At 41.9% G+C, this 144,179-nt stretch overlaps 1 protein-coding gene across 1 annotated transcript; it reads left to right on the forward strand.

The window, feature by feature from the left end:
* Window positions 1-2,603: 2,603 nt before the first annotated feature.
* On the forward strand, window positions 2,604-103,372 carry LOC129706438 (thyrotropin-releasing hormone-degrading ectoenzyme-like). Its single transcript, XM_055650744.1, has 19 exons — window positions 2,604-3,496; window positions 27,600-27,873; window positions 30,739-30,865; window positions 61,976-62,130; window positions 62,264-62,377; window positions 64,180-64,317; window positions 65,543-65,608; window positions 73,961-74,026; window positions 78,025-78,206; window positions 79,614-79,702; window positions 82,487-82,620; window positions 82,716-82,771; window positions 90,020-90,167; window positions 91,879-91,976; window positions 93,319-93,426; window positions 99,747-99,914; window positions 100,017-100,157; window positions 100,296-100,377; window positions 103,150-103,372. Exons 1-19 carry the CDS (start codon window positions 2,811-2,813, stop codon window positions 103,291-103,293), a joined length of 2,976 nt encoding a protein of 991 aa, XP_055506719.1. The 5' UTR covers window positions 2,604-2,810; the 3' UTR covers window positions 103,294-103,372.
* The last annotated feature ends 40,807 nt before the right edge of the window (window positions 103,373-144,179 follow it).

The raw sequence follows: 144,179 nt of genomic DNA on the forward strand, positions 1-144,179 counted from the left end.
GCCTACCCCTTATTCTTAAACTGTGACCCCTGGTTCTGGTCTCCCCCAACATCGGGAACATGTTTCCTGTAGTTATAGTAAGTGACAATCTAGCAGGCAAGCAGGATGCTTTCTCCAACCATCCCCATTTGAAGGCCATTATCTTCCACCGCTTCTACCCAGTGCTTGGTGCCTACTTCCAGCAGCCACTGGTTGTCCTCTAGGATGCACCGAGCCGCAGCCTGGTCCATGCAACGAAAGCATTTAATTGTCTGGGGGGGTGGAGGGACAAGCATAAAAGGGTGGGAAAAAAAATAATAAGTGGGGGGGGGGGGGGGGGGGGGGGGGGGGGGGGGGGGGGGGGGGTGGTGGTGGTCACCTGGGCGAATTCGGCACAGAGACTCCCAGGGCAGCGGCGCAACGCTTCCGACTCCTCCGATGCTCCGGGGATTTTGCACTGAAACTGCTCCATGGCCGGAGCTGCAGCGAGCGACTCGCCAGCCCGGCAAACATTTGCCAGCCCCGGCTCCCCGTCCGCATCTGCCCCCGCCGCTGCTTCTGCTTCCAGCCCTCCCTCTGCCCCGGCTCTCCAAACCCACGACCAGGTTGCTCAGAGCACAGCAGCACCTCGTCCAAAGCTGGACATGTTTGACATGTTAGGGCCAGTCATTTTGGAGCCATCTATCTCTCCAATTCTATAGATCCAAATAGTTATACATGATCTTCTGATCCTGACAATTATAGGTGAAGAGGGAAAGATTTAATAAGAATCTGAGGGGTCACTTTTTCCACACAAAGGGTGGTGGGTGTATGGAACCAGCTGCCAGAGGTAGTTGAGGCAGGGACTATTGCAGCGTTTAAGGAACATTTAGACAGGTACTTGGATAGGACAGGTTCGGAGGGATATTGGCCAAACACAGGCAGGTGGGACTAGTGTAGATTGGGCATGTTGGTCGGCATGGGCAAGTTGGGCCGAAGGGCCTGTTTCCACTCTATGGGAGGTGCTAAGTAAACCAAGACTCGTTTGCAGCTTTATCTTGCAAGTTTCTAAACTTACTTAGGGTTTTATTAACGACACGGTTAATTTAAGCGAGTGGGTGGCATTCTAAAAATACTCAACTGCAGCAGATCAGTAATTGCCATGGTGGCTATGATTGGTATGTGGGGTAGAGATGTCAGTGCCCCTGTCCACATGTGTTGTGGGGGTGTGGAGGTGGGGGGAGGCAGTCCGCTGACGTCGGAGAGATTGTGGGCGGATCAAGAGAGCGGCTGCGACCGCTTGCCAACCGCCCTCGGGCACAAACGGTGCAGCGGGAACACGGAGACAAGTCCAATGCGGGGCGGCGAGAGAGAGAGGGAGGGAGAGTGCTGCCCGCTCCGCACCGCACTGCACGCAATCGGGAAACTTCCTCCTCAATCCGATCACCAAGACACCTCGCTTTCTCTTGGACTGGCCATTCTGCAGAGAGAATTGTGAACGTTTCTGTTCGTGACTTTTTTTAAAGTGTTTCTTATTGATGTGCCCCTGTGTAAATTATGAGCGTGTGAAATGGCTTTGGCTGTAATGTTATTTTGAAAGGTATTTGCAAATGAATGGACAGTTAATGGTGGTGGCTGGGATATAATCTACTCTGCTATGTTGTAGCGGAGCTGGATGCACGCTGGCATCTGGGCAAGGCAAACGCATTTATATCTGCTCTGTATCCCTTGCCTTATCCTGACTGTTTTGGAAGGGTCACCAGAGCAAGGGACAGACAGGCCGTGTAGCAGGCGACCGGGTTTCAGTGATGCAGTGGATGCTAAGATCTATTTTCTTTAATGCTGTGTTCTGATGTGCGTCCGTGTTACCATTTTGGATCGTGTTACACTTTGTCTTTTGTTTAGTTTCCCTGCAGGCTTTGGGGAAAGGCTCTTTTAAGTGAAAATCGGGGAGTCCATCGTTAAATATGACGGATTTTTATTAAATCACAAACAGTGCAGGTTTGAGTCCGAAGCCAGGTTGCGTTATGATATGTGTAGGAAGGAACTGCTTATGCCGGTTTAAACCGAAGATAGACACAAAAATCTGGAGTTAAAAACTCAGCGGGTCAGACAGCACCTCTGGAGATGAGGAATAGGCGACGTTTCGTGTTTGAAGAAGGGTCTCGACCCGAAACGTCACCCATTCCTCCTCTCCAGAGATTCTGTCTGACCCGCCGAGTTACTCCAGCATTTTGTGTCTATCTTTGCTGCCGACAAGATCCCTCCACAGTTATTTCAGTATTCGACCTGACGTCTCAACTTAATTGAATCTCGTTTTTTTTTTTTTTAACAGGTTGTAGATGGAGAGATGCGACAGGTGTTACTTTGACTGGTGTTACTTGCATTTGGAGGGTCGTCCGGGGAAGATGGGGCAACGTGGAGTCTTACCCGCCCAGCTTCCAGTTGTTTAGTTGGCAGTGGAAGCTGTGACTTACTGCAACAGTGCCCTGATACTTCACCCACCCTGAAAAAGAATAAAACGCAGAGCCAAAAATATATCTGAAGTTTGTAGCGGAAACTGACAAGTGAAATTGAACTCCAATTGAACCGAGAGCCTCGGATCTTTCACGTTATTGATCTTGGGGGGGGGGGGGGGGGGGGGGGGGGGGGGGGGGGGGGGGGGGGGGGGGGTGCTAACTGCTTATAAGACAATCTGAACATCAGGAGGCTGTATTCTTTTCCCCGTTCAGGTCACCTGGGGTAGATTGGCGGGCAAAGCATTTTTTTTTGTTTCCTCTCGCAATCTGCGCGTTTTAAAAGAGCAGCGCTGGCGGAGTCTGGTGGCTTTGGAAGATAAGCGGGACAAAAGCATGTCTTTCACGCAGATGGTGATCGAGGAGGACTCCATGAGGAACGGCAGGGGGTTGTCGGATCAGTGGGCCGACTCGGTGGTGGTTCGGCCTCGGACCACCGAGCGGCACATCACGGTGCACAGGAGACTTGTGCTCGGGTTTGCCATTTCCATCCTGGGTCTTATCATTGTCACCATCATAGCGGTGCTTCTGAGTGTCAAGTTTGAGGAGTGTGGCAATGAAAGTAGCGCCAGAGTAGGGAACACCACGGCGTATAACGGGAGAGACAGCTCCAGCAACCCCAATCGCAGCAAGACCGCCGGGCAGCCGTGGGCCCAGCTGAGATTGCCCGCCTCTGTCAAACCCTCCCATTACGATCTGAACATAACTGTTTTCATGGACAACTTTACTTTCTCTGGAGTTGTCAGCATTCAGATAGACTGCGTGAAGTCCACTCGGTACATCGTGCTGCATGCGGACAAGCTGAGGATTAAAGGGGTAGAGGTGACTGTTGAAAACAGATCTGCCCCTCTCGGGCTCAGAAGATATTTCTTATATCCGCAAAATCAAATGTTGGTGATTATTCTGACTCATGACCTCAAGGCACACCAGCGCTATACCGTGACACTAAACTACGGCGCTCTCATTGCAGACGAACTGCTCGGCTTCTTCCGGAGCTCGTATGTAACAGCCGGGGAGAGGAGGTATGTCACTAAAAGTTAAACTGTTAACTATGACCGTGGCCTATTGGCAATCAGTAAGTTTGGGGGAAATGGGGAGCGAAATGTAGACCAATTAACTTGTGGCCTGTCTTGCTGGTTTTTATGGTGGTGATCCAGAAAGCGAGGTGAAACATTGTTTAGTGGTGTAGATTGTAGAATATAGTTTGCACAATTATTGTTGGCTTGGTTTGTGTGTGTATATATATGTATATATATATATAGATAGATATAGAGCCATAATGTTTTATTATGTAAGAGTGTTTTATTGTCATATGTCCCAAACAGAACAATGAAATTCTTACTTCCAGCAGCACCGCTGAATATGTAAACATAGTACTCTGTTAACAATATAATAAATGCAAAACAAGTTAACTGTATGTGTGTGTGTAGGTGTGTGCGCGCGTCTGTCTGTCTATCTATCTATCTATCTATCTATCTATCTATCTATCTATCTATCTATCTATCTATCTATCTATCTATCTATCTAAAGGTCAATATATATTTGTATGTATGTAAGATAGACACAAAACGCTGGTGTAACTCAGCAGGACAGGCAGTATCTCTGGAGAAAAGGAATGGGCGATGTTTCGGGTCGAGACCCTTCTTCAGAAGTATGTATGTATGTGGTTTGGGACATATGATGATAAAACACTCTTGACTCGTGACTTAAAATGACACAAAGTGCTGGTGTAACTTAAAATGTAGTAACGAAGAACTGCAGATTCTGGTTTATACCAAAGATAGACACAAAGTGCTGGAGTAACTCAGTGGGTTAGGCAGCATCTCTGGAGAAAAGGAACAGGGCACGTTACAGACCAGACCCTTCTGATTAAGTGCCACCTATTCCTTTCCTCCAGAGATTCTGCCTGACCCTTTGAGTTACTCCAGCATTTTGTGGCTAACATCAATATAAACCAGCATCTACAGTTCCTTTGTACACGTATAGATGTATTTATCACCCTAAATAGCACAGAGTAACATTTTAAATTGCAATTTAAAAAAAAGTTATTTTAATTTTGAATTTCAATAGAAAATGTTATATAGTAAGATGCAACCCTGAACATATCAGGGCACAGTGTGGAAAACCTCCCAAAATCAGTGCTGCATTGGTGTTAAACAAAGTATGTCATGATGTGGACAAATTGATGGAGATTAATTGCTGTTAGTTAACAGTTCCATTATCATTGCAACGCAACCACAAGGTTACCAGGTGAGTGGAAGGAAGTCTATATGGTTGGTTTTATGCCTGGTCAGGTTGCACCGATGTTTAGCTGGCTACGACAGAACCAGAAGCAAGGTTCCGGTCCGAAACGTCACCTATTCCTTTTCTCCAGAGATGCTGCCTGACCCCCCGCTGAGTTGCTTCAGCATTTTGTGTCTATCTTCTGCTGCTAACACAGTTGCTTACACAATGGGAAAACTAAACTTCACAGAGCTACATTACTCCGACAAGTATCCTGGCAATGTCTTTGAAAACGGAAACTAATGAGGTGGATCATTGAGTCTTTCAGGCGTCGGAAAATAAATCGCAATATATTTTATACATAAACAAGTTTTACAAGTGGTGCAGCAGTAGAGTTGCTGCCTGACAGTGCCAGAGACCTGGGTTCGTTTGTTAATTGGCTTTGATAAAGAAGTTGTAGATCGTCCCTCGAGTGTAGGATTCTCTAGCATGTAGTATAGTGTTAGTGTATGGGAATTGCGGGTCGGCACAGACTCGGTGGGCCGAAGGGCCTGTTACCTTGCTGTATCTCTGAACTAAACTAAAACTCGTCTGAAGAAGGGTTTGCCTATTTCCTTTGCTCCATAGATGCTGCCTCACCCGCTGAGTTTCTCCAGCATTTTTGTCTACCTTTGATTTTCCAGCACCTGCAGTTCCTTCTTAAACTAAAATGTGTGCGTGTGCTCATGATGGAGGGGAACGCTGCATTTCCACCTGATTCTGATTTCTGGAAATAATCTGCAGTGCTGCTTTATTCTGCACATTTTGCTTTACTGTCAGCATTGCATTGATACAAAATAACTACAATCATTGTACCGTCCAGGGTCCAAGCAGCGGATATTGAATTAGAATGAATTTTTCAGAGGTGGTCAGCAGAGAAATAAAATGTTAATTTCAGGGAATCAAAATGCACAGATCATCACAGTGGTGCAGCAAGTAAAGCTGCTGCCTCACAGTGCCAGGGGTCCAGGTTAGAATAATATAGAATAGTTATTCTGCAGGTGTATATTTTTGGACAGCATGATTAGCTACCTGTTTCAGCTAATTTCACATAACACCATTTTATCTTAAGGGAAAGAAGAAAATTGATGGAAGTTATATATTTGGAGGTGCTAATTTCTTTCAGAAGGATTATCCTGAGTTTGATTTCCGCTGAGACTGATGCGGAGAATCTCCCTGCTCTGCTTGTAGACAGGTTTTAAGTCAAAATAAGCTTTGATTGTCTCAAACCTAACAGATATGAATACATGCAGTAACATTGTCCAGAGTTCAAAACTAATAAGTTTTTTAAGTTTTGTGTTTTAACTCAACTCTTGTGATATACTAAAGCATTCAGTTAGTTTGAAAAAGAAGTGATGAATGGGTGGAAAATTGCTTTGACAATGATGCTAAAACACAGAAGATGCACAGATGCACACTTATTAAACAGGCTGATTATAGCATGATGAATCGATTTAGAGGTTTATTTTATTTTTGAAGGAGAATAGACTCAAGGGAACTTTAATTACAGTGCCCTCCATAATGTTTGGGACAAAGACCCATCATTTAGTTATTTGCCTCTGTACTCCACAATTTGAGATTTGCAATAGAAAAAAATACGTGGTTAAAGTGCACATTGTCAGATTTTAATAAAGGCCATTTTTATACATTTTGGTTTCACCATGTAGAAATTACAGCAGTGTGTATACATAGTCCCCCCCATTTCAGGGCACCATAATGTTTGGGACACATGGCTTCACAGGCCTTTGTAATTGCTCAGGTGTGTTTAATTGTCTCCTTAATGCAGATATAAGAGAGCTTTCAGTATCCAGTCTTTCCTTCAATCTTTCCATCAACTTTGGAAACATTTATTGCTGATAATCAACATGAGGACCAATGACAGTCAAAGAAGCCATTATATGACTAAGAACCAAGAATACAATTGTTAGATACATCAGCCAAGCCTTAGGCTTACCAAAATCAACTGTTTGGAACATCATTAAGAAGAAAGAGAGCACTGGTGAGCTTACTAATCACAAAGGGACTGGCAGGCCAAGGAAGACCTCCACAGCTGATGACAGAAAAATTCTCTCTATAATAAAGAAAAATCCCCGAACACCTGTCCGACAGATCAGAAACACTCTTCAGTAGTCAGGTGTGAATTTGTCAATGGTCACTGTCCACAGAAGACTTCATGAACAGAAATACAGAGGCTACACCGCAAGATGCAAACCACTGGTTAGCCACAAAAATAAGATGGCCAGGTTACAGTTTGCCAAGAAGTACTTAAAAGAGCAACCACAGTTCTGGAAAAGGGTTTTGTGGACAGATGAGATGAAGATTAACTTATATCAGAGTGATAGCAAGAGCAAAGTATGGAGGAAAGAAGGAACTGCCCAAGATCCAAAGCATATCACCTCATCTGTGAAACACGGTGGTGGGGGTGTTATGGCCTGGGCTGAAGGTACTGGCTCACTTATATTCATTGATGATACAACTGCTGATGGTCGTAGCAGAATGAATTTTGAAGTGTATAGACACATCCTATCTGCTCAAGTTCAAACAAATGCCTCAAAACACATTGGCCGGTGGTTCATTCTACAGCAAGACAATGATCCCAAACATACTGCTAAAGCACCAAAGGATTTTTTCAAAGCTAACAAATGGTCAAGTGGCCAAGTCAATCACCCGATCTGAACCCAATTGAGCATGCCTTTTATATGGTGAAGAGAAAATTGAAGGGGACTAGCCCCCGAAACATGTATAAGCTAAAGATGGCTATAATACAGGCCTGGCAGAGCATCACCAGAGAAGACACCCAGCAACTAGTGATGCCCATGAATTGCAGACTTCAAGCAGTCATTGCATGCAAAGGATATGCATCAAAACATGACTACTTTCATTTACATGACACATGCTGTGTCCCAAACATTATGGTGCCCTGAAATGGGTGAGCTATGTACAAACACTGCTGTAATTTCTACATGGTGAAACCAAAATGTATAAAAATGGCCTTTATTAAAATCTGACAATGCGCACTTTAACCACATGTGATTTTTTTTCTATTACAAATCTCAAATTGTGGAGTCCAGAACCAAATAAATAAATGATGGACTTTGTCCCAAACATTATGGAGGGCACTGCAACAGCTAATAATTATCCATTTAATCGGGGTAGATGTGGTATAATTGAATATGAAAAGATTCTATGCTCCATTCATCAAATTCCAAGTTCCAATCTGGAAACACATAATTTATCCAAAGAAGTCCCATTTCTTTTGAAAAAATGTTTAAAAATTCCTCTGTGTTTGTGCCAAAATGTGCCTCTCGTGCAATATCTTGGGTTTTCAGAAAGCTTTTGATAAGATGTTGCACGTAAGGCTGCTAAATGAGGTGGGAGCCCATGGTATTAGAGGCAAGGTACTAGCTGAAGAAGGGTCTTGACCCAAAATGTCACCCATCCTCTTCTTCTCCAGAGATGATGCCTGGCCTTCTGAGTTACTACTGCACTTTGTGTCTATCTGCAGCATGGATTGAAGATTGGCTGACTGGCACAAGAGAAAGAGAATGAATAAAGGGGTCTTTTCTGGTTTGTTGCCGGTGTCTAGTGATAGCAAGGGTCGCTACTGTTGGGTCCGCTACTTTTCACGTTATATGTTAACGATCTGGATGATGGAATTGATGATTTTGTGGCCAGGTTTGTGGATGTTACGGAGGGCAGGTAGCGTTGCTGATGAAGAGAATCTTCAGAGGGACTCGGACAGGTTGGGAGAGTGTGCAGAGAAGTGGTAAATGAATACAGCGTAGCAAAGTGTATGGTCAGGCACTCTGATAGAAGGGATAAAAGCATAGCACACTTTAAAAATTGGGAGAGGATTCAGAAATGGCTTAGTAAAAATTATCCCCAGTGTGTAGGATAGTGTTCATGTTCGGGGGTCGCTGGTCGGTGCAGACTCGGTGGGCCGAAGGGCTTGTTTCCGCACCGTATCTCTAAACTAAAGGTGCATTTGGGTCGGGAAAATTCTTCAGACTCAAGACGGATTCCAACTTGAAATGTCGCCTATCCACGGTCTTTTATTCATTTTTAGTTTTAGTTAACAGTTTTAGTTAACAACTTAGAAATGTGCTGGTTTAGTGAAGACAAAACACCTTGGATTTGTGGCATATTTCCAAATTTGTGTTAAGAGAAGTAAATGAAATGAGCAATGAATATTCTTCTGCATACTCTGATACTCATGCTCATTAATAACATGTTAATTAGATAGTTTGGTAGTTTCTGTGGATTTCTGACATGCATAAAATCTCACTGGACAATGTGTTGATTGCAAAATTGAGTTTGGATACCTATATGAGAAAGATTATGTTATAAAGGTATTTTTAAATTAAAATGCCTATTATACATTTGAGGGTGCCATGAAAGAGCTTCATAGTCTATCAATTAGACACAGGAAACTGCAGATGCTGGTTTACAAAAAAAAAAGACACAGAGTGCTGAAGTAACTCAGCGTGTCAGACAGCATCTTTGGAGGACATGGATAGGTGAAGTTTCGGGCCGGGACCTTTCTTCAGATATGGTAGATGGAAGAAGGAAGTATGGAAGATAGCTGGGAGAGAGGTGAGGGTGGGATAAAGCCAGACAAGTGATAGGTGGTTACAGGTGAGGGGGAGGGCTCTGATTTGCAGATGGTTGGATGAAGGCCATAACTGAAATAAACAAAAAGGTGGTGAGATAAGGAGAGGGGAGGCATGAATTCAGGGCTCTCGCTTAACTTTTTCCCCCCGTTGCCAGCCGGGCAACCTTGGCAGCGTTTTAGGTTGCCAAATGGCAGTTTAGGTGGTCATTTAAGACGGCTTGCATGTCACGTGCGATAATGTGCTCGGACGAAGTGCGTAGTTACCAGTCGGAATTATACTCAATGAAGCATTCACATATTATTTCTGCTTCAAATAAAGTCACAAACTAAATATATTCACCAATCAAGACATGATATATCCCACAATGACATGCAGCAAAATTATAAGACAGTATCTCAACTCTTTTTACACATTGCAATTAATGCAATTTCTATTAGTTCTTTACACTTCCAAACAAAAATGTGGTTGGATTATTCAATGTATGATCAACCTGTGTCAATAAATCCTGGACTATGGTATCATATATGCATAGGTATAGTTGCGAATGTTGCTCATTAAATAACTACAGTACTGATACTCCATATTAAGAGTGTTGATTTGCCGTTAAAATGAATTCTGTAATAACGTGTTAACGGCAGCAGTGACAATCGAACACTGCGGTTTTAATGTTTTACGTGTTCACAATTTAATTAATCCATCTTTATGTATTAAAACAAATAATGGGAATTAAAACACATTTGATTGCATTCCGTTATCAAACATAGTCAATGTTCGCTCTGAAGACATTTCCAGGACAATAGGGTCAGGGAGGGGGGTGTGCGTGAATCAGTGCAGGGTGGATAGATAGATGGGGGGGGGGGGGGGGGGGGGGAAGGGCAGGCAGTGCATAGGTGCAGAATGGATGGATTGAGGCAGGTGAATTAGTACGTGTTGGTTGGAGTAGGTAAAACTATGAGGGGAGAGCACGGGGGATGTGAGTGGTGTTGAATGGGGGGGGGGGTCAGTACGGGATGGATGGGGGTAGACAAAAGTGCTGGAGAAACTCAGCGGGTGAGGCAGCATCTATGGAGAAAAGGAAATAGGCAATGTTTCGGGTCGAGACCCTTCTTCAGACTGTTCCTCCCGTTCTTGAATGGGAGGATCAGTACAGGGGGTCAGTACAGTACAGTGTGGATCGGAGGGTTTGTGCAGGATGAATGGGGGAATCACTACAGGATGAATGAGGGGAAGGTGCAGGGTAAACGGAGGGTGGGTCAGTACAGGATGAATGCGTGGATTAGTACAGGATGGATGGGGGATCAAGCAGTGCAGCTCAAAGATCCTATAGTTATAGTATCTTTGGTGCAGCTGCTTCAGAAGGGTCGGAGCGAATGACGGGTTCCGAACAGCGGCAGCAGCGGCCGCTATAGCGGCTCCATCACCTCCCGCACCCCGCCCTGATAAGGGCAGCTGCTTGCCGCACGCCGAGGCCTCCCCCTCCCTCCCTTTTGTATTGAAAGCACCGTTAGCGGGTTTGCAAGCAGCGGCCACTATCAGGGAGGGAGGAGGAGTCACAAAAAGTGGAGTCACTCAGCGGGACGGGCAACATCACTGGAGAGAAGGAATGGGTGACGTTTCTGGTCGAGACCCTTCTTCATACAGTATTTTGTGTCTATCTTAGGTTAGATGAGATGCTTGTGTTTCACCCCCCTTCTGCAATCAGTCTGAAGAAGGATCCTGACCTAAAATGTCGCCTATCCATGTTCTCCAGAGATGCTTCTGGAGCTGCTGAATTACTCCGGCACTTTGTGACTAGTCTGCCAAGTGCTTTTTTTTTATAGCGTAATCACTGTAATGCAGGTGAAGTGGCAGACAGTTTTGCACACTGCTAGCTCGCACAAACAGCAATGTGATAATGACCAGATAATGTGTTTAGTGGTGCTGATTGAGGGATAAGTATTGGGCCAAATTGTTCCTTTGCTCTTTGGAGAGGGAAGAGGTATATGTTCAATTCCTGTGAGATTACCACAGTTGGAACACAGACCCAGACACAACGGCTGAACATTCTGTTTCATATCTACCTATGTTAGACATCACTAAAAGGTCAAATACTTTATTATTCACTCTTAGATACAGAGCTGAAAACTAAATCCCCCAAGTTATGTGTTGAAAATAAAGTGGGCTTTAGGCTTTAGAGACACAGTGCAGAAACAGGCCCTTAGGCCCACCGAGTCCACCTTGACCAGCGATCATCCCCCATACACTAACTTGATCTTACACACTAGGGACAACTTACATTTTATTTTTACCAAAGCCAATTGCGTGAGAGAAAACCTCCAAGCTTTTACTGTGACACGTGACAATAAACTAAACTAACTGTAAACCTGTACGTCTTTGGAGTGTGGGTAAAAACCAGAGCACCCGGAGAAAATCCACATTTGTCACAGGGGGAACGTACAAACTCTGTACAGACAGCACCTACCATCAGGATCGAACCTGGGCTTCTGTCTTCTTCTTTGGAGTTTTACGGCAGCCGGCATCCGCAATGTTGCATTGCTGCCACCTTCTGGCTTCATTCCACAGTACTCATGTCTTTATATTAGATCCTTTTTATAAGCCCAGAGGCCCTCAAGAAATCAAACAACAACTTTATTCCTTTTCCTTTCCCTCCGCACTCTAGAATGTTCTTTACTGATATTTCTGTCAATCCAATTTTCCTCATTTCAATGATCATAAATCCTCTTTCTGTCTCATATCTCCTACATGCAACTAGGGCATGCTGAACTGTTTCTGGTTGATGGCATTCCTCACACAGTCCAGTAGGGTGTTTTCCCAATATTTTTAATGTGCTGTTCAGGTGAGTGTGTCCTATCCTCAATCTTGTTAATACTACCTGTTCCCTCCTGTTCCCCCCTCTTCTTGCTGCAATGCCCACTCTGTTTTGTATCGAATAGAGGTGTCTCCCCATTGTCTCCTGTTCCCAGTATTGTTGCCATTCCTGATTTATTTTCTTCCACACAATGTGTTTTCCTTCAGATTTGGATAGTTGTAAGTTTACCTCTATGTTTCTTTTTTTTACAGCCTCCTTTGCCAATTTATCCACCTTTTCATTCCCGAGAACACCAATGTGTGCTGGGACCCACAACAAAGTCACGTCACTGCCCCTCCTCGTCACTTGGCTTAATAGTAGCAGGATTTCATAAACTAGGTCAGGCCGCCTATGGGATGCACCAGACCCAATACTCTGGATTGCAGATAATGAGTCGCTACATATTACTACTTTACATGGTTGCACCTGTTCCATCCACCGAACTGCCATCAAAATAGCATACAGTTCCACTGTATATACTGTCAAACAGTTGTTTGTTCTTTTGTAATGCTCAACATTCATCCCCTGGACTACCACAGCCGCCCCTGTTGTTTCAGCTACTGGATCCTTTGATCCATCTGTGAAAATTAAGAAGTGTTCCCTGTATCTATTATCTATATGGCTATGATATTCTGTCTTTAGGTCTGAATTTTTGTTCCTCCTTTTTGCCTCCCATATCTCCAGATCAACTTTTGGGATGTTCAGTAACCATATTGGCACAGATGGCCACAATACTGCAGGGCAGAACTCTTTGTCCTCTACTCCCATGTCCCTTGCCACAACTCCTCCAACCCAGCCGAAGCTTCCAGACTGAGCCACCCCTCTCTCCCAGCACTCCTGTACTACCTGTTTTCTGGGTTTCTGTCTCTGTAAGGCAGCAACTCCACCACTGTGCTGCCCAAATCATTCAATCAATCAATCAATCAATCAATCAAAGACTTTATTGTCATTCAAAAATACACCAACAAATGCAAATCTGAACAAAATTTTGTTGCATCTGGCTCACCGTGCAACATAAAATAACAAAAGGATAAAATAGATATAAAATCTCCCCACACTTATTTATTTAATTACTTACTTATTTACTGTTATTAGTGACCCCCTTTTTAAATTTTTTAAATTTATGTAAAAAAAAAAATGTTTTTTTTAGTACTTTTTGTTTTGTTTATCTTACCATATTTGTGTGTATGTGTATGTATGTGAGTGTTGTTTGTTCCCGTTTGGTTCCGACCTGGTTCGGGTGGGTTGAAGGTGGGTAAGGGTCAGGGCTTTGAGGGTCGCTTACATACTGTTGCACTATTATGCCTTGACTGTCACTGTCTGTTATCATTGTATGTATGCAAATTGTTGTGAAGTTCAAATAAAAAGATTTAAATCAAAATAGATAAAAAAGATAAAATAGATAATAGTGGCGGCACACTATATGGAATTCAAGTCTGATGGCTCGGGGGAAGAAGCTGTTACAAAACTTGGCCCTTCTGCTCCTTATACTGCGATACCTTTTGCCCGAGGGCAGAAGAGTGAACAGTCCGTGATGGAGATGTTTGGGGTCTTATATAATGCTGTTGACCTTGGACAAGCAACGTTTGCACGCAATGTCCCGGATTGAAGGAAGAGAAGTCCCGATGATTTTTTCAGCCGTCCTCACCACTCTCTGTACGGACTTCCAGTCGGAGGCTTTGCAGTCCCCAAACTAGACAGAGATGCAGCTGGTCAAAATGCTCTTCATGGTGCTCCTGTAGAAAGTGGTGAGGACGGGATGGGGAAGGTGAGCTCTTCTCATCCGGCGCAGAAAGTGCAAACGCTGCTGCGCTCTCTTAACTAGTGATGCGATGTTTTGTGACCAGGTCAGACTGTTCGTGATCTGCACCCCCAGGAACTTAGTGCTACTGTAGTTGATTTAATATCATCAAGAGTATTGCGAAACCTATTGGCAATCAAACCCAGGAGGAAAAAACATTTAGAACCTATTTTGGGAGATGATTACCAACTGCAAATAAGCAACTACTGATATCTGCATCGTTTTGTATAATCGCATTATTATGAATGAGCAGTTGTACTGGTCACAGTATGACTATATATGTATATGAATTGGATATGAAATAAGAGTCTGATTCAACGGTTCAGTGGTTCCGTTATTATCACGAGTACCAATGCCAGTGAGATTATTTTTACATACAGATCTTTAATGTTATTGCTGCAGATAAGTACAAACCCCAGTTGAGTAGATGATGCCAAGAAACAGCCCACTGAGTCTGAGTCAGTGAAGAAGGGTCTTGACCCGAAACATCACCCATTCCTTCTCTCCAGAGATGCTGCCTGTCCCACTGAGTTACTCCAGCATTTTGTGTCTATCTTCAGTTTAAACCAGCGTCTGCAGTTCCTTCCTGCACACGGAGTCTATATGCAGTAGTCGCCTAGTTTCGGTGCCATTTTACAGTCCCAGCTGTAGCTGGACATAAAGGCCCGTTGCATCCGTCAGCCCCATCCTGGACGAGCCGTCGTCCTCCTTGCCCAGCCATCTCCAACCTTCATGTCCTGGGGGTGCCTCCTGCAGCTGACCATGAGGGCGCAGAAGCTAAGACCCTCCCAGATCTTCTTCCTGTCCCTTATTCACATGTTCACAATTTATAGGAATAGAATCAGGCCATTCGGCCCATCGAGTGCATTCCGCCATTCAATCATGGCTGATCTCTGCCTCCTAATTCTATTTTCCTGCCTTCTCCCCATAACCCTGACACCCGTTCTAATCAAGAAACTGTCTATCTCTGTCTTAAAAATATCCACTGACTTGTACCTCTACAGCCCTGCACCCGCTGAGTTTCTCCAGCTTTTTTGTGTTCCATAAATTAACTACCCTGACTAAAGAAGTTCCTTCTCACCTCCTTTCTAAAAGAGCGCCATTTAATTTTGAGGCTGTGACCTCTGGTCCTAGACTCTCCCACCAGTGGAAATATTCTCTCCACACCCCTCACCAGACCTCTCCTTGGCCTTTGTCCACTCGCCGGCCCCCCTCTGACCCCCACCCTTGTCATGTCTTCACCATCCCCCTTGACCCCCCCCCCCTTTCTGATACAGAACGGTCTGTCCTCAGCAGAGGCCTCACCTTCGTTCCCCTCTGCCCCCACCTCAATGAGTTCTGGGTCCACCATGACGTAGAGCTTTTCTCCTCCGTGCCTTTTTTATGGGAAGGTCCTTATCACCCAGTGATGCCCTTTCTCCCGTCTCCACCGGACCCCCTCCTCTTAGACTCCCAAGAGCGGCCTTCTAGCCTCTTTAGACCTCTTTATTTCAAACTGCAGACGTGACATCAACCATCTCAACTTCTCCACTCCCCTCATCTACTTCAACCTGACCCCCCTCTGATCGTACTGCTCTCTGCTCACTCTGCAACAACCCTGACATTGTAATCAAACCCGCCAACGAGGGAGGTGCCGTGATAGTCTAGCGCGCTGACCTCTACTGGGCTGAGGCCAAGCGACAACTCTCAGACACCTTATCCTTGGGCCATGATCCCACAGATGAGCACCAGGCCTTAATCTCAAACCCCGTTACTGATGACATCACTTCCGGCGCTCTGCCTTCCACAGCCTCCAACCTTATCGTTTCACAGCCCATTTTTACCTTCTCCCCAAAATCCACAAACCCAACTGCCCTGGAAGACCCATTGTTTCAGCCTGCTCCTGTCCCACGGAAATCATTTCCACGTACCTCAACTCCATCTTATCCCCCTGGTCTAATCTCTCCCAACCTATGTCCGAGATACCTCACATGCCCTTCATCTCTTTAATGACTTCCGCTCTCCGAGCCCCCACTCCCTCATCTTTACTACGGACATTCAATCTGTCTGCACCTCCATCCCCCACCAGGAAGGCCTTAAAGCCCTCCGTTTCTTCCTCGACCGCAGAACAAGTGCCTGTTTACTTTATCATCGTCAATATCTTGCATACTTTAATTCATTTGTTCTATATCTCTCTACATCACTGTCTATATCTCTCATTTCCCTTTCCCCTGACCAGTCTGAAGAAGGGTCTCCCATTCCTTCTCTCCAGAGATGCTGCCTTTATTCCAGTTTTTTGTGCCTCTCTTCGGTTTAAACCAGCATCTGCAGTTCCTTCTTACACATCCACCCTATCTATTCCTTTAATTATTGTTTAAGCCCAGACAAGTCCCCACCACTCCCCCCCCCCCCCCCCCCCCACCTCGCCTCTGCTTCCTGGTCTTCAGGCGAGCAGGGGCCGGGCTCGGTGGTGGCTTCCCAGATCTGTGGCGGGCAAGCCGGGCCTGCTGTCTGGGCATGGCAGCGAATCACCGGGAACTTCCACACCACGCGGCTCGCTAGGATTCTTGTGTTGGCATCACAAAAGGTTAAAGGAAATGCATTCAAAAAGGCATGAATTTCCATGTATCCAAATGGCCTTGTGTTACATGATTGAACTCGACTATTATTGAAGTTGTCTGTAATGGCACCGAAGTTTGGGAGTGATGGATTCCACTGACCACCTAAAGAATATGTCTGTAAATTATTCCCGATTTTTTTTAACTAGATCTCTGTGTCAAAACAACTTGAAATTTATGGTACAAAGGAATTGGTACGGGGTTCCATTAATATGTTCATGGGGCAGTACAAGTATAAATGTATAAAAATAGGAAGTAAATTAATTATTTGGTGTCGTTGAGCGTAAAGCAAAAATAAAGGAACGTGAGACACATCCTAGATCTTCCAAACTGGATTCCCAATTTGAGAAAACTGAATATACATTATTATCTCTAAGCCACACAAAAAAGCTGGAGAAACTCAGCGGGCGCAGCAGCATCTATGGAGCGAAGGAAATAGGCAACGTTTCGGGCCGAAACCCTTCTTCAGACTGGGTTATCTCTAAGCCTACTTTTTAAAAGATTTTTCTAATCAACTCTCTGATTTCTGTTAGATTAGTTCAACAAATAGGATACAAATGAATTAAGTCATTGCATTCTTTTATTTACTTATTCTACATGTACAATTCATTTCTGTGTCCACTTATTAAGTTTCAATACTGATTGTGTGGACATAGATTTTGATTTCCACCCTTGCTGATTTCCATCATTACTGGTGATCATTACGGATGGTGTAATTGAACCATGTGCTTGTGGTTCAATGGAGCGGGTACACATGTTCCAACAATGTGTTCATAGAGTCAGTACAGTGGTGTGAAGTAGTGGCCGGATTTTGCTTGGATCTCTAGGTATATCTCTTGGACCCTTGGATCCCTTGGCATAACCCTAGGACCCTTGGATCTCTTGGCATGAGCCTTGGATCTCATGGCATACCCTTGAGTGTCTTGGCACAACTTTATTGCCTTGTTTATGCATGTTAACACCGTTCCGATTGAACTTCTGTTGAAGGTTTGGCATTGAAATTGAAACACAACTAATTTCCCAGCAATTATAATTGCCCAGCTTAATTTTCAAAGTGTTTTCCTTCTCCTTCATCTTACAGTATTATGACTGTTATCAGATAATGCTCAAGGGAGGTAATTTTCAACTCGTAGCTGGAGCATAGAACTGGCCAAGTTGAATCAATTAATAATATGGATTCTCTATTCATTGTGCTGTTTTTACATAGGCAATCAAAATGCTGGTGGTAAATAGTAAATGTGGTCAGGTAGAGCTGCTGCCTTACAGTGCCAGAGGCTCGGGTTTGATCCTGACCTCAAGTGCTGTCTGTATGGAATATGCACCTTCTCGTAGTGATCACCTACGTTTCCTGTGGCTGCTTCGGTTTCCTCCTGCATCTCAAAGACGTGCCAGTTCATAGCTTTTATCAGCCTCTGTAAATTTCCTCCAGTGAGTACGGATGCAAAAGTGGGTAATATAGAACTATAGCACGCAACAAAAGCTTTTCACTGTACCTCAGTACACGTGACAATAAACAAACAATAGATTAACCGGTAGGAGAAGATGATCAATGGTCAGCATGGCCTCGGTGGACCAAACGGCCTGTTTCCACACTGTGTCTTTCTTTCAATCAACCTTAGTGGCTAACATGTTATTGGAGTACAATGAAGGGAATGCATTCTAAAATCCTAATGAAGAAAATAAATGTAAAATAATGCTATTTGGTAAATGTACAAGATAATTCTACTCATGTTTCTACTTGATAGAGGCAAAACATTGTTGCAGGTTTTAAAATTTGACAGATTAGTTGGATCTCGTGAATCCCCTGCTAATGTAATTGATGGTAGCTGTTAGATGACAGATGACCAAGATTGGCAATTGGACGTTAGTTGTGCATCTGTTAAAAGAATTATGGATGAGATGCCATTTTCTTGGCTTGAAAATGGACCCTGGCACTGAGTAACAAATACTGCAAGAATTTGATACTGCTATATTTTGTAATACAATCTATGTTAAATAGGATTATTACAAATTTGGGACAGTCCTATTAGTTTTGAGATAAAATGAAAAAGAAACTCAAATTGTAATGAGACGTATAAGAATTGAATACTACAGTATATAGTGAATATTATGAATGAATACTATATAAATGCAATATAAACATTATTGAGAAAGGATACCAAGAAAATTGCACCGTGGCATATCGGTGAAGCTACTGCCTTACAGCGCTAGAGACCTGGGTTCGATCCTGACTACGGGTGCTGTCTGTACGGAGTTTGTACGTTCTTCCCATGACCTGTGTGGGTTTTCTCTGAGATCTTCAGTTTCCCCTCGGGTAAGGTTTGCAGGTTATTTGACTTAGTATAAATGTAAATTGTCTCTAGTGTGTGTAGCATAGTGTAAATGTACCGAGATCGCTGGTCGGTTCAGACACGGTGGGCCAAAGAGCCTGTTTCCATGTTGTGTCTAAACTAAACTAAAATTTCTACATTTGATAATTGGGGAAAAAAAATCCCCGCAAAAATATAGTTGTTCCTTGTGTTGCGAATTAAGTAACAGATGACGAAGAGTACATTTAAATAATGTCACAGGGTAGTTAATTATGTGAATTATTATAACATTTAATTTTAACATGAACAGTTACAATAAGACCCTGTCAGTATTACTAGAATTTACTGTTAAAAACATATGTAATTGGTCTCCTAGCACCGCGTGGATTGTGTTCAAAGCACTGTTGTATTGCAGAAACCAGGCAGGTGGAATGTACATTGTGGCTGGATGTGTGGCTCCAACATCGATCTACAGATGTATTCTCCCAGCTTGAAAACTGTAGGTTTAATAGATTCAATGTGTTGGAAGATGCTGCTTTCAACCCAAGAGAGACACAAGCTGGAGTAACTCAGTGGGTCAGGCAGCATCTCTGGAGAAAAGGAATAGGTGATGTTTCGGATCGAGACCCCTCTTCAGACTGAGCAAGTGGAAAGGGAAACAAGATATATAGATTGTGATGTAGAGAGATACAGAACAAATGAATGAAAGATATGCAAAAAGTAACAATGATCAAATAAAAGTGGAGCCCACAATGGTCCATTGTTGGCTCTGGGGGAGGTGGTAACGAGTTATACAGACAGTGAAACTCACCAGTATGTCAGTGAAACTAGTACGATGACTAGGGTGGGGGAGGGATGGGGTGAAAAGGAATGCAAGGGTTACTTGAAGATTCAGTTTAGTTGGAAACTTATTCTTCGCCTTTTGACGGCCTCCAGTGTTACTACATCCTTTTTTGATGCAATGGGACCAAATCTATGTGCTATACTCCAGCTGTGGCCTCACCCACATCTGGTATATCGTGTACAAAATTATTCCATTTGTAAACTGTAATCCCTTTGCAGTAAAGGACAATATGCCATGTGAGTTCTTAACTTCATGTCCGAATAATAACCTAGCTCTGAACATAAGCAAGACAAAATATTTGGTTGTTGACCGAAGGAAGTGGGGTTTGGGGGAGGGTGAACATAATCTGTCCTCATCAGTAGAGCTGCTGTAGAGATGGTCAATAGCTTCAAGGTTCTTGGTCTTGGCATCCATATGATCAGCAAGCCAACCTGGTTCCTTCACACTGATGTGGTGATCAAGAATGTGCATCAGTATATTGGTATACTTAGGTGTCTGTGAAGATTTGGCATGTCCATGGGGATTCTCTCGACTTTTAGAGATGGCCCGTAGAAAGTATTCTGATGGCATGCAGCTGATCTTACAATGGTAACTGTTTGAGAAAGAACTGCAGGTGCTGGAAAAATCGAAGGCAGTCAAAAATGCTGGAGAATCTCAAGACCCTTCCCGACACGTCGCCTGTTCCTTCGCTCCATAGTTGCTGCCTCACCCGCTGAGTTTCTCCAGCATTTTTGTCTGCCTACAATGGTAACTGCTCTGCTCTTGACACCTTGAATATGTAGTGTGGTGAACACAGCCCAGTCCATCACAAGCTCAACACTTCCTTCCATACAGTCCACGTTTGCTGTGCATTGCAGCTGAAAGGCTGGAACTATCTTCAAGGATGGCCACACTGCCACTCTGGCCATTCATTTTTCTCTCTTCTACACCCTGGGAGAAGATCGCAGAGCTTGAAAGCCCAGACGCCCAGACACCCAGACTTAAGAACAGTTTCTTCCCCACCGATAAACTAACCCCAGAATCAATCACCTTTCACCCTCCCGTCACAGAGGTGTGGCATGTACTCTTACTCTTAATTCTACCTCATTCCGTTATTCAGTATTTGTTTTTGCATTACTTCACATTGCACTCCAATCTTGCACCATTCTGCTGTTTTGCCGTCTTCATTGCATCTATTGTTGTATTTGTCATTACTGTATGTATATAGCTTACTTATAGTTTCATGCAAATTGTAAGATGTTCATTGCATCCAGGTGTAAATGCCAATAAGTCTGAATCACCTCCCTGCTAACAATGAATGAATCATGCATAAAAACATCTAGATCTCTCTGTATATGAAAGACCTGCAGATGCTGAAAAAATCGAAGGTAGACAAAAATGCTGGAGAAACTCAGCGGGTGAGGCAGCATCCATGGAGCGAAGGAATAGGTGACGTTTTGTGTCGAGACCAGAAGGGTCTCCAGCATTTTTGTCTACCTTAGATCTGTCTGTACAGCCTTTCAGTCATTTGCAGCGATAGAGTTGCTGCCTTACAGCGCTTGCAGTGCCAGAGACCTTGATTCGATCCCAGCTACGGGTGCTGTCAATACATAGATTGTGCGTTCTCCCCATGACCGCGTGGGCTTTTTCAGAGCTTTGGTTTTCTCCCATACTCCAAAGATATACAGGTTTGTAGGTTAGTTGGCTTAGTATAAATGTAAAAAGTTGTCCCTGGTGGGTGTAGGATAGTGTTTGCGCGTGGGATTGCTGGTCAGTGCGGACTCGGTGGGCCGAAGAGTCTGTTTCCACGCTGTATCTCTAAAACTATAGGGCCTGTCCCACTTAGGTGATTTTTTAGGCAACTGCCAATGTCACCACACGGTCGCCTGTATGGCCGTGGGTAGCCTCCTCAGTCGCTCAAAGTCGTAGTGTTTTTCTGATTGCCGCTGGATTTTGAAATGTTCAAAACGTTTTGGCTACCGTGGGCTTGTGGTAGCTTGTCTTCTCCTGACGTAGGTGTTGTCGTAGGTTGTCACCAAGATGGCATAGGCTGTCGCCAGTGCCGACAACTGTAGTCACTGGCAGTCGCCTAAAAAATTGCCTAAGTGGGACAGGCCCATTAAAAACTAAAAACTAAAAATGCACATGGTCACAGGGAGACTGTACAAACTCTGTACAGACAGCACCAGTGGTCAGGATCGAACCTGGGTCTCTGGCGCTGTAGGGCAGCAACTCTACCGCTGGGCCACTGTGCCATCCCAATCTTCAGTTGATCGTCACAGTGCATTGCATGAGGAAGGATGGAGTTTTGTCAAGGATACCTGCCACCCTGGCCATATCCCATTGGTTACATTGCAATCTTTATTATTTTCTACTACTGGAATGTTACATTGTCAGATGTTGTGAAGATCTTTGGGCCAATTGTGCTATAGGAGGATATTTAACACTGTCTTTTATTTGTTAGACTTCCTTCTAGTTTTAGACACTTCTGTCATTGACAGCTTTTGCAAGTGTTCCCACGCCAGGTGCTGCAGGCCTGACACCCATGTTCATGGAAGATAGATACTAAATGCTGGAGTAACTGAATGGGTCGGGAAGCATTTCTGGCCCATTTTGTGTCTATCTTTAGTGTAAACCAGCATCTGCAGTTCCTTCCCACAGTACGTTCATCGGTTCATAAGTCAAAGGAGAATATGGCCATTCAGTCCATTGAGCCTACTTTGTCATTCAATCATGGCTGATCTATCTTCTCCTTTCAACCCCATTCTCCTGCCTTCACCCTGTAATGTTTGGCACCTTTACTAATCAAGAACCTGTCAATCTCTGCTTTAAAAACACCCAATGTCTTGTCTCCACAGACATTGGAGGAAATTAATTTCACAGATTCACCACCCTCTGACTGAAGAAATTCCTCCCCTTTCTAAAATGCTCCTGTCCTTAGAAAGGAAACACGTCCTCATATTCCAGTCAATATTCCTTTACTTATTTGCCTTTCAGTTCTTTGCATCTCATTTTGTGCCAGTTCAAATAAGAACATTGGGCGGCGCAGTGGTAGAGTTGATGCCTTGCCACGCCAAAGACCTGGGGTCGATCCTGACTATTGGTGATGTCTGTATGGTGTCTGTACATTCTCCCGGTGACCTGCATGGGTTTTCTCTGGGTGCTCAGGTTTCCTCCCACACTCCAAAGACGCACAGGTTTGTAGGCTAATTGGCTTGGTAAAATTGTAAATTGTCCCTAGTGTGTAGGATAGTATTTGTGTAGGATAGTGTTAGTATACAGGGTGATCTCTGGTTGGTGCGGACCTGGTGGGCCGAAGGGCCTGTTTACGCACTTTATCTCTAAACTAAACTAAACTAAACTAAACCAGTTCTGACTCACTGTTGGTAAACTGGGATGTATTGTTTCACAAGAGGAATTGTTAAAGTTAAATCAGACTTCTTATTCATCTCAATGCAATGAATGTGGTTGATTATGTCATTTTCACCCTTTATTTATTTGGTAATAGGCTTGACATGACCACCCATAATTGCTTGTGAACCGAGTAGCTTGCAAGGTTATTGAGAGAGCATTTAAAAGTCGACCATATCGATGGGTTTGGAGTTGCATATGGCCTTGAGCGAGTACGGTAATCAGATTTTTTTTCAGTGAACCAGATTGGCTTTTATCTGCAATCTGGTGGTTTCAGGATCACGGCAACTGATGGTGACATTTAATTTCAAATTTATTGCTGTACTCGAATTTAAAGTCTCCAGCTGCCATGATGGCATTCAGACTCACAATTCTGGATGCCAAAGAATTCATCAGCACAGTGCCATGTCCTTCTATTCACCAGTGGTTACAATAATTGGGAAGGAAATTTGCTAGGGAGAAATTCAGGGCTAAGGCAGCACGGTGGCATAGCAGTAGAGCTATTGCCTTACAGTGCCAGAGAACCCGGGTTCAATCCTGACTACGGGTGCTGTCTGTACGGAATTTGTATGTTCTCCCCACGACCTACTCCAAGATCTTCGTTTTTCTCCCACACTCCAAAGATGTACAGGTTTGTAGGTTAATTGGCTTGGTATAAACATTAAATTGTCCCTAGTGTGTTGGGTAGTGTTAATGTGCCGGGATCGCTGGAGTCGGTGGGCCGAAGAGCCTGTTTCCATGCTGTATCTCTAACCTAAACTAAAATTAACATGGATAGGGCAGGTTTGAAGGGATAGGGACCAAACACGGGCAGGTGGGATCAGTGTAGATGGGACATGTTGGCTGGTGTGGGGACGTTGGGCCGAATGGCCTGTATCCACACTCTATGACTCCATGACTATATATTAGGAATTTCAACTTTTGAAGGTCTAATTGAGAAGAGCTGGTACTTAGCAGTTCAAGAGCAATTTTTTACTGAGAGATTTTGATTAATTTGCAGTTTGTACACCTTTCCTGATGTCCATGTCCATTGATCTCAGGCTTGACTTGATGGCAGCAAAATCATCTCCGGTGTTGTGCCGGAGAGGGCGCAGAGCAGATTCACCAGGGACTTGCCTGGATTTGAGTGTTTTGTCTATGAGGAGTGATTGGTGAGGCTGGGTCTGCTTTCCTGGAGCAGATGAGTTTGAGAGGGGACATGACTGAGATATGTGAAATTATGAGGGACATAGATAATGTAGACTGTGGTTTGCTCTACACACTGAAAGAGAATGAATCAATGCTGATGATCAGCAAATGAATACGTTGAACACGACTAGGGACGTGTTTTCTAATCGTGTTTTGCATTAACATCGTGTTTTTCACAGTCTTTTTTTTTTCACTGTCTTGTAGAATGATGTGTAGGTTATGCATAATTTATGTTTTGTTCTGTTGTCAGAGTCTTTGTGCTGTGATGCTGATGCGAGCAAGATTTTCATTGTACCTGTATCTCACTGTACGTGCATATGACAACAAGCTTGATTCAACTTGATTTGACCATTCATTTGTCACCGCATATGTTGCTTGATCCCACTTGGGGTGGCACGGTGGCGGAGCAGTAGAGTTGCTGCCTTACAGCGCTTGCAGTGCCAGAGACGCGGGTTCGATCCCAAGTACAGGCGCTGTCTGCACAGAGTTTGTTCGTTCTTCCCATGACCACGTGGGTTTTCTCCGAGATTTTGGGTTTCCTTCCACACTCCAAAGACGTACAGGTTGTAGGTTAATTGGCTTGCATATATGCGTAATTTGTCCCACGTGTGTGTAGGATAGTGTTATTGTGCAGGGATCGCTGGTCAGTGTGGACTCGGTGGGCCGAACTGTTTCCGTGCTGTATCTCTAAACTAAACTAAATCCACTGAGTTCCTTCAGCAGTTTATTTTGTGCTCCATTTTCCAACATCTGCAGCCTCTCATGTCTCTATCTTGAACAATCGTGGTCCTTCTGGAGAATTACTTCCAATTAACTCCCATGAGGAAGGGAAGATTTTGATCCAGTTCTTGAAATGCAACCAAATATAATTCAGCAGCAGCTTTACAGAAATACTTCTTAGTCTTTGTGTAGAATCTTGTAGTGGGGTTACAAGGTTATAGAAAAGGAATTCTCGTGGAAATTGCCCCCCCCCTAAATTACTAGCATCACCTCTTAGTCAAAAGTTATCAAAATAAAATCACATAAATCTCAGACATTTAATTTAAATTAGAATAATTTGACATCTTGTGTAAGCCGAAGTACGCCCAGTCTTTGGTTTCTCTTTTGCTTTCACATGTAATTTAATGTGTAAATAAACCAAAGTAGATTTTGCCCACAATTACTTGCTTTTTATTTTTAAAAAGACCAGGAGAAGGCAGTGACATTTCTTTGAGTAACGACTATCATGTTGAACCTATTAACATGATTAACAGGGGAAGCGTTGTGGAAGGAACTCGTCGGGGTATCCAAGCTGTTTCTTGTGCAGAAGCAATTGTGATCTCTAAAATACCGTGTATTTGATCTAAGTGGAGGTTAGAATGTAACGTAAGTGGACAATCGCTGACAGAAGAACGTGTACAAGTCCTAGATTGATCTAGAGTAGTTTGCTCGACACACTGAAAGACAGTGAATCAATGCTTGTACTCATGAACAATTCTTTTGAACTTTATAGTCATAGAGAGAGAGTCATAGAGCAATACATTGTGGAAACAGGCATTTCAGCCTAACTTGCCCACACCGGACAACATGCCCCAGTTACACAAGACCCACCTGGCCACATTTGGCCCACACCCCTCCAAACCTGTCCTATCCATGTACCTGTCTAATAACTGCTTCTTAAATGTTTGGATAGTCCCTGCCTCAGCCACTTCCTCTGGCAGCTTGACCCACCACCCTTTGTGTGAAAACGTTACCTTTCAGATTCCTATTAAACCTTTTCCCCTCCACCTATGTCCTCGATTCACCTACTCTGGGCAAGACACTCTAGGCATTTACCCGATCTTTTCCTCTGTCCTGGTGAATAAAATATGTAAAGAAAAATGTAACTGTATGTTAGTAGATAATGTGAAGAATTCTGAGAGTACAGTAGCCACGTTCATTTTCAAGGCTGTTGGGAGGTTAAAGGGAATTGTGGAACGTTGCTGGTACTTTCAATGATATGATGAGCAACCTAGTCATAACTGGATTTCATGTACATGGAACTGCAGTTAAAATAGATATTGTTGGAAAAAACAGCTGATTTCCTTCAACTGAAGAATGTTTAAGATTCTGATGTTCAAATATCATTGAAATGTTCAGCTTTAGGAAGTTACCCATTATTCATTATTTACTTAATAAAAACTTGGAGCTTTTGTTGTGAAATCAGTATTTTCAAACTTCTCTTCAAACTTCAAACTTATCTTCAAAGTTATGCATGAAGTATTCGAGTGCACCTCTTGTTTTATGACGCATGTCAACATGACCTCTGCTTAGAATCAGAGCCCTTTGATGATTTCTGCAGTCTAGTTTAGCTTAGAGACTAAACTAAAGTCTAGCCTTTAGTGTAGACTAGACTTCCATACTGTATGGAAACAGTATGGAAACAGCACCTTCAGCCCACCGAGTCCACACCGACCATCTATCACCCATTCACTCTAACTGTGTGCTCATCCAGACCCTATATATTAAGGGCAATTTAACAGGGAACAATTAATCTACAAATCTGCACGTCTTTGAGATGTGGGAGGAAACCAGTGCACCCAGAGGAATTTGTCTGTGGAATTCTCTGCTCTGTGGAGGCTGGTTCTCTGGATACTTTCAAGAGAGAGCTAGATAGGACTCTTAAAGATTGCGGAGTCAGGGGATATGGGGAGAAGGCAGGAAAGAGGTACTGATTGGGGATGATCAGCCATGATCACATTGAATGGCGACGCTGGCTCGAAGGGCCGAATGGCCTACTCCTGCACCTATTGTCTATTGTCTATTGTCACACGTGGCCACAGGGAGAAGGTGTAAAGACCATACACAGATAACACCCAAAGTCACGATCAAACCTGGGCCTCTGACAGGACCTCTACTAACTGAGTCCCTGTGGCGCCAGTCATAAACCTCAGAGAGACACAAAATGCTGGAGCAACTCAGCGGGACAGGTAGCATCTCTGGAGAAAAGGCAGCATGAGCTGGTGACATTTCAGCTGTAATCTACCAGTTTTGTTTCTACTCCTTTTCTCTGTATCTTAAACAATTGCTTCATCTACATGTGTAGGAAAGAACTGCAGATACTGGTTTAAACTAAAGATAGACACAAAATGCTGGAGTAACTCAGCGGGACAGGCAACATCTCTGGAGTGCAGCAATGGGTGACGCTTCGGGTCGGGACCCTTCTTCAGGCTGAATCTTGCCTTAACTACTTTTACCAATGTTTTTAAATCCCAATGGAAACTGCCTAGTTAACCTTTGTCCATTTTCTTCCAGGTATCTTGCCGTGACGCAGTTTTCTCCCACACATGCCCGTAAGACCTTTCCATGCTTTGATGAGCCGGTCTACAAAGCAACATTTAGAATTGGCATCAAGTACCAAGACACTTACCTGGCACTGTCCAACATGCCAGTTGATGTCACCACTCACGAGGAAGGGGGGTGGGTCATTGATCGATTTGTACAAACGCCCCGAATGTCAACATACTACCTGGCCTGGGCAATCTGCAACTTCACCTATAAGGAGACAGTTACTGACAGTGGCATCACTGTAAGTTTGTGCTTCAATGTTAACAGCAATACAGAAATCGAATTGGTATCAATGTCACAATATAGGATGGTGCTTGGAATCGTTAAGAACAGATGATAAGTGCTGAAAATATGAAATGATAAAAAAATATTCATAATTTTTGAATGCAATGGAGAAAAGGAATGTTTTTATTTCAGGATATCTTCTTTCAAAGAGTTCAGTCGACACATTTTGGCACAAGGAACTGCAGATGTTGGTTTACCAAAAAAAAAAGTACAAAGTGCTGGAGTAACTCAGCAGATCAGGCAGCATCTCTGAAGGACATGGATAGGTGACATTTTGAGTCGGGATCCTTCTTCAGTGTTTGTTTTAGGGGAGTGGGGGGAAGCAGGAAGAGAGGTGAGGATGCGGGCCAAAGTAAGGTGAGCGATAGGTGGATACAGATGAGGGGGGTATGATTGGCACATGGTTGAACAAAGGCCAGAGATTCCGAGAAGATAAAAGTCTGAGATCAGGAGAGAAAAGGTGGTAAATGTGAATCTGGAGAAAAGGTGTATGGGGTGGAATAGTGGGAGGAACATTAGCAAATCCTGCTAGGGTATAGGGAAGAGAGGGGGGGAGTGGGGAGTTTGTTGGTTAGTTAACTAAAATTGGAGAATTCAATGTTCATATTATTGTGTTGTAATCATGAACATATTTATTGCTGCTGGTCAATGCAAGACACAGATCTACTTGTAACTGCCTTTCAGATAACTTTACTACTCTTAACTAATTAACGGACTATTTTGGAAAAGCAATCGCTATTTGTATTATGAACACATTGACAGGATTTTCTTTAGTCCCTTTATTTTGGCTTATGTTGCAGAGCTTTAATGAAATATGAAGGGGAGGAATGGGATTGATGTGGCGTTTGCATGTTATTAATTTGGGGTTATTAATTTATTGATTTTAAATAAAATTGTTACCTCTGAATATTGTGTTTAAAACCGTGTTACGCTGATGCATGTAAGAATTTAATTGCTCCGTTGGTGGTATAAATGCTAATTAAACACTCTCTACTCTTGGCTTGACTTTTGACTCTCTTGTCTTGATGTTCTCCCTGCGACTCACTTGTTGCTGTTAATTGGCCATTGTAAATTAACTCCAGTGCGTTAATGAGTGGTGGAATCGGGTGAATGGGAGAGAGGGATATCGTGCAAATTCACGATAATGTGGGAAGAACAGTTTACAGGACAAAATGAAGTGCAGTAACAAACCACTTCCTTTGTTGTAAGGGAAGATATAATGAGTAAGTAAATGAGACCACCATCACTTAAGCTGGTATTAGGGCAGATGACTAAAGCCTTGGTCAAAGTAGGTTCAAGAATTGTTTTAGGGGGGCTAATAATGGGAAAAAAGCTCATACTTAAATTCTGGAAAAATGCGCCTACACCAACAATAAAAATGTGGATATCAAATATGTTTGAAACACTGGAAGAGATGAGATTCCTCTTAGCAGGCAAAGCAGACCACTTCCAAAAGACGTGGTCTACGTTTTTGGAACTATCACAGTCCCCTTTCTGCGGAGTTTAATGTTATAATAGAGCGATTGTTTCTCCTTTCTTTTTCCTTCTTTTCTAGGGTCTACTTTCTTTCTTTACTTCCTTCTCTAACTTCTTTTCTAAGGGGCTTTCTTTTCTCAACACTCTCCTGCACCTTCACGACTCTTGCGCACTTTCCTTACTTCCTTTACTTCTATCTTTTTTTTAAAGCTCAAAATATGAAGCGGTACAAAAAATGTATTAAGACATATGTGTTGTGTATTATTGTAACTTACCGTACTTCTAATAAAAAAAAAAAAAAAAATTTAAAAAAAAAAAATAATTGTTTTAGGGGAGAGGAAGTTGGTAATGTGATGAAATGTAGGGAAGATATTCCACAACTTGGGCATTGGTAGTTGGCAATTGCAGAATGGCTTTGAAGGTGGATCAATGAAGCACATGGGTGATTAAGAGGTAAACGTTTGAGGAACTTAACTGGGAACTGAGGAATTTATAGGCAGGAGCAGAAATCATGGAAGGATGCAAATTTCAATTGAGCTATATTGTAGATCAACAAATTCAGGGGTGATGGGTTTAAGAGGAACGCATAACATCAATTTTGTTGAGAGCAGAATGGTGCGAGTGTCGGACTAATCAAGCTTGGAATTATTAAAGGTATAGATGGATGAACTGCGGTAGGATTAGAGTTGGGTGATACCACAATATTTTCTCAATAATGCTGCAAATATGTGGTCAGGAACCCATCATAAAACCAACGGTATAAAACCAACAATTGAGCACAAAGTGCTGGAGTAACTCAGCGGGTCAAGTAGCATCTCTGGAGAACATGGGTAGATGACATTTCAGGTTGTGACCCGTCTTCAGTCTAATCATGTATCCCAACCCAAAACGTCACCAATCCATGTTCTCCAGAGATGCTGCGTGACCCTGCTTAGTTACTCCAGCACTTTGTGTCCGTTTGTATAAACCAGCATCTGCATTTCCTTGTTTCTTCATTGTGAGCAGCAATTGATACATTTGTGTATGGTTAGTAGATAGAGGAATGGAGTTGGTGCCTAGATCATAATAGATTTAGACAGAGTGCACCAATATGCGAGAGAACAGGTATGGATATTGTCCTTGTTTAGTTTATTGTACACGTGACAATAAACTAAACTAAACTAAACAAGTACAACATCCTCCCCCTGTCTCTCTGGTATTCACTTTTATCCTGATAAGTCTGTTTTACGCTGTATGCTTAGGAAGGTAGATCATAGTTAAATGGTGATTTACATTCAGCGGTTTCAAATACTTCTGGTGTACGATTGTTCTGAACAACGTTACTGACGGATATTCTGTTGTTCAGGTGGGACTCTATGCCAGGCCAGATGCCATTCAACAAGGATCTGGCGATTACGCTTTAAATATTACAAAGAGGCTGCTGGAATTTTATGAAGATTACTTTAATATCAGCTATTCATTGCCAAAATTAGGTAAGTTGCACTATTAAAGGTTTCTTATTTACGTTGCTAGAATGAGTGAAAAATATGTTAAAAAATTCCCAGGAAAAAGGAAAAACAAATATTTTTCAACTCGAGTGATGTATCTGACTGAAATATTAATTTCACAACACAAATACTGCAACAACTTGTATCTTCCCAAGTGCCCATGATGGTTTCTCTTTGACAGGATGGAAAAGCAACAATAATTCAATCAGTGGGAGATTTAAAGAATCCACAGATGCTGGCATCATTGCATAAAAATTAATTGTCTTGGGAAATTCATTTATTTATTTGTTCAAACTCACTAATAATTTTATCTTGTACGAGGTATGAAATCTTTTTAACCAATTTTGGTCTCTCAGAAGTTAGGGAAAAACGTAAGACTGTGTCATGCAGAATTATTCATTAATCCTTGGATGTTATGTTGTTCAACTAGTTCCTAATGTTGTTTATTAGTTTTTGAGAGAGTGAGAGAGAGTGATGGGGAAGGGAAGGAGATGCAAGAGGAAGAAGTCAGATATATATTAAAGAAGTGAAAGAACTTAATTGATGGAAAATAAATGGTAAAGGCAGTATGTCTTAAGGAATAGGAGTAGAATTAGGCCTTTCGGCCCATCAAGTCTACTCCGCCATTCAATCAGGGCTGATCTATTTCTCCCTCCTAACCCCAGTCTTCTGCCTCATCCCCATAACCTCTAACACATGTACTAATCAAGAATTTAGAAGTGTTGAGTGTACACGAAGTGAAAAGCAAAACGCAAAATGAAGTATGCTTCAACAGAACAGTCTTCAGATGGAACACAGTGCATAGAACAGTACAGCACAGGACCAAGCCCTTCAGCCCACAAAGTCTGTGCGAATATGATATCAACTGGCTCTTATCTGCCTGCACATAAACCATATCCCTCCATTCTCTGCGTATCCATATGCCAAGCCAAAAGTCTCTTAAATGCTACTATTTTATCTGTCTCCACCGCCACCCCTGGCAGCGTGTGCCAGGCATGCACCACCCTCTGTGTAAAAGAAAATAGTCCCACACACCTCCTTTTAATCTTCCCCCCTCTCTCCTTAAAGCTACGCCTTCTACTATTTGATATTTCCACCCTGGAATTTCTGTCTGTTTGCCCTATCCATGCCTCTCATAATGTTATAAACTTCTATCAGGTCTCCCCTCAACCTCCAATCTTCCAGAGGAATAATCCAACATCTTGTAGCTAAAGCCCATGTCCCACTGATTGTTTTGGTGAGTACAGGCGACTAGGCTGTTGCCACATGGTTGCGGGGTGATGCCTGTATGGTCGTGAGTAGTCTCCTCAAGTCGCCTAAAGAATCGTAACGTTTTGTTGATCACCGCTGGATTTTGAAATGCTCAAAACATTTCGGTGACTGTGGGCGTGACGTAGCATGTCTTCTCCTGCCGTAGGTGCTGTCGTAGGTTGTCGCCAGGATGTGCAGGTTGTTGTTAGGTGACGTTGGTTGTCGCCGAATGCTGACTTCAGGTGAATTCCATTGGTGACTACCTACGTCAACCCACGTCAACCGGCAACAGGTACCGGCGACTGAATTATCTTCAGTTGTCTTCATTTGTCGCCGACAGGGTCGTTGCGTGTCGTAGCTTGTCGCGGATGGACATAGGTTGACTATGGTTGTTGTACGTTGTCGCCCGAGTGGTCGTAGGTTGTCGTAGGTGTTGTCGTAGATGTGGTCGTAGGTGGATGTCCTAATGGGTCGCCGGTTGTCAGTAGCGTGCCGTAGCTTGACGTCTACTAGATGGTCGGTTGTTGCAGCTTGTCGTCGACATTGCCGGCGACCTGTTATGACTGTGTAAGTCTGCGGCTGTCGCCGAAAAAATTGCCTAAGTGGGACAGGCCCTTGATAAATCTAATCTAGGCATCATTCTGGTAAATCCCCTCTGTGCCCTTTCCAAAGCCTCCACATCGTTCTTGTACAGGGGTGACCAGAACTGGAAGCAATACTTCAATGTGGCCTAACTAAAGTCCTATAAAGCTGCAGCATGACTTCCTGACTTATCCTTGATGCCTCTACCAATGAAGGCAGGCATACCATATGCATTCTTTACCACTCGATCTATTTGTGTTGCCATTTTCAGAGAACAATGGACTTTTACCCTAAGATCCGCTCGTACATCAATGCTGTTAAGGATCGGGCCATTAATTGTATATTTTACCTTACATTTGACCTCCCAAAGTGCAACACCTCATACTTGCTGGGATTATACTCTAAAAACATGAGTTCAAGAGGCCAAATGGAGGAGTTAATTTGAAACCTGACTTGCATAACAAGAGTGAGTAGCAGTGTTCAGATGATGAGATTTAGGTGTAAATTCGAGCCTTTGAGTCTATGGCTATGAGTTACATACATATCAACTCTTTATTTACTGTTTTAAGTTCATTAGTTCATGTCAGCTATTTGGCCCATGAAGTCTACTCCATTATTCAATCATGGCTGATCAATCTTTCCCTCTCAACCCCATTCTCCTGTCTTCCCCCCATAACCCTTGACCCCCATCAATCAAGTATCGGTCAATCTCCATCTTAAAAATACCCAATGACTTGTCCTTCACAGCCATCTGTGGCAATGTATTCCACAGATTCGAAATAAATAAATTCCTCCTCATCTCCTTTTTAAAGGTGTGTCCTTTTATTTTGAGGTTATGTCCTCTGGTTCTAGACTCCCACTGGTGGAAACATCCTTCCACATCTACTGTATCCAAGTCTTTCACTATTCGGTAAGTTTCAATGGGGTACCCCCTCATCCTTTTAAACTCCAGTGAGTACAGGCCCAGTGCCATCGAATGCTCGTTGTATGTTAACCCAGTCATTGCCAGGATATCACTTGTATAGTTGGTAGCTATTTCAATTGTTCAGCTTGATGAACAGATTGGGAAAGATTCACAGAACGGAATAAATCTAACATGTAGGCCATCGAACTATTGTCAGAACATTTTTCATAAGTTCATAGGTGATAAGAGCAGAATTTGGCCATTCGGCCCATCAAGTTTACTCTGCAATTTAATCATGAATGATCTATCTTCCCCTCTGAACCCCATTCTCCAGCCTTGTCCCTATAAACTCTTCATACCCGTTCACAAAGTGCCTTTTTTGCACCCACTGCCTGTGGATCTGATAGGAACAATCTGTTTTGCGGATGGCCATCATATTGTCTGCAAATCTTGAACCTTTGTCATGTAAATGTATTTAGGAAACGTCTAACAACATGTTGCTCTTTAGCTCAATCAGCTAAAAATGTGGTAGAAAATGAAATCATGCCATCAACAGGTGGTGCATCAAAATTAATCTGTAATAAAATAGTGTTCTCTGGAAAAAGAGTCCAATAATTAAATGTGGATACAAGGAACTGCAAATGCTTGTTTGCAAAAAGAGACACAAAGTGCTGGAGTAACTCAGCAGGCCAGGCCGCATCTCTGAAGGAAGTGAATAGGTGACGATTCTAGTTGGGGCCCTTCACACTGGAGAAAATGTCCCGACCTAAGATGTCATGTTCTCCTGAAATGTTCTCCTGAAATGCTGCTTAACCTACAAAGTTACTCCAGCATTTGGAGTATTTTTTTCCCCAATAATTAAGTGCCCCTTTGAACACAGAATATGGTGGGAAAGAAATATGGAGGGTAGGTGTTCAAGCTTCAGATCATATATGTGTTTGTAATACTACCATTAACAGCAAACATTAACAACTAGTTAATTGGCCTCTAATAAATGTTTCTAGGTGCGTAGGGAGTGGATGCAACAGTGGGATAACGGAGAACTAGTGTGAATGGGTAATCAATAGCCAGCATGGATGGGGTAGCCAGAGGGTTTGTTTCCATGTTCTATCTTTCAATCAATCAATCTTAGTTTAGTTTAGGGATCAATGTGGAAACAGGCTCTTCGTCCCACTCATTCCGTGCCGACCAATGATCCCCGCACACTAACACTATCCTACTCGCACTAGGGACAATTTACGATCTTACCAAGCCAATTAGCCAACAAATGTGTACGCCTTTGGAGTGTGGGAGGAAACTGGAGCTCCCAGGTCATGGGGAGAACGTACTAACTCCGTACAGATAGCGCCCGTAGTCAAGATCAAGCCTGGGTCTCTCGTGCTATAAGGCAGAAATTCTACCGTTGCGCATCCATGCCACCCTTGGAGATGCTCAATATATATGGCAATAGCAGTATACTGAACAGAGTGAATATTACTATTGGCTTTTTTGGAGCTCTGGATATTTGTGGTTCATATTTGGAACCATCATTTTTCTTGGTAAATCACTTTTTCTGCACAGATGACATTTGTTTCCTTTTCCTGCTGTTTCAATATATCATTATTAACAACATAAGAAGTTTAAACCTATATTATTCTGACAGTGTAAAGCTAGATCTTGATAGCTTTCCAAATAATGAACTGCGTTGTCCAGCTGCAGATAATATGAAGCTTTCATATGGATATTTGATATTTAAAAAAAAATTGAAAGTTGCTTTTGATTAATTACTCGCATTGCGTACATCATGACATTTAAAAAATCTTCTTATCGAGTCCACATCACAAGATTAGAAATTGTTCAGCCAAAGCTGAATACAGTTCTTGGCATCTGCATACAATGGAGTCGTGCAATTCTTGTGCGTAGGGGTTTAAACAGGGCCGAGACATGAACGCTCTTTCCTTTTTTTAAATAAATTGCATACCTCATGACAAAAATGCCAGTTTCTTCAAATGGCAAAAAACGTTTAAAATTTGGCTTGCAGTAGGTGTATAGTTTTTTTGAAGAGGCATTATTATTTATTCACAGGATGAATCAGGATAGAAAATCTGAGGAACAGTTCAGAATTAACCACTTTATTCAGGGTTTAGGCTGGACATTGTCGTAGATACATGTAGCAGATTTGCTTTCATAAAAAGCAATTGTGAATGATTGGGTGTTCTGACAATCCAGTCATTTCATGGTTTTCCAGCCCAGCTTTCATTACAGATTTACTTATTTACACCAAATTTGAGTTCCACACCGTTTTCAACACGTCTCTGGATTATTACCCTGGGTTTTGTTTAGTTTAGTTTATTATCACGTGTGCTGAGGTACAGTGAAAAGATTTTGTTTCCAGGTCTCCAGGTACTGAAAGCACGGTGTTAATAGTTCTTTAGGCGGCGCGCAGGCACAGCGGTAGAGTTGCTGCCTTATAGTGCCAGAGTCCCGGGTTCAATCCTGACTGTACGGAGTTTGCACGTTCTTCACCTGGTGCTCCGGTTTTCTCCCACATTCCAAAGATGTACAGGTTTGTAGGTTAATTGGCTTATGTAAATTGTAAATTGTCCCAGTTGTGTAGGATAGTGCGAATGTGCATGGATCGCTGGCTGGCACGGACTAGGTGGGCCGAAGGGCCTGTTTCTACGGTGTATCTGTAAACTAAACAAAAACAGAAATTTAAAGTGTGAAATAAAATTTGTAGTATAATTATCAGAAACATTTGCTTCCCCATATTACCCATCACTTACACACCTTTTGTATTCTCTCCGCAATATGGATTGCTGTAGTTTTTACAGAGCGGAGTACATTAGATGGCGAGAGATGGGAGAGGATATTCCATGGGAGGGATGAGCAGCGGGTGAGCGATGCCCAGATCTGTGCCAATGTTGCTGTTGAACTTTGCTGCTCGAAAGTGCTCATTGTTAATAAATGCATTTCTCCCTCCTTCATCTCTGTTCAACACATCCTCCCTAACACATGGCCAAGGTCAGAAACCGGTGAAGCGTGGAATTACAAAACCGTCACTTCTAGTTAGTTGTTCCAGGGCATAATTCTGGCAGTTCCTGGATAATGTTGAGATGAACCTTCACCTACATTTTGTAATTCAGTCTCTAATGCAAGTAGCCCTAACACTCATGTTGTCACATCTTGTAGTCCACAAAAAGCATTCTGTAGTTTCTTCTTGTCCGCCATCTTTTTTTAATCAGTGGATAACATTTCGAACCTTTTAAACAAACCATGGAAAATTACATATTCTTAAACCTTTTGCTGCCATCTTTAAAATATAGATTTGAAGGTCTAAGGCTTTTCTAAAAGCTTGTGGTTCATCTGAAAGAGCTGTATATTTTTCTAGTGTTTTGTTGAGGAAGAACTTGCTGCACATTTATAGGACTTCGCCAATACCTTTCCTAAAGACGTACAGGTTTGTCGGTTAATTGGCTTTGGTAAAAATGTAAAATTGTCCCTCGTGTACAGGATAGATTGAAGGGATTAATGGTTCAATGGTTGAACGATTATATGGATTAGCGCAGGTTCGTGTCAAGAGAGTCAAGAGTATTTTATTGTTATATGTCCTGAAACGGAACAATGACATTTGTAGATAGACACACAATGCTGGGGTAAAGAGCCTGTCCCACTGTACGAGGTAATTCATGAGCTCTCACGAGTTTAAAAAAAAAATCAAACTCGTGGTAAGCACGTAGAACGTACGTAGCGGATACGTCGGAGCTCGGGACGTCTCTTAGCGGCTCCTAAAGCTAATGGCAGGTACTCGGGAAACGCGGTAAGCTCGTGAAAACTTGTGAAGATTTTTCAACATGTTGAAAAATGTCCATGAGGGCCCCGAATACCTACGAGCGGTATTACCGTAATTCTCCGAGTTCGAATCAGGGGAAACTCGGGAGAACTCTTGAATTAGCTCGTAGAGTGGGACAACCCCATAAGTCAGCGGGACAGACAGCATCTCTGGGGAAAAGGAATAGGTGATGTTTCGTGTCGAGACCCTTGTTCAAATTCATACATGCAGCAGTGAGGAGGAAAGATCTGAGAATGGAGCTGACACATGCTTATACACCCACTCTTAATGTTGTATTGATGATTATGTGTGCCTATCAGGCCATTGAGCTCCTTAAGAAAATAAATAGCAGATGGGAGATTAACATAACAATGGAGACGTGCAAGCGAAGACAAAACGTGTCAGAATAGTTAGCGACAATAAGCCATGGAATGTAGTTCTTTTTGGAAAGATCACTGATATTTTTTCTTTAGTTTAATTTAGAGATATAGTGCAGAAACAGGCCCTTTGCCCTAACAATTCCGTCCGACCAGCGATCCCCACACATTAACACTATCCTACACACACTAGGGACAATTTACATTTTTAATGTTAACGCACAAGCCTGTACGTTTTTGGAGTGTGGGAGGAAACCAAAGATCTTGGAGAAAACCCACGCAGGTCACAGGGAGAACATACAATCTCCGTACAGACAGCTCCTGCAGTCAGGATGGAACCCAGGTCTCTGGCGCCGTAAGTATCAACTCCACTGCTGTGCCACCGTGCCCACCTTTCTTTGTTACTATTGCCAACATGAGTCCAATGACCAAATATTCTTTGCAACAGAACTGTTGGTTAATGGTTGAAAATATTAAACAAAAATTACCTTAGTGAATAAATATTAGTTATCTTTAGCAATATAGCAATATCTCAACCTCCTGAATCCCAATTCTTCATTTAGTACGAATCTATTGGTGCTTTTTCTATCTTTTTAATTCTATTTTTTCTATTGTGTATCATCACAGGAAGTCACCAGTTAAATGATAATGTGTGTGAAAAAATGTGAAAGAGGGGTGAGGAGAGAGGGTCAGGAGAGAGAGGAGGTGAGGAGAGAGGGGAGAGAGAGAGAGGGGGTGAGGAGAGAGGGGTGGAGGAGGAGGGGTGAGAGAGAGGGGTGAGGGGAGAGAGGGGGAGAGGGAGGAGAGGGGTGAGGGGTGAGGGGTGAGGAGAGAGGGTGAGGAGGAGAGGGGTGAGGAGCGAGGGGTGAGAGATGGGGGGGGGAGATGGGGGGAGGGGGGGTGAGGGGGGTGAGGAGGGGGTGAGGAGAGAGGGGGGGGGAGGAGAGAGGGGGGGGTGAGTAGATTGGGGAAGAGTGGTGAGGGGGAGATGGGGAGAGAGTGGGGAGGGGAGGAGAGGGGAGGGAAGGGTAAGGGAGAGAGAGGGGGATGAGGATGGGGGAGAGGAGGAGAGCGGGGAGGGGGTGAAGGGGGAGACTGGTAGGGCTGTAAATAAGGCAAACCCTGATTAGAAATACTAGTTTTGCCTTTAATGGCAGTACAACATGCTTTTGTTTATTTCTAATGTCTCATTTAACACTAACAAAGCTTTGATCGTTAATCTGCATTGCCTTGGTAATGAGAAGGATTTACCGTTCGTTAGCTATGTTTATTTTATTCCGGCATCATGATTTGGGTATCCCATAGCGAAGCAACTTTGATTATGATCTTAATAATGTAGATTAATGGGACCCTCGCATGCCTGAAGGCACTTGTAAGATGCAGACTTGTTCCAATCTCAGTACACTGTATGCTTCATGAGCTATTTGATGCTGGCATGTTTATATTTTTAATAGCAATCTGGTTGTGGGTGTAATTACCATCTAAGGTAAAATGTACTTTCAAATTAAATCAATAAGCAAGAGCAAGACGCAATGTTATGGTGTTTGTGTTGTTTCGTTTCTTTTAATTATTTAATATTTAAAACCATCATACAGATTTGGAAAAAAGGTTCACTATTAACTATTAAGGTGCAGATTAAACCATTCATGTTTTAAATCCATGCAAATATTTCTGCATGCAGTAATGACGGGAGAAAGCTGTGTCTGTCTGTAAGTTAGCTAATTAATTGAGTACATATAAAGATGGCGAGTTATTGGAGTATTTTGAATACACGTATCTCCAGTTGTATTAGAGTTACAGCGTGGAAACAATCCAGACTGATCACCAAACATCCATTTGCACTAAACCTACATTAGTTCTATTTAGTCTCGACATACTGATGTTCACCTCAGATACACCTACACAGTGGGGCAATTTACTGTGGTCATTTAGTCCATAAGCCCATACATGCTAGTTTGTCAGAGGTAACGTCAGCATTGTGATGAATGTTTTTCATGTGACAATAAGGATAACTGTCACGTCTAAAAACTAGACTTTCAAATATTAGAATTTTTGATATTATAATTGATCATTGGTTCAAAAACAAACCGTATACTTAACTTAGATGGCCAGGTCCATTAATGGCTTAAATAGTTTATAGGATTGCGATTCCTCATAGCTACCAACAGCAAGGAGTGAAGTATACCGTTTTACCCGACAATGAAGACGCTATTTTTTACCCTAAAATAAGGACCGAAAATGTACCTGCGTCTTGGAGGCCGAAGGTTAGATTGTTAGCCAAGAAAGATATACTTGGCTATCCCTCAGTACAGTGGCTGTAAAAGCACAGCACCGCTGAGGGGGGCGGGGGAGAGTTCCTTCCACAGTATGTGGAGAGTCTGGCCCGGGTCAGCACGGCTGGGCCGCCAGGGGTAAAGATGCGGGGAGGGCAGGAGCGTTGAGAAGGAGGGGGTCTGGGATCATGCCAGCAACTCACTCAGTAGCTCGGGTGGCTGCTAGACCCAGGGCTCGCAGCCGACCTGGGCGATACAGTCAGTCCCGGGGACGAGAGGAATCTGGGAACTGCAGCCAGACCTGGGGCACGCAGGCGATCTGGAAACTGCAGAAAACTAATTGAAAAACACTTGAAAATATGTATTATTAGAATGTATTATTACTAATTTATGTATTATTAGTATGTATTATTATTACTCACTAATTTAGTTAGTATGTATTATTACCCCCATTTATTAACTATGGCGATAGATGTGGCCCGCCATCCGCTCACAATCTTGGGTCCTGGCCCCTATGCAAAAAAGGTTGCTGACCCCTGGACTAAACCAAACCCTTGATCCTGTCCCACCAGACTTTTTTCAAAATTTAGCAACTCAAAATGGGGGTGCGTCTTCGATGCAGGTGCGTCTTCATTGCTGGGAAATACGGTACGTATTGGCACCTTTTGTGTGCAAAATAACACTGGTTCGAGTCATAGTCATATGGTGTGGAAACAAGTATTCTGCCCTATGAACAGTAGCCCCACCTGCCTGCATTTGGCCATATCCTTCTAACCCTATCCTATCCCCCATCGATTGGGGGAAACCCATGCAGATACAGTCGAACTCCACACAGACAACATCCGAGTTCAGGTTTAAATCTGGGTTATGAGAATACAGCTCCAATTACTCTGCCACTCTGATGCCTGTTATTGTGGTGGATCTTGTTTGCATATCAGCATCAATACTCTGCAACTGATGTCTCTTTGGGGATTTCTGTACATGAATAGTTTTATGCTGGAAATCCAAGAGGTTCAACTCTGCAGTCTGTTTGTACCGTTCACAATTACATGTGAGGCAAATCACTTGAATTGGCATGATCTTAAACTATTTCTTTATTATGCTCTTATATTTTATTGTCCAAATAATGGTATAAATGGTGCACCTTCAGAATTGCTGCTATTTGACCCCAAAAAAGACACATTTTTGTACATGTGAATTGTAATTCCCATGGAAAAATATTTATAAAAATGATGCATTTTAAAACAAAGGTTTGTTTGTGACATTTGCATTTTATCCAGCAGCAATTCAACATTCACAAATGGTTAATGCTTCTAAAGGCATTTAAGATTTTTTGTTTTCAAATTTGTAGTGTTTTTTAGATGCTAAAACCATTCTCACATGCTGAACTTGACACATTGGTTCCTTTAAGGAGGTTTTGGGGATGACTGCCAATGATTTTTTGTGTTCCTTGAGCAAGTTATTCTCGGAAACATTCAGCAAAAAGGTTATTTCTTTTAGAAAGGTATCCAGAGGCCACTTTTATTTTAAGGTCATGGATTTAATTAACATTTGAACATTAGTGGAAGCAATCCAACTCAAGGAGGCTGTGCAAATGTGAATGATGCCGGTTAAGCAGTCAATTAGCAGAGCGGCTCAGTTAAATTCTTTTATACAAAAGCTCACCAGAGTCAGAGTACGAATCTCACGGGAGGTAATTTTACTGATCGCTGGTTGTAAAATGTCACACTGCTGCATCTTCCCATAGCCCATTAGGAGCGCAGATTGACCATATGAAATCTGATACAGCTTCTGAACAGAAATACAAGGAAAACCCCTATGTTTACATCTGGGTGCTTGTGCTGTTGGTTTAAGCTCAATTGATGACAAAGCTGGATAGAAAGATCTTTATTTTAAAAGGTACAAAGTGCTGGAGCATCTCTGGGTCAGGCAGCATCTCTGCAGGACGTGGACAGGTAACGTTTCTGGTCGAGAATGTTCTTCAAATTGTTTGCAGTAGGGGAGAGGATGTTGGAGGGGTGTGGGGGGGGGGGGAGGGAAATGAGAAAATGAGATACGTAATAGGTAGATGCCGGTGAGGGGAGTTTAATTAGCAGATGGGTGGACAATGGCTAGAGATGAAAATAAGATAAAATGCTGTGGGATATGGAGAGAAGAGGCACCTTCACTTCACCATCAGTCTGAAGAAGGCTCCCTGCCTTGAAACATCACCTATCGATATCCTCCAGAATCGATGTCTCACACGTTGAGTTACATTGTAAACCAATGTTGTTCCTTGTGACTACAAGATCTCTACTTTGTTGTTTCAGACAAATGTACCAGATATTGTTTTTCATTAAGCTGGGAGCAAATGACCTAATTTAAAATGGTAAAGAGCATTTACATTATCAGAAGACTTGGGGCTATATTCCAATCTATTGACTGAAACTTTCCACTGACCTCTGCAATGTTTGCTCCAAGGCTGGGCACTTTCTCATCTGTGAAGCAAGACTTCTATTCCCACATAGTTCCACCATTCTTTATGGGCTTCTTGTCCTTTTGTCAGTAGCATTCGCTGTTTTTGATAGATCTGGTGCTGAGTTTCAACAATGCTGCTTTTCCCTGTTTCTCCCACAAGGGAAAGTAGGGGAACTGAGCTGCTCAGGTTTATTGTGACTGCACAGCATAGTGTGAATGGCCTCTTAATTGTCTTATTAGTTAGATAACTTTAATGACCTGGATCGGAGAGAGTCCAACTAAAACTGGATTGCAGAATGCCCAGTTTGGGTCATAGAGTCATGCAGCGCGGAAACAGGCCCTTTGGCCCAACTTGCCCTTGACGACCAACATGTCCCAACATGTCCCCCCCCCTCCCCCCCACCTTAAACCGAAGTCCTCTGGTCCTCCGGTACTTTATATTTTGTCCCTGAAAGCTTAACACTGAAGTTTTGCTCAAACACCAATGTACCGCACCTTCTTTCCTCTTCCAAAATATCCAGATAGGGAGTTTAATTGAAACAGAGTCTGAAGAACTGAAACATAGCACAACCATGTTCTCCTGAGATGTTGCTTGACCCACTGAGCAACCCCAACAACATCCTGTGTCTCTTTGTTTAAATTTGGTTAATTTAACTGTTTTTAATTTGACTGTTTCCCAAAACACGTCAATTAGCATTACACAAGAGTTACTTCTTGTGATGATGGTTCCCATTTATTTTCAGTCTTCCCACTGCAGTTGGGCAGTTCTGGTTGCTTCAATACAGGGAGGATGTGGAGGCTTTGGAGTGAGTGCAGAAGAGATTTAGCAGAATGCTTCCTGGATTAGAGAGAATTTGCTATACAAACTTCAATTGAGGGTAATAAGATGGACAAACTGAATTGTTTTCTCTGGAACTCTGGAGGTTGAGGGAAAACCAGACAGAAATATATACAATTTTAAGTGGCAAAGTTAGGATGGTAGACACAAAATGCTGGAGTAACTCAGTGGGACAGGCAGCATCTCTCTCGTGAGAAGGAATTGGTGATGTTTCGGGTCGAGACCCATCTTCAGACTGGATGGATGACGTTTTGTGTCGAGACCCTTCTTCAGACACAAGGATTCAATTAGGATGGTGGCGGAAGCAGACCATATCTATGTCTCTCACAGTGTTATATATTTCTATGGCATTTGAGGCTATTAGATAGGCGCATTGATATGCAGGGATGATGGATAGATAGATAGATAGGATTGTGTGACAGGTAGAGGAGATCTGATTAGATAGATAGATAGATAGATAGATAGATAGACAGACAGATAGATAGGATAGACAGATAGCCGAAGGGCCTGTTCCTGTGGTGTACTGCTCTATGTTTTATGTTGTGTTGGAGTTGCTTGGGGTTAGGAGGGAGAGATAGATCAGCCATGATTGAATGCCGGAGTAATCTTAATGGGCCGAATGGCCCAATTCTACAATCACTTAATGGAGATGCAAGAGACTGCAGATAGATGCTGGAAGATTGAGCAAGAAAAAAACCCTAATTGCTAGAGGAACTCAATGGATTAGCCAGCATCTGTGTGGGTAAATGGACCAGCTGATGTTTCGGTTTGGGACTTCAGACTGATGGAGGTAATTGGTGGAACAGGTGGTTAAGGGCCTGATATGTGGCATCTTGAAAGCCTTGTGAAGGGAAGGACATGTTCCTGCTGAACTGGCTGAGTAGCATTCATTAAAATATATCAGCTGCTGCCAACTGAGCAACATTCCATCTCCAGATTTGCCAAACTGCACTAAAATAATCTTTCTTCATCCCACCATTGCTCTGTCATTGGATATCACTCAAGATTGGATCTCATGGATCATTGAAGATAGGCACAAAATGCTGGAGTAACTCAGCGAGATTGGCGGTATCTCTGGAGAGAAGGAATGGGTGATGTTTCGGATCGAGATCCTTCTTCAGACCACTGTCTCCTCTGTATTTCATTTCATCATCATAGATGAGGCCCTCACATGGGTCTCCCATGTATTTCTTTATGTTCCATACCAGGACATCCGAGATGTCCAGTTTCTTTATGGAACGGGGGTTCTCCTCTTCCATCATAGATGAGGCCCTCACACGGGTCTCCTCTGTATTTTTTTTTTTACACTGCTCCCCCTCTCTCATAGATCAAGTAGTATACAAACTTAAAGCACATGGCATTGGGGGTTCAGTATTAATGTGGATAGAGAACTGGCTGGCAAACAGGAAGCAAAGAGTAGGAGTAAACGGGTCCTTTTCACAATGGCAGGCAGTGACTAGTGGGGTACCGCAAATCTCAGTACTGGGACCCCAGCTATTTACAATATATATTAATGATCTGGATGAGGGAATTGAAGTCAATTATCTCCAAGTTTGCGGATGACACTAAGCTGGGGGGCAATGTTAGGTGTGAGGGAGGATGGAGATGCAAGAGACTGCAGATAGATGCTGGAAGATTTGAGCAGATGCAATAATGTGGAAAATGTGAGGTTATCCTAATTGGTGGCAGGAAAGCAGATGGATTATCTAAATGGTGGCCGTGGGGAAAGGGGGACCAGCGAGACCTGGGTGTCGGTTTGGGACTTCAGTCATTGAAGGTAGGCATGCAGTGGAAGCAGGCAGTTAAGAAAGCAAATGATATGTGGCTTTCATAGAAGAGCCTTGTGTATAGGAGCAGGGAGGTTCTACTGCAGTTGTACTGGTCTTGAGTAGACCACACCTGGAAATTGCATCAGCTTTGGTCTGCAAATCTGAGCAACATTATTGCCATAGAGGGAGTGCAGAAAGGTGCACTAAAATATTCTTTCTTCATCCCACCATATGCTCTGTCTGGATAGACTTGGTTTATACTCTCATGATTTAGGAGATTCAGAGGGGATCTTATAGATAGGCACAAAATTCTGGAGTAACAGGCTAGATGCGAGAAGATTGTTCCCGATGTTGGAGACGTCCAGGTCAAGGGGTCACAGCTTAAGGATCGGGGGAAATCCTTTAAAACCGAGATGAGAAGAACTTTTTTCACACATAGAGAGTGGTGAATCTCTGGAACTCTCTGCCACAGAGGGTAGTCAAGGCCAGTTCATTGGCTATATTTAAGAGGGAGTTAGATGTGGCCCTTGTGGCTAGGGGGATCAGAGGGTATGGAGAGAAGGCAGGTACGGGATACTGAGTTGGATGATCAGCCATGATCATATTGAATGGCGGTGCAGGCTCGAAGGGCCGAATGGCCTACTCCTGCACCTATTTTCTATGTTTCTATGTTTCTATCATCCATGGTTTCCAGTTGTGGAACAATTGGACTGTCCTCTTTGGTATGGAGACCTCTCACACTTATGTGATGGCAGTGGCGTTCTCATTTAAGTTGAACACAGAGTTAATTGAATATAGACCTGTCCACCATCTTAATGATGTCATGAGGGATATTGTCTTTTTCCTCAAACCAGCACAGTTGTCCAAAACAATATTCCCACCATAGACACAAGCAACTGCCGATGCTGGAGTCTTGAGTGAAACATAAAGTATTGGAGTAACTCAGTGGGTCAGGTGGCATCTGTGGAAGGAATGGATGAACGGCATTTCAGATCAGGACCTTCTTCATACTGAATATTTTCACTGTATCTTGGTAAACGTGACAATAATAAACTAGTACGCATACCAATATTTCTCTTCTCCTGCTTTGTTTTTTTTAAACATTTTATTGTAATGCGTTAAGAGATTTGTGATTTAGACTGCTAACCAACTGTAAAGGACATATTGTACAGAAATGCCTATTTGTATCTATTCTACTGGTGTCTGTTTTGAATAATAAGGAGAAATTAGGGTGAAAAAGAATTGAAAAGAAATATTCTCAGGTCATTATTGATTTTTGTTTTCTGTTGAGCTGTTGTTTACTGAGTGTAAAACAGAAAATACGATGTAGTTAGCAGGTCAGACAGCTGGGTGACAGCAGACCATCAAGTCCCGGGGATTTATCTGCCTTCAGTCCAAATAGTTTACCTAACACCATTTCCTGACTAATGTGGATTCCTTTCAGTTCCTCACTCCCACAAGATCCTGGGCGCTCCTTTTTTTGAGTTCTAAATTTCCCCCAGTCCTCTGGTTTGCTGCTTCCTCTGGCCAATTTATATGCCTCTTCCTTGGATTTAACACTATCCTTGATTTCCCTCGTTAGTCACGGTTGGGCCGCCTTTCCCGTTTTATTTTCCACCAAACAGCGATGACCAATTTTTGGAGTTCATCCATGTGGTCTTTAAATCTTTGCCACCACTTAGCTTCACCACGGCCTCCCTTGCTGCGTTCTGATAGATTTTTGAAAGCTAAGGAGCATAAGAATAGACAGCACTGAGTAAAAGATCAACGGACAAGTGTGAAAACAAACACTTCTGAAGAAGGGTCTGGACCTGAAACGTCACCTATTCCTGCGCTCCAGATGCTGCCTCACCCGCTGAGTTTCTCCAGCATTTTTATCTACCTTCAATTTTTCCGGCATCTGCAGTTCTTTCTAAACAACACGTCCAGATTCAGGGGCAATTTCTTCCCAGCTATAATCAGGTAACTGAACCTTCCTATCACCAGCTGTTTTCTGGTAACTGAACCATCCTATCACCAACTAGAGAGCAGTCCTGAGCTACTATCTACCTCATTGGAGACCCTCGGACTATCTTTAAATCGGATATTGCTGGACTTTATCTTGCACTAAACATTATTCATGTTATTTCCTTTATCATGTATGGGTACACTGTGAATGGCTCGACTGTAATCATGTATTGCCTTACTGCTGACTGGCTAGCATACAACAAAAACTTTTCACTGTACCTCGGTGCACTGGACAATAAACTAAACTCAAACTCATATTATTGAATGGCCAAGCAGGCGTGAGAAGCCAAATAGACTGTTCTTGCTTTTAATTCTTACGTTCTGTACCATCAGACAAAGATCCTATAGCAAGCAAGATAGACCACTCCTGCTAAATGCAATGGGCTGACGTGTAGTACGCAATGACGCGGAACGTGGGCCTTTTTTTCAGCCATTTCCGTAACCCGACCCGACCCGACCCGACTCGCAGTGTAATCAACGTTGTGGGGGAACAGTTTGTGTTAATAAATTATAATTCTGAAAATGAGGAGAAGATTTTTCCCAAATAACTTTTATTTTTACGAGGATGTTTCCGAAACCGCCTTCCGTCTCCGCACTGGTATCTTATCGGATCTTTGGTGCGGAGACAGAAGCCGATTATGGAAATGGGGCCAAAAATTACCCATGAATCTGCCCATGACCGCACTACGTCTTTTTCGTCGAGTGATCTATCTTGCTTGCTATAGGATCTTTGCCGTCAGGTTCAGGTTAGAAGTAAGGAATTCTGGGAACCAGGTTCACTATCTTCTAAGCACTATTCCCATAATTCAGGATTAAATGTTTGTTGAACTCCATCTCTGGAATTTGGCTTCAATGAAATCAGAGTAACTGTATTTCATGTGAAGAGTCTGACACACAAACCCTGTTTGATGCAGCAAATAATGTATGAGTTTCTATCCTTGCTGCATTGGACAATATTCATCTCAATCAGCTCATCTTCATCTGGTTAGTGTCTTTTGAGACCATTCCATGTTTTCAAAGTCCCAAGAGATTCACTTTCCCGACATGTGGGTCTGATCGCACAAAACTGGGGAGCTCATTGTCTGTTGCCCATGCGGGAACTTTCGAACGATAGTGGTGATTTACCGCTTACGGGAGAAGATGTTCCGTCAACGGAAGGAGGTGCCCCCATAGTGCTAAAAGAAGGGAAGAGATTTTTTCACCTTCCATCACAGTGAGGAATTGGATTGTCACTGTGGTGGATGTTTATGTAAAATGTAAAAGTGTGTTTTGTTGCATTTTATTGGTATGTGGCAAAGAAAATTCCTTATATGCAAAACATACAATCAAGCTGTCCAAGAGTACACCAAGTGCATATCATTATGATCATGATCGCCAACGGTACTCTACATTGTCTTTTTTGTTATTTTTTAGTGTGTTTTAAAAGTTGTCTGGTTTGTTTTATGTGGGGGGGGGATCAGGACCGCACTCTAGGGGGGGGGGGGGGACCGTTCAGTTTTTCCTTCAATCTTACCTTGCCGATTGTGTTTCCGAATCGTAGATCTGTTTGAAACGCTGTGTGTTGCCTAACATCATGGAGCTTGTGGCCTTGCTCGAGACTGACTTTGAGCCCCGCCGCGGGGCCGTGGACTTACCATTGGAGCCTGCGATCCCTTGCCTGGGATTGACGCTCCAATCGCAGTCTGCGGATTTCAACATCGAGTAACTCGCAGTCTCGAGTAGAGACCAATGTCAGGAAGTTCCAAAGTCCCAAGAGATTTCTACTAGCCCCGACCCGGGAAGTGATGACCCAGCTATGGGAATGGCTGGCAGTGTACTTCCAGATGAGGATGGTGTTTGGCTTGTGGGGGGAAACTACAGGTGGTGGCGCTCCCATATACCTCCTGCTTCTGTCCCACGTGAGGCTAGAGACCAGTGGGTTTCGAACTGCGGCGCTGGAGTAGAAGGGAAGAGATTTAACAGTCACTTTTGCTGCCTTCCATCACACTAGTGAGGAATGTGGAGGAGTCACTGAGGTGGATGTTTATGTTAAAATGTATTTAACCTCAGTTGTTGTTTTGTTTCGTTTTATGCATGGTTGTGTGTACTATGTTTAGCTTTGTTATTGGTATGACTGTATGGCAAAATCAAGTCCTCGTATGTTGCAAAACATAAAGCTAACAAAATATGATTATTTGCATATCATTCATGATATCTGATTAAAAAGTTACAACCATTTTCAAAATTAAAGATAGTTGAATTGTCTTAAATGAGGTAGATGGGAGATCAGGACCGCACTCTAGCTGATGAAAGGACCGTTCAGTTGTCCGAATACAGCTGGGAAGAAACTGTCCCTGAATCTGGAGATGTGCACTTTGAAACTTCTGTATGTGTTGCCTGATAGGAAAAGAGAGAGTGACCAGGGTGAGACTGGACTTTAGATTATGCTGTAAATCTTGCCGAGGCAATCGGTTTTTTGTAGATGGAGTCATTGGAACGCGTTGGTGTGATGGTCAAATCGCGCTGCGATTGTCCCTCAATTCTTGAGCAAAAATACTGCGGGATCTGGGAAAAGCCCTCAAACCATGAAACTGATGCATCCCGACAAAAATGCTTTCTACAGCATATCTGTATATACATGCCCCATTTAATGTAAAAATAAGGTACATGCCTTTAATTGTTTGCTTTATAAAACCCTGGGGTTTGGCTTGAGGGGGGCGAACCTACGAGAGCTTTTAAAAATTATTATACACTACTATTCGAGGCCTCTGTCCCTACGTAATAGCTTTTGGGACCGGGTTTTGCAGCGATTCTCCGTGGAGTTTACAGGGTGATTAATCTCAGATTTTGGAACAGCCTAGTAAAAATCGGGTTTTAAACCCGCCCCCTCCAAACAGCTCCAAAATCACACACAAGGGGTGGGGCAGATGCTCAGCCACGATTCAGGTAGGTTTTGTAACATACCTACTATGTTGGTGAGCACATGTGTCACAGGTTTGGTGGTTCAAACCTACTTATCAGATAGCAACTGACAATCAGAAAAAGCAAGATGTGATTGTATTCAGGAATAATTCATATAATGTGAAGTATTTACCATTGCACTTAATGTTATGCTTCATTTAACCCCCAGCCGTCATTCTTCAGAACGTTGAGCAGAATATCCATTTACTATGCACAATATACATAATGATTTAGAAAGGGTACTAATAAATAAATAACACTGCCACTGTTGATATGTGAGAGGATATTATCCGTACCCTGATCAAGTGACAAGGTTTCATGCTGAATTTTGGTGCCAAACATACAAATTACGATTTGCGTAATGGCACCATTTATGAATTTTTTTTTGGTGGGGAAAAAATGGGCAGGGAAAATATTTGTGAAGTGTTGCAAGCACAAATCGTCACTTAAATGGTTGGCACCAAAATTAAACAGGCTGCAAGTAACTGCATGAGCTATTGGGGTATTTGAAACGATTAGCATCTTATGGAAACCATTGGGAACTTATGGAAAGACAGTTTATTTCTATGGATGGTACACAAAAATGCTGGAGAAACTCGGCGGGTGCAGCAGCATCTATGGATCGAAGGAAATAGGCAACGTTTCGGCCCGAAACGTTGCCTATTTCCTTCGCTCCATAGATGCTGCTGCACCCGCTGAGTTTCTCCAGCATTTTTGTGTACCTTCGATTTTCCAGCATCTGCAGTTCCTTCTGAAATGATTTCTATGGATAGTTTTTTCTATGGTCCATGTTGCTTTTGATCTGAATAATATTAACTATACAGTTTTAATTTGTTTGTCCAACTTCACACATGGAGGATTGGAGACTGATATTACTAATGACCAGCATTTGCAGTAATTGAATCAGGCCTCTTTGGAACTGGAAGGTTTGCAATGCTCTAATTAAGTGATTAAATTGGTTTTGATGTGTCCTATCAGTGTAAAATAAGAATAGAATCTCATTTAATAAACATCAATACAAGGACAAGCAAAGGTCAGGCTTTGAAGCATCAGTGTTATCACTGGAATCTGTTTTATCCAACTGTAGATTGCACATTTAATACCATCGTGTTAGCATTGATTACAGGGATACAGAGGTTTGACATTTTGTATCAAAGTGAGAAACAACTGGTTCGTCTGTAAGAAACATGATATTCATAACTGTGATTTTAATTTATTTTGTGCTTAAAAGCATCACGTGAACCACCACCATATTCACTATACTTACCGAATAGTGAAAAGCCTGGATAGAGTGAATGTGGAGAGGATGTTTCCACTACTGGGAGACGCAATAGCCTCAGAATAACAGGACAGGAGGAGAAAGGAGACGAGGAGGAATTTCTTTAGTCAGATGGTGGTGAATCTGTGGAATTCATTGCCACAGATGGTTGATGGATATTTTTAAGGCGGAGATTGACTGGTTCTTTATTGGTACGGGTGTCCGGGTTTATGGGTAGAAGGCAGAAGAATGGGATCATGAGGGAAAGACAGATCAGCCACGATTGAATGGTGGAGTAGACTTGATGGGCCGAATGGCCTAATCCTGCTCCTAGAATTTATGAATTTATGAAATGGGAATCTTACTGGAGGGAAGCAGTAAGGGAGAAGATAGAAAATCTGAAAGTTATAACTATAGTAAATAAACTTGTGCTGTTGGTTTTGATGTTAGAAGGGGAATGTAGTAAACTGTGGTATGGAGGGTTGATAACCAGACACCAGGTTTAATTGTTTTTCTATACTGAGTTAATTGGTGGAGGTAGACTGGCTTGTTCAATCAATAGTCCTTTATGCATACATGTGCAAAACACAGTGACATTATTTTTCAAGTCATCAGATCTGGCGCCATTTCCAATGTTTGCGCTTGGTCTTATGGATCGATGCCCTATCCAGGTGAGTCCGTGGATTGTTCAACGTACCGACTTTCCTCTTCTTGCCCAGCAACCCATGTGCCCCTGAGATGTCTCCCACAGCCAATTCTGAAGGCGCGGGAGGTAAGATCCCGGTTGACTTTCTGTCTGGGGGAAGTGTACATTATCTTTGACATTGGTGATTCCTGTGTAGGTGCTGATTATTGCTGTCAACCTCTGTTATAAAAGAAATGCTTGGCTGTCAAGGACAAAACGTGGAAGCTCAATGCCCTGTCCTGATGGTTGAATATGCTGGCCGCACTCTGTCTGTGGCTCACATGCTAAGACTATTCGTCCAATTCTGGTTCCATCATGACTCTGATTTTGGTTCCTATTCACATGGTAGCCACACTTTCAGCTGCTGAGATCTGAAGTTCTAGGTATCTATCCATTGATCCCTTCACCCCACTCCTCCGTTGAGATTTTGCTTGGAAAGTACCTCATTGTCCAAGTCTTTGGTTCTCTGTGTTGTATTTGGCTAACGTGGCTCAAGGTTGAATTTTGCTTTGTAAATTCTCATGGGCTGTTTGATGGCATTTAAGGAGTTATACAAATGGTGCTATTTAAATCTAGTTTGTCGTTGCTGTTACTGAAAATAATGTTATCTTTTTTAAGTGTATGGTGACTTGAGCAATGTAGTTTCACCTGGTTACAGGGGTTAGAATAAAAGAACGTTGTTCTAGGTGGCTGCCTGAACTTTTCGAAGAGAGCTGGATCTGGAAGTATCAAACAATCCCCTGGGCCATGGGAAGAAAGAAAGGCACTTGGGACTAATCAGCTGGCAGGCACAGGGGTCAGGGGTTATGCGGAGAAAGCAGGAGAATGGGGTGAGGAGGGAGAGATAGATCATCCGTGATTAAATGGCGGAGCAGACGAGATGGGCCAAATGGTCAAATTCTGCTCCTGTCACTTATGACCTTGTGACAATGGGCTCCCTCCTGCGGTAGGAAATATTGTGATCGTTCCTCTCTTCAACTTGATGGAAACCGCTTCTGAGCTGCTGATTGTTCATATTTTAAAGTGTCAACATGTCTGTGAAGTCATTAATGATGCAATGGATGCAGAGTTTTCGACACTGATTCAAACAGAAATGCAAGAAGTGCAGAAAGGAACTGCAGATGCTGGTTTATACCAAAGATAGACACAAAATGCTGGAGGTGCAAAGTGCTGGGTCAGGCAGCATCTCTGGAGAAAAAGGATGACGTTTTGGGTTTGAACCCATCTTCAGACCCAAATACAAGAAGTATGTGCCTGTGCACCATAACACATCTGGCCTCATGAATGGCTGTACAATTATGATGCATTGATTGTTATTGGCAATGGATTAGTAAAGATATAAGGAACACATTTTGAACAAACTGCTATGCAACATTTGTGGATGGAAGCTCTAATATTAAGTATACACAATGCAAAATCTATTACAGCTGTATGACTATTGATACACAACATACCTTACAAAGGCATTGTACTATTGAAACATATGTTGCACACTATTGAAAGGAGCAGATATTGAATCTGGTGCTTTGCAGTGGAACACCACCAGCTAAGTTAAAAGATCCATTAACCCAACAATGACTGAATTCTTGATATTGTGAAACGAAATTGTGTGCTACTTGGATAGAACAAAATCAATCTTCAGGAAGTAGCAAATACAATGAGAGCATAGATGGGGCAGTATTCTGCTCCAAACAAGGAGCAAGTAGCTGTTGTGCTTGAATGTTTGCACATTAGAGCTTCAGGCCTCTTGCTTCACTGACAGTTCCATGTCCAGGATTAGCGGAGCAAGCATTAACACTTAATCACATTGCAGTTGCAGACTTTACCACGTTGCTGGTATCTAATGACCTTTCCAGTTTATTTTCTGGTTGACATGGCAACCGCCGCCTCATTCATTGATCCATCTATACTTAGCCACCTATTTATTAAAGGTTCACTCGCAGCACCATGGATTGACCACCCAAAGCACCGCCGGCCGAGATCCAAATCACAAACAAATTCATGTCCGCACACCGTAGATATCGTTCTTTGTGACGATAATAAACCAGCATCTAATTGCTGTTGCAGTATTACCATTGGGCTGAATGAGATAGATTTGGAACAAAGACACATGAGACTGCAGTTGGTGGAATCAAGCCCAAAAAAACAAATTGCTGGAAGAATAAGTGTGGCACAGTGGTGCAGCGGTAGAATCGCAGCCTTACAGTGCCAGAGACCCCAGTTTGATCATGACTACAGGTGCTGTCTGTATGGGGTTTGTACGTTTTCCCTGTGACGATGTGGATTTCCTCCGGTTACTCAAGTTTCCTCCCACATTCTTAAGACGTTCGGGTTTGTAGGTTAATTGGCTTCCATAAAATAATCTCTAGTGTGAATGGGTGGTTGTTGGTCGTCGTGGACTCAGTCGGCCATAGGGCCTGTTCCTCTCTGTATCTCTAAAACTAGACTAAGACTAAACTCAGTTGGTCAAGCAGCATCTGTGGAGGTAAAGGGGTGGTTGACAGTTCAGGTTGAGACACGGGGTTTCTCCGACAGGTTGCTTTTTTTGCTCCGGATTCAAAATCAACCTGGAAACCCAAAATTGTGTATCTGTGAGGTGATGTGAATCATCAACAGTAGCAGTAATGTACCACGGTCTGTAACGTTAGACCTCACCCCTAACTCTACAACCATGCCAGAGGATTAGGCCTGGTTTAGTCAGGAATGAACACAGACATGCTAGGAGCATTGGCAGGTTTAGCTAAAACTGATACACTGACCTAGTTCATCTACATGTGCGTTAAGCAACAAAAACAACTTGCGATAAAGAGAACTGAGCAATTCCCCCGATCAACAGATCTGAGCCGAGCTGCCTATTTATTATCCGAGCTGCCCTGTTCGTAGCATAGGTGAGTCCAATGTATGTAATCAAATATTCTAACAAACGTGTGCAGATGCACTGTACAATGTATCCTGACTGGTTGCATCATGGCCCGGTGCAGCAATTCCAACACATAGGAACGCAAGAGGCTTCAGAGAGTGGTGGACTCGGCCCAGGCCTTCACAGGCACAGCCCTCTGCACCATTGAGAGCATCTACCTAAGGCAAGGCCTCAAGAAGGCAGCATCCATTAAGGATCTCCACCATCCAGGCCATGACCACCTCTCACTGCTATCATCGGGCAGGAGGTACAGAAGCCTGAAGCCACCCACCACCAGGCTTGCGAACAGCTGCAACCATCAGGCTCTGCAACCAATCTGCACAACCCTAATCCTACCTTGGCAGTAGAAAACTATGGACCACCTCTTGCACTACCTTGAAGTTGTTTTCTAATTATGTTTTACACTAATTTCCTGTTCTTTTTTAATCTTTGCACTGCTCTATAGAATTAATATTTAATTTATGCATCATTTGTGTTTTGATGTGTTGTGAGTCTACGTGCCAGTGGTGTAGTTGCAGGCAAGATATTTCATTCCACTTGTACCTCACTGTATTTGTACATCAGACCATAAACTCAACCTGACTTGACTTGAGAGCTAATGACAAGGTTAAAGCTTCCACTTCCTTCTGACATCCCATCATCACTAAAGCCTGTCTTCAACCAAATTGATTCACTCCATGTGATATCAAGAAATGCCCAAGCACATTGAATAAAGTAAAGGACACAAGACCAGACAACATCTGCGGCTATATTGAAAACTTATGTTCTAGAGTTAACTACGCTTCTTGCCCTAGTACACTTATAACACCAGTAATTGACTGGCAAAATGGAAAATAGTCCAAGTGTGTTCTATTCAGAAGAACCGGGTCAAATTCAGTTCTGCTAATTACTGCTCGAGCACTCTTCCTTATCAGCAACACATCCTTTTCTACGTCTCACTTTTCTTAATAACCTGCTTATTGATGCACAATTTGCTTTTACCAGGGCCACTTATCTCCAGACCTTATTACAGCTTGTTCCAAATGTGAACAAAATAACTGAATTTCAAAAGTGAGCTGAGAGAGACAGCAAGGAAGCATTTGACTGAGTGTGACATCAAGAAGCCCTTGAAAACCTGAACTCAATGGGCTCGAGGGGAAAACCCTCCCATGTACGTCAGGGTCGTACTTCCAACAAAGAAAAGTGGACGTGACTGTTGCAAGTCAACCATCTCATTGCCAGGACATCACTGCAGCAGTTTGCCAGGGCAGCCTCCAGGGCTCAACCAAGACCAGCTGCTTCATCAGTGATTTGCTTTCCATCATAATGCCAAAGGTGGTCTTGTTTGCGGATGATGTTGCAGCACGTTGTTCAATTCTAGCTGCAACTCATCAGCAGTTGCAGAATTCTAAACCTGCATGCAGCACGATGCAGACAACTTGCAGGCATGGGCTGATAATTAGTAAGTAACATTCTCACCACATAAGTACCACCAAATGACTAACTCAAACAAGAAGGTCTAACCACCTCCCCGTAATAGTCCATGGTATCACCATGTCTAGTCTCCCATCATATGGGTTATATGACCAGAAACCCAACTGCACCTTCAAATAAATACTGTGACCACAAGAGTTTCATTTCACTGCACCTTCGTATGTATGTGACAAATAAACTGTGACTACAAGAAGATCAGAGGCCTTGCATCGACTGACACATCTTCTGACTTTCTAAACCGTTTTCACCATTCTTGAGGCACCGAATCAGATGGAATTCTCTCAACTGGTCTGAAAGATAGTGGTTCCTACACTCAAAGCTTGACAGCTTTCAGGACAAAGCAGCCTGCTTGTTGGGCACCCATTTCACCACTCTCAAAATCCATTCCCTTCATTGCCACAAACTGTGGCTTTCCACAAAATGCAGATTACTGCCGTTGCTTCTCCTAGCTTCCACTGGAGGGGAAAAAATGTGAAGGCCTATCCCAGATCACTCCTCACACGTTGACAATGGAGAACATTATCTTCAGTTCTGGAATGAAAATAAGATAAACAAATCCTGCCCACAACTCATCTGTACCTCGTTGGTTAAATTTGTGAGTGGGTCATTAAATGATGTGTGGTCTCTCTTTCCAAAGGAAAACTGAGACTGTTATAATTATCAGGCAAGATATTAATAATAAAGGAATCAAGGAAAGTTGATGGAAATGGAGTAAAGATCTAATAGAAAGGGGGAAAAAGCTTGAGGGTGAAATGGCTCCATTTTATTTCTGTGTTTTAACTATTCCTTAACACCCACTATAGGGTGATATAAGCAAATTAATTTTAATTTTGACGGTAATGTTTAATGTTTTAAAATGTTTTGTACAAAGTGCGCAAATAAGACGTCCCTTTTGTAGTTTGTGAGAAAATGCTATTTTCGTTGTTCTGCAACTGAGGTAAAGCTTCTCTTTACAAATACTCCTCTTGCATTATTTGGTGAGATATTAATGTGCTGCGTGCAAACTGAGTTGCATTTTTAAATATATCTTTGACATCTACACTGAGGCATACAAGATCATTTTGGAGAGTGTGGGAGGATTAGCAATTTAACTATCCTCCACTTCAGCAAATAGATCACTTACTGAAACAAAGTGCTTCTAGGAGCCCACGCAACAGATGGATTTAAAATCCCTCATTTTGTATTTAAAAACATAGGCAGTGCTTGTACCCACATTATTCCTTGCTAATTAATTTAGAAGAGTATATGGCAGTGAGATTTATAATGAATAAGGTTTTATACCCATGTATGTGTTATAATAATGAGTTGAGATATCATGTTCACATTCTCATATCACAATAGCACTTTCTCATAATGCATAGAATGTTCATTTGCTGCTTTCAAATATCTGCAATATCTTGTTTAAGAAGGAACTGCAGATGCTGGAAAATCGAAGGTACACAAAAATGCTGGAGAAACTCAGCGGGTGCAGCAGCATCTATGAAACGTTGCCTATTTCCTTCGCTCCATAGATGCTGCTGCACCCGCTGAGTTTCTCCAGCATTTTTGTGTATCTGCAATATCTTTCCTGGGCACTTTGGTGATATAAAATATAAGTTTATTGAAACGTTTGCAGTCCTGGAAGCTCTTGCTATCACTAAATGTTTGTGCACAAGGATGCTAGAAGATGTTTAAGCATTATACATGATCAAAACTTGCTTCGGGGTGGAAGGGCAGATGTGTGATGTTATTCCTACCTTTGTTCTCATTTATTCTCACAATTCATTGAAAGCTTAGTTTTATTACCTCGTTCGTGCTGCTGCGTAGATGGAACAGATGGTGCTGTGTAGCACGAAAGTGAAAAGGTACCAGAGCTCAAAGTTGCGTAGAGACAAAGAAACCTGCCTCGTTCATGAAAATCCTCCTCTCTTAGAAACCCAAGGTGTATCCTTCCTTCACCATCATATTATCAGTGTTTTGATAGTTTCCCCAGCCATAAGCAAGAGCCCAGTCCTAGTTTTGATATTTTTTTTCTGTGAGGAAGTGTTTTTCCTGAACCTCACTCTGCACTTGGAGTCATAGAGTCATATAGCAAGGAAACAGGCCCTTTGGCCCTACCTGCCCGTGCTGACTAAGATACCCTATCTATGCTAATCTTACCTGCCTGCTCTCAAAACCTTTCCAATCCATGTACCTGTTCAAATATCTTTTAAATGTTGTTATAGTACCTGCTTCAACTACCTCCTCTGGTAGCTTCTTCCCTTTACCCACATTTGTGAAAAATGTGCCGCTCAGGTCCCTATTTCCCTTCCCACATTAAACCCATGTCCTCTGGTTCTTGATTCCCTTACTCTGGATGAAATACATTGTGCATTCACCCTATCTAATCCCCTCATGATCATATACACCTCTAAAAGATCACCCCTCAGCCTCCTGCTCTCCAAGGAATAAAGTCCTAGCTTACTCAAGCCCTCGTGTCCTGGCAATATCCTTTAAACATTTTCCGCACTATTAATTAGCTTGATTAAATCTCTCCTATGGCAGAGCGACCAAAACTGAACACAATACTCCAGTTGGCTTGAGTTGGTCAATACTACATGCATTGCACCCCATCCTATCAACCTCCTGAGGGGCAGAATAAGGCCTTGGAAATCAGAGCAGAAGAATCCCCTAATATTCCTTTTCTCCAGAGATGCTGCCTGACTCGTTGAGGTAGTCCAGCATGTTGTATCTATCTTCGGTGTAAACCAGCATCTGCAGTTTCTTCCCACCCAGTCCCCTAATACTGTTTGTGAACCGCCTAGTAAAATGCATTCATTGTAAGAGCCAGAAATATACAGGAGTTCCAGGGGTAAGATGAAAAGGAAAGGTAAAAAAACAAAGGGAAGGCATGAACGAGTCTTAGAGAGTAAAATAAAAATAAAATCCAAAGATGTTTTATAATTTGACAAAGAGCAAGTGATAACCAAGAAAAGGGCAGGAATAATTCGGAAGCAAGAAGAGGTGCAGAGGTGGAAGATATGGATAAGGTCCTGATGACTACCTTGTGGTCTCTTCACAAAGGAGGGGGGGGGATCTAAGTTTAGTTTTTAGTTTAGCAATACAGCATGGAAATAGGCCATTTGGCCCATCGAGTCCGTGCCGACCAGAGATCCCTGCACATTAACGCTGTCCTACACACACATGGGACAATTACAATTATACCAAGTCAATTAACCTACAAACCTGTACATCTTTGGAGTGTTGGGGAAAACCAGAGCACCCAGAGAAAACCTACCCAGGTCATGGGGAAAACGTACAAACTCCGTACAGACAGCACCCGTAGTCTGGGTCAAACCCTAGTCTCTGGCGCTGTAAGGCAGCAACTCTACCACTGCGCCTCCGTGCTGCCCTGAATATTTATTTCTTTATAGTTTTACAGCTTTCTTTCTTTATTGTTTTCTTTATGGCTGTAAAAGGGTGAAAGGTATTGGATGGGGGGAATGAAATGCGAGGTTCAGCATTCTTGCCAAGCACTGATTGAATATATCTAAAGCTTCTACAGGAAGCAAGGAAGGAAATTACAGAAGCAATCACCGTACATTTTCGTTCCTCCCCAGATATTACTGAATTACGGAAATGGAGGATTGCTAATGTATCAATGTTAAATAAAGGAAGCTAGTGATAAACGGAGTAATAGATAGATAGATAGATAGATAGAATCTTTATTTGCCACGCAACCAGGGTTGGTGGTATTTGGGTTCGGTACATGATGGTACACTGCTTTAGTTACATACAACTAATAACACAGATCACAGTAATAAAGTGCATCCATACCACATCACAAATCTCACCAACAATACATAGTGCAAAAGAACAAACAAAGACCATAGACAAGACACTGTACACATCAAAACTCACCGTACTGATTTTCGATGGAATTGAGATGTTACTTATTGAATTACGGTTTTTAAATTGGTTTTAGTAGCAAGTGACTAATGCACCTCAAGGGAGAGACTGTAAACGGTGGTTTGCTGGGTGGGAGGGTATGATTTTTTTGCCCGTTTGAGGTACGTTGGAGATAAATGGAATGGATTGAGGGGAGGGGGGAGTTGATGATCCTGGAGGCCTTGGAGACAATGCGCTGTATTCTGTGTAGTGAGTGACTATCGGTGTTACCGTACCAGACTGTGATTGAGGAGGTGATGATGCTTTCAATGATTGATTGATAGAAACGGACCAGGAGGTGTTTATGGACTCTGAACTTTTTGAGCTGTCTGATAAGCTGGAAGGCCAACTATCCATGTCTTCCAGAGATGCTGCCTGACACACTGAGTTGCTCCAGCACTTTCTGTTTATTTTTGTATCTGAGTAACTTAATTGCAATTTCTGAGGAGATGTAAAGATAGTGATTGAGGGCAAAATGGATTTTGCAGCAGATGTGGTTTTCAGCATGGGTCTTGATATGATTCCACATGGCAGACTAGTCGAAATGGTAAAAGCCCATGGGATTGAAGAGAGATGGCAAATTGAACATAAAACATTGAACAGTGCAGCATAAATACAGGCCCCATGGCCCACAATGTCCCTGCTGAACATAATATCAAGTTGAATTAATCTACTCTGCCTGCATGTGATCCATATCCTTCCATTCCGTACATATCCAATTGCCTATCCAAAAGCATCTTAAATGGTACAATTGCATGTGCCTCCACCACCATCATGTTCCAAACATCCACAACTCTCTGTGTAAAATAACTTGCCACACACACACCTCCTTTTTAACTTTACCTCTCTCACCATGAAAGATTGGTTCATTGGCAGAAAACAAATTGGGATCGTGTGACAGAGATTGTTGTCGCTGGAATTCTGGAATTTAGATACAACGGAGGGGACATGTTTAAAACATATAAGACCCCGAAGAATTTTGACAAGGTGGAAAAGATGTGGATCAAGTATCAGGAGTTGATGATTAAAAATAGGGGGTCACTCATGTATGATAGATAAGACTTTTTCCAGAGGGTCACAAATCTTTGGAACTCTCTTTCTTAAATGGCAGTGGAAACGGAATCTTAATTGTTTATAAGACACAGGTAGAGGGAATTCTTGAGAAGCAATTGGATGAAAGGTTTAGACATTCGACTTTAGAGATTCAGTGTGGAAACAAGAACTCACCTGTGATCACCCCTGTACACTAGCACTATCCTACACTCTTGGAACAATTTACAATTTTTACCAAAACCAATTAACTTATTAACCTGGATGTCTTTGGAGTGGGAGGAAAACGGAGGATTCAGAGGAAAATCAACGTGGTCACGGGGAGAATGTATAAACAACGTCCAGACAGCACCTGTAGTCAGGATCGAACCTGGGTCTCTGGTGCTGTAAGGCAGCAACTCTATCGCTGGGCCACCGTGTGGCCCCCTGTGCAACTGTGCCGCCACGTTATTGGTGGTGGGTGGGAATGCAGATTTGAGATTGCACCCAGATCAACCAAGGTTTTAATTTAGGCAATTCAGGATCTTTAAGGATCGATAAATTTACTTCTGCTCCTAATTTGTATGTTCCTTTGTGATTTTGTCATTGTTGCAGATCTGCTGGCAGTGCCCAAGTTCCCCTATGCTGCTATGGAGAACTGGGGATTGAGCGTGTTTGTAGAAGAAAGGATTTTGCTGGACACAGAAGTCTCATCCATTTCCTATTTTCTGGATGTCACCATGGTTGTCGTACATGAAATCTGCCATCAGGTACAAGAAGCAGCGGGAATAAATAAATACGTTACCATGTGGTAAACATGTGCAAAAACATGTGTAAAAACACAGCTTTTTACCATTTTCATTGCTTTGCCTTTGTGTCTAACTGACTTGTATTTATTCTTAGTGGTTTGGTGACCTCGTGACTCCCATTTGGTGGGAAGATGTATGGCTGAAGGAGGGATTTGCTCACTATTTTGAATATATTGGTACGGATTACCTTCACCCAGAATTTAACATGGTAAGTTTGTGGTGCCTGTTAGAAACATAGAAACATAGAAAATAGGTGCAGGAGTAGGCCATTCGACCCTTCGAGCCTGCACCGCCATTCAATATGATCTGGGCTGATCATCCAACTCAGTATCCTGTACCTGCCTTCTCTCCATACCCCCTGATCCCCTTAGCCACAAGGGCCAGATCTAATTCCCTCTTAAATATAGCCAATGAAGGCCAGAGATTCACCACTCTCTGTGTGAAAAATGTTTTTCTCATCTCGGTCCTAAACGATTTCCTCCATATCTGTCAACTGTGACCCCTTGTTCTGGACTTCCCCAACATCGGGAACAATGTTCCTGCATCTAGCTTGTCCAAACCCTTAAGAATTTTGTAAGTTTCTATAAGATCCCCCCTCAATCTTCTAAATTCTAGCGAGTACATGACGAGTCTATCCAGTCTTTCTTCATATGAAAGTCCTGACATCCCAGAAATCAGTCTGGTGAACCTTCTCTGTACTCCCTCTATGGCAAGAATGTATTTCCTCCGATTAGGAGACCAAAACTGTACACAATACTCCAGGTGTGGTCTCACCAAGACCCCGTACAACTGCAGTAGAACCTCCCTGTTACTTGTGGACCATCTATGGTTCATTAACAGTGACATTTCTGTCATAATCAAAGACATTTCCTTTATAACAGTATTTCAAGTTATAATCAAGAGTGCTGCTAATAACTGGTATCTATTATACCATAATTAATGACATCATCATCTGCGAATTTTGTTGGGAAAAACACCTCAAATATTGTTACATGTGTTTGTTATGTAATGTTATATAATTTTTTTTATGTGTTGAAGTTTTTGATTCCTAAAGCAAATATCAGGATTAGTCATTATGAGACTGATAATTTTAATTTGCAGTTAAATGCTATTTTGTTTATAGCCGTGTTATTCTTTAATGTTCCATACTTGATATGGAAATGTTTAAAATTTCTGCCAGATCTTTAAATTCCCAGTTGTATCATCACTAATGCATTCCACTTGTCCATTAGGGAAGCTGCTTAATGTACCTTTCCTTTGAATCGGAGGTTTAGCCAGTAGCGATATGTCTCTGGTTTGTTGAAGCTTACAGCACATTTGAAATAAATTCATACACCCTCTGTTAACATCTCTGTAATATAATTTGGGGTTAAATATGTATTTCTGTTCACTAAAACTCTTCAAAAAATTTGCTCTTTGTATCTTAAGCAATCAGAAATCAGATTATCTATAGATCGCATTAAAAATTTGACATCCAAGCAGTTTTTATATGGACTCTTTGTATGGCTGATCTAGCTATGCAGATTAAAGGGCAAGCAACGATTATCACCCGGACTCTGCTTGCAAATACGCAGGAGATTTTTAAACAAAATTCAACAAATCAGGTTGAAAATTAGGTTCCACTTCTGTTAATGCTGTATTAACTTCTAGAATATAAACAAAAAAAAACCCAAAAAAAACCCCCAAAAAAAACATCAAATTAATAATTTAACATAGAAAGCAGATGCTCCAGTCTGAATACCTTTCCTGAGCCAAAACATTGTCTGTCTATTTCTCTGCACAGATACTGCCTGACCCCTCCGAGTTCCCACAACAATCTGTTTTTGCTGAACATATTTATGTACTGGTGATTCCAGGATTACCTTTTCCAACAGCATTTTAAACCCTGCTGTTTTTATTTCAGCTGCATTAAAGTTTTTGACAAGGAATTTAGTTTTAAGTGCCAGTAAGGCTGAAGGATTGACTGTATAACTGGGGAGAGCTTATGCCAAGTCTGTGTGTGTTTTTCAGGAGAAACAGCGTTTTTTGACCGACAACCTTCATGAAGTGATGGTTCTTGATGGTCTGGCCAGCTCGCACCCGATATCCCAGGAAGTCCTTCAAGCAACGGACATTGACAGGGTCTTTGACTGGATTGCATACAAGAAGGTGCTGTGGCTATTTGAGGCGAAAAGTATATTGAAGCTATTTTAATGAAACCAGGGGTTGACTTCATATTGGGCTGAAGTGGTCTTCTCAAGATGGTTAGATACATCCTCACAATAATGCTGCTTCCTAGGACCAATCTCTCCAGAAGACCAATGTGGTGGCAATGTGCAGGAAGCAGCCTTGAGAAAATATATTCAGAAATGGGAGGAAAACTGAATTGTATCAGAAACAGAAATTTGTCACCGGATTAGAAAGGAAATGGAATGTTGTCTTTTATTGCAAGGGATGGGGTTGGTGGTGGGGTGTGATGAAGGACAAATGTTTAGATGTCTAGTTAGAACTATTCAGGTCTTCTTGGTGTTTGTCTGGTCTCTTTTTTGGAGGGATGATATACTTGGCTTGGAGAAAATGTTCAATTCACCTGATCGATTTATTCTGTGAAGAAGGACTGTGTAGAGTGGACCAAGACTATCTGGGATTTGGAGCAGTAAGATGTGATCTGATCATAATGTATCATAGCTGAACCAGGCCATGATGCAACCAGTCAATATGCTCCCTGCTTTGAACCTGTAGAAGTGAGCGTTTCTCTGCGTTTGTTCTCGGTATCTACGCATTCCCAGTTGGTGAACTTGGTAGTGAGGCTGAACTAATCCTTGAGGATCATAAATCAAGATGAAGCATAGATACAACGAAGGAAGCAGGAGCACAGCCCACACTAGTGGGCAAAGGATCTTTAGAGCTATGGGTCTTCAGAAGCAGAACATTGCATTTTTACCATACCTTGATCATCAGCAAGGAAATCGCCACATACCAGCACTAACTACAGGAGTGGAAATTGAAGTCCAGCATCAGGGCATGCACACAAACATTCCTATTAGTATTAGAAATTAGTATTAGAAATTAGAAAGGATTTCTTACAGTTTGCCCGTCATTGAGGCTGGTCTGTAGTTATTTGGTTTGCATTTAAATCATGCTTTAAGAAAAGGACAATGTTAGTGATTTTCCGGTCCACTGCCTCTGGTAACCATGGTGGCCAACACTTAGCCCAGAATCCTCAGAAGCCATTGAACAACCTCAGTATGAGGTCCAAGAATGAATGCAAATCTGAAGCAAAGGAAAACTCTCAAATTGCATGTGACCAACAATTATTTTCTATTGAATGAACACAGGTGTGTAAAATATAATTGACAATATGTTCATAAAAATTCTTTGATTTAATTCCTAGGGGGCTGCATTGATTCGAATGGTGGCTAATTTTATGGGGCAGAATGTATTTCAAAAAGGACTACAGGTGGGTGAAAATTATGAATAAACTTGTACAGTGCTAAATATGAACATTTCGCTCACATTTTTATGATGGTTTTGCTACATTTTTCCAGCGTTACAGCAAAGCATAATTCAACATTTGTTGAGTATAAACATAATTTGTGTAATTTCTAAGGATTTGGATTTCAGAGAACATATATTCTCTCATGAAACATGAAATTAGCATTATTGAGGTTTGTTGCACATCATTCGGTCCAATATGCTTTTAGTATTAGAAGGCAAATCCTGACAAAAGATACAATTACTAACAGGTATGACAGTGTGTTCCATTAAAACACATGAGTGAAGTTGATTGATAACCATTTTTAAACTTCAGCTGACATGCAATTCCGGGTGTGTGGCAGAATCTAATATAATGTGATATAATTTGTATTCTTGCTATGGACATTTTTGTTCAGTTTCTCCTATCCTATGAAAATATTCCAGCTTTGTACTCTTAGACTTTTAACCTTTGGGACATTTCTTATGGGATCTTAATAATGCGGAAATGAGTGGGTGATTTTAGTTGCAATTGTTACAATGCAGATCTCTGCAGCCACTGTGAGTGAACCTTTATTCATTAGGGAGAGCTGGGCGAAAGCTTATTGAACCCACACACAATATGTCTTCGAGTGTCAGGGAGTGTACACAGATAAAGCCTAACAGTTGGACATACTTGCTCAACTCTCAGTTGTGTTTGGAGTGGGAATATGCTACCTAAACTGCAAAAATTATTAGCAGTAACAATTTACTAGATATGGATCAGGGTTTTTTTTGGTTTGATAACACTGTGAAGCCGATTAGTATTTTGACTGATGGAAGAAAATAAATTTGGGTTTGATCACAAGATATGTTGACATAATCCAAAATACTTCAAAGGTCTGGCAGAGCTGTCATTTCTAATCGTCTTCAAACTCCCTATCTTCTTTGGCAGCCCTACAGCTCCAGTTCTCTGAGCTCTGAGGTTTGATGGCGTAATGTGGGACCAGCAGGCTCTGTAACAGGAGCTTGATGGAGTGGGTGGATGAATAACTTGGGAGCGTGCATGCCTTCGACCTTCACAAGGTTAATTCCCGGGATGGCGGGGCTGTCATATATTGATAGAATGGAGCGGCTGGGCTTGTATACTCTGGAATTTAGAAGGATGAGAGGGAATCTTATTGAAACATATAAGATTATTAAGGGTTTGGACACGCTAGAGGCAGGAAACATGTTCCCGATGTGGGGGGTGTTCAGAACCAAAGGTTATAGTTTAAGAATAAGGGGTAAACCATTTAGAATGGAGATGAGGAAAAACTTTTTCCACACAGTGGGTTGTGAATCTGTGGAATTTTCTGCCTCAGAAGGCAGTGGAGGCCAATTCTCTGGATGCTTTTAAGAGAGAGTTAGATAGAGCTCTTTAAGATAGCGGAGTCAGGGGATATAACGAAAAGGCAGGAACGGGATACTGATTGTGGATGATCAGCCATGATCATATTGAATGGTGGTGCTGGCTCGAAGGGCCGAATGGCCTACTACTGCACCTATTGTCAATTGTCTATTGACCAGTTCCTCCCGATGATTACCCACCATTCTCGCTGCCATTCTCACCAATCATCCTATGTTTAAGTTTAGATTAGTTTAGATATACAGTGTGGAAATAGGCTCTTCACCCACCAAGTCCACACTGACCAACAATCACCCCTACACTAGTTCTATACATATTTGGGATAACTTACAGAAGCCAATTAACTTACAAACCTGCACGTCTTTCAAATGTGGGAGGAAACTGGAGCACCCGGAAAAAACCCACGCAGTCACGGGGAGAACGTACAAACTGCCTACAGACTGGACTGTAGTCAGGATCGAACCATAGCGCTGTAAGGCATGTAAGGTCTCCGGCGCTGTAAGGCAGCAACTCTACCTCTGCGTCACTGTGCCGCCCCAAATACCCCTGACCGTCTTCTGCAGTCACAGCCTAGGAATTCCTCAAGTCAGTGAGAATGTTATATTTTTTCGTGGAGGCTTGGGAACTTCCTTAAAGTGTTTACACAACCCAAGGAACAGAATGACTGTTTTTGGAGTCTGATGCTGGCTGTGTGAACGACAGGATCTGCCAAGTGGAGCCTGGTGAGCTGAGTTAGACGTTCAGTGTTGGCCAGGGAGAGGATGCTAACATTAGTTTGCAGGTCCTGCCAGTGGATGCGAAGGATTTTCACAGCCATTGTTGTTGGCAATTCTCCAGTCCTTTAGAGAGCTTGCTGCATTGCAGTATTGAACATCTATCCAATTTGGCTCTCGGAACAGTGAGTTTGTAGAGCAGCTGGAAGATGAATTTACATTTTATCTAATATCACTTAGAATTACTTTGTTTGAGAGGCATTTGGCCAGACACTTAAATAGACAGGGCATTGAAGGATGCAGTCTGAATGCAGGCAAATGTAATTATTGCTGATGGGCAAAAAGGTCAGCATGGACATGGTGAGCTGCTGCACGACTTTATGACTATGACTTGATGTGTAAACTTGGAATCAACTCAACCTTCAAGAAGTACCTGGATTATCAACCCATCACATTTGGAATATATAAGCATGGTTTCACATACTTGATCTCTGGATAATTTCTTTGGCATTGACAGTTCAGACATGGTCACACATTTTATTGATGATGTAGTTTGTATTTTGAAGTATATATTGAACCCACCTAGGAATGCATGTCAGAACCCACAGTTTAGTTTGAGCCCATTCCAATATGATGAGATTGGATTAAGCCTTTAGTAGTAAATTCTTTAGCAAAACAGTTTCTTCAGAAGACATCAGGGTAATTGAAAATTTGAAAAACTGTGCCTCCGAAAGGGGTTCTTTGGCTTTAGTATTATTGTTTGTTGCTGATGTGGAGGAAGGAAGGGAGGAAGGAATATAAATTGTTTTGTGCTGAAAGATCATGATCAGCCATGATCATATTGAATGGCGGTGCAGGCTCGAAGGGCCGAATGGCCTACTCCTGCACCTAATTTCTATGTTTCTATGATGAAAGTCTATCCCAAAAGGTATTGGAACATTGAAATTATATTTTTTCTCTCCTCTGTTTCTCCTTATCCACAGCCCTCATGGTAATTTTTGTCCTTTATTTTGGTTTAATCAAATTGCCCATTGATTTAAATGGTAATAATCAACAAGATGGAAAATGGTTTGTTGTCAGTACCTTATATTAGTTCATCTTGGGCCGTTTATTAAGTGTGGTACTCAGGTTAGATCAAGCATCACAGATTGTGCATAGAAACATTTTCTCTTACCCATATCAATTTAGTAGGCCAATCCCATTTGTACTGTGCGCCAAGATCATTACTTTGAGTACATAAGTCTTCTATAGATAGTTGGTATCAATAAATTACTTTACAATTGTGATTTAATGTTGCCGGTAATGCTTTATGTTTAATGTTATTCCGTTTAATTCATGTTAAGTAGAAATGGTGAATTGTTACTGTCTCCCCCAATGTGTATTCATCTGTAGAACTACATTTACTTTCACCTGCAATGTAATAATCATAAGAAAGAGCAATTTGTTTTTCCTCTTAGCTCCACAGGGATTGTTTTCAAATGTTTTTAACACAACATGCACAAGTTCAATACTCCTAGAAGAACTAAGTCTCTAATTAAAATGTATTAATGAATGCATTGTATACATAGAAATGAGCGTCAACTCATATTAAGGAATTGTGACAATGCGTTGTTACATCTAGGGCATTCACTGAACAGTTTCCTCTTGTGTTCAAGACAAACAGGAATTTCCACGCAACTGAGTCTTCTAGGAATGTAAATCTGTGTCCTGAAATTGTTCTGCCTATTTATATATATATATATATATACAACATGCACACATATTGTACCTATATATATGTATATATTTATATAGGAAGGAACTGCAGATGCTGGTTTAAACCAAAGATAGACATGAAATGCTGGAGTAACTCAGTGGGACAGGCAACATTTCTGGAGAGAAGGAACGGGTGATGTTTTGACCCGAAACGTCACCCATTCCTTCTCTCCAGAAATGCTGCCTGCCCCCGCTGAGTTACTCCAGCATTTTGTGTCTATCTTCAATATATATACATCTATATTACTAAAAGTCTGATCTTGACCACTTCCTGTTGTTCTGTATATTGATTAAAAAAAAAAAACGCTGCCCCTTACAGCTGTAAATTTTGACCATCTTACTCAGAGTCCCCCTCTGCTGCGCAGGACAAGAGGATTTTTCCTATCAAAAAATGAAAAATAAAAGAGTTATTAGTGTTTAAAAAATGATGGTGGGACCCAATGGGTCCCACTTAGTCTAGTATATATATATATACACACACAACACGTATAGATTATATATATATATATATATGTAATTTTCTGTGGATGACTACTTAATTTGACAGTTGGAACTTCACATCTTCCTACAACACATTATTACACTAAAATATGTAGGCTGAAACTTGTTGGATTTGTGTACTTGAGGGACAATTTAGAAGGAAGTATTGAGGCCAACATAAAAAACGAAAATAGGTTATTAACCACAAAAAATAGATCTAGGCTACAAAATCTTTGGCAGGTACAGTTCCTAGATAGGGGATAAACTAGGAAACATTTTAGATGAAGCAGACCTGTGATGTTATGGTCCATACAGAGGGCATAATTATCCAATGGAGTTCACATAAACGATTCCACAATTGAACAGAATAACTGCAATTCCTCGCAGTTGATTTCAATCTAAAATCCATGACTGTGAATTAATAGTAAGATTAAACGAGAACTTACAGGTTTGAAGTTTGATCTGTATTTTATGAGGAGTTACGATGAGGGATTACGTGAAGAACCCACTCAGCATGCATGCGCGGCATACTTCAAAGCAGCGGTGTGGAATCACAGATAGACACAGTTATTGAAGTAAACATAGTAAAGACAAGGAGACATCAGTTTATCAGTTTGACCCATATTATTGAGGGTGGGAGCGGAGGGCACGTAATCCCTCATCGTAACTCCTCATAAAATACAGATCAAACTTCAAACTGGTAAGTTCTCGTTTAATCTTACTATTTTACTTTGGAGTCACGTGAGTGATTCCGTGAAGACTTCAAAGCTCTGTGATTTCAAACCGTGTAACAGGTATTATTTCACGCACTGCCGAAGTCCTTGAGGGAGGAAGTGTGTTATCGTAATCAACCAATGAATCTGTTTGTAGAAAAACACAATGGTATTTTTTAACAATAACAATAAAGAAATTAAATTGCTCCCCTAGGCTTAAATTAAATATTTGCAGTCTGTAAAATCTTTTCTGCAAATAAAACAGGTTTTGCCAACGGCTTATTATAGAATTTCTGAACGGTCTTTCCCTCCACCATCCTGCTGTAGCCAGGATGTGGTCTATAAGCACGTCCATTCTTTTAGCCGTCGACGTGGATGCTGCCCTGGTGGAATAAAATTTGTACATGTTAGTGTTTATCCCAGCAGATTTTAGCACGTGCTTGAGCCATCTCGCAATGGTTTGGCTCGTCACCCAACCATAAGGTTTTTTATGATTGACCCACAAGGCTTTTCATCTCCCTCGAATATTTTGGTTGTGTCTATGTAGGATAGTAGGTGGGTCATGGCACATAACCGTGGTTCTGGCGGGTAAGCCCGGAATTCCACGACTGGATTAGGTGTTCCTGGTCTGCTCTGTTTGGTCAGTCTCTCGATAACGACAGAGATCTGGTCTGGAGCTGTGAGCATGCTGTCCAGTCACAATAGGTGTAGTGACTGGACCCTCTGTGCAGATACAAGTGCCATCAACATGAGTGTTTTGAGCATAGATTGTTCCAGGTTGAGGGATCTGGCTGGTGGCCATCCCCTGAGGTATGTCAGGACCACACTGACATCCCATATATGGGTGTACCTTGGTCTAGGGGTTAGAATTGTAAATACCCTTCATTAGTTTGACCACCAGCGGGTGGGACCCCATGGCCCGGTGTCCTGGAGCTGGTTTTAAACAGACAGGCAGGGCACTTCTAGCTGTGTTGACGGCTCTGTAGCTGAGTCCTTCATCGTGGTGAAGGTTCGCCAGGAATTCCAGTACGTTGGTAACTGTAGCGGTTGAGTAGGTGGTCCCTGTATCCAAGCAGTACTTCTCCCATTTTTTGATGCTGGACAAGTGCTGTTTTTTAGTGGATGTTCGGAGGGATGCTGACATGGTGTCGACGGTTTGTTATGATAATCCCAGTCCCAGAAGTGGTTTGTGCAGAATCTGCAACCCAGGAGTTTGATTTTTTCATGGCACGGGTGGCTTGTGCCCGACACTGGGTGTTAATAACTCTGGGTCACTGGAGAATACCATCGGAGTTTCAACAACCATGTCATGAAGTATTGGGAAACATGGCTGCGTAGGCCAGTCAGGTACTATCAAAATACCTGAAGCCGAGTCCATTTGTATTGTGCGTAGTTCCCGACTGATGAGGCAGAAGGGAGGAAATGCATAGAAGAAGAATTTCCCCAATCCAGCGCAAACGCATCTACCGCTGCTGCCTCATGGTCTGGTTCCCAAGCGACATACATAGATACCTGGTGATTTAGCCTTAATGCAAATAAATCGATATCTGGCGTGCCATATTGCTTAATAACTTTTGCAAATTTTTTTTTGGGGGTTTTAACATCCATTCGATGTTGTCATTAAATTTACGTGACCTGGTGTCTGCCACTGTATTTAGCTTACCTGGCAGGTAAGTTGCTGATAGCCAAATATGTCTTTGGACACACCATTGCCAAATTGTGTTGACCAACTTGTCGCATGATACCGATTTTATGCCACCCATATGGTTAATGTAGGCCACCACCGTAGTATTATCTATTTGTAACCGTACATGCAAGTGATGCATATTTATGCATATGCTTTTAAACCATAAAAGTCACCCAACATCTCTAGATAATTAATGCCCAGTGTAAGTGGTAACGATGACTCTGGGTTAGTCCATCTACTACTTGTGCTGGATATAGAGTTAGTTGCTCCCCAGCCTTGAGCACTGGCATCTGTTTGGATAACTAACGTAGGGTTAGTGATGATATTAGGCTGAAACTATGCCAAACGTTCTCTTGGCAATGTTACAGTCACGTAGGCTGAATTAATTGTGAAGCCCAAGTAGTCCATGATTGTGGATGGCTTCAACTTAGATTTATCTGGATGTAAGACAATCCCAGGGTTTCGAATAACTGTTTGGTAGCTGATACAGCTAACATAGTCAATTCCATGGTCTTGCCTACCATTTAAGATATCATCAAGATATGCCATGACAATATGTTTTTGTCTTCTGAATATTGTCAGAGCTGGTTTTAGTGTCTTGGTGAACAATCTTGGGCTGATGTGAACCCATTGGGCAACGCTTTAAACTGTTATAAGCTGCCCCATCCAGGTAAATTTCAGGTATCTGCGATGATCCTCGTGAATGGTACTAAATAGTAAACATCTTTAAGATGAATGCTTGCCATGAAGCATCCTTTGATTTTAGTTGTTTGGCAGTAACAACCGGTTCCATTTTGAAATGTTTGTACTTAACAAACATATTTAGTGAAGTTAAGTCAATGATGATGCGACATCCACCATCTTTTTTGGGTTTAGTGAATATATTTGATACGAATCGCAAGGATTCAGGTTTTCCCATGATACCCTTTGTAATTAGTCTCACCAGTTCAGCTGCACATACGTGCTGAGCGGGTTCTTTACGGGATCACTCACGTGACTCCGAAGTAAAATCATAGTCGCCAAGCCCACATGATTATCGTTAAAATTGATATTTGCTCAGTTAACTGCTCTTCCTTGGTCCTGGTGACCATCATGGATATGGTAAGAAATAGCATCAAGTTAGTAGCGTCTCTTTTCTCCAGCGATGCTGCCTAACCGGCTGAGTTACTCCAGCATTTTGTGTCTATCTTCATAGCAGCAACTGAATTGCGTGTGATCAACTAAATCAATAATACAAGCTATGTTCATGTTTTCTCTTGACAGTACTTTTTGTTTCATGAAATTGTCAGTTAATTAACCACGAAGACTCAAGAGCCTTACAATTGGCAGATTGCAAGTACATCAGGGCTTGACTGACTGTTAATATTTGCTTTAGGACAACATGGATAACTATTGTAACTGTGTAAGATTGCGCGGGAAAAAAAATGATGATATATCAGTGACAAGAAATATTATTAACTGAGTTAAGGAATTTGACTTATGGCCTTGAAAAATAAAACACTAGTTGTCTGGTGCTTATGCGAGTTATATTTTGATGGAGTGAATTATTTGTATAGTTCTTGGTCACGCTTTCTCAATTTGTGTTTTTTTGTTACCAATCTAGGCTTTTTTGACAGCTCACATGTACGGCAATGCAGGGAGGAATGACCTGTGGAACAAACTAAGAGAGGTAACTATTTCCAAAACAAATATTATGTTTTGTGTGAATAATCTGAGCTGAATTGTTACTATGCCAATGTTATGTGGAAATTTTCAGAGGCTAAATCATGCTGCTTACGTTAACATGGGAACAATGTGAATCACTTAAAGCTTCTGTATGCTTTACCCATGGCTGACAAACACATGCTGCCATGGAATAAATCAAAGAGCTGAAGTGTTTTTATCACCAGCTTCTTAATTAACCTTATTATTGCCTGTAGAGGTTGCCATTCTCCATTAGATTGAGTTTTTATTTATTTAAGATAGTTTCAGCTTAGTATTAGAGATACAGTGCGGAAACAGGCCCTTTGGTCCACCGGGTCTGCGCCGACCAGCGATTCCCGCATATTAACACTATCCTACACACACTAGGGACAATTTTTACATTTACCAAGCCATTTAACTTCCAAAGCTGTACGTCTTTGGAGCATGGGAGGAAACCGGAGATCTTGGAGAAAATGCACGCGGTCATGGGGAGAACGTACTAACTCCGTACAGACAGCACCCGTAGTCGGGATCGAATCTGGGTCTCCGACGCTGCAGGCACTGTAAGGCAGCAACTTTACTGCTGTGCCGCCCAAAGCTAATTTTCTTTGTGGGTGATAGGGTTTATGATGAGGGATATCTTGGATTTGTGGCATCTGATTTCAAATGTGGCACAGTTCAGTCATAAAGTCATGGCATCTAATGGGAGAGTAGCATGTTTGAACTGATTGATTGAAAGTTCCAGTATGGAAACAGGCCCTTCAGCCCACTGAGTCCAAGCAAGCCATCGATCACTAATTCACACTTGTTCTACATTATCCTACTTTTGTATCCACTCGATACATAATATGGGCAATTTACAGAGGCCAACTAACCTACGAACCCGCACGTTTTTAGGACGTGGGAGGAAACCGGAGCACCCGAATGTGCAAACTCCCTACAGATAGCACCTGAAGTCAGGTCTCTGACGCAGTGAGGCAGCAGCTCTACCAGCTGCACCACAGTTTAACTTTGAGCTGAACGTGGGTGACATAATATACTGTGTATAAGTATATGCATAATGTTTTATTGACATGTATTTTTGCAAGAATCAGCACAATCTTAGGAACAGCATTGGTTAGAACATAGAGCAGTAGAACATAGAGCAGTACAGCACAAGAACAGGTCATAAATGATAGGAGCTGAATGCGGCCATTCAATCATGGCTGATCTGTCTCTCCCTCCTAACACCAAATATCCTGCCTTCTCCCTATAACCCCTACAACTGCCTTCTCCCTGTAACCTGTACTAATCAACAGGGCCCACAATGTCCTTACACAACATGATGCCAAGATCATCACTTATCTACACACGCATAATCCATATCCCTCCATTTCCTCCATTCCTATCCAAAGGCCAGTTGGTAACATATGAATTTTATTTATGTCATTCATATGGGTGAAATCCAAAGTAATGTCCTAAAGTACAATCCAGTCACAATTCCTTACCAAAAACGTAAAGTTACTGCTTGAATAGAATTCAGTAATAAAGAGTGATACATTATGGAAACAAGCCCTTCAGCTCAACTTGCCCACACCAGCCAACGTGTCCCAGCTACACTACTAGTCACACATGCCCACGTTTGGTCCATATCCCTCCAAATCTGTTTTATCCATGTACCCGTCTATCTGTTTCTTAAATGTTGGGATACTCCCTACCTCAACTACCACCTCTGGCAGCTTGTTCCATACATCCACCACCCTGTGTGGATGAAAAAGTCACCCCTCAGATTCCTATTAAATCTTTTTCCCTTCACCTTAAACCTATACCCTCTGGTCCTTGATTCACCTACTCTGGGCAAGCGACTGTGCATCTACTCGATCTATTCCTCTCATGATTTTATACACCTCAATAAGATCACCCCTCATCCTTCTGCGCTCCAAGGAATAGAGTCCTAGCCTACTCAACTTCGTCCTGTAGCTCAGACACTCTAGCCCTGGCAACATCCTTGTAAATCTTCTCCGTACCCTTTCCAGCTTGACAACATCTTTCCTATAACACAGTGCCCAGAACTGAATACAATACTCTAAATGCAGCCTCACCAATGTCTTATACAACTGCAACATGACCTCCCAACTTCTATACTTAATACTCTGACTGATGAAGGCCAATGTGCCAAATACCGTTTTGACCACCCTATCCACCTGCGACTCCATCTTCAAGGAACTATGCACCTGCAATCCTAGATCCCTCTGCTCTACAACACTCCCCAGAGGTCTACTATTCACTGTGTAGGTCCTGCTATTGTAAGACTTCCCTAAATGCAACACCTCGCATTTCTCTGTATTAAATTCCATCAAGCATTCCTAACCCACCTGGCCAATTGACCAAGAGCCTACTGCAATTTTCCATCTTCACTATCTGCAAAACCACCCACTTTTGTATAATCTGCAAGCTTGCTAATCTTGCTGTGTATGTTCCCATCCAAATCATTGATATAGATGACAAACAGTAATGGGCCCAGCACCGAACCCTGAGGCACACCACTAGTCACAGGCCTCCAGTCCAAGAAGCAACCTTCCACCATCACCCTCTGCTTCCTTCCATGAAGCCAATTTTCTATCCCTCATTGTATCATATGTGATCTAACCTTCCAGAGCAGCCTACCATGCGGAACTTGTTGAATGCTTTGCTGATGTCCATATAAACAACATCTACAGCTCTGCCCTCATCAACCTTTTTGGTCACGCCTTCAAAAAACTCAATCAGATTTGTGAGACATGACCTCTCGCATACAATCCCATGCTGACCATCCCTAATCAGTCCTTGTCCATCTAAATGACTGTATATCCTATCCCTCAGAATGCTCTCTAGTAACTTTCCAACTACAGATGTTAAGCCCACCGGCCTACAGCTTCCAGTATTTTCCCTGCAGAACTGCAGTAAATTGGAAAGTCTTCCGGCACCTCTCCTGTATTTAAAGACAACTCGTAAATTTCAACCAGGGCTCCCGCAATTTCTTCTCTAGTTTCCCACAACGATATATATCTGATCAGGCCCTGGAGGTTTGTCTACCTTCATACATGATAGTACTTTTAGCACCTCTTTGACTGTAACAGTGACAAGACACTTCAATTGACTGCCCCAAGTTCCTCTGTCCTCCTGTGTCTTTCTCCTGTGAAAATTCTGACGTGAAATACTCGTTGAAGGCCTTGCCCAGCTCCTGTGGCTTCAAACAGAGTTAACCGCTTTAATTCCTGAGGGACCCCACTCTCTCTCTCTCTCTCTCTAGTTACCCTTTTCCCCCTTATGTATATACAATCTCTTGGGATTGCCCTTCATGCTCTCCACCAGAGCTATCTCTTGGCTTCTTTTGCCCTTCTGATTTCCTTTTTTTACTTTTCTGCTTCGTTGCCGAAACTCCTCCTCCAGGGATACACTTGATCCGTAAAGGGCCTGTCCCACTTGGCAATTTTGCCAGGGTCATATCAGTGTCGCCAAACGATTTTGAATATTTCAAATTCCAGCGGTGACAAAAAAATGTTGCGACACTTGAAAAAACACCGTGCGTCATACGTCATCACGCGGCGTCAAACTTCATCACGCCGTGTCACCGCCGCATCATACATCATCATGCTGCGTCATACGTCATCACGCCGTGTCACCGCCGCATCATACGTCATCACGCTGCATCACCACCGTGTATTTTTCGGTGACTTGATACGTGAATGATGCCGGCAGTAGCAGAAAAAAATTGCTAAGTGGGACAGACCCTTAACTTTGAGAGATAGTTTATTGTAGCATGGTGAAAGGTTTAGTGAAATTGCAAACCAAATTACAGTGGATACACAAGAGGCTGCAGGTGCTGAAATCTGAAGAAAAATACAAATTGTACCAGCTCCCCCCCCCCCCCCCCCCCCCCCCCCCCGACCCTATTTCTTTGCACTCTCTCTGGCTGAAGATATCCGTGATACTTCTCATTCTCATTCTTTTGCCTTTACACAGACACTGCTGAAAATTGGGAAAAACATAAATATTAAAGAAGTCATGGACTGTTGGACATTACAGATGGGTTATCCCGTGGTCACCATTGTTAGAAACGAGAAGAATGTTGATATTTTAACCATCACGCAAGAACACTTCCTCTATGACCACAATAGAAAATCAACTAATTCATCAAATAGCAGGTAATAAATAACATTTGCTTTATTTTGAGTGTGCAGTATATTGGAAAGTAAACAGACCAAATGAAGTAAAAGCTGGTGCAGCTTTTATAGAGTGCATTTTTTATTCAGAGATGAGATAATGTGCCTAATATGCCGATGCTGCATTTTAACACAAATTATTATTTGTCAATTCAGTCACTGACTTTTATTATTGTTTGGATATTAGATATTCTACCTGGTTGGAGATTTAGCTTTCTATAAATTCATCTCCAGTCAGAGTGGCAACATATTTAATAGCAGCAGACATTTCTGAAGTTCAGCTACATTATTTATTGAGGACCAAGGCTAGCAATGTGCTGCTACCACTACATAGCACGTTAGTCACCAGGGATGACGTTCCGCTGAACACTTTTATTTTTACCAAAACGTAAACAAAATCTGATCCTGTGATAAAAGAAGTCATGGGAAAAAAACATTGATTTGGTTTGAACGTGTCTATGTTTGAATAGAATTAAATAGCTCATTTCAGCAGACTATCATCATCAGGCAGGGCTCATATTGCATTTACGAGCTCATATTGCATTTACGAGCTGATATTGCATTTTCAGTAATTGTGTTTTACTACAGCGTATGGTTGACAACAGGATTATAAATTATTTATGTTTAAGAAGGAACTGCAGATGCTGGAAAATCGAAGGAAGACAAAAATGCTGGAGAAACTCAGTGGGTGAGGCAGCATCTATGGAGCGAACAAAATACTGTAGGCAACGTTTCGGGCCGAAATGTTGCCTATTTCCTTCGCTCCATAGATGCTGCCTCACCCGCTGAGTTTCTCCAGGATTATAAATTACTTGTGTTGCGATGGAATTGAAAATTTGATTGAAAATTTAAGACATTTTACCATTTGAAATAGTATTTTGATCTTCAGCAAACACAAGCTGAAGAAGGGTCTCGACCCGAAATGTCACCCATTCCTTCTCTCCAGCGATGCTGCCTGTCCCGCTGAGTTACTCCAGCATTTTGTGTCTATCTTCGATATAAACCAGCATCTGCAGTTCTCTCCTACACAGCTTTGGAGATTGGAACATAATATAAAGACACTAATAATAATGAATATGAATTTACCAAAGAATTTTGAATACATCGGAATTTTCACGTGGGTTTCAGTACTTATAGTTGGCTGTGGATACACAGATGATGCTCAAACAGATTTAAAAGGTGTGATCACATCCAACGCAATTTATCGGCTGGATAGTAGAAAGCCTCACACTGCTTGTTTCACACTCCACATTTATTTAACATAAATTGAAGTAGGAATTATTGCCAGTTATGGCACCGTGCAAACTGTAGAATGACTCTTCTCATCGCTGAGAGAAGCCATCAATTGTGTATTTCTTAATAACTTGGCATTTGTGTCTTATTTTTTAGCTATTTGTGGAAAATTCCTCTATCTGTCGCTGTAGGAAACTTGAGCCATATCTCCACAGAGACTATGATATGGATTAACAATAAAACAGGTATTGTTGCAATTTGTCAATATATTGCATTAAGTTTTGGCCCACATTTTGGAAACACGTCATAGGGAATGTTTTTGCAGTAAGGATGTACTAACACATAATTCCTTTGGTATAGATTTTGTTACACCGGCAGCTTGCGTTTTACGCCAGGGTTACGTGGTGGAAAAGTAGCGCGTAAATTGAAAAATGCTTCAATTACGTGACTATGCGGTCAGGTGTAAATTTGAGTGTGTTATTCCAAAAATACCAGCGTGTAAATCAGGCTCTGTTATTAATTGAACAATTGCTTTGTTTCAAAGACGCATAAATCAAACAGGTGTAAAATGCAGGGTGCCTGTAGTTCTTTATCCTATAAGAACACAAGGAAGAGAAATAGAAATAGGCCCCTTGAGCTTGCATCGCCATGCACTAAAATCACAGCTGATCCACTCTGGGGCCTTCAATACTATTCTCCCCACTCACCCCATACTGTTTGACTCCCTTGTATCTCAAATGTCAGTCAATCTCTGCCTTGAATATATTCAATAACTGTGCCTCCATAGTTTTCCACAATAGAGAATATTGAAGTGGGACATGAGTGTCAAGCAAAGAATTCTTTAATCGTAACGCATTATACAGCTCCCAAAACCACAAAGAGGAGCACAGGCATTCCCGACCATATATATATCCCCAGGGAAGCCCCGTGACCCATGCCAACCGCCAAACCAAGTCACATGACCCAACCCTAGAGCCGAGGGTTCGCACCACGTGTGGCTAACCACCAGGGGCCGCCACAATATCAGAGAGTCACAACCCCCTGAGAGGAGAGATTCATTCTCATCTGCATCTTAAATGGGCGGCCTCTTATTCTGAAACTATGGTCCGTGATCTATATACTCTCTGACCCAGGGTTAAACCCGAAGTGTCGACAGTTCCTACCCCCCCACAGATGCTGCTCGACCCACTGAATTCCTCCAGCAGATTGTTTACTGCTTTTGATACCCTGGTTTGGGGAAACAAGTTCCCCGCATCCACTCCGTCCGTCTGTGTTGCTCAGAATTATCTACATTGACTATTTTCCCTTTATTCATCCTGTTTCTCGGTTCATGATGACTCTGTTTTACACGATTACTTGTTTTACGATTTCCTGCTTTTACCTCCTCAATAATGGATTTCAGCATTTTACCAATGACTGATGTTAAATTAAGTAGCCCATATTATCCTGCTCTCTGCGTCTCTCAATTCTTGAATGGTGTCATTAGATTTGGGATTTCCTACTTGTAGAGTTATGGAGAACTGGCCCCTCTCTCCAGAATGCAGAGATTGTGTTTTATAGATGACAACTAAAGCAGCAATTATCTCAGCAGCTACTTTCTACGAGACCGTAGAGCACAGGCCATCAGGTCATAAGGAATTGGAGTAGAATTAGGCCATTCAGCCCATAATAATAATAATAATAATAATAATAATAATTTTATTTATAGAGCACTTTAAAAACAAACATAGCTGCAACAAAGTGCTGTACATCACTAATCATTGACAAAAAAGTTAATACACACCAAAAATAACAATCAAAAGAAATAGTAGGAAAAGACATGTAAAATAAAGAAACATCAAAAACACCACAAACAGAAGCAAAGCCTCAGGCATGGTCACAAGCCAGGGAGTACAAATGTGTTTTAACACTGGATTTGAAGATGGACAGTGAGGGGGCCTGTCTGATGTGCAACGGCAGGGAGTTCCAGTGCCGGAGCAGCAACAGAGAAGGCTCTATCCCCTCTGAGCCTCCGACTAGACCTCGGTACCTCCAGGAGCAGCTGACCAGCTGACCTGAGGGACCGGGCAGGAGCGTATGGGTGGAGCAGCTCAGAGAGGTAAGGCGGGGTGAGCCCATTCAGAGATTTAAAAACAAATAACAGTATAATAAAATGAACTCGAAAGTGCACCGGGAGCCAGTGTAGGGAGGCCAGAATTGGCGATATGTGCTCCCTCTTTCGAGTCCCTGTTAAAAGGCGAGCAGCAGCATTCTGAACCAACTGGAGACGAGCCAGTGAAGAACGAGCAACACCAAAATAGAGCACGTTACAGTAATCCAGCCTAGATGTAATAAAGGCATGGATTACTGTTTCAAAATGCTGCCGCTCGAAAATGGGCATCACCTTCGCCAGCTTCCTTAGGTGAAAGAAGCTGGACTTAACCACCGCGCATATTTGGCGATCTAATTTAAAGTCACTGTCCATCCTAAAACCCAGGTTCACAACTGTTGGCTTCACGTACCTTGACAATGGACCTAAATCAACAAATGGAGGTTCACGGCAGCCATTGGGATCAATTAAAACACCTCTGTCTTCTTCATCTACTCCACCTATCAATCATGGCTGATCTATCTCTCCCTCCGAACCCCATTCTCCTGTTTTCTCCCCATAACCCCTGACACCTGTAGGTCACGGGGACTTCTTGGCATTTACTCCCAGTAATTTGCCCAGTATTGTTTCTATGGCAATAGAGATTCTCTCTTTATTGCCCCTTGCTTGACTATTATTATTGGCTAGTGTCTTCCACTTTGAAGATCAATACACAATAATTACATGAAATCTCTACTATTTTTCTTCAACCATTTCTGGTTTTGTGAAATTGAAAGTTCTAAGTGATTTAATCCAAATGTAATATTGGCAAAGTGTGATCTCTTTTGTTCGTCCTATATATGCACCGCCCTCTGTGTGAAAAACTTGGCCCTCAGATTCCTATGAAATAGAAGATATCCTAATGAATGAAGAATCCTTTAGTTTCCTTTCTATTTTACAGAGAATCATCAAATCGGTATGTTGGATGAAAATATTTGGTTCTTAGGAAACCTTAATCAGACGGGCTACTTTAGGGTTAACTATGATTTGAAGAACTGGCGGTTGTTGATTGAGCAGCTGATGACCAAACCTGAGGTAAGCGATGTCTACTCTGATGTTGGTCGTACCAACTATAAACACAAAGATCCGTTGTATTCTAAGATGCTGAAATTTCCTTTTCTGGTTGAAAGGTGATTTCAGTTGGGAACCGAGCAGGACTGATCGATGATGCTTTCAACCTGGCCAGGTATGTTTGGTGTTTCAGGTAAAGTCAGCAGTTCAATAAATCTTTGAGTGGCATCAATAGCTACACTGCACAAGGTAAGATTTGAGTCTGATAATGGTGGCGGGTCAACAGCCTACCAATGATAATTGCACTGATGTATATAACTCAGTGGGGCAGGCAGCATCTCTGAAGAGAAGGAATGGGTGACGTTTTGGGTCAAGACCCTTGTTCAGACTCGAATTGTCACTTCACCCATTCCTTCTCTCCAGAGATGCTGCCTCTCCTGCTGAGTTATTCCAGCATTTTGTGTCTATCTTCTGTTTAAACCAACATCTACAGTTATTTCCTGCACTGATGTATATGAACTTTAGAACTCTCGCTACCAGGATTGTGATTGAAAGGATTAAAAGTTGAATTATAGGCCTTTGTTAAAGATTATGTACACTCTTCATATACTGTCTGTGTGTTAAATGCTGAAGGTCACAAATGCAGAAGGTCACTTAAAATGACAGGCACCTTTGCTCCATGCTCAGTACATCTTGGTGGCACAGCTGGCAAAGCTGCTGTCTTACGGTTCCAGCGATCTAGGTTCGATTCCACCCTCCGCTGCTGTCTATGTGGAGTTTGCATGTTGTCTCTGTGACTGCACGGGTTTCCTCCAGGATTTTTGTTTCTTCCCACATCTCAAAAACACGTGCATTGGTAGGTTAATTGGACACCTTGGCAATTGTTCTATGTGCGTAGTTGAGTGTTAGTATCTGTAGCGAGTTGAGGGAAATGTGGGGAGAATAAAATGGGTTTAGCGTAAATGGATGCTTGCACGTTGGCTGAGGACTCACTAGGCTGAAAGCCCTGTTTATATATTGTATGACCCATAATGTTCCTCTGCTGTACTGTTCTAAGCAGAATGGAAAAGCACATGCATGTTGCAGGGATGGACGTTATGGATCATGTGCAGGCAGATGAGATTAGTTTACTCGATTCGATATCGACTGAATTCTATTACAAACCCACTGACTCCCACAACTATCTCGACTACACTTCTTCCTACCCTGCTTCCTGCAAAGACTGTCCCCTACTCCCTATTCCTTCTGTGCCCAAGATGAGTTGCTTCATACCAGGACATCCAAGATCTGCTTTAGGGAACGGGGGTTCCCCTCTCCCATTATAGATGAGGCCCTCACTTGTGTCTCCTCAGAACCCCGCAGCTCCGCCGCTTGCCCCCCCCTCCCCCTAGTCGCAACAGAGACAGTCCTCCTAGTCCTTACCTTTCACTCCATCAGCTGTCGCATACAACACATAGTCCTCCAAAATTTTTGCCATTTCCAATGGGATTCCAACACTAGTCACATCTCCCCATCTCCACCCCTTTCTACCTTCTGCAGAGACTGTTCCCTCCGCAACTCCCTGGTTAACTCATCCATTCCCGCCCAAACCAGCCCTTCCCCAGGTACCTTCCCCTGCAACAGCTGAAGATGCAACACCTGTCCCTATCCCTCCTCCCTCGACTCTGTTGAGGGACCCCGACAGCCCTTTCAGGTTAGGCAGAGGTTCTCTTGCACCTCCTCCAACCTCATCTACTGTATCCATTGTTCAAGATGTGAATTCTTATATATCAGCAAGACCAAACGTAGACTGGGCGATCGTTTCACTGAATACCTTCGCTCAATCTGCCTGGACCTACCTGATCTCCCGGTTGCTGGACATTTTCATTCTTGTTCTCATTCCTACACAGAGCTTTCTGACCTAGGGCTCCTCCATTGTCGGGGTGAGGCTAAACGCAAATTAGAGGAACAACATCTCATATTTTGCTTGGGCAGCTTACAGCCCTGTGGTATGAATATTGATTTTGATAACTTCAAGTAACCCCAGCATTCCCTCTCTCTTTCCCTCCCCCACCCAAATCACACCATCTAACAAACAGCTAACAATGGCCTGTTTCCTTTATCATTGTTACGTTTTTGCATATCTCTCATTCATTGTTCTTTATCTCTCTATATCATCATCCATATCTCTCTTTTCCCTTTTCTCTAACCAGTCTGAAGAAGGGCCTCGACCCAAAATGTCACCCATTCCTTCTCTATGGAGATGCTGCCTGTCCCGCTGAGTTACACCAGCTTTTTCTGTATCTTTGAGATTGGCATCATGCTCAGCACAGCCATTGTGGGCCAAAGTGCCACGTCAGCCCCAGGTTTCTTACTCAAATGTATTTGGTCGAGAGTTGATTGCTTGGGCTGAAATTCATCCTTGGTATTGCCACATATGGGCATGTCTGCATTTCAGTTACTCGTATATAAGTGGTGCTGAATTTGGTGACTGGAGTAGGATGTACATGTGGCTCTTGTGCCAGAGGTCGTTATGCCACCCTTTATTATGTGGTAGATTTGCTGTTCTTTTTCCATACTCAGTACCCAACGGTTTGTAACGAAAATGTGTAGCAACTTGCCATGTTAATTGTATGATTTTTGGTAACTAAATCTAGGTATCTTAATATATTTCAATGGGCAGATCACATCCAAAATTGAATAAAGTTCTATATATTAAACTAATAATAAGTTATGTTATCATGGATCAGTATTAGCCACAGGAGTACTGTTAACATGTAGCTCTGAATCAGAAGGGTGCTATCTGTTTAACGATTGTGTTTTGTGTATTTATCTCCATTCACTTTTTATTTCTGAAATTATGCTTTGTGATCTTGGTGGATGAGTAGTTAGTAAAGAATGTTCTGCTGTGCTGCTTCAGGTGGATGTGGCTCGATCCAACTTCAATGGATCATGTTGAGCATCCCTGGGTTAGTTATCCCTCTGCCTAACTTTAGGAACTCTTCACTGTTTATTCATAAAACTTTTACAGATTTGGCCAGTAAGACAGTTTTGATTGTCAGCCATTCTTTATTTATTTTGCACGTCACTACTTGCCTTCACCTACAGGATTTAATCTCAGATTGTTGGATGAATAGTGAATACTGTCAGCGATAGACTTAGTGAGTAGCATCTTCAGTGAACATCCCCAGAGAGAGGATTCAGTCACTTTGACAGAGACTGTTGTCAGTTTCCTTTCTCTTCAGTGCATGTGAGCTTCCAGCTAAAGGTGCCATCAGGATGACACCTGTAGTTACTTAGTCTGTTGGGACCCTGGCTGTCAATGAGTACTTACATTGGATCTTATGCCTTAATTAGAACCATATCAAGTTGTGCTTAGGAATGACTTGTGACTGCCCACAAGGCTTGCTTATGACCAATCTAAAACAGAATTGATTCACATATTTTTGAATGCCAATTGCTATATTTAATGAAATATTTGGCTCCAGGTGTTGGACAGTGAGCATCATTAGATGAAAAAGTAGTCTATTTAATGAGGGAAGACATAAAATGCTGGAGTAACTCAGCTGGTCAGGCAGCATCTCCATCGACAAAAGCAATAGGTGTGTTTCGGGTCAAGACCGTATTCTTTTTCTCCAGAGATGCTGCCTGACCCGCTGAGTTACTCCAGCATTTTGTGTCGATCTTTGTTGTAAACCAGGGTCAGCAGTTCCTTCGTACACATATTTTCTGAAGGACTTGTAGTAGATGAATTCTGGGAAAAGATATTCAGGAAGGATTTCGAGGCAAAATAATGCGGATGTTAGAAATCTGAAATAGAAAGAAAAAAATGTTGAATATTTATTCCTTTGTGATATACAAGGTGGCCATTGAGCCCATTGAGTTTACAGTATGTAGACTCACATTCCTCCTAATTTATCCTTTAACATTCCCATCAATTCCCACTGTATTTTATCATTCATGCGTACTACAGATAATTTATAGTATCCAGTGATTTACCAAAATACCTACCAATATGCACACCTTTAGAATATGGGAAGGAAATGGAGCATTCAGAGGAAACCCATGCAGTCACATGGTAAACTTCCATCTCCGCACAGATAGCATCAGAGATGAACATTGCCCTCAGGTTTTTGGAGCTCTGAGGCAGCAGATTTACCAGCTGAGCCACTGTAGCACCAACGTGGGCAAGAGACACAGTCAATATTGAAGACGGATCATTAGTCTCTGCCTGGATGTTGTCTAACAGTGGAGAGGAAATGCTATATTACATTTTGTGGTGTAGTATCCATTTCCAAATGAGTGCACTGTTGGCACCGAGGGCTGTTTCAAGATTGTGCCCGAGTGTTGGATAGGAACTACATGCCTGTTTCCAGAGTCAGTACTCCAGCTGGGCTCATAGTGTGACAGGGTCTAAGTCAAGACATATTGACGGAGAGTGTATTGTCGGTGGGGAAAATGCACCAACAATTGGAGTTTCTGCTCCTGACCATTGGAAGATGTTATTCTCAATGGCCAGGTAAGACGGAGAATTAAGAATAAAGTGGATTATCTTTTTTTGCCCTTCCACATGCATAAATGAACCTAGTCTTGACTGTTTTAGTAGAGTTTTGAGCAAATACAGACCTTTGAAATGTACCATGGCCCAAATCATACCTTAGTAGAGTTTTGAGCAAATACAGACCTTTGAAATGTACCATGGCCCATGGCTCAGCAGCGGCTGCACTTCCTGAGGGTCAGCCCTCAGCATTACAGCATGGTATGGCAGCTGCACCATGGCAGACAGGGAGAGGCTTCAGAGGGTAACTAGGACAGCGCAGAAGATCATTGGCTGCCCTCTCCCCTCCCTGATGGATATCTACACCTCCCGCTGCCTTAGCAGGGCAAAGAATATCATCAAAGACAGCTCCCATCCTGCGTTTGGACTGTTCGACCTGCTGCCCTCTGGAAGGCGCTATAGGTGCATCAAATCCAGGACAAATAGACTCAGGAATAGTTGCTTTCCGAAAATTATAACTACTCTTATTTCAAATTCACACATACACTGACTTCACAGCCCAACACCCGGACTTCCATCTGTATATTACATATATAGCGCTGCAGAATTGTGCACCTATCCCCCCCGCCCTTCTCCCTTCTGTTTTTGTTTTCTGTTTCTTGTTTTTTGTACTAAATTATATGTATGCACTGAGTACGAGCAGCTTTCAATTTCATTGTACATGTATAGTGACAATAAATGGCATATCTATATCTATATCTATATATGATGGAGGAGGAAGGATGAGCTTCCTGTCTGTGACTTATCGCATAACCTGCACTTGATCTCATGCCATCAGAGGTACATCAGAAACTCCCTCTCACACCATATGTTTCCAACAAGAAGCAAACCCCACCTTCTTCTTCTTGCGTGTGGCGTGCACAGCCTAAAGTTGTCGGACAACTTGTTCTATTTGACCTTATTTGATTGTGCACGCTGGGTTGATTGCATTTGTCGAAACAGGGTGGACCACGTGAGGGTTGCAATCTCCCACCCCATAACCCCACCCAGATCATGTTGCAGAAATACCAGTAGGCTTGGGGTGCTGTTAATATTATAACCAGTGAAAATACTGTCCCCAATAAATGGATATTTTAAAATAATAAGCTATTGATGGGAGGCAGTACCTGTGGAAAATTATTGTTTATTTGGGTTTTATTTGGAGAAATAATGTACTGTCAAGTGTTGGATAGGAACGGTTTATAGATTATGGGCTAAACGCAGACAAATAGGACTAGCCCAGTCGGCCAACTTGGACATGGTGGGTTAAAGGGTCTCTTTCCGAGCACTATGACTATGATTCTAAGTCAAATTGTATTAATTGCCATATGCATAAGTACAGTAAGGTTTAGGTACAATGAACATCTTGCTTGTTGAAGCATCACAATCATAGAGCATCAGACAACAAATTATACATATATTACACATAAATCCTTCAAGACTTTAGTGTAAAACATAATTAGAAAGCAAGTCCATGCGAGATCCATAGTATTCAATTTCTGGGGTTGGATTAGGGCTGTACAGGTCAGTTTAAGAAACTGATGGTTGTGGGGAAATCAGCTGCTCCTGATCCTGGTGGCATGAGACTTCAGGGTTCTGTATCTCCTGCCCGATGACAGCAGTGAGAGGAGGCATGGCTTGGAAGATGGAGATCCTTGATGGTAGATGCTGCCTTCTTGAGGCAACAGCTCATAATGATGCTTTCAATGGTGGGGAGGGCGAGGATGATTAACAAATCAAGTGTGCATGAGAAGGGGAGTTCACAGAGATGTGTGAGGACAAATGGATTAGTGTAGATGGTGGTTTTGTGGTTGGCATGGACATGTGGGCTGAAGGGCCTGTTTCCATGCTCTGTGATTCAGTAATTTGGTGGCATCGTCTCCACCCGCTTTGAGAACTTTAACAATTGGGCCTTTCAAAGCATGAAGCATTGGGCATAGTTTGCATGCTCTGTTGGTTCGATAAGCTAACTGCAGCCAAGACACTAGGTTCCCCCAATGCATATTTAAAGACCCTCTTGGCTGTTTTGGGCATGTTTCCAAACTGTTTCTTTCAAGTCTTTGAAAATGGATTCAGGTGGGAAATAATGCTCTTAATAAACTTTTCCCTGCAGGTATTTAGTTGAGAAACTCGTTGCTATCATTTCCTCTCAGCCTTCTAATCGTTTATGCACATTGTTCAGGCCATAAAGATTGTCAAAGAATTGCAATATTATACCATGGGAGGAGACCATTCAGCCCATCAAGTCTTTGCTAGCTTTTAGTAGATTAATCTTGTCAGTCCCATTCACCCACTCTTTTTAGTTTGTCGATACAGCACGGAAACATGCCCTTCGGCCCACCGGCCTGCGACGACCAGCGATCTCCGCACATTAACACTATCCTACACCTACTAGGGCAAATTTTTATATTTACCAAGCCAATTAACCTACAAACCTGTACGTCTTTGGAGTGTGGGAGGAGACCGAAGATCTCAGAGAAAACCCATGCAGGTCACGGGGAGAATGTACAAGCTCCGTACAGACAGCACCTGTAGTCGGGATCGAACCCGGGTCTCCGGTGCTGCATTCGCTGTAAGGCAGCAACTCTACCGCTGCACCACCGTGACCACCCGCAACAATGATTTTCAATAATTGATTCTGTCTGCAGCACCCCTAAAGGCAGCGAGTTTCAGATCATGACTGGCCTTGGCTCAAAAAATTCTTCATATCAGTATCGGACAGAAAAACAGATAGTATGTGATAACATTGGGTTTGTTGGGCTCCATTTCAAACTGCAATCATGCTTTTACACTGATGTTTCCATACATTTCCTGCATTAGAACAGTTTTAAAAAGTTATTTGACACAACTAGATTTTGTTAGTGCATGCATAATAAGTGTTCAGTTTTCCTTCCTTCTTTGCCTTAGAGCTGGCTATTTACCACAGAGCATTCCTCTGGAGATTATAAAGTACCTTCACAAGGAGAAGGAGTTTCTTCCTTGGCACGCTGCAAGTAACGTGCTGCTTTATCTGGATAGGCTGGTGGACCGGAACAAGGAGTACAACATTTTTAAAGTAAGTGTTTAAATTTTAAGATTCATTAAGATTGAAAACAATCACAATGTAGTTGGTAATAATGTCGTGGGTAACTAGTGCTGGAATAAAAGCTCTTCATTTGACTTCCTGCTGACAATTGATTCCATTGAAGTCAGGGGGATCAGATCAGTCAGTTTGTTAAGTTTAGCTTAAGGGCCTGTCCCACTTGGCGATTTTTTCGGTGACATTGACTCATGTATCATGTGACCATAAATACGTAGCGTGAGGACGTATAACGCGACGGTGACGCGGCACGGTGATGTGTGACGTGCGGTATTTTTTCAAGTGTCGCAACCACTTTTTTGTCGTCGCTGGATTTTGTAATGTTCAAACTCTTTTGGCAACACTGATATGATGCCGGCTAAATCGCCAAGTGGGACAGTCCCTTTAGAGATACAGTGTGGAACAGGCCCTACGGCCCACCGAGTCTGCACCGACCAGCGATCTCAGCACACTTACACTATTCTACACACACTAGGGACAATTTGCAATTTTACCAAGCCAATTAGTCTACAAACTTGTATATCTTTGGAGTGTGAGAGGAAACCGGAGATCCCGGAGAAAAACTATGCACAGGGAGAACCTACAAACTCCATACTGACAGTACCCTTAGTCAGGATCGAACCCGGGACTCTGATGCTGTAAAGCAGCAGCTCAACCACTGTGCCACTGGGGTTTAAGTTTAGGTTTGTTATGTCACAAGTACCGAGGTAGAGTGAAAAGCTTTTTGCATGCGACCCAAACAGATTAGATGTATTATGCATCAAATGCATTTAAGTCAAACTCAAGTACAATAGATAGAGCAAATGGGAAGATACAGTGTGAAGAATATAGTTCTCAGCATTGTAGCGCATCAGTTCTATAGACCAGCAGTCTTCTAGCATTTCCTTAGTGATCAGGGATGAAATTTTACCTCTCACATTCTCGTTAGCACATGTACTAAAATATGAAGCTACAAAGTGACATCTGCTGATTACAATTTGGACTGTACAATGAACTGCACAACTGATGAAAATTAACTTGAAACCATACATATGACCATTTTTATCAGGGTGTTATTGAGATATGGAAAACATAACCACAGTTGGCAATTAAAGCTGTTTATCATGATATAATTAGAGAATCTTAAGTACTTAAGTAAAGGTCAGGCTTTGGGGGGAAATGAGATTTGAGCAGTTAGTTCTACTATGAAAAGTTTCCAATTGCACCCTTTAGACTTTAGAGACTTTAGAGTTACAGCACGGCCTGTATCTCTATCTGCTCTTAGGCCCACCGAGTCCGCGCCGCCCAGCAATTATCCCGTTCACTAACACTATCCTACACTCTAGGGACATTTTGCAATTTTTACCAAAGCCAATTAGCCTACAAACCTGGACATTTTTGGAATGTGGAAGGAAACCAGAGCACCCGGGGAAAACCCATGCAGTCACCGACTCCATGCAGACAGCACCCGTAGTCAGGATCGAACCTGGGTTTCTGGCGCAGTAAGGCAGCAGCTCTACCGCTGCGCCACCATTGAATTCTAGATTTATAGCTTTGTCTGTATATAGTCTGAAAATAACAGTTAACAAATGTGATAAATAAATACGAAAGAACAGCATATTGGTAGCTTAATACATTACTAACACCATGTGATGAAATAGGATTGATAAAAGTTACCCACCTTCTAACTCTTTTTCTCTCCTTATAGCAATATGTCGTGCAGCAGGTTGCATCAATGTACCTCGCCCTGGGATGGCCAGAAGATGCAGCAAACAGTTCTGTTGTTCAAGCATCATATCAGACCGAGTTAAAAATCATTTACCTTTGTCACATGTTATAAAATGTTTATAAATAGATTCATGGGTACAAATTCATCCTCTGTTGAACAAACGAGTAGCATTCCATTGAATTTCTGAACTGGAGATCAAGTTGCTTATGTCACCTCATTTTGTATAGAAACATAGAAAAATAGGTACTGGAGTAGTCCATTCGGCCCTTTGAGCCAGCACTGCCATTCAATATGACCATGGCTGATCATCTAAAATCAGTACCCTATTACGGCTTTTTCCCCATAGGCCTTGATTCCTTTAATCCTAAAAGCTAAATCTCTCTTGAAAACATCACCAATTAATATATTTAACAGATGATGAGTTTCTAGCCCTAACTTTTTAATATTTTTGCAATGTATGTGAGCTTTTGCGCCAATTCAATACTGATACAGCAGTCAATCATTCTTCAGTGCTGTTGATGGCAAATTATTTATCAGGGTCACCATTGAATCATCATTGTTCAATATCTGAGGACTTTGGATTATTAGTGGTTGAGTTTGACAAGTGGAGTTAAATTACATGATTTATATTTGATGTGTTGGATGTTTGTTGGTGATCACAGAACATAGAACATGGGTGAGTACAGCACAGTACGTCTTTGGAGTGTGGAAGGAAACCGGAGATCCCGGAGAAAACTCACGCAGGTTACAGGGAGAACGTACAAAACTCCATACAGACAGCACCCGTAGTCAGTGTCAACCCGGGTCCCTGGCTTTCTAAGACAGCGACTCTATATACCGCTGCGCCTCCATGCAGCCCTACATGTACTATGCAATTCCACCCACCTCATGGAATAGGAATAGAGTAGTTGATATCCAAACGCTGATTTAGAGTGTTAACCAAAGGCAAATTTCCACCACTGAAGATTTGGGAGTCTTTATGTGCTACCTGATTGAATTAAACCCGAGGACTGCTTACATTATTAACTTGCAACATCTGTAGGGGAATAACAATTCTGCAGAAGTGGCATTAGGTTTTGCTTTTGCACATCTTGAATGTGTAATACAAAGCAATTCATTATGGGGAAATATGCCTTTCTGCATCAGTGTGCAACTTGGGGAAAGGGAGTAAATAAGATGGATGATACATTCATGTAGTTTTAAGCATCCTACTGATTTGCTAAGGTGCTGACAGCCAGCACTTGCAATAATAACATTGTTTGAATGTGGTTTTCAGCAGAAGTTGCCATCTCCCATATATGAAACGTCAAGATCAGTTTGTAACGTGAGGTTCAGGTGTCATTAGGCATCACCTTTCAAATAATCAGTACTTTGCAACGGGTAGAAATCATTTTCACTCACTGTTTTCTTTTCAAACAGGGAACTGCGTCGAAATGTTCTTCTCTTGTCTTGTAAATTTGGAATTGTTCACTGTCATAGCAAGGCGACACTACTTCTTTCAAGATGGATGGAAACTGGTCAAAACAGGTATATATGTTTCAAAGATAAGATTAGAATTGTGCAGGAAGGATTTCCACTCCTCAGGAGTCCTATATGTTATGTCTGGAAACTATAAGTGGTGGCTCTGTGAATGTCAAGCAACAGATGTTCTCTTGCAGGTTTAATCAGAAAAATAACCTCTTGGGCTAAACATTTTAACATGCAATTGAAGAATGCTACATCTGTGAATGTTATCTAAAGTCCAAGGGTGTGCACGCTATTGTATAGGGAGGAACTGCAGATGCTGGCTGATACTGAAGACAGACACAAAAATCTGCATTTACTCAATGGGTCAGGCAGCAGCTCTGGAGAAAAGGAATAGGTGACATTTTGGGTCGAGACATTTTGGTCTGAAGAAGGGTCTCGATCTGAAATGTCACCTATTCCTTTTCTCCAGAGTTGCTGCTTGACCCGCTGAGTTACTCATGCACTTTGTATCCGTCTTTGGTGTGCATGCTATCCACGTATATGATGATATATGCTTTGAAACTACCGAGAAAACACAGTGACAATGAATGACATGCAAGCATGCCTTCTTCATGCCACATGAAAAAGATTCTTGTGTTCACTTGAGGTTTGTGAATGGCATTCACATTAAAGTAGACATTAATGGAATCTGCTGCACTGGAGTCTAAAGATCAATCAGCCAGCAGTATAGTTGTATTCATAGTGATTAACATGGCCCTGATGGTTGGTTTAACAAACCACCATCTAGCTCCACTTTATCACCCATTCTCCCTTATGGATGACACCACTGCCCTTCCAACAACCTTCCCTGGACAAGTATATGCAACAAGATACAAGATACAAGATACAAGATAGATTTAATTGTCACGTGTGCCTGATGGCACAGTGAAATGAATTTCCATACAGCCATACATTAAAAAATCAACAGGACACAACACACTATAGGGTTTGACATAAAACATCCCCACACAGCAGAATCAAAGTTCCCCACTGTGTGGGAAGGCACCAAAGTCATTCTTCTTCCTCCACTGTTCCCCGTGGTCAGGGCCTCCCCAAGCCCTCCGCAGTTGCCGCTACGGGCGGCCCGATGTTCAGGACCCCTCGCCGGGGTGTTAAAAGTCTGACGTCGGAGCTGCGGGATGTCCTCAGCGGCGTGGACACCAGAGTCGGCCCCCTCCTACCGGAGTCGGCGGCTTCCAATGTCCGCAGGTCGCGCTGGGTGGAGACTGCTGCTGTAGGCCCTCTGCAAGGCGCCCCAGGACTCCACGATGCCGTTCAGCGCCGCCCGCGTTGGAAGCTCTCCGCACCAGAGCTCCACGATGTTGGAGCAGCGGCCCAACGCTCCGGAGCTCCAAACGGCGACCCAGGTAGGCATCGCCCGCTCCGCGGTGACTCCAGCGCTGCGCCGCCTCTGTAGCAACCCTGGTCCGGTACTCAGTCCCCGGCAGGAAAGGCCGCTCCGATCCAGCTGGTAGGCCGTGAGGTGCGGGGCGAGGACGCGACTCGGAGAAGTAGTCGCGTCCCCGCCAGGAAGAGACTTGGAGACGGTTTCCCCCTTACCCTGCCCCCCTCCCCCACATAGAAAAGTAAAAGTTTCCCCCTAAAACAGACTTTGGTCTAACTAAAAATAAAAAAAAGATAGAAATGACATACAGGCTGTAGGTAGAGGCTGCTGCCAGTGCAGCGCCCCTACACAACACAACCTCCATTCCTGACCTTTGATTCTCTCAACTACAATGGTTCTGACCTGATGTTGCCAGGGTCAGAGCTCTCTGCCCCCTCTTTGATTTTCCATCTACCACCCTCCCCCAACTCCACTGATCCACAACATACCTGATTCCCTATACCACCTCTTCAGTGGGATTAGCAGTATCTGAGTATCCTTGCATCCAGTGGGGTCATTGCATTTACAGTATGTGTCCTGATTTTTAAATCTTGTGAACAATTACATTTTACTTTCAGGGTCCCTTGCATAAATTAGCATTGCCCCCATGCAACTTTGCTTGAATGCATCTTTTCAAGCTCTGTTGAATTGCTTACTACCCATGTTTAGTACGGCATCTTATTGTGCACCAAGGGCCAGTGTTTTACTTTTTTGATTCCCCTGTTGTTATGCAGGCAGAGATGAGTTGTTCTTTTAGTGCACTCTGTATGTGACAGTCTTTGCTTCTAATGTGCGTTTGTTATCTAATGTACGTAATGTTATTGAGAATTAATTATATCAAAATGCAGTATCTGGTGGATGGGGGAATAAACATATTTCTTCGTCACAAACTATGTGTTTAATGTTGAAAGATGTCAACTGTACCAGACCAAACTTGGTGCCTTGAACTGATCGTTAACTAAAAATGCCACAAGGGAAGAAAATATTCAACGTTGAAAGCTTGGTAAATGTTGATCATGCACTGCTCACTCCATTTAAATCTCACACCTGACAAATAGTTACTCAAATAGTTCAAAAGTGTGCAAATAGCATTGCACATCAGCTTCAAAGCCTGCATTTTTAGTAGGTAGAGTCTGATGAACAAATAAAATAGAACATTGCAAAGTGCTGGAGTAACTGAGCGGGTCAGGCAGCTTCTGTGGAGGGAATGGACAGGTGATGTTTCAGGTCTTCAGACTGAATGTACCCGTTAGCTTGTCCCTCCCTCACCACTCAGGTCAGGTCCCGACCCGAAATATAGATACAAGGAAATGCAGATGCTGGTTTACAAAAACATACAAAGTGCTGGAGTAACTCATCGGGTCAGGCAGCATCTCTGGAGAACATGGATAGGTGACATTTGGGGTTGGGCCCCTTCTTCAGACTGATTGAACCTCTCAGTTTGTTCCATTCTCACTACTCATCCAGCTTTCTTCCCCCCCCTTCTACAATTGGTCTGATGAAGGACCTCAACCTGAAATGCTGTCTATTCATATTCTCCAGTGAAGCTGCCTGACCCGCTGAGCTACTCCAACACTTCTTTATCCCAACCCAACACATTGCCTATCCATTCCCACCTGGAATGCATGACCCCTGGAGTTCCTCCAGCACTTTGTGTTTTGCTCAAGATTCCAGCAACTGTGTCTCCAAATAGAAAAATGCATTTGGTTAAATTAATTGAACCACTGCAAAAGTTGTGTTACTATTGAAGATATGATTGCCATGCGGAGTAAATTAATAAATACATTATTAGGTTAGTACAATTTACAAAAGCATTGACATTCGTTGCAAATATTTTTTCCTAGCAATGATCAATTTGTTAACTATGGTGTGCAGTGTGAAGGGAGGGGATATTCTTGATGTATTGACGAATACTGTGCAAACTCCCTGCACACTGTGTCAACAGTGCTGACATTTTTGACGAAGACTCCAATTTGCACAGAGAAGTATTTCCAAAAATGATTTAACACCAGTACAGCAACCTTCTCTGTTATGGTGTACATGAATAACACAATGCACCACGAGCAAGATTTGTTTTCTAGCCGTGATAATTAGAAATTCAGATGAACACTGCAGGCAAAGTTACCACCACTGAAAGAAATGACCATGTGAGCCCTGTGCTCCTCTACTTCTATTCAGGTGGAAGTTTCTCTACTGACACAGTGGATGCGCAATAATATAACTAAATAATGTTGCATATTTAGAAATCAACTTTGTCATTCACTGACCTGTTAAATCTGAAAGAGCTGCACTGTAAAATGTACTAGCTGTTCATGCCTTTTTTTTTCAGTTGACTTTATGTTAGTTTATGTTGAAATCTGTTTCTTTTGGGAGCTATTTATTTCTCAGTAAGTCTCTAGTCTCCCCGCCAGATTTGGATACATAAAAGCATTCAGATATAATGGTGCGGTATGATGATGTTTTCAGGCGGAACTTGGCGTTGTTTAAAATATAAATAGATTTTTTTTTAAATCAAGCACCCGGAAAGCAGTTCATCATGGTACTTGTAATTGTTTACCTCTGTGCCTCATTTGCTATCATGATACATGCTATATACCTCAAGTTCAGGGCCCACTCTAGGGACTTGAGTACAAATATCTGTGGTGATAGTACTACTGACAGAGGGTTATGCTGTCAATATTACTTTTTCAGTAAGATGTTAAACCAAGTTTACTGGCCTGCATCAGGTGGACATGAGTGACCACACAGAAGAGAAGTGAAGGCATTTTGGCTCAGTCTGAAGATGGGTCTCGACCCGAAACATCACCCATTCCTTTTATCCAGAGATGCTGCCTGTCCCGCTGTTGAATACTCTAGCATTTTGTGTCTATCTTTGGCTGATATATATCTCATCGCCATTGCTAAGCACAGATTATTTAGCACTGATGTGTGTGGGGGTTTGCTGTGCATGGTTTGGCTGTCATATTTTTACAATTCATTTATTGGCACACATTTAATGTACTGCATTGAATAGAGAACATAGAACAGTTCTTCACAGGGTCAGGCCCTTCTAAGCATGATGTCTTTGTCGACAATCATGCAGAGTTGTTGAATTGTCAAATTGTCAAATTGTTGTCAAATTCAGTTGTCAAATTGATCGACAATTTGATTAGTTTGGGTGTCAAGGGTTATGGGGAGAAGGCAGGAGAATGGGGTTAGGAGGGAGAGATAGATCAGCCATGAATGAATGGCGGAGTAGACTTGATGGGCCGAATGGCTTAATTCTACTCCTATAACTTATGACCTTATGATTCCAAATCAAACAAATCCCATCGGCCCGCACATGATCTTTACCCCTCAGCTCCCTGCATATTCTTCGTACCTGTCTGTACGCCTGTCGAATGTTGCGATCATATCTACTTCTACCACCTCCCCTCGGTGTGCATTCTAGGCAGCGACCTATGTGCAAAAAAATAACCTTCCTTGGAAATATTCTTTAAATTTACCCACTCTCACATTAAAGCTGTGCCCTCTAATATTTAAAATTTCCATCCAACGAATAAGGCTCGTGTCTTGACATTATCCATGCCAAGCAAGAATTTCATTGTCCTATCAGGGACACATGACAATAAACTCACTTGAACACTTGATCACTTGAACTTGAACACTTGAACTCTCACAATTTTGTATACTTTTGTACAGTTGTCCCTAAGCCTCTGAAGCTACAGAGAAAACAAGCCAAATGTATCCAACCTTTCCTTATAGTTAATACTCTCTAATCCAGGAAACATCCTGCTGTACAACCTTCTGCAGCCTATGCTGCTTTCACACCTTTCCTGCAAAGCAGCGAGCAGCACTGGACACAATACTCCAAACGTAGCCGAAACAAAGTTTTATAAAGATGCAACATGACTTCCTGTCTCTTATACTTAAAGCCCAGTGATGAAGACAAATGTGCCATATGCCTTCTTTATCACCCTATCTACTTGTGCTGTCACTTTCAGTGAGCTATTGACTTACACTCCAAGATTCTTATGTGTGTCAATGTCATTGACTGTAATTGTTCCTCTTTGACCTGCCAAAGCGCAACACTTTGACTAAACTACACCTGTCATTTCTCCACCCGTATTTCCATGTGATCTATATAGCTATATTATTTGACAATTTTCCTGAATACTCATTGCTTCGTTAATCTTTGTGCCATCTACAAAACTCGCTTAGCTACCCACCTACATTTTCATTCAAAATATTCATATATATCACAAGCAACATAGGTTTCAGGGCCCTATGCAGCACAGCTGGTCAGACACTTCTAGTCAGCATAACACACGCTCTACCTTTATACTCTAGCTTCTAGAGCTAAGCAATTTGTATCCAATTTACCAATTCACCATGCATCCCATGTGATTTGACCTTCTGGATCAGTCTACCATGAGAGACCTTGTTGAAAGTCCATGCATACAACATCCACTGGCCTACCTCATCAATCATCCTCATCTCAAAATCTTTGAAAATTAAATGGCAATACCAAGAGTTGGGGGCAAAGTAGGGAATATATCTATCTGCACTTAGCAAATCATCAATAACAGCAAAATCAGGCTACTCGGTAAATAGAATTTATTAAAAAGTGACAGCATTTTATCCCAATAAAAGCAGGGAACTCAACAAAAAAGTACATTGAGTGGAGGATAATTGCGAACAAATTATATTGATCAAGTTAATCTCAGTCACTTATGGCAGTATGGTCAATAATGTAATTGACAGAAGAGTTACACAGCTACTTACACTCTGCCTGTGCATAATGCTATCTCTATCAAGCACTGACCAAATTATATTCACAGATAAAAGGGATTACCGACCGCAGTTTTTAACCCAGTTCTAAAATCAGGCTTGGACTATTAATGGACTAGATCTTAATGCCAGGAACACTTTGGATGTGATGCATTGCATATTAACACTGTACATTGATATGTTTCAGAATACCACCAAATGTTAGAGACATTGTTTACTGCGCTGGGATTTCACTCATGGATGACAATGTGTGGGAATTCATATGGAGCAAATACCAATCCTCAACTGTTGTTCTGGAGAGGAAGATCCTACTGGAGTCCCTGGCGTGCAGCAAAAACCCCCTTTTGTTGAGCAGGTTAATTAGCTATTAAAGTGCATCAGTGTAAAGCCTTTTATTTAGTTTGCAAATTATATTATTTAATGGACTAATATATATATATATTTTTTTATCTTGAAGGCTTCTTAACTTATCACTAAGTTCCCAATTGGTACCTGATCAGAATGCCATAGATGTTATAATTCACGTGGCTAAGTATCCAAATGGTCGAGATTTGGCCTGGAAATTTTTCCAGGAAAAATGGGCCACATTTAATTCAAGGTAAACAATTTTGAACTATTCAATGGAATCATTCATTAGTATAAAATAACATTATTTTATTTTTAAAATGTGGTCCACATTAAAATGCATGGATTAGACACAAAATATGTTATGCGTTACATTTTATAATTTTCACAGGTTTGGAGAAGCTTTGTTTATTATCACCAGGCTCATCAAAGGTGTGACAGAGTTTCTGAGTACAGAAGTTGAATTTAATGAGGTAAATGTTTTAAGCGCACATTATGATTTCCCTTTTATATATGCGTTAAGCTGATACTAGTGAGAAAACCTGATTCCCAGCGGAGAATGCAAACAGTGCCACATAATTGCAGCTGTATGATCTACTCATAGTCAGTCATACAGTGTGTAAACAGGCCATTTGGCCCAATTTGCCTACACGTACCAACATATCCCATTTACACGTCTCACCTGCCTGCGTTGACCCATATCCTTCCAAACCAGTCATATCCATGTACCCGTTTAAATGTTTCTTAAATGTTGCAATAGTACCTCAACCACCTCCTCCAGCAGCTAAGATTCCTATTAAATCCTTTCCCGTTCACTTATTCGATGTCCTCTGGTTCTCGATTCCCCTATTCTGGGCCAGGGGTTCTGTGCAACTGCCCGATCTATTCTTCTCATTATTTTGTACACAAGATCAAACTCTGCTCCTTCAACTTGGCTGGAAGCAGCATACAATTGTAGCACCATTATGTAGCACATCGAGTTCTACCATCTTAGAATTAATCTCCAGGCACATTGTTTATTACATTTTTACCAGGTTAAGTCATATCAGTTCATTCCCCCCCGCTATTATTGATAATAAATTAAGTGCATGCTGAGCATCTTAGGGTAACTAATGCAACAAAAAATTCTGGAGGAGATATCTCTGAACGAATAATGTGAGGTTCAAATTCATTTTGGCCCATTTAAATAATGTATATCATTCTTTACATTATGAAAATAAATATTGATGTAACTCAGTGAGAGATCAAGATGCTGGTGTCTTTGGGAATGGTCTGAAGGTAAATCTCAAGCAAGGGAAGTGGAGTAGTAATGGGAGCTGGAATTGGGGTATGATATAGATGGAAGAATGTTTTTTGGTCCACTATAGCAATATTAGAATTTTTTAATAAAGTAAAGCACTCACTGGGGGATCCTTAGTTGAGCAAGGGAAGCACCTTCCCTATTCGCTTCTGCCCATTTCCATTAACCTGTTGCTCAGACACTCCACTATCTTCCCTCCACTACCAGGTCATTGCCATGGTTCCTCCTGGAGTACGTTCACCCCAATGCCTCGGTATTCGGGGGTTTGACTGCATCCATTTCTACTATCAAAAGCAGGAAGTCACCAATAAACCCACTTATAGCTTGTAAAATTTCAAAGTCAATTTTATTTGTCATATACACCCGAAGGTGCAGTGAAATGAATTTGCCAGCAGCGGTGCAATTAAAAAAGAACACACAATACACAATAAAATTTAACACAAACATCCACCACAGCATTCTTCACTGTGGTGGAAGGCACAAAGTTCAGTAAGGCCTCCTCCTTGTTCACCCGTGGTCGGGGCCATGAACCCTCTGTAGTCGCTGCTACGGACAGCCCGATGTACAGCCCTCTCGTCGGGATGATGGTCAGGTGTCAGGTGGTGACCTGTTTAATAAATATTGATTTCTCTAACTTCAAGTATCCTCTGCATTCCCTCTCTCCCCATCTCTCCCCATCTCTCCCCCACCCAAGATGTCGCCTTCTTGAGTCTCATTATATGTACTCGTTTTCACCCAGCAAACACTTAACAATGACCCGTTTCCTTAATCATTGTTACTTTTTTTTTGAATATCTTTGAATATTCCTCTACATCACCATCTATATCTTTTGTTTCCCTTTCGCCTTACTCTCAGTCCGAAGAAGGGTCTCGACCCGAACATCACCTACTACTGAGTTATTCCAGTTTTTTGTATCTTCTAGAACATTACAGCTCAGGAACAGGCCATTCGGTCCACAATGTCTGTGCCAATCATGATACCAAGTTAAACTAATCTTATATGCCTGGACATGATCCCTATCCCTCCATTCACTGCCTATCTAAGACCCAATGGTTTCTTATTACAATTGATTTTTTTTCTGTTGAATTGCCTCTTTTTTTCTTCAATTTTACGTTCCTGTGCAAACTGATTTCAATTTTTCCACTTTGCCAAGACACTGGTTAAAAATATAAAACAAAATCTGTCTCTGCAAGCTTGTTCCAACATGAAACAGATGGAGTTCACTAAGTGAACTGTACCATCTCAGGCGGACTGCCAGTCTATCTTTGGTTTAAACCAGCATCTGCAGTTCCTTCCAACACCTTTTTAACCACTCTCCTTTCACCAGTCAATAGAAAATAACTGTTCCTGGGAAATATATTTGTGCTCCTCTTGGTTCTACAAGAAATACAGTACTCTATCATTGGAGTATATTCCACCCTCTCGGAGAATGGTTGTCCCATCCTGACCTGAATCAAGGTGGCTAAGTCCATAACCAACAAGCACATGCCCACAGATTACCACTACATTCAGATTTTTGGCACAAACATCGGGTATCAGTTTGTTACTCCCACCAACTTGCCCGGTGCTCAACACACCCCATTCCACACCTGAATACTTTATATAGCATCATATTACAGCTGGGTATAGTTCAAACTATATTGATAGATATTGAACAAATGTATGAATGATATGCAAACTCACTCCATATGATAAAAACAAAATGAAAGATAGATTGACAGGGTCTTGTTTATCTGATATGTTGAAAGACATGAAAGTCAATATTTGTTCTGTACTGTAATGTCTGTACAACAAACTTTGCTTCTCATGTGTATGGAATTAAACTTCAGAATGCCCATACTTTACTATATCGGGTGTATAGCCTGTAATAGAGAGGACAGGTTTGTAGTGTGTCAAGCTGGGCAAGGTTTTTCCGATTCCAATTAACTTGCTTCCCAATTTGCAGCTGAAGAGCTTCGTAAAGAACCTCAGAAAGGGGGAAGATGCCTCCTTCACACAAGCCATTGAAATAGTGGACTCAAATGTTCGATGGCATGACCAGTTAGAAGATGAGCTGTTCCAGTGGCTCAGGAACTCGCTGAACAGCTAATTTGTAACACGTCTAAATATTTATAGCATGAAGTACTTTGATGCATTTGTACTATCTAAAATTCCTCGACTTTTGTGAGAAAAGGGTGGGGGGGGGGGGGGGGGGGATGGGGAGGGGTTGGGGGAAGGGAAGACTGTTACAGATTTTCCACTGATTAATTTTATCTGCGGATTAGAACTTTCCTTACGGTGAGAGAAGATTAAGCAAGGCTGCATTAAAAATTAGTCACAGCTTCATGGGACAGAGAATGTTTTTACGGTTAGTGCATGTTATTATCGGTTAGTAGAGAAAGCTACAGTATGAATGGAGATGTAATGCGTGCATGGTTGTTTTTATTCCCTCTGTATTCAGCATGCTAAGTTTCAACATTTTCCATTTTGTGTTCTTGCAATGTTCTTGTACTGAAACAGTGACATTATGCAAATATTTTAAAGCACAATTACTTTTAAAGACAATTGGCATTTGAGAAACTTGATGACGTGATCAATTAATGCACCCTATAGAAATACTTGTTAATTACACCTTATAATTGGAAGTCCAGTCACACACAGTTTTTAAACGCAGACTGTGGTAGAATTTGAGAAGCATTTTACTGAATACAGGCAAAATTAAAAATAAAACTTTGATTTAGCTAATTTCACATTATTAATATTTAGGATTTTCTAAATGAAAACCTATAGTATATGTATTTTAAACAGAAAACTATGGACTTTTATCTGTAATAAAATTTTGTACAGTAACCTACCTTTCATTGCTGTCTCAATCTTTTTAAACCACAATTCAATGTGATGTTTTAGTTTTCCTTGTAGTACATGACTAGTTTAAGAATATCTCCAAGTTCATAATTACCCATGTGGGATATTGCAGAGCAAATTCTAGCCCAGCTTAGTTATGTTCTTGTCCTTGTGTAGAGTTACAAACTGTCCGCTATAATTATGTGATGGTGGCAAGGGACAAGAAGGAAGCAAAGACCTAAAGATGCTGGCGATCTGGAATGAAATATCAGTAAACATCAATGAAGGGAGAACATCACAACCCTGGGCCACCTCCCTGACTCTATTTGTAGCAGGTTGCACCCTGGTTGAAATCAGTTAATCCCAAACGATGGCTGTGAAATGTAAGCATTGCTAACACATGTATTTGCAGGGTCGGCTCACTCAGGTCCTCCCCTTCCACCGACATTCCTTCCTATAGTTTCACATTTTGCAACTCTTCAATCCTTTTGTCTCATTCCTTCTGTGTTGTAATTTCTAGCCTTTGTCCACCATCTGACTATCAAATACCCCCTCACCTGTATCAACCTATTATCTGCCAGGCTTTGTCCCGCCTCTCCTCTCTGCAGCTTTCCCCCCTCCTCAAACAGCCTGAAGAAGGATCCTAACCTGAAATGTCACTGATCCATGCTCTCCAGTAGTGCTGCCTGACCCGTTGAGTTACTCCAGCACTTTGTGTCTTTTTTTTTTTTTTTTTTTTGTAAACCAGCACCTGCAATTCCTTATATATATTCCTAGGTCCTGTGCATGTGTTTATCATTGAATTGATTATATTGATATTTAGGCAACCAGCTTCACTCAAGAAGCTAAGAGTTCTCTTAAAAGTATTTGACTACATATTCGGTCTCCGGGTGTGGATGTTTCTGGCAATGCTATAGTTGTCCATTATGAATTGGCCTTGTTTAGTCAGAGGCAACCATATTGGTTGGGTATGGAGTCACAAACTCTAGGCCAGGCCAGGTAAATTTTGGAGGATTTACTTTCCTGAGTAAAGCAAGTGGATTTCTACAACAATTCCAACACTTTCATGCTTCCCAATGAGCATATTATTCTTAAAGCTTATTTAATTTAAATTCTCTCGATGCCATCCTGGGATTTGAGTTTTGGTTTCTCGATCAATGTCAGCAGTGAGCCTGTACTCGCTGGAGTTTAGATGAATGAGGGGGGACCTCATTGAAACATACAGATTAGTGAAAGGCTTGGATAGCATGGATGTGGAGAGGATGTTTCCACTAGTGGGAGAGTCTAGGACAAGCGGTCATAGTCTCAGAATTAAAGGACGCTCTTTTAGAAGGAGATGAGGAGAAATGTATTTAGTCAGAGGGTGGTGAATCTGTGGAATACTTTGCCACCGAAGGCTGTGGAGGCCATCAGTGGATATTTTTAAGGCAGAGATAGATAGATCCTTGATTAATTTTGGGTGTCAGAGATTATGGGGAGAAGGCAGGCGAATGGGATAGGAAGGAGAGGTAGATCAGCCATGATTGAATAGCGGAGTACACTTGATGGGCCGAGTGGCTTAATTCTACTCCTATTCCTTATGATCAATGGCCCAAATCTCTGGCCGTCAGTCTACGAACGAACCCACTGTGTTACCTTATCCACTCACTTCTTCTTCCTCGTGTCCGGCCACCTTCTATATCAGTGAGTGACGGTTGATGATCGGTGTTTGCAGAATTGGCTACTTCAGTCAGTCACTGTGGTACAGTTTCTGTCATCAGCATTGCCCGCGATGCGCCACGTGGAAGCTTCTGCGTGCATCCCATCCACTCACTACAACCATAATGTCGCCCACTTCTGCACGTTACCTGTTGCAGCTGGAACAGGAAACATGCCAGGTCCCTCTCTCCCCACCGTTGCTGGTGAAGAAAATGGCCAGATGCTCTGCACTGCCGGAGTGGATGCACCAGGACTTAGATCAGGACGAGGATAAAGGTCTAAGATTATTCAACGTAGCCTCAGCAGCTGTGGGACTCCAGTTTAAATTCCGTTTGGAATATTTTGGAGGACCAAGAAACCAAGAACCAAGACCTTTAATTATCTATGTAATGCTGACTCTAGACCTATAGAAGAGACAGACCAACTTATATCCTTAACAGTTGAGGTTAGGACCACAAAGGTCTATGAAGCACACTGAATAAATATTGGACCAGTAAAACACTTTGACTGAATTAGCTAGCATACTTAGCAGCGAAGCAATATTGTTTAATTAGATGTGTCTTCTGGCAGCGGGGAGCTGGAGAAAATAAGCTGCATTTCATTTATAGCTATTGACATTATTCCAGCTCTATTCGCTGATTTGAATGTGAGAAGATAAAATAATTAAACACCTGATGATTTAGCATGGAGTGGGAGTCATGACAGTTTAGTTTGCTTCTTTGCTTAAAGTAACTCTTTCTTGAGCCAAAGTAATATATTTCAATTTTTCACTATACTGAACAATCTTTTTCTGTGTTTGATTTACTGATGTACACAATAAATAAATTAATTATTGTAATTCAAAAAAGCGCAGATACTGGAAAATAGTAAATAAAAAGCAAAAATGCTGAAAATGCCTAATATTTGTAGATAAAGAAACAAAATTAAAATTCCTTGTCCGTTTCTCACTCCATAGATGCTGTTCGACCCTGTTCAGTATTTCTGCAAATTAGATACCATGAACCTCAGACTAGAGTTAACTTGAGCAGCTTTCTTCACAAAACTCTTTTGCCGTTCAGCAGTTATAGAAGGTAGACACAAAATGCTGGAGTAACTCAGCGGGCAAGGCAGCATCTATGGAAAGGAATGGGTGAAGTATCGGGTCAAGATCCTTATTCACCCGAAACGTCACCCATTCCTTCTCCCCATAGATGCTGCCACACCCACTGAGTTACTCCAGAATTTTGAGTCTACCTTCGATTTTATCCAGCATCTGCAGTTCTTTCTCACACATAGAGTCATAGAGCATAGAAACAGGCCCTTCAGCACAACTTGCCCATGCCGACCAACATGCACCATCTACACTAGTCCCACAGGCCTGTGTTTGGCCCATATCCCCCCAAACCTGGAGCTGTGAGGCAGCAGATCTGTGCTACTTGAAACAAGTACATACTGTATAATTGTTTGTGAGTGGGAGAGTTACTCAGTGTAACTTGGGGTTTGGGGGAAGGGGGTGGATGGAACTGAGAGAAAATATGCCATTGTTTGAAAGAAGGTTAAAGGGTGACAGTCACGCCAGGGTTGAATTGGCCTCCATTTGTGTGTCATCCACTGAGCTTTATTTTAATATATTGTCCTATCTAGAAATGACTTGAATTACATGAAACAGGTTTGTTGCAGTAGAATAAAGTTTGGAAAGTAAAGCGGGCTGATTCTTTGGAATTTCTCAATTTTCGACAGTGAATAAGACTTCCTTAGTTGATATGTTTGAGAATGAGAGGAAGCAGATGTACGGAAGTTGACAACACAATCAAGGAGGACCTATGGAAATGTGAAGGAAGGAACTGCAGATGCTGGTTTACACCAAAGATAAACACAAAATGCTGGACTAACTCAGCGTCTGTGAGGCAGCATCTCTGGAGGGAAGGAATATGTAACGTTTTGGGTCGAAACCCTTCTTCTGACCTGAAGAGATGCTGCCTGTGCCGCTGACTTACTCCAGCATTTTGAGTCTATCTTGGGACGTATGGAAAATCCTTTTTACCTATTGAGTAGCGACAATGTAGAATTCACAGCCTGAAAGCAGAGAGGAAGCTGATTCAATCCGATTTCAATGGGAAACTGGACAGGATTTAAGAAGAAAAGTTGTGCGGCTGAGAGGACCGAGCGAAGGAGTGGGACAACATGCATTGGCTTTTCAGAGCGATGGAATGGGCTCATTCATATTGTCACCGCTCTGTTTAGTTTAGAAGGACGAGGGGGGGGACCTCATTGAAACTTACCGAATAGTGAAAGGCCTGGATAGAGTGGATATGGAGAGGATGTTTCCACTAGTGGAAGAGTCTAGGACCAGAGCCAATGGCCTCAGAATAAAAGGACACACCATTAGAAAGGAGATGAGGAGGAATTTCTTTAGTGGTTTAGAGGGTGGTTTATCTGTGGAATTCATTGCCACAGAAGACTGTGGAGGCCGTCAATTGATATTTTTAAGGTGGAGATTGATATTTTCTTGATTAATATGCGTGTCAGGGGTTATGCGGAGAAGGCAGGAGATGGGATTGAGAGGGAGAGATAGATCAGCCATGATTGAATGGCAGAGTAGACTTGATGGGCCGAATGGCCTAATTCTGCTCCTACAACTTATGAACTGTTGTGACAAATTCATAACTTTTTGAACAGTGAAGGAGAAGCAGGCCCAGGATTTTGAAAACATTACTATCGGAGGGATTTGCAGTTGGTATCCATTATAAATGTCTACATGACAGCTTACAATGGAAATAAGTTGTTACGGGAACACTTGCAGCAACCAGAAATTCATTCTCAGTCAGTAGTGGTAAATATGTGATAAGTAACAGCATTACATTGTAACTTGTTACTACAATTCACAACAAATTTTGCAGACAGAACTCAATGTGCAACCATTGTTATATGCGGTGTTTAATACTACTGAACCAGGGTGAATTCTTAAGAGAAGGATTTTAGTTTATTACTCACCGAAGTTTCATAAAGTAGTTCATGGAAGCTTACATCAAAAAGATGGATTTTAGCTTGGAATCAGTTACCACTGAGACAAATCGATCTACAGTTTGACAAGGGCAGCGGGTCACGACAGATTTGACCACTTGACCTCATTGCAAATTTACGGTGACCTGTTATCGACGGGCCACCACCTATGTGTCTGTCACTACATCAAGTTAAGATGAGGAAAAAAACAATGAACTGCAGATGCTGATTGATACACAAAAGGACACAAAGTGCTGGAGTAACTCAGCAAGTTAGGCAGCATCTCTGGAGAACTTGAATAGGTGACATTTCAGGTCGAGACCCTTCTTCAGACTTCTGCAGAGATGGTGCCTGACCTGCTGAGTTACTCCAGCATGTTGTGTCCTTTTGCATATTAACCAGCACACCTGCGGTTCTTTGTTTCTACATTTTGACTGCTCCACTGCGAAGTTTCCTCAAGGTATGTCTACTTTGAAGACGTTCTCCTCCTCTTTCCAACTTGAGTTCTGTGAGACTTCCTATCTGAAGAAGGGTCTCGACCTGAAACGTCACCTATCCATGTCCTCCAGAGATACTGCCTGACCTGCTGAGTTACTCCAGCAATTTGCATCATTTTGTTTAAGATGAGGAAATATGTGCAATAATATTCAGTTTAAATTAACTTACCTTCTCACAAATATGAATTCCCAAGAAGGCGTATGCAGTTCCTATGGGATTACTCAGTATGATATTGGGATTTGGGGGAAGCTGAAACTGAGATACACTGAGCTGTTAAATGAAGCTAAACTAAAGGGAAGCGGGATAATTGGATCACCATCTCTTATGGTAACATCTGGGTTCGAAAGACAATAGCATTGCTTCAGTTCAAGGAAGCAGTTCACCATTACCTTCTCAAGGGATGCTTTCAAGTAAGCTGCTGCAATTGCAGTCTTTAATAATTTTGGTTAAAATATCAGAGAAGACAGAATAAAATGACTGTTACTGTGCTTGCAATAGGCTTTTCATTATGATAAATATTATTGAATTAACTTACTTTGGTTGTTATGTTTAAAATATTCTGCTCATACAAAATATTTAAAATTAGAACTGGCTTAAAGTAGCAATATTACAAAATTTTGAGATTTAAAAAAGCGCAATTTATAAAAGCTGACGTTTTTTGACACCTAATTTTCTTTCTCAGACCAAATATGCTTTTCATACTACTTTTTGCCCTATTGACACATAAAAAAAATCTGTGACGTGGATGTATTAACCTTCAAAAATAGAGGCATGAAATTTTTCATTTATCATTTGACAGCTGTAACAAATTAAAATATTTAAGCTTGACAAATTAAAGCATATAAAGTCAAGCTCAAACTTCAATTACTAATTTATCTATCTATTTCTTAATAAATGATCCTTTTTAAATAGCTGTGTCCAAATTTTTTGGTGATTTTTATTCATTTACATATTGGAAAATCCTTTGCTGTAAATTAAAGTCAAAATCGCAAAGTGGGTTCCTGTGAACGCGCTGCAAATTCACATTGCGCTGGATTTTGTCAAGTGCCGAAAAATACTGCGGGATCTCCCAAAATAATTTAGAAAACTTTATATACAGGGTTAAATAACAAGCCCCAAACATACCTTCTTTATAAAACCCTGATTGCGGAGTTTTTTTTAAACTACTTATCAAAAAAAACTAATAATACCTTATACCTTCAGCGAAACCACTCGGGTGCAAAGGCTGAACACAGTGTGACAGCGTGCAGCACACGGGGTAGAGGCAGATGCATCAGCCACGATTCAGGTAGGTTTTGTAACATACCTACTTAAAGCGAGAATGATATCTGACGTTTTAAGTTTTCCTTTAGACCAAATGCTTGCTACTTTTGCTAGACACTAAAATGCTTGACTATGTATTCAAGGTAGAGGCAGGAATTTATTTGACAGCTGTATTAATATTAAGCTTGTAAATTTTCCTGAAGTCAAGCTCCCAATTTATTCCATTCTCCTTGGCTGCCTTTTTTTGGTGTGTTTATTTCTATTGGAAAATCCATTAACTGCAAGCAAATTGCAAATTTATTTTGTTCCGAAACATCTCCGTAATTTGTTATGCAAATCTTCCGATTATTTTTCTTATCAAAAAGATACCCACTCGTGGTGCAAATACAGTGTGACAGCGTGCAGCAGGTAGAGCAGATGCATCACAGTCGCTATGAACTACTTTCAATCCTCAATCCCATGTGACTTTGTAAATAGTTAATCGTTAACCCAATGGCTGCTATAACTTGCTCTTGGCGGTAGGTGAGGGAATCAGGTTAGAAACATAGAAATTAGGTGCAGGAGTAGGCCATTCGGCCCTTCGAGCCTGCACTGCCATTCAATATGATCATGGCTGATCATCCAACTCAGTATCCCGTACCTGCCTTCTCTCCACACCCTCTGATCCCCTTAGCCACAAGGGCCACATCTAACTCCCTCTTAAATATAGCCAATGAACTGGCCTCAACTACCCTCTGTGGCAGAGAGTTCCAGAGATTCACCACTCTCTGTGTGAAAAAAAGTTTTTCTCATCTCGGTTTTAAAGGATTTCCCCCTTATCCTTAAGCTGTGACCCCTTGTCCTGGACTTCCCCAACATCGGGAACAATCTTCCTGCATCTAGCCTGTCCAACCCATTAAGAATTTTGTGAGTTTCTATACGATCCCCTCTCAATCTCCTAAATTCTAGAGAGTATAAACCAAGTCTATCCAGTCTTTCTTCACAGTCCTGACATCCCAGGAATCAGTCTGGTGAACCGTCTCTGCACTCCCTCTATGGCAATAATGTCCTTCCTAAGATTTGGAGACCAAAGGTTGAAGCTGATGGGAAGACGTCAAGAATAAACGGGAGAATGGGATTGATGGGGCTCCATTGAGACCAAACATAGACGCCATGAACTGAATTACTTCCGTTTACATTGTAATAACATGAAATATATCAGTGCCATGACCTCAGAATGGCCAAAGCATTTTACATCCAATGTAGGAGTTTTGTAGTGAACTCACTGTTGTAATGTAGGAGGTATATCATTCATGGATGAGCCTGGTCTAAAAGAAAGAGAAGAAGAGTCAGAGATAGAACTTTATTTCAGCAGAAATAATCTGTTGTACTCACAATGAGGGGGGTAAACATTGTCCAGGACATTGGCGATAGCTTCCTTTCTTGTTTTTTGCAAAATAACACCAGTTGTGTCCACCCTTCTGGGCCCTCTATTTAACGACTCATTTGAAAGATGGCCCTCTGATAGTGCAGCACTCTCTCAGAAGAACGATGGAAGTGTCAACCCAGATTGTTGTGCTGGAGTCGTTCTTGAATCCACAAACTTCTGACTCAAACTCAAACTAAGGATTTACACAAATTAGACAAAAGTGCTGGAGAAACTCAACGGGTGCAGCAGCATCTATGGAGCGAAGGAAATAGGCAACGTTTCGGGCCAAAACCCTTCTTCAGACTGAAACCCTTCTTCAGCCAAGGAGTCTGAAGAAATGTTTCGGTCCGAAACGTTGCCTATTTCCTTCGCTCCATAGATGGTGCTGCACCCACTGAGTTTCTCCAGCACTTTTGTCTACCTTTGATTTTCCAGCATCTGCTGTTCCTTCTTAAACAAAGGATTTAAACAAATTTGTTGCATTGGTGGACTGTTTGAAAATGTTATTTCTAACAAGTTATCATGATTGGATTATGAATGTAAACCATAATGCTGAAGACACCTGATGTGGGCTTGTATTGTCTACACAGTAGATAGACACAAAAAGCTGGAGTAACTCAGCGGGACAGGCAGCATCTCTGGAGCGAAGTAATGGGTGACGTTTTGGTTCGAGACCCTTCTTCAGACTGTGCCTGACATCTTTTTATTTTAGTTTAGTTTAGAAATACAGTGCGGAATCAGGGCCTTCGGCCCACCGAGTCCGCACCGACCAGCAATCCCCGCACATTAACACTATCCTACACACACTAAGGACAATTTACGCTTATGCCAAGCCAATTAACCTTCAAACCTATATGTCTTTGGACTGTGGGAGGAAACCGGTCTCGGAGAAAACCCACGCGGTCATGGGGAGAATGTACAAACTCTGTACAGACAACACCCGTAGTTGGGATTGAAACCGGGTCTCTGGCACTGCAAGTGCTGCAAGGCAGCAACTCTACCGCTGCACCAATATGCCGCCGGTGTGTGGTTAGAATATAAAAGATCTCTTTTGCCGAACAATTGAAAACAACATTTCTTCTATTGTCTATGGTGGCAATTTCAGTCCTTGCTCCTAATGAGAGGGAACCTTTGGGAAGGTACCACTTATGTGAATAGAGATCAGGGAATTTGATCAGGACGTTTCAACTGGCACATCCTCTTTTTATATGACGGGCCTGGAGAGTTTGTAAATGCACATATATATACACAATACCCTACATTAACGACAGCCCAAGGAACGTGATGTGGTTTCATTAATTAAGGTAAATCTAATTGCACTTTGATAGATGAATGTGACTATCAGATTTCAGTCAAATGAATTATCCATGAACAGTTTGTTTTAAATCACACAGTTCTTGTTGTGCTATTATACTTACTTTCTCCATATATTGCAGAACAAAAAGGAATACAAAAGGCACATTGGCGCAGCGGTAGAGTTACTGCTTTACTGCGCCAGATACCCAGGTTCAATCCTAACTGTGGGTGCTGTCTGTACAGAGTTTGTACGTTCACCCTGTGACCACTTGGGCTTACTCCGGGTGTTCCAGTTTTCTCCTGCACTCCAAAGATGTGCAGGTTGATAGGCTAAGTGGCTTCTGTGAAAATTGTAAGTTGTCCCTAGCGTGTAGTATGAAGTGTAATGTTAGTGTGCGGGGTGATCGCTGGTCAGTGCGGACTCGATGGGCCAAAGGGCCTGTTTCCACGCTGTATCTCTAAAGCCTAAAAGTCGAAAAGGTTATTTTTTTAATAAAGAGAGGCTTGCTATTCAAAATGTTGCAGCTATTGAACGCAGTTTGTTACAGCAAGTACTGTAAGTGCAATAGCCAAACATAGTTTTAGAAAATTTTCCAATTTAGTAACTTACAACATACTATTTTGCTCACTGTATTTACAAAGAGATAAACCCTTCACAATAAATACAGCCTAACAGAGTACTGAAAAGCAGAATCTTCATGCCTTTGTCAGTGATTGTATTCTCTTAGAGCACACAAAAGGGCAAGTGCCTTGGGCTTAATCATTTGAATCCCTGAGTGTAAAATATGTGCAAAAATGTAATTGATATAGTATAAATAATGTAGTATTCCTGTTTGTAAGCATGTAGTGACAGCAGCGGTAACTATTTAACACCGATATTGGTGACGTTGCAGGTATGTCAGTGAATGGGGGAGATAAGGCCCATTATGCCTCACTATGTCCAATGCCAGACCTGAGTACAATCACAAGATGACTAACCCTCCCACCCTGATGTAGTGTTTTCCATTTGCTGATGCCATCTTTGACTGAGAATGCCTATCAGGATAGGATTAGTGGTAATTCTGTGCTGTGGACCAAGTAGGAAATAATATTGAGACAGAATCAAACTTATTGGGTTTCCTGATAGCCAACAAGCACAAAAGCCTTTTGTATCTGGACAGAAATCAAATCCAATTACCCAGAAATAAAGAATCACATCGCAAGATCCAATCCAGAATTGAAACGTGACATACAGGTTTGTGGCAGAATGTGGCTTTATTTTTCATAGCAAAGCTGCAACTTTGCATCCACACAATTAGTTGCTATCCAGAGTCCGCTTAATACCATTGGGGATAGTTCCAAATAGAACAGAACATTCTGGCAGACCATCTGAGATGGTACAATTCACTTAGTGAACTCCATCTGTTTCATGCTGGAACAAGTTTGCAGAGACAGATTTTGTTTTATATTTTTAACCAGTGTCCTGGCAAAGCAGACAAATTGCAATCGGTTTGCACAGGAACGTAAAATAGAAGAAAAAAAAGAAACAATTCAACAAAAAAAAAATTAAATGAAATAAGAAACCATTGGGTCTCAGATAGGCAGTGAATGGACGGATAGGGATCATGTGCAGGCACATAAGATTAGTTTAACTTGGTATCATGATTAGTACAGACATAGTGGACCGAATGGCCTGTTCCTAAGCTGTAATGTTCCAGAAGATAGACACAAAAAACTGGAGTAACTGAGCGGGTCAGGCAGCATCTCTGGAGAGAAGGAATGGGTGACGTTTTGGGTTGAGACCCTTCTTCAGACTGTAATGTCCTATGTTCTATTGTCTGTGGTAGGTGATCTGACCACATGACACCTGGCCATGAGAGAGCTGATCACATGAGATCTTCAATTGTTTCTGAATAAGCCTATAAAGATTTTGTTGACCTTGGTTGGAAAAATCATTGGTCATAGCTACATGCCCATAGTTATTGCAGAAATCCTAAGAAACAGATTGAGCTGTGATCAGGTGAACTGAAGGGACTGAAGGTAAGGAAATGACTAGTAACTCCGTGAACTTGGTATGGAGAACTTGGAAATGACAAGTAACCCCACCTCCAGTTTAAATTCCATTTGGAATATTTTGGAGGACCAGGAAACCAAGAACCAAGAACTTGTGCTTCAGGTTTTTCTTATAACTAATGGTGAGTGATACAATGACAGTCTCCAGGTAATGAATATTTATAGATTATCCATACCAACCTGCTCTCTGTCACTGCTGAAACTCACCCTGAAGCCGCTAAGAGACCCCTGTGCTGGACTTTGGTCCAAGTTGTCCATGCCGACCAATTTGCATCATCCCACATGCCAGTCCCTTGTCAATATCCCTCCAAACCTTCCCATTCCATATAGCAGTCCATGTGTTCATTGTCTTAATTATTGTATGAATGTTGTAATCTGCCTCTACCACTTCCTCTATTCAGCTCATTTCTTTTACACATCACATCTTGTGTGGAAAGAGATCCCCCTCAGGTCCCTTTTAAATCTTTCTCCTTTCCCCTTAAACTTATGCCCTTTAGTTTAGACTCTCTTGCACTAGATAAAAGAGTGTAGTTATTCACCTTATCAATGATCCTCATTATTTTACAAGCTGCTATAAGGTCTCAATCCCTCACCTCCTCAAAATCTTCCACTCCAGGGAATAAAGACCTGTCCTTGTAAATCTCCTCTGTACTCGTTAAATTTTAATGACAATGACCCATTATTCATTAGTCCCATGCCAGAACTGATACAAAAGCCTAGGCAGATCGTACAACAAACTTTCCTCCTGAGATTTCACCTGGATTACACTGAAGATAGACACAAAATGCTGGAGTAACTCAGCAGGTCAGGCAGCATCTCTGGAGAAAAGGAATAGGTGACATTTTGGGTCAAGACCCTTCTTCAGACCTGAGACCAGCCTGAAGAAGTGTCTGAAACATCATCTCTTCCTTTTCTCCAGAGATGCTGCCTGACCCGTTGAGTTACTCCATCATGTTGTGTCTATCTTTAGAGACAGATTTAAGAGTTTTGGGGGTTACCACCTAAGGCAAGAGGGATACCTAACCTAGGAATTGACTCAAGGTTAGTGGAAGATCATCAAAAAATCTGTTTTTACCAATTGGTAGGAACTGGGGAAATCCCTGAGGAATTTGAAGGTGACAGGCTGTGCGTAGTCATCGACTATTTTAAGCAAACAACATTTTAGCAGGCCAAATTGATAGTATTTAGTAAGAAGGGTCTAATTTTACCACTTGGATCATCATCAGTTTGATTGGATGCGGGAAAGATATCTGTCAAAATCAATCAGATGCCACTTGCCACCACTGTTAGTTTGCTGGGATGTGATGGAGACAAGATGTGGTTTGAGCTGATGGTCTGTGACAGCTGGTACTTCTGAGTTCTAATCAAGTGAAAATCAGTAACCAAACAGCAGAAACATAACTTTAAAAATATAAGGGCCGAGCTATTTTATCGAATAACATTTTTTTCTCAATTGTGCTATGGAGTTGAAAATTTACATGGAATCAAAATAAAAATGGAACAGAAAATAAACAGATGGAAGAATTCAGTGTCCTGTTGCAGCAATTTGGCCCAAAATGTTGCCTATTCTTTTGCCTCGGATGCTGCTTGACCCACTGAGATCGTCCAGTACTATATATTTTTGCTCCAGATTTCAGCATCTGTAATCTTTTCTCCCCTCGAAAACCATAGGTCCATGTATTTCATAGTTATTCCATGTAAAACATTTTAGTTTAGTTTAGTTTAAGGGTACAACATGCAAACAAGCCCCTCAGCCCACCGAGTCTGCGCCAACCAGTCATAACCTGTACACTAGTTCTATCCGACAGAGCAGAGGCAATTTACAGAAGTCAATTAACCTACAAACCCACACGCCTTTGGAGTGTGGCAGGAAACCAGAAGACACGGAGAAAACCCACATGGTCACAGAGAGAACGTGCAAACTCCGTACAGACAGCACCCATAGTCAGGATCGACCCAGTGTCTCTAAGGCAGAAAATCTACCGCTGAGCCATTGTGCTGCCCATTTGACATGGTGTACTCAGACTTTCAAAAAGCTTTTGATAATGTCCCACACATGAAGTAATTAAATAAAATTGTGTTTGTACATAATACTCTGGCACGAGGATTGGTTAATTGACTGTATAAAGAGATAGTTATTTTTGGATTAGGAGGTTGTATCTTGCAAAGTTCCACAGGTATAGGTGCTCTTGCCCCGGCTGTTCAGTATCTATATCAATTATTTTGATGTGTGGACCATTTGTAATATATCCAAGCTGGTGATGCTACTAGGTGGAAGTTGTGCTTTCTGAGGAGAACGAGGAGAAGTTTCAGAATACTCTCAGACTAATTAAATGGGCAAGGACATGGCAGATGACAAGGCAGATGGATGACTTCAAATTCTTCCACATCAATACTCCATTTTGGCAGTAAAAAAACAGAATATTTTTTGAGATTGAACAGCATCGCTGTTTTGAGGGACCTGGGTAGACTTGAACATAAATCACTGTCATCGAGTTACAACAGGCAATTAGGCAGATAAATGTTGCCGTTTACTACAGAAAGATTTGAGAATAAGAATGATGATGTGGTGCTGGAATTATATCTGCCCCGGTGAGACTGTACCTGAAATATTGTGCACAGTCTGTTCTCCGTTTCTAATGAAGGATATACGATGAAAGTTTGCCAGACTGAATCCTGGTATGGGAGAGAAATGAAAGTTCATCACTTTGGTGGCACAGTGACGCAGCAGTAGAGTTACTGCTTTACAGCACCAGAGATCCAGGTTCGACCCTGACTACGGGTGCTGTGTGTATGGAGTTTGTACGCTCTCCCCGTGGGTTTTCTCCGGGTGCTCCGGGTGCTCCGGGAGCTCCAGTTACCAACCACATTTCAAAGAAGTACAGAGTTGTAGGTTCATTGGATTCTGTAAATTGTCCCTAGTGTGTAGGATAGAACCACTGTATGGGTGATCATTGATCGGCGTGGACTCAGTGGGCCAAAGTTGCCACACTGTATCACTAAACTAAACTAAACTAAACTAAACTAAACTAAACTAAACTAAACTAAACTAAACTAAACTAAAACTAAACTAAGCTGATTCCTGTTATGGGGAGAAACCTCCTATGAGGTCAGATCAAGACTACATGATGCTTCCTTGAGTTTAAAGTGAAGAATGGTTATCTCACTAAAACATTGAAAGTTCTCTTTAGGCTTGGCAGGGTAGATGTCGGTATGATGTCCATGGCTAGAGTTTCTACAACCAAGGCTTTCCATCTCAAAAGACGGGGTTGACCATTCATGGTTGAGATGAGGAGAAATTTCTACATCGACAAGGTGATGAATCTTTGGAATTTTCTACCCAAGAGGTTGCAGAAACTCAGTTACTAACTATATACAAGGTGGAAATTGGTTGATGTTCAGGCATTAAGGGAATCGAAGGGCATGGGAGGAGTGCAGAATGTGATGCTGAGATGGGTCTTATTGATTGGCCTACCCCTGCTTTATTTCTAACAATCATATGAAAATTCATTTTATCTGGAGTGATAAAGAATAATGATAATTTCTGAATAAATTCACATCACTTTGGAAATTCAGGGTGATTCAGTCTTCTTTAACGGATGTGATTTCTGTGCTTGTTCATTGTTTCTTGATTATCCCAATGCACTGCTGGTTGGTGTCTCTTCTCCTTTTGTTTGTTACCTTTACTGGCCATGTCCTAATGTGCACTAAGTATAGATAACGTATCATACATCTCCTTGCTGATCAAATCCAATATTGATTTAAATGGAACCTTGTTTTTAAAAAACGATCTCTTTCCAAATTACTTCATGGTCTCCTCTCATGGAACGCAGTGCAGGGCACCAATTTGACTGTCAGTAAAGTTCATGTCATTGCTCACTGCAATCATTAAAACGCTGATTCAGTTTAACTGCTCCATTCTTGCTGGCTACATCGTTACCCGGCAAGACTTTACACTCTGGAATTTTCTTCCAAAACCACTCTGACTCTGTACTCTTTCCTCTCTCAAGCCATATCTTAAAACCCACCTTAAAGGAAGAAGCATGAAATCATTGTAGGTAACCTACACTATGCTGTTGTGTACATATTCTGCTGTGCTGCTACAAGTAAATATTGCATTGTTCTATCTGGGACATGATAATAAAATGCTCTTAACTCTTGACCAACAGTGTATTAAATAGAGCAAGAGTTATCTGTAGAAAAATGTGAGGAGATATATTGTAATAATTTGTACAAATATTATTAATCACTATTTCCAAACTAGAAGGAATTTTCTGAGAACACATATTTCTTATTCATGTACATCATTTTATTCTTGTTTTACTTATTACAGTGGGTTATGATGGAAGATTGTCTAACAGTAAGTAGGCAACCATGTGTGTCATTATAGTTGGGGATTAGGCTTCAAGTAAATGCACCATGATATCTTCTCTGTTTTAATAGAAGTGCTAACTTGCTTATTTTTAATGAATGAATAAGCATCTTGAAAATAGGATTTCATTCCTTTAGAAAAGGACATGTACATTCAAAGGCACAAAATTCTCAGGATGGAAAGAGGGGCATTGGGCTTCAACAATACAATTTTCTGCGTGCGGTTTCAGATAACACCATGAAAACAGATGTACTTGTTCCTACATAAGTAGGAACATCAAGTACAAGAACACAAACAAAACAATAGTTAGCATGTAGGAAGGAACTGCAGATGCTGGCTTAAACCGAACATAGACACAAAATGCTGGATTAATCAGCGGGTCAGGCAGCATCTCCGGAGAGAAGGAATGGGTGATGTTTCAGGTTGAGACCCTTCTTCAGAGAAACAATCTGAAAAACAATAGTTCGATTACAGTTCGGGCAATATGTATAGTATTGGGCACTTTGCTCTATCTTATATATTTGGGTATCTTAAATTAAAATGACTAAATGGTTTATGGATAACCAATGTAGTTTCCGCGTTATACCAACTTACAGATTTTAGAATATCTATCCCAAATATTATAACATCACTGATCTATTGAGGCTATTGCATATGTTGTACAATCTATAACTACTTCAATCTCTTTCAGTGCCAATCTTGCCTGCTGAATAATCTATCACATTTTAATTCCAATTTGGTAACCATTTCTTTTGAAGTAATAATCAGAATTAAGTCAATTATGAATTGTTGACTTACATTCAAATGTACTGGTTGCAGGGCGAGTCTTGCCAAAGAGAGATATTTCAGCCAAACACAAACTGCTGGAGGAACTTGATGGGTCAGGCAGTATCTGTAGAGGGGAATGGACAGTCAAGACATGTTGGCTGGACTGAAGGAGTGGAGGTGGGATAGCCAGAATGAAGAGGTGCGGGAGAGAGGTGGGGGCAAGAGTGGGTAAGCAATGGGTGGATCCAGGTGAGTGGGGCTTGATTGGAAGATGGAGTGAGGTGGGGGAGAGAAGGGTGGAGATGTTGATAGAAAATGGGTGATAAATGGAGATAACAATGGGGGGCAGATATGGAATCAGTTAAGAAAGAAAGAGTACACACAAATAATGAAGGAATGGTGGGCAAATAGGAACAGTAAGGGGAAGAGGACAGGGGACCAGATGATACGAAAATGTAGGTGTGGGAAGATTGGGTAGGTGGAGGAGGGTTAAGAAATGGTGTGATTGGGGCTGGTGGAGGGTGGTGTTTGGCAGGAAGTGGGAATGAGAGAGGATTTAGTTTAGTCTAGTTTAGAGATACAGCATGGTAACAGGCTCTTTGGCCCACCGAGGCACAATTTACAGGAGCCAATTAACCAACCTACATATCTTCAGAGTGTGGGAGGAAACCGAAGCACCAGGAGGAAACTAGCGCGGTTACAGGGAGAACGTGCAAACTCCACACAGACAGCACCCGTTGTCTCTGGCGCTGTGAGGCAGCAACTCTATCGCTAATGTGCCACCCTGATGTTGGTAGACCAGAAGGAGAAAGAATGGGGCAGAGGGGTAGCGGGTTATTAGAAATTGGAAAATTCAATATTCATGCCATTGGTTTGTAGACTACAAGACGATATTTACTCAATTTATCAGGCTGGCAATGGGGGAGGCTGATAATAGGGAATGAGACGAGGACTTAAATTTGTTTGAATTTCTTTCAGCAAATTCTCTCATTAAATGTGATATTTAAGAAATGTTGCTGTGATAGGTTGGGCTTTAAGAAGCATGTTGCTAGTAAATATAAAGATGTTAGAATAAGCCTTCTCATCAAGAATGAATAATTTGCCCACAATTTGGATAATTAATCCGTTTTAATCTTTTATTCCAGTTCAGCAATTTTTTTTAAATCTCAGCTTGATTTCCTTGAAGCATATCAAAATAAATCATATAATCACCTTTGAAATGAAAAAAAAAACAGCAATGTTATCATTATAAAAATACAAGATAATTATTACTTCGTGGCTTTCCTGCTATTAAACTGCACGTGGGCATGCACAGTGCAAATTAAAAGTTTCATAAACCAAGGAACAAAACATTAAGTGAATCAAATTATCTGTTGTCTACGTTGGATTACATTTATTTGATATTTTAGGCTGAAAAATTCTACTTAATTCTCTCCATATTGTCACCAACTCCCCCCTGACTCTACCCTTCACCTATACACTGGGGTTATTTACAGCAGACAATTCAACAGCATCTCATATTTTGCTTGGGCAGCTGACAACCCAATGGTATAAATTCTGTTTTCTTTAACTTCAAGTAACCCTTGCATCTCCTCTCTCTCCATCCCTCCCCCACCCTAGTCATCCTACTCATTTCACTGTCTGTATAACTTGTTATCACTTTACCCACAGCCAACAATGGACCATTGTGGGCTCCACCTTTCCTTAATCATTGTTGCTTTTTGCAAATCTTTCATTCATTTGTTCTATATCTCTCTATATACCACCATTTCTCTCATTTCCCTTTCCCCTGACTCTCAGTCTGAAGAATGGTCTCGACTTAAAACGTCACCTATTTCTTTTCTCCAGAGATGCTGCCTGACCCGCTGTTATTCCAGTTTTTTGCAGTTCCTTCCTACACAATGAACCCACCAAACTACACGTCTTTAGGATATGGGGGGGGGGGGGGGGAGGGCAACTCGTGCACCTGTAGGAATGTATTGGGTTGCAGGGAGGGTAAGCAATCTTCACACTGATAGCGCCTGAGGTCAGGATTGGACTCAGATCACTGGTGTTATGAGGTAGTGACTTTACAAGCTGCACCAGTGCCATTGCTTTTACAAGCAGGCCAGTGGGCCACAATTCAACGTTATTCAAAGCTTAATTCAATTGCTTATTTCAGTGCCTTCTGGTGAGTTTTTGTGGTGTTTATCAAAGAGAAAATCTGTTCCTGCTGAAAATGGTGCCAGAGTTGGTTCTTAGTGGGTGGAGAACTGCAGCTTCAGTGGCTGGGGTAGTTGTTAGTTTAGACTGTGAGAAAGGAGTGGAAAATAAAGGTAGTCAATGTCCTTTTGGTAATTATGAATGAATAGATCAAGAGGAGCACATCGTCTCAGTCAGATTGTACAACATTACGAGAATAATCCCAGGAATGATTGGGTTAACATGTAGTGAGTGTTTGGCGGCACTGGGCCTGCACTCGTTGGAGTTTAGAAGGATGAGGGGGACCTCATTGAAACTTCCCGAATAGTGAAAGGCCTGGATGGAGTGAATGTGGAGACGATGTTTCCAATAGTGGGAGAGTCTAGGACTAGAGGCCATAGCATCAGAATAAAAGGACGTACCTTTAGACACATGAGGAGGAATTTCTTTAGTGAGTGGGTGGAGAATCTGTGGAATTCTTTGCCACAGACGACTGTGGAGGCCGTCAATGGATATTTTTAAGGTGCAGATTGACAGATTCGTGATTAGTATGTGTGTCAAGGGTTATGGGGAGATGGCAGGAGAATGGGGTTGAAAGGGAAAGATAGATCAGCCGTGATGGAATGGCAAAGTAGATGATGGGCGAAATGGCCTAATTCTGCTCCTAAAACTTATGAACTTATTTCATTTCATGTATAACATTAGCAATGTATTACACAGGCAAGAAAACTTAATCTGATGTTAACTGTCTCTTGACGACATAAGAGATTACAGATGTGGGAGTTTGGAAAGAAAACAGCAGCAGCATGCTGGAGCAACTCAGCAGGTCAAGTAGCATCCATGACGGAAAAAAGTGTAAGTTCAAATTTTGCATTGAGACCCTGCATCTGGACTGATAGAGGAGGTAATATAGAATAGAGATATAGGAAGCATAGAGCAGTAGAAGGGGCGGTGTGGTGGGATGGAGGCTGGTATGAGGTGGGGAGGGGAGGATGGGTAGTGGGAGGAGGGGGTAGGTGACCAGAGCCTGGAAGGTGATAGAACCAAACAACCAGAGAGACAGACAGCGTGGAATCAGGCTCTTGGGTCAGTCATCCACGCCAACCTTCCAAGGCAGTCCCATTTTGCCTACATTTGACCCATATCCCATTAAATCTTTCCTATCTATGTACCTGCCCAAATGAATTTTAAATGTTGTTTTGGTCGCAACCACATCCTCTGGTAGGCCCTGTGCATTCATCCTATCTATGCCTCTCATGATCCCCATAAGATTACCCTCAGTTTTCTGCAGTCAAAGGGATAACATTCCAACCTGCACAACGTCTCCCGGTAACGTAATCCCTCAAGTCCTGGCAAAATCCTCGTAAATCTTCTCAGCTTAATGGCATCTTCTCTACATCAACGTGACCAAATCTTAACACAATACTGCACGTGTAGCCTCATCAAGATATGGGGAGAGGATGATAGGTAGATGGAACCTAATGGGGAAGGGGACATGGGAGTGGTGAACAAAGGGAGAAGAAAAATATGTGGATGGGTGATTGTATGTGAGAGGTGAACATTAGAGATGTAAGTTCTCTGAAATTGGAAAAGTTAATGTTTATACGATTGGGTTGTAAGCTACCGGTGCGGAAAATAAAATGTTGCAATCTATTTCTTTGTGCACTCTATCTGTGTAGGTATTAATTGTGTGAATGAGCTTCTGGCTCAGATATTTATACATTGCACCGTCTATTCCTTTGAGTAACAAATAAACTGGACACAGAGTCTGACAGTGTATTCAGAAGGAACCTACGTGCATTAACAACTTGCACTTTTTAAATAGGATATTATTATCAAAGCCAAGTGACAGACCGTAATAATCTCAGGTTTAAGCTAAGGAACAGATATCTGCAGATTCTGATATCCATAAGACAGAAAGTGTTTACTCTTTGGACTTGTAAATGTTGAGAGATTTTACTATATGTTATGTTGTCTGACAAATGTTATTATAAATGTAATTAGAAAGGTGAATTAATAGATCAAATCTTGAGCGATGCAAATTACAAAAGCATTAGAAAATATATAATAAAGCTCTGTAAGTAGTCATTTTTAATTATTTCAGCTATTTGGTTGATTGGACTTCTGTTATAACAATTCATTTTTATCAATTCCTAGATTGATTGTTTTTGAGTATTAAAACTAGTTGTCATCAGTAATAACACCAGAAGTTGCTGGAACCACTTAGCAGGTCAGATAGCATCTGTGAAATGAGAAAGAGTTATTCTTTCCGATCTCAGGTGCTTTGTCACGAATGGTCATTGATCTGAGATATTGATGCTGTCTCTCTTTGAACTGAAGGCCTATAAAGAGTGGTTTGCTTCAAGTAACTGTGGTGGGCTTATCACTGTTTATTTGGCTATATCAATGATTTAGACGAGAATGTATAAAGCTAGAACATTTACGGATTTCCCGAAGATATCTTAGGCTGTGAAGATGGCTATCAACACTTACAGTGTGTACTTGATCAGTTGGACCAAGGAATGGCTAATGGTGTTTAATTCAGTTAAGTGTGAGGTGTTACATTTTGTGGTCAAACCAGGGCAGGACTCCACAGGGAATAGCAGGGCCCTGGGAAATGTGGTAGAGCAGTGGAATCTAGGAGTATGAGCAGAGCGTTCCCTGAAAATGGCATTGCAGATAAATAGGGTGGTGAAGAAGGCTTTTGGCTTGCTGGCCTTCATCCGTTAGGGAATTGAGTGCAGAATTTGGGATCGTATGTTACAATTGTAGAAGACATTGGATAAGCTGCTCCAGTTTTGGTCAGCCTGTTAAAGCAAAGATGCTACTAAGCTGGAAAGGTGTAGAGAAGATTTACGAGGATGTTGCCTGGAATCGAGGGCCTGGGCTACAGGGAGAGATTAGGCTGGCTGGGACTTTATTCCTTGGAATGCAGGAGGCTAAAGTATGATTTTACAGTGTATTAAATCATGAGGAGAATAGAACGAGTGAATGGACAGAGAAGGGCAGAGGAATTAAGAACTAGAGACCAGATTTATGGTTAAAAACAGACACCTGCAGCTTATTCTGCCCATAAAACAGATGGCTGTGTTTGCTCTTTTGACTTGTGAATGTTGAGAGATTTTATGTTGTCAAATCCTATTAGACATGTAAACAGAAAAGTAGAATGGCTCGGTCAAAATCTTGAGATGAGCAAAATGGAAAAGCTTTCGAAAATTTAAAATAAACACTGCAAGCTGTAGTTTGTATCTAATTATTTCAGTTGTTTAATTGATTACCCTACTCTCATTTGATAAGATGGTGTTATCTAGAAATTCAATCCAGACGCCCCTATTGAAATAGCAGGTCATAGACATAGACATAGAAAATAGGTGCAGGAGTAGGCTATTCGACCCTTTGAGCCAGCACCGCCATTCAATATGGTCATGGCTGATCATCTAAAATCAGTATCCCATTCCTGCTTTCTCCCCATATCCCTTGATTCCATTAGCCCTAAGAGTTATATCTAACTCTCTCTTGAATACATCATGTCACTTTATCAATTCCCAACATTGCATGTGTTTGAGTATTGAAGCTATTTGTAGTCAATAATAATAATATAAACTGCTGGAAGCATTTAGTGGGCCAGGCAGCATCTGTTAACAAAGAATCAAAATTATTAATTTGAGTCTAAGATTTCTTGATCTGAACAATTTAGCCAGTCTCTCTTTTGGACTGAAGGCAAGTGACTAGTGAATCTGGGCCCATTGCTGTTTGTCATCTGTATCAATGATTTAGGTGAGAATGTACAATGCATGATGAGTATGTTTACAGATGATCCCAAAATAGATGGTACATATACTGTGAAGAAACTGAAGATGGTTATCAGCTATTATAGTGGAGACTTGATCATCTTGGCATTAGGGCTAAGGAATTGCTAATGGAGTTTAATTCAGATAAATGTGAGGTGTTGCGTTTTGGAACGTCAAACCAGGGCAGGACATGACGGTGAATAGCAGGGCCCTGGGGAGGGAGTGTTGTAGAGCAGCAGGATCAAGGAGTACAGCTACATAGTTCCCTGAAAGTGACATTACAGGTAGGTAGGTAGGTAGGGTGATGAAGGAGGCTTTGGGCGTGCCTGTCTTGATCAGTCAGGGAATTGAATACAGAATTGCAACGTTATGTTACAGTTATATAAGACCTCGGTCAGTCTGTACTTGGAGTATTGAGTTCAGTTTTGTCACCCTGCTATAGGAAAGATGCCATTAAGCTGGGATGAGTGCGGACAAGAATTATGAGAATGTTGCCAGGACTCGAGGGTCTAAGCTACAGGGAGAGATTGAGCAGGCTAAGACTCTGTTCCTTGGAGTGCAGGAAGCTGAGGGATGATCTTGTAAAGGTGTATAAAAACGTGAGGAGAATTCATGAACGAGCTAACAGAGGAAGCTTGCAATCTCTTGGCACATTTACTCTTCTAATTCCCATGGACAATTTGGGGGCATGTAGTACACCCCCAACAAGGTCATCATCCCTTTCTTGTTCCTTAGCTCCACCCATATAGCCTCACTAGACAAACCATCCGTAATGTCACTCCTGACCACTGCCATGACTTCTCCATTTTTTTCAGAAAAATCTCTAGAAAAAAATTAAATTAAAAATCTTCATAACTTGTTTTTATTTCCACATTTTTGCATATGCAAATAACTGTCTCATGTTTCTTGCTTGAACCAGCTTGAACAGAATACTAAATATAATTTGACTCTGGCAGGCTTATATAGATGTCAGGATGATTTAATGATTTCTGCAGATGCACTGTATGCATGCAGGATATGCTTGTCTGATTTACTTGGGACCTAATTTTAGATGAACTGCTGAGAGCAAATATTGAATGAAATGTCCAAACATTGAAACAGGGCAAAAAAATCATTTTGTTTTTGTGGTCAAGGTCCCTTCATTTAATAATGTCTGAAATGAAATAGCCTTTATTAATGGAAAATATAAAATGGAATTCATTTTATTGTTTTCCTCAGGCATTTGGTGTATTATTTGTACATGAAAACCATTTTTTTATAATATATATCATACACAAAAGACTATTATTCAACTCTACACTTTGCCGAAAGCTGCTTAAATTTTAAACATTTAAGTCTTATGACAAGACATATCGCTAATTGATTTTAAAACTTTTTTTGAAAAATAGCTTCTAGCTTAATTAGTTAAATATAATGTTACAGCCTTTTATATAAACCAGACAGGATCACAGGAAGGTATTGCTTTCTCTCATTAGAGTGGATATGTTAAGATATACCCATTGAAGGATTCAGGGAATTGAAAACTCCAGTTGGGTTTCTGATTGTTTTTTCTGCCCTTGAAGCAGAAATACAGACCTGTTTCTGCAGGAGCTTTTTTAATCAGGAGTAGAAGAAAATGTTGGCAATTGTTGAACCTACCTGGTGCAGTCAGCGTGAAGCCCAATTGCTAATGACACCCAGGGCAACATTTGCATGTGATTTGCACCTGGAAAGAGGAGGTCACTCACTTGCAGGGTTTATTTTTGAAGGGGAGTGCAAGTTTTAATGCATGTTATTAATTGCACAATTTCAGGCAGAATTGTTTCAGATACAATTATTTCAGCATGCAAGGAAGGGAGAAGCGGTGGCATTTTATTTCTGATTCCAGTCTTAAGATGGTGTGGTAATTGGGGAAAGAACTGAGGTGTTCATCCGTGTTGCCTTAAACATGGGCAGCACTTCATTCTGTGGGAATCAAACTTTACTCCAGTGAAGTTGCCCTTCTGCTCTCGGCTAAACATGCCTGGTTTCAGTGTCCCACAAAGTCAACAACTTCAACACCTGCATATCTTGCTTTTGATGGGGAAAATTACAGAATGCTGGATCACAATAGCTAACCCTGTAAACAAAATGTACATGACTGATCTTACATTTATGTTATCAACAATTATATAAAAATACTGGGGAGTCTGCACCCCGGGGGCATGAACATCGACTGATCTTACATTTATGTTATCAAAAATTATATAAAAATACTGCATGCTTTCAGTCTGAAGAACGGTCTCTTCCTTGACTGCTCTCCTTGTCTGACTAGGTATTGCAAACAAAGAAGTTAACCTCACATGTAAATTATTCCTACAATGGATCGTATGACATGAATTGAGAGGTGAATGGGGAACATCGATCAACCATGATTGAATGGCTGAACAGACTCGATGGACTGAATACCCAAATTCTGTTCCTGGTGTAATGCGAGAGATGAGGGTCTGAGGAACATATTCTCTCATGTGAGGGAAAAATGCTCCCTAATAGCAACGTACATTAGACGCAGCAGGGAGAGATGTCCTGCTTCCAAAACAGTTGGGGAAGTCTAGAACCAGGGCTCACAGTTTAAGAATAAGGGGTAGGCCATTTAGAGATGGGTATTTTTTTTTTGCCCAGAGAGTTGTGAATCAGTGGAATTCTTTGCCACAGAAGGCAATGGAGGCCAATTTACTGGATGTTTTCAAGTGAGAGTTAAATAAAGCTCTTCGGGCTAATGGAATCAAGGGATATGGGGAGAGAGCAGGAACGGGGTATTGATTTTGGATGGTCAACAGTGCTGGCTCGAAGGGCCAAATGTCCTACTCCTGCACCTATTTTCTATGTTTCTATGTTTCAGGAACATTATCTCCAGGATCAAGACCTTGTAGGTGAAGGGCCAGCGACCCGAGCTCAGCATTTTCCATCACAGCCTGACATGCTCCTTTCCCCTCTTCCAGATCCCCGAGCCTTTCCCCCCCATCTCCACTAGACAAGAGCACATTGTGACACCATTCATTGCTTACTTCAAGCACATGCAGACCTACTGCAGGCTTCTTTCACACAAGCCAGGAACACTAAATCTGCTTTCACAAGGCAGCAATTGTAAACCCAAATCCTCTTTTAATGACTTATTCTTCCTTTCTTGGCACGACAGTCACTTACTTTAACTTGAACTTGGTTCCATCCTGTTTACTGTTTTTTATATTTTCGCTCTTGGTCGATGTATTACAGACACTGCAGTAAGAAAAGCATTTCTCAAAAACTGCTTTGAACTCCGCATCTTGCTTTCTGCATTCTGGCTGAAGCAGATGACAAGTGTAGACTGAGGTAAAAGAACAGATGATGTCTGGCCGTAGATCTTGGTCAAATGGACAGACAGGATCAAATAGCATAGATGCAGACATGAGGAACTGCAGATGCTGGTTTATAAAAAGACATAAAGTGCTGGAGTAACTCAGGGATATGGATCAGGCAGATGAGGTCAGCTCAGTTAGGCATCATGTTCGGAACAAACGTTGTGGGCTGATGGGGCCATTCCTGTGCTGTTCTGTTCATTGACAGTGGGAGCTCTTAAAATGTCACTCCTCAACAGGAAGATCACGTCAAAGTGGGGTCATCATTTGGGGAGATACCGTCATTGTGGGTGCTGGGGTTTAGCGTCGAGCATCTCTGTCTAATGGGATTACGCCATCAGAGTTAATAACGAAGCTTGTATACAGAGCTTCCACCACACAAGGAAATTGAGACTTGAACTATAAGGAATTGGGATATCAGTGCATATTCTAGTAGTTGCTTCACTGGCATAGGTGTGGATGAACCTTTTTGTTAAAATAGGCCTTCACCTTGGTACTTATCTGCTCCTGTTTTTGAAGACCATACCATTCTCCACATTCCTTAATAGTGTTATATTATTGTAGCTACAATGTTAATCAAGCATTGAATTCTGACACTGTGTGTCCATCTTCCTCAGTCGATGAAAGTACTCTGTGCAAAGAGGACTAAGTCTAACTTTATCATAGCACTTTTTATGGGTAAAATAGTTTAACGATTAAGCTGCTGGTCTAGCAGCCTGAATTGCGTAGCCTTGATCTGGAGACGAGAGTTTGAATTGAAGTAATTAAATAAAAATGATGTTAACATCAGTGACAGCATCTATGGGACTGAAAGTTGCACAAATCCAGCTGAGTTGCTAATAGGCTTCTGGGAAGGAAATCTCCCATGTTTAACTGGGTTAGATTTGACAGTAAATGTTGGCTTGGCCAGTAATGTTCACTCCCCGATGACTGTATCAAAAATACACCATTGTTTTCAGCTATTGATTTTTTTGGTTGCATATCTATTTTTGGTGTTTAGGTACATTGTGCTGAATATTAGACTTTCTAACACTCTGCTTATGCTGCTTTATATGAAGACAATTCTATTATTCTGTAGCGATCATAGATCAATGCATCTTTAAGGCTACAAAGCTAAATTGCTATGATTGAAGATATGAAAATCATAGCTGACGTTTGTACTTTTTATTACTTAGTAGACCGGGTAAACACATAGAATCTTTTGCCTGGAGTAGGGGAATTGAGAATCAGAAGACATAGGTTGAAAGTGAGGGGGAAAAGATTTAATAGGAACCGGAGTGGTAACTTTTTTACACAAAGGGTGATGGGTGTATTGAATGAGCTGCCAGAGGAGGTAATTGAGGCAGGTTTAAGCAGCATTTAGACAGGTACATGGTTAAGATAGGTTTAAGGGATATGGGCCAAATGTAGGCAGTAGGACTAGTGTAGATGGGGCATGTTGGTCGGTGTGGGCAAATTGTGCCAAATGGCCTGTTTCTACGCTGTATTACTCTATGACTATGAGTATAAATTCTTTAAGAGAATTCAGAATGTAGACTTCATGAAGATAAAGAATTGACGTCTGAAGAATGGTCTTGACCGAAACATCACCCATTCCATCTCTCCAGAGATACTGCCTGTTACTCCAGATTTTTGTGTTTATCTTTGATTTAAACCAGCAACTGCAGTTCCTTCTTACACCTTGTCGTATTTTGACCTAGCTTGTCAGCCATTTGGAATTCATTTCTGTTAACACTGCCTCACACTGTGGAGCAAAGAACTTCAAAAAGCTTCAAACATCGACAAGCATAAAGAGAAAACACATTGTTTTGCTTTAATTGCAGCAGTAGTGCAGATGCTCGTTCTCAAAATAACTCTCAGATTGATTTGTAAGTTTCTCATTTAAAAATATTTCTGGAGAGCAACATTTGTTCTGGAATATAATGCGTGCAATTTATCTGTTACGCAAAGTTGATATGTTCTGCCATTTGTGCCAGTTTTTCTGAGCTCTAAAACCCAAAGGCCATTCAGTTAATCCTCACATGGAGAAAGTAGATGGATATTGAAATCAGTTCAAATCTGTTATGGATTGACATAATCTGAGTGCAATGTTTAAAGAAAACTTAAGCAGGATTTTCTTGTATTTCTTCTTATGGCTTCTTCAAATAAAGAAAATAACATTTTAGAGCATTTAACTCTTTAATTCTTGTATTCTTGTATTCTTGTATTCAAATTTTATTGTCGTTGCCTCACTTTGAGACAACGAAATGAATTTCCCGTACAGCAGTATCGTTAAAAAAAATCACAAGAAAAATAATAAAAATAAATAATAAATAATTTATTATTTACTAATTGCAACCAAAATTATAATTACCCATGAAATTCAAATTAAATTTTCTTTTCTTGGTTCAAAAAGTATTTACGTTTCAACTATAGTTAAAAGATATGTATATATAAAAAACATTTTTACAATTTAGAAACATTTAATTTGGGTTTAAGTTTTGGAATTTAAGTTCTTCAATCACCTGTTTTTCCCAAATGCCCACTATGTAAAAACATGCATCTTCTTCCAGCCACTTCCTTTATCCTGATTAGAGTAATTGTTTTTGGAGAAATGTGAGAATCGATAGCTTTGAGAGTTGATCTGTGGGAGTATAATTGATTGGAAGTCCGAAACTCCAAGCAAAATTGGTTTTACTTATGCTGGATGTGGAAGAAAAAGTGACTTATTTATTCCTTGGCTTTGAAATACTCTAACTGATTGGTTTGGTTTAGTTTATTGTTGTCATGTGTACAGATATACATAGAAAGGTTTAACACAAAATGCTGGAGTAACTCAGTGAGTGGTTAGAAGGAACGGGTGGCATTTCGGGTAGAGACCCTTCTTCAGACTGAGCGGGAGAGGGAAATCTGCATGCTATCCAGTCAAATCACACTATACATTAGTATAATAGATCCTGTTCTGGAACAGCATGTAGAGAGTTGCCATGTTCTGCCTCCATCTTGCTACTTACAAATCTTTGAAAAGTCTAATCTTGGCCAAAGGAAATATGCAATCTCTTTAGTTTACTTTAGTTTAGTTTTGAGATACAGCATGGAAACAGGCCCTTTGGCTCACCGAGTCTGTGCCAACCAGTGATTCCCATACACTAGCACTAACCTACATACTAGGGACAATTTTCAATTTTTACCGGTCAAATTAACCTGCAAACTCTTTGTGGGGAAACCGGAGCATCCGGGGAAAACCAAGCAGTTTCAGGGAGAATATACAAACTCTGGGCAGACAGCACCCATAGTCAGGATGGAACCTGGGCCTCTGGTGCTGCAAGGCAGCAACTCTACCACGGCGCCACCGTGCCACTTGTATTCTCTCTTTAAGGCCCGGTAACCTGGTGAGATATGGGTTAGCCTGACCCAGTACGATGCCATCAGCTCCTTCCACTACCTCTCTGTGTAGCTGCCACAGATTACACACTCACTCACCTGGCTGTTGTAGGGCCTCCAGCGACTGCCTACACCAACACCACAACCTGCAACCATGGCAACTGTCCCGTTCTTTACAGTCAGTGAAATAATGTAAAAGTATGGTCACTGAAGAGGGTCCAGAGGTGGTTTACAAGAATGATCCCAGGAATTAGTAGGTTAACCTATGATGAGTGTTTGTCGGCACTGGGCCTGTACTCGCTAGAGTTTAGAAGAATGAGGGGGGATCTCACTGAATCATACAGGATGGTGAAAAACCTGGAGAAAGTGGTTGTGGAGAGGATGTTTCCACTAGTGGGAGAGACTATGTCTCGAAGTCATAGCCTCAGAATTAAAGGATGTTCTTTTAGGAAGGAGATGAGGAGAAATGTATTTAGTCTGAAAGTGGTGAATCTGTGGAATTCTTTGCCACATAAGGCTGTAGAGGCCAAGTGAGTGGATATTTTTAAGGCAGACATAGATAGATTTTTGATTAATACAGGTGTCCGAGATTATGGGGAGAAGGCAGGAGAATGGGGTTAGGTAGGAGAAATAGATCAGCCATGATTGAAAGGCGGAGTAGACTTGATGGGCTGAATGGCCTAATTCTACACCTATTCCTTATGACCTTATGACTGTTGTAATGAGATAAATGTACATACTAATTTCCACACAGCAAGGTCTCATAAAGAGCAATGGAATAAATTAACAATTTTTTTCCTGATTATTTGTCTACACAGACTGGCCTCCCAAGTATTTGCAATGATTTTGTTCTTTTCTTCAGAATTTCAGAACCTGTATTTTTCTGCTTGTATTATCTGCTTTATGTTGATCAAATGCTACAGTATGGCTCCTTTATCTGTTTGGAACTGACTTTGCATTTATTCGTAGGATTCTGCTGTGCAGAAACAATCCACAGTTATGTTATCGGATCCCCTCTGATAAACAAAATGGAAAATGCTGGATGTGCTCAGCAGGACAAACAGCATCCACGGGGAGAGAGAAAAGGTGAATGTTTCAGGTCAAGTGTCTTCTGTGGTGGTGGATGATGATAGCATGGTTGTGTAGCCTCAAGTCATGTGGGATCGAGGGTGGTTCAGGAGACCGATGCGCGAGCCACACATGCGGGGGGAGTGGGGAAACATGAAGGCCGCTATGGGGGGGGATTTAGAGGTGCAGCCTTCCTCCTGTCTCTGACACTAACGAGTCAGCTTCGGCGATTATCTTCGAAGCTGCTGACCGCCTTCCTAGTGGTTGTACGCCAGCCATTCCTGTCACTGGCACGGATTTCCAGTTCTTTTGGGGTTAGGCCTGCATGCTGGAGTCTTTGATTCAGTCTTTGAACCGTTTCTTTGGGCGTTTCCCGGGGTTCCTTTTTTCCCTGTGACAGAACTCCATACAAAGATTCACAAGGAGTGTGGGATTCATCCATCCAGATCACATGGTTTTTATGATCATTGCTTCTATGATTGTGAAGCCAGACCGGTCCAGCACTTCCACGTTGGTCGCCCTATCTCCTGTGCACATTGCTAAAGTTCCTTACCCTGAAATAAATGTAGTAAATCTCAGTTGCACCCCTTCAAAAGCCTTCATACCCTTCCAGGAGCCTGGAATTGGACACAATACTCCAGATGCAGACACACAACGTTTTAAAGAAAGATTCTTGAAGTATCAACACATTTTCATAATTAACAATTGATAATTATATAAATTCTGATTCCTGCTTCAGAAACGTTGACAGCATTGAGACATAAATTCACTATATATAATAATGCAGGTTAATAAGACACACAAAGGAAAGGCAAACAAGGCACCAGAGACCATTTCTGTGAGGACAAAATTGAAAGCAGATAAGTGCCATGTTACTTCAACAAAGTTAAGGCTGCAGTGAGCTCACTAATTCTTCACACTATAATAAAAATAAGAATATGTTCCTTCCCAGCTGTTATCAGGCAACTGAGCCATCCTACCAACAACTAGAGAGTAGTCCTGAACTACTATCTAAAATAGCTCATTGGAGACCCTCGGACTATCTTTAATCGGACTTTACTGGACTTTATCTTGCACTAAACATTATTCACTTTACCATATATCTGTATACTGATTGTAAGTAATCATGCCCTGTCTTTCTGCTGACTAGTTAGCATGCAACAAAAGCTTTTCACTGTACCTCGGTATACGTGACAATGAATGAAACAAAACAAAATGAATGATGCAGTGACAGTGGATAAGTTTCAAGCATGGACCTTTGGAATGTCAGAGGTGGAAGCATTTCGCTGGAATGTCAATGGCTCAGGGGAGACCTGATAGATATATATAAAACTTATGAGAGGAATAGATAGGGTATCAGTCAGAAGTTTTGTTTTCCCAAGGTGTAAATGTCAAGGATTAGAGGGCACAGCTTTAGGACGAGAGGGGAAAAATGTAAAGGAGATGTGCGGGGTAATTTTATTAATGTAATGAGTGGTGGGTGCCTGGAATGTGCTGCCAGGGGTGGTGCTGGAGGTAGATATGATAGTAGCATTTAAGAGGCTTTTAGATAGGCACATGGATATGCATGGATTGGAGGAATATGGATCACGTGGTAATGGAGGAGATTAACTTAACTTGGCATCATGTTTGCCATGGACATTGTACGCTGATGTGCCTGTGCTATACTGTTCTATGATTCTATTATGAATATTGGACAAGTGCATCTAGAATGAGCACTTTCAGGGTCCCATGGGGCAAGCAAAGATAACTTTTAAAAACAGATTTGTTCCCAATATTAAAACTCCACCATCCACTCCCAGTTCTGTTTTCACTATTTACCTTATTCCATTTAACCAATTTAAAGACCTCACTTAGATCATCGCTTATTCAACTATGTGCAAAGGTAAAACTTTAGAAGAAAAAAACTTTATCCTGATTAGAGTCATTGTTTTTGGAGAAATGTGAGAATCGATAGCTTTGAGAGTTGACCTGTGGGAGTATAATTGATTGGAAGTCCGAAACTCCAAGCAATTTACCGAGAACAAGAAATGTAGCCACCTTTGTTGGTTTCCAAAAATCAATCTTTTAATAGTTGGACTTCAAGGGTCAAGTGGGCTGTGAAGGTTGCATTTACTCTTGGGGCAAATTAATCTTTGAAGGAATCACACCGTGACATCTTTGTTTTAGAAGAAGGTGAATTAATAATGCCTTTAAAATAACATTCAAATGAATAGAGACTGCATCCTCCAGGAAATGTAGAGATGGAAGTAAAGGTGTCCGTTTAACAACTTAATTTCATGCAAAAGCCAGAATAATGCTATATTCTCCTTACCCTAGTTGGAACACTATGTACAAAACAATGAAGTAATGATAATCATAACATGTGGTGATTTACTTTCAAGTTGGACTGGCTCAATACGTCCCAGGCAATGCTCTGCCACTGGCAAACACATAGAATGTGTCATCAAGTACCGTCACGCTGAACTTACTCATCAATAATCTGCTCACGGATGCTCAGTATACACCAGGATAACGTTTCTGCACACCTCATCGAAACTTTGGACCAAACTATTTAATTTCTAAAACTGGGGTGAGGGTGACTGCTTTTTAACTTCAAGGCTGCATTTGACCAAGTGGCATGAGATGGCAGGACTGCAAGTTAGCAAAGTGGCGGCTCACTGCCATGTTCTCATGGCGCATTAGGGATAGATAATAAATGATGCCCAGAATGCAATAAATAAATACCTGCTTTTCTAGTCTATTTCAGATTAGATGAACATTAAAAGAATGGAGAATATGTCATTCTATCCGCCCTCCCCAGTCACCCTGCCATAACAGGCCCATCAGTGTGCCTGATAAATGGTGAGTATCTTTTAAGGATACCTGTGCATCATTTAAGGTCAACACCAGGGTCTTGTCTATCTCTGTTGTATGTGAAGGGTCTCTTTAGAGTCCCAGACTCCAGAAGTATGTTCAAAGTGACAACAGGACTCTAATTGCCACAATACATCATTCCAAATCCTAAACTGCATGGAAGTTATACATCAGGATTAGAAGCAGGCACAGACCAACTAGCTCCGCAGGATTTCCCTGCCATAATATAAACGTTGGGTTGATCTGATCTTGACTTCAAGTCCATATTCCTGTCTCATTTTAACATTGACAGTCCACACACCAAAAAATAGTCTTTCTGAAACCTCCACCATCCAGTGGTAGAGAATTCCATAGATTCACAAGTTTGAGATAAGAAATTCCTCCTTATCTCCATCTTAAATAGGCAGCCCATAATTCTGTCCTCCTTCTATGAAGATTCTCAGCATGCCTGTCAGTCCCATTGGATTCTTGTATATGTAAGTAAGCTCTATGTTCATTTTTTCTGAGCTCCTGTTACTCTATGCGCAATCTGCTCAACCTTTCTTGATAAAACAACCTCTCCATCCCAGGTATCAAACTGGTGAACCTTCTTTTGACTTGCCTTCAATTCAATTCAAAGCTTATCCCATATTAAACAAGGAGGCTAACATTGTACCTGGAACACCAGAATTGGTCTCACAAAAGCCCAATATACCTTGTGGCAAGATCTCTGCAATGAAGTCTCGCATTCCATTGGTCTTTTTGATTAGTTGTCATTGTTTTTGTAATTGTAATTGTAATTAATTTTTTAGCCAAGTATGTAAAGCAATACAAAGAATTTGATTTGCCATACAATCATACCAAAAAAGCAACAAGGCACACAACACCATAAAAATTAACCTAAACATCCACCACATCGCACTGTGATGGAAGGCAATAACGTATTTATCTTCTTCGCTCCTTTTCTCCTGCGGTCAGGGCAGTCGAACCAACCGCAGTCGGGGCGATCGAAGCTCCCGCAGCCTGTGATTGAAGATCCCGCATCGGGGCGATTGAAGCTTCCGCGATCAGGGCGGTCAAAGCTCCTGTAGTTGGAGCTCCCGAAGTTGATCCTTAACCAAGGGACAGCGAGCTCCACAATGTTGTCCGCAGGCTCCCACGGTTGGAGCGGAGATATGATACGGAAAAAGCCGTATCGTATTTAGCCAACAGACTAAAAACAACAAATGAAGAAAAGGACAAGACAGACTGTTGGCGAGGCTGCCATCGTACGGCACCACCACCTAGATACATGTATCTGATGCTATCTTTCTGTGTTTTATATGGGTAGACGCCAAGCTCCTCACTGACAGGTCAATTAAATTAATTTAGGGATAGAGTTTAATACAGTAATGCTGTTATAGCATTAAACATGATGAATGGGATGAACTTCAAAATAAATTGGTGGAACAAATTGGAGGAACGGTCTCGACCCGAAACGTCACCCATTCCTTCTCTCCAGAGATGCTGCCTGTCATGCTGAGTAATGATTTTCAACGGAATTTATCCATCTCATCAGTAATAAGAAAAAGCAAAATAAAAAGACAAAAATAAGATGATTATAATAAATTTTATAGCAGCAGTAACAAAAGCTTTTAAAGTTGCAGACATTAATTTCAAACCTATGGTATTATAGAGCCATACAGCACTGGAACAGGCCCTTCAGCCCAAATCAACCATGCTAACATTTTGAAAGACACAAAATGCTACAGTAACTCAGCATGTGTAGGAAAGAACTGATGCTGGTTTAGATCAAAGATAGACACCTAATGCTGGAGTAACTCAGCAGGACAGGCAGCATATCTGGAGAGAAGGAATGGGTGACGTTTCGGGTCGAAACCGTTCTTCAGACAACGAAGCCTTCTCCCCAGAGATGCTGCCTGTCCTGCTGAGTTACTCCAGCATTTTGTGTCTATCTTTGATTTAAACCAGCATCTGCAGTTCTTTCCTACACATGCTGAAATTTTGAATAGTTTGGTAACTCTTAGCACTGATCAACATACATTAAAGTAGTTAAGCAGACCCTTTATTCTGAACAGGAAGTAAGAAATATTTTAAAGGGAAAAAATGATTTATTTATAAATAAGAAACAGAGAATATATTACCAGGGGATTATTAAGTTTGAAATGAAAAATTGGTTGTCATATTTTGGAGAATGCGACTATTGTATCTATGGTAACCACAGATGCAATATAATGCTTCAAAAAACAAGTACATTCCTCCAATTTATTATGAATTTCTTGAGTTAAAAATTTCCTTGGAATTATAGGTGACAGCAAAATACCTCTTCTATATCTCCTGTGTTAACCTGAACTTGGTGGGTTGAAAGGGTGATTAGCATAATTTACATTTTGTCAGGATTGATTACACACTTATAGTTTACACAGACACCTAAAACACGATTAGAATTTCTCCTGTTGTAATATCCACAAGAACCACACATATGATTATTGCATATTCTAATCAGGCAAAAGAACCAGTTTAAACCAGATCCTTTCTGCAAATGATTTTTTTTTAGCCAGCTATTAATATTTCATTCTGAATACTTAAGTGGCAGAATTGCTTCAATATTTTCATCTAAATTGGATGGTTTTACTCTGTACCGGCTTCTAATCCATTTGCTATCTCAGATTTTCTAGTCATGTTTTTACATTTTTGTCAATATAAATTATGTAACTGACTCTAACACACACACACACACACACACACACACACACACACACACACACACACACACACACACACACACACACACACACACACACACACACACACACACACACACACACACACACACACACACACACACACACACACACACACACACACACACACACACACACACACACATATACTAGACTTAGTGGGACCAGGCCACCATCTCCAGCACCATCCCCAGCCCCGCACCGCCCGATTTTACCTTCTCCCTAAAATCCACAAACCTGACTGTCCCGGTAGACCCATTGTCTCCGCCTGTTCGTGCCCCACCGAACTCATTTCCAAATACCTTGACTCCATCCTATCACCCTTGGTTAAATCCCTCCCCACCTATGTTCAAGACACCTCAGACACTCTCCGTCGTCTCCGCGCATTCAATTCTCTAGGCCCTCACCCCCTCATCTTCACCATGGACGTCCAATCACTCTACACCTCCATCCCCCACCACGATGGTCTCATAACCCTCCGGTTCTTCCTCGACCAGAGAAGCAACCTATACCCAGCCACTGACACTCTCCTCCGCCTAGCGGAGCTGGTCCTTACCCTCAATAACTTCACGTTCGACTCCTCCCATTTCCTCCAAATACAAGGCGTAGCTATGGGCACACGCATGGGCCCCAGCTATGCCTGCCTATTTGTAGGTTACGTCGAGCAATCCCTGTTCAATACATACCAGGGCCCCATCCCCGACCTCTACCTCCGCTACATCGACGACTGCTTTGGTGCCACCTCCTGCACCCGCACACAACTGACTGACTTCATCCACTTCACCACTAACTTCCATCCGGCACTCAAATACACCTGGACCATTTCCGACACTTCCCTACCATTCCTTGACCTCACTATCTCCATTGCAGGTGATAGACTTCTGACCGACATCCACTATAAACCCACTGACTCCCATGGCTATCTGGACTACACTTCTTCCCACCCTGCTTCCTGTAAGGACTCCATCCCCTACTCCCAATTCCTCCGTCTACGCCGCATCTGCTCTACGGATGAGGCGTTCCACACCAGGACATCTGAAATGTCCTCATTATTCAGGGAACGGGGGTTCCCCTCCTCCACCATAAATGAGGCTCACACCAGGGTCTCTTCCATACCCCGCAACACTGCTCTCTCTCCCCATCCCCGCACTCGCAACAAGGGCCGAGTCCCCCTAGTCCTCACCTTTCACCCCACCAGCCGTCACATACAAAAAGTAATCCTCCGTCAGTTTCGCCACCTCCAACGTGACCCCACCACTCGCCACATCTTCCCATCTCCCCCCATATCTGCCTTCCGCAAAGACCGCTCCCTCCATAACTCCCTTGTCAATTCTTCCCTTCCCTCTCGGTCCACCCCCTCCCCGGGCACTTTCCCTTGCAACCCCAAGAGATGCAACACTTGTCCCTTTACCTCCCCCCTCGACTCCGTTCAAGGACCTAAGCAATCGTTCCAGGTGCGACAGAGGTTTACCTGCATCTCTTCCAACCTCATCTATTGCGTCCGCTGCTCTAGATGTCAGCAGATCTATATCGGTGAGACCAAGCGGAGGTTGGGCGATCGTTTCGCCGAACACCTCCGCTCGGTCCGCAATAACCAAGCTGACCTCCCGGTGGCTCAGCACTTCAACTCCCCCTCCCACTCCGTCTCCGACCTCTCTGTCCTGGGTCTCATCCATGGCCACAGCGAGCAGCACCGGAAATTGGAGGAACAGCACCTCATATTCCGTTTGGGGAGTCTGCACCCCGGGGGCATGAACATCGAATTCTCCCAATTTTGTTAGTCATTGCTGTCTCCTCCCCTTCCTCAGCCCCCCTGCTGTCTCCTCCCATCCCCCAGCCTTCGGGCTCCTCCTCCTTTTCCCTTTCTTGTCCCCACCCACCCCCGCCCCCGATCAGTCTGAAGAAGGGTTTCGGCCCGAAACGTTGCCTATTTCCTTCGCTCCATAGATGCTGCTGCACCCGCTGAGTTTCTCCAGCTTTTTTGTGTAACCTTAGTGGGACCTGTTGGGTCCCATGTTCACACAGGAGGGCTGGTCCCCCAACGCATTATTCCACCTCTCCACCAATTCCTTATATTGGTAGCCAGTGGAGGGGGGGGGGGGGATTTCTGGAGCGCTAGTATGGGTGTTGTTGGCTGAAGGGACTGGTTTCCAGAGGGCTAATATGGACATTGTTGGTAGTTGACTCACGGCTATTACTTGAAATTCCATGGCTAAAAATCACAGCCGTAAGTAGGATTTTTTTTCTTCTAAAATCAATATACAGTGCAAACAGGAAGTGGTCAAGATTTGAGTTTTAATTGGATAGACACACACACACACACACACACACACACACACACACACACACACACACACACACACACACACACACACACACACACACACACACACACACACACACACACACACACACACACACACACACACACACACACACACACATATAACTTTAGAATTTCATAACATATTGACCATGTAGGCATTAACATTTTAACCCTTACATATATTTCTAACCTTTTTACATTTTTAGTCAAAATTAGCATAATGATTTTATTTTACTGTTAAGAACAGCTTTTGTACTTCAGCTGAATTTTGCTGAGGAGAGGTGATGTTGCGGGAGTTCAGAACCAGGGGCCACAGTTTAAGAATAAGGGGTAAGCCCTTTAGAACGGAGACGAGGAAACACGTTTTCTCACAGAGAGTTGTGAGTCTGTGGAATTCTCTGCCTCAGAGGGCGGTGGAGGCCGGTTCTCTTCATACTTTCAAGCGAGAGCTAGATGGGGCTCTTAAAGATAGCGGGGATATGGGGGAGATAGTCAGGGGATATGGGGAGAAGGCAGGAACGGGGTACTGATTGGGGATGATCAGCCATGATCACATTGAATGACGGTGCTGGCTAGAAGGGCCAAATGGCCAACTCCTGCACCTATTGTCTGTTGTCTATTGTCTCTAAATAGATTGAGGGGGAAAACTTCCTCCTGGGCAGGATCACCAACTATGTAATGATAAATAATGCTGATTAATAAGCTATCACCAACTGTGAGAATAATTTCTATTTGACTTGCACTCTGCTATTTAGCTGAGTTTGAATTATTTTGTCTCTGGAAAGGGCAGGCGCAGTGTGATTATTTGAGCTTCACCATTCTTTGCTACAGGTGGGGTGTGGGGAGGGTAGACTTTAGTTTGGGTGATATGATGCTGTGTGACTGGTGTGGGCCTTGACTGAGAGCGAACTGGTAAATTCTGACATTAGCAGACTTGCTCTGTTCAATATTCTGTGCACTGCAAGCATTACCTTCAGGTTCAAGTTCATAAGTGATGGGAGCAGAATTGGGCCATTCGACCCATCAAGTCTACTCGGTCATTCAAACATGGCTGATCTATCTTTCTCTCTCAACCCCTCTCAAGGTAAGACAGAGTGGGGTGGATTGGCACTGGCTACGAGCGAAAAGTGGGAAAGCAATTGAACCTGTGCATCTTGAAGGGAAATATTGTTGAAAGAAACTTTTATAGCCACGGGATCCTGCACAATGCAAACAGATCCAATGGCTGTTCCCATTGCCGCCAACTAATTTCTGGTTGATGTCTTTCCAAAACAATCACTGCCTAATTTATTTATTGAAGGGTGGCCAAAACCTGTTTTCGCTGATGATTTGGGACATCGAAAGATTCACAAAATTAATTCTGGGTCAAAGACAAATTACTTTAAAGCAACAATGTTCGTAACATACATTTTTAAATGTTTTGAATGTTACATAATAAACCTTTATGCAATGTTTATAATAAAATGTTTTGTTCTAAAAGTGCGTAGCACGCATTTGTATATCATGAACCATGTTATTCGTATGCAGTCTGTCATTATATGGCAGGCATTATGATTATTGTGGATACTTTGAGTCCAGGTTCATGGGATTATAGTTTAGAATTTTTATATCAAAGAAGGCAGACATTTGATCAGTTGTATCTGTGCTGACTGAGCCAGCCATCAGTCCAATTTCCTTACGACCCTGCAAGTTATTTTCCCTTGTCCCTCTGTAAACATCCATTGAAAACCCTGTTTCATGCTTCCTCCATCCTCGTTACAGCCAGTGTGTTCCAGATTATAATCACATTTTTGTAACTCTGGTAATTAACCGTTTCAGAACTGGGTGAGGGGTGTTGAAAGATATGAAGTAGGTATATTCCTTTTCTTTTCTGTTCTGTTTTTTTCTTTTTCTTTTTCTCTTTTCCTTCTCTTCACCCTTTTTTCTATTTCTTTTTTACTCTTCCTTTCTGGTCTTCTCTTTTTTTCTACATCTCTATGGGCTCTTTCTCTCTATCTATCTATCCATAAATGACCAATTGTTAACTTCTGGGGCCCACACATCACTACTTTCATTAATCTCTTCTTTTTTCTTCTTTTCTTGCGTCTATTATTTTTATATTGTTAAATTTAAAACAAGAAGTGGTACACAAAATGTATTATGTTGTATGCC

The sequence above is a fragment of the Leucoraja erinacea genome, chromosome 19 (genome assembly GCF_028641065.1).
Source record: "Leucoraja erinacea ecotype New England chromosome 19, Leri_hhj_1, whole genome shotgun sequence".
Classification (NCBI taxonomy): Eukaryota; Metazoa; Chordata; class Chondrichthyes; order Rajiformes; family Rajidae; genus Leucoraja; species Leucoraja erinaceus.

Coding starts and splice junctions, on each gene's coding strand:
- LOC129706438 (XM_055650744.1), top strand. CDS start 2,811: ATGTCTTTCACGCAGATGGTGATCGAGGAGGACTCCATGAGGAACGGC. Junction 30,866..61,975: donor CTATTCATTGCCAAAATTAG/GTAAGTTGCACT, acceptor TCATTGTTGCAG/ATCTGCTGGCAGTGCCCAAG. Junction 78,207..79,613: donor ACTAATTCATCAAATAGCAG/GTAATAAATAAC, acceptor CTTATTTTTTAG/CTATTTGTGGAAAATTCCTC.